This window comes from Lissotriton vulgaris, chromosome 1_1, assembly GCF_964263255.1.
Source record: "Lissotriton vulgaris chromosome 1_1, aLisVul1.2, whole genome shotgun sequence".
Classification (NCBI taxonomy): domain Eukaryota; kingdom Metazoa; phylum Chordata; class Amphibia; order Caudata; family Salamandridae; genus Lissotriton; species Lissotriton vulgaris.
The window spans coordinates 950,874,159-951,018,337 of record NC_141685.1 but is presented as its reverse complement, the minus strand read 5'-3'; the positions used below and the strand labels follow the sequence as shown (position 1 = coordinate 951,018,337).

Sequence of the window (144,179 nt, the reverse complement as noted above, 5' to 3'; positions counted from 1 at the left end):
CAGCAGTGGCCATACGGCAGAGTGAGGGAATAGTTTTGTCACATAAATTGCTGGTGTTAGTTCCCCATGCGGTAGATGCTCTGTTAAACAAAAAAAAGACCCAGTATCTCACGAGTGCACGTTTAACAGGATATGAGCTCACACTGTTGGCGCCACACATCACACTAAAGAGATGTGCTACCCTGAACCCTGCTACTTTATTGCCGTATCCAGTTGCTGAGGGCCAGGAGGAAGAACACCATGATTGTGTTTTCCTGACTGAAGAACAAACAAAGGGTCGTGTCGACTTACAGGATACGCCACTTCTAGATGTGGATGAAAACTGTGGGTTGATGGATCGTGTTTAAGGCTGCCAGATGGTACAACTTCTGCAGCATATGCGATCACGACACTTAAGACAGTGGTAGAAGCAGCACGAATACCACAGAAATCGGCCCAAGCAGCGGAACTGATAGCCTTAACAAGAGCATGTGAATTGAGTGCTGGCTTGTGTGTGAACATCTACACTGATAGCCGGTACGCCTTTGGAGTAGCGCATGATTTTGGCCTACTCTGGAGAGAGCGAGGGTTTTTGACTTCACATGGAGTGCACATCATGCACGGAGAACTAGTGCGTGATCTCTTGAATGCGTTACTTTGCCCAAAGAAAGTGGCGATAATCAAATGCAGTGCACATAAGAAAGTGACGGACAAAGTGGGACAAGGAAACGCTTTTGCAGATAGCATAGCGAGGGAAACTGCTATGTTACGAAATGCCTCCCCAATGTATGTAGTGAAATCACAGGCTGAGCGATGGCACAATGCTAGATTGGAGATACTAGATATTCAGAAATCAGCGTCTGAAGCAGAACTCGCAACCTGGGCAGCGGAGGGAGTGCTGGATGATGAGGGTTGTTGGAGAAGCAAAGATATGGAAAGATGGAAATTGCCTGCAGCTTACTTGCAAGCAATGGTTCAAATGACACATGGATTGGCACATGTTGGAGCTCTCGCAATTACTCGATTGCTAACGCGAGTTTGGGAGCATCCTGAGATTGCCAATACGGCCAAAAGAGTAGTGCAGACCTGTTTGATATGTTTACAGCACAATCCTGCTAAGGGGACCCATACTCCGAAAGGAGGGTTTGTTCCACCTACTGCACCATTCGAGGTATTACAAATGGATTACATCCAGCTTGAGCGTTGCAATAACCTTAAGTATGTCTTAGTGGTGGTATGTGCTTTCAGTAAATGGATTGAGGTCTTCCCCACGAAGGATAATACAGCGTTGACAACAGCTAAGGTTTTGCTCAAGGAGTACTTCCCACGCTACGGCGTTTGCAAATTTCTGTGGAATGATAATGGTCCTCATTTTGTCGGGAAAATTGTGGAATATGTAATGAAGGGATTGGGAATTCAGCAGAAATGTCATGCTGTATTCCATCCGCAGTCAGCAGGTCTTGTGGAAAGGTATAATGCTACTCTGAAATTGAAGCTAGCAAAGATCGTGGCATCCATGTCTTTGAAGTGGCCGGATGCTCTGCCTCTGGCATTGTTATCTATCAGATCAGTGCCCCATTCCCGAACTGGCCTCAGACCCTATGAAGTGGTGTTTGGAAGGCCTATGAATATATGGGGAGTTCCTAAGCCTCGATTGTTACATGATGTGCCTTGTATAATGATGAACGATTATTTGGCACGATTAACAAATGATTTACTTTCCATTCATCAACAGGTTCGAGAAGCGCTCCCTGACAACTCTATTGGAGAGGCTCACAATCTTTGTCCTGGCGACCATGTGATCGTCCGATCCTTTGAGAGAACAAGTAGCTTGGAGCCGAGGTGGCGTGGCCCCGAGCAGGTGCTACTTGCAACTCGAACGGCTGTGCGAGTTACCAACAGGAAGCGTTGGGTGCATTCCACTCACTGCCGTCGTGTCTCTCCGGATCTGGTGAGCCCAACTTTGCTGTCTGATTATCGAGACATCTTGGATGAGGAGAAGAGCCCAGCTGTTACGTCTACTGAATCGGAGGGAGCCTTCCCGGACCACACCATCTCTGGAAGAGAAAGATACAACCTATGACCAAGAAAAGCAGTTGTTTTGTGCGAGACTGGTTGAGTTACCGCTCCAGGTTTGTGAAACGGAAGCCGGGAATATCAAGGGGGGGGATCTGTTCTGCCAAGTGTAGCGACACCCGTCTTGAATCTCGGAGAAGAAACCAACGGTTACCTCGGAGCTCAGCACTCATATTTTTATTTTTTTTGTTGCTTTTTGAGACATTTTGAACTTTTGAACTATGGCATCTTCTACAATTTGAAATAAGATAATTCTTGGTGCAGTACTCTTTGTTATGACAATTGTGGTGATAGCTGTGATAGCTTGGGTAGTAGAACTCCTGGTGCCGGCAAGAGAACATTTATTGCCAACTACCCCAATTCCGTCTGAACATTTTCATTTTACTCTGCCTTACCATGAAGAACGACACAGACAGACTTATTTGAATAACAGCTTCATCCAGATTCTGCATCATACACATAACATGACAAACACTTCGAACTGCTGGGTATGTGGGATGTTGCCTGGACATCAAAAGAAAGGAGGCATTCCACTTATCCCACTCCCGTTTTCTCATAATGGTTCTTGCAATGCTTGTAATACTCTTTTGTTTACTTTGCGATGGCCAACGAAAGGTGGACTACTTTTCCGACTTAATAAGGTCTGCTTTAACCCCTTCGCTGCTAGGCCTTTTCCCCTCCTGTGCTAAGCCCTTTTTTGGCGATTTGGGGTAGTGCGCGCTTAGGCCCTTGTAACTTTTTGACCACATAAGGTATCCACGCCAAATTTGCGTCCTTTTCTTCCAACATCATGTGGATTCTAAAGGTGCCCAGGGTTTGTGGATTACCTTGGAGGGGTCCCAGAAATTAACCAAAATATAGTGATTTTTTTGTTTTTTTCAGAAAAATGGGAAAAATGGGCTGCAAATGAAAGCCTCTGGGTTTTTCCCTGAAAATGTTATCAAAAAAGGGTTTGTGGGGCTGAAATCTCCATTTTCTCAGCTTTTAGGAAATGACAGTCTTTTGTCAGAGAACCGACATTTTTCACACAGTTTTGGCATTTTTCTGGGACATAGCCTATTTTTGCTATTTTTAGAGCTTTCCACCTCCTTCCAGTTAATGGTAGAAATGAGTTTGAAAGCAATAATGGATCCTAGAAAGCTGTACATTTTCAAAAAGTAGACAAAATTCTGAATTCAGAAAGGGGTCATTTGTCTAAATCCATGAAGGTTTCTTTATAGAAACTAACAGTTAAATATTGGAATAATTGAAAATTTGTTGAAAAAAACAGCCTTTTGTCTCAACGTTTTCACCTATAACTTTTTCTAGTTTTGACAGCTCTTAGAAAGCAATATACCGTTACATCCGTTAGACCTTCCTGGTTGTGGGGATATATAGGACTTGTAGTTTCACCAAGAACCCGACGAACCCAGATCCAAAAACTGAGCAGCAACTTGCAATGGTATTTTTTCATTTACTGGGTATAGAGCACTTTGTCTTGGAAAATGTATACATGGAAAAATCTGTATGAAAGACACCTATGTATTTCTGAATTGGGTACAAAATATAGAGTTCAGAAACAGTATATTATTGCTAATTTTCAAAATTGGGAATACTCATACTAGCATGAGAATTATTGGTCATTTTTCAAAATTATTTTTTTGTTACACAATGTCTTTCATTGAAAGGGAGAAATGCGCAAAAGCTCAATTGGTAATAACAGTTGATTTACAAATCTGAATTACCCCAAGTCTCCCGATAAAAACGGTACCTCACTTGTGTGGGTCGCCCTTGTGCCTGCGACAGGAAACGGCGCAAAATGCAAAGTGGTGACACCTAAATTTTGCAGTTACAAATTGACCCTTTTTTAGCAAAGTGCCTACCTGTAGTTTTTGCACCCTAGCTCTGCCGGCACCTAGGGAAACCTAGCAAACCTATACATTTTTGAAAAGTAGACACCCAGGGGAATTCAGGATGGGGTGACTTGACTGCCTACCACCAGGTCTTGTTACCCAGAATCCCTTGCAAACCTACGAATTTGACAAAAAAAACACATTTTCCTCACATTTCTGTGGAGGAAAGTTCTGGAATCTGCTTGGATCAACAAATTTCCACCCACCCAGTGTTCCCCCAGGTCTCCCAAAAACAATGGTACCTCACTTGCGTGGGTAGGCATAGTGGCTGCGACACGAAACAGCGCAAAACGCAACGTGGTCGCACCTCAATTTCCCAGTGAAATCTTGCGCTCTTTGGACAAAGAGACTACCTTTTGTTTTTGAGCCCTAGCTCTGCCAGCACCTAGGGAAACCTAGCAAACCTATACATTTTTGAAAAGTAGACACCCAGGGGAATTCAGGATGGGGTCACTCAACTACCTACCCCCAGGTTCTCTTACCCAGAATCCCTTGCAAAGCTAAGAAATTGGGAAACAAAACGCATTTTCCTCACATTTCTGTGGTGGAAAGTTCCGGAATCTGCGTGGATCAACAAATTTCCACCCACCCAGCGTTCCCCCAGGTCTCCCGAGAAAAATGGTACCTCACTTGCCTGGGTAGGCATAGTGGCTGCGACAGGAAACAGTGCAAAAAGCAACGTGGTCACAACTCAATTTTTCAGTGAAATTGTGCACGTTTTGGGTAAAGAGACTACCTTTTGTTTTTGAACCCTAGCTCTGCCGGCACCTAGGGAAACCTAGCAAACCTATACATTTTTGAAAAGTAGACACCCAGGGGAATTCAGGATGGGGTCACTCGACTGCCTACCCCCAGGTTCTCTTACCCAGAATCCCTTGCAAAGCTAAGAAATTGGAAAAAAAACGCATTTTCCTCACATTTCTGTGGTGGAAAGTTCCGGAATCTGCGTGGATCAACAAATTTCCACCCACCCAGCGTTCCCCCAGGTCTCCCGAGAAAAATGGTACCTCACTTGCCTGGGTAGGCATAGTGGCTGCGACAGGAAACAGTGCAAAAAGCAACGTGGTCACAACTCAATTTTTCAGTGAAATTGTGCACGTTTTGGGTAAAGAGACTACCTTTTGTTTTTGAACCCTAGCTCTGCCGGCACCTAGGGAAACCTAGCAAACCTATACATTTTTGAAAAGTAGACACCCAGGGGAATTCAGGATGGGGTCACTCGACTGCCTACCCCCAGGTTCTCTTACCCAGAATCCCTTGCAAAGCTAAGAAATTGGAAAAAAAACGCATTTTCCTCACATTTCTGTGGTGGAAAGTTCCGGAATCTGCGTGGATCAACAAATTTCCACCCACCCAGCGTTCCCCCAGGTCTCCCGAGAAAAATGGTACCTCACTTGCCTGGGTAGGCATAGTGGCTGCGACAGGAAACAGTGCAAAACGCAACGTGGTCACAACTCAATTTTTCAGTGAAATTGTGCACGTTTTGGGCAAAGAGACTACCTTTTGTTTTTGAACCCTAGCTCTGCCGGCACCTAGGGAAACCTAGCAAACCTATACATTTTTGAAAAGTAGACACCCAGGGGAATTCAGGATGGGGTCACTCGACTGCCTACCCCCAGGTTCTCTTACCCAGAATCCCTTGCAAAGCTAAGAAATTGGAAAAAAAACGCATTTTCCTCACATTTCTGTGGTGGAAAGTTCCGGAATCTGCGTGGATCAACAAATTTCCACCCACCCAGCGTTCCCCCAGGTCTCCCGAGAAAAATGGTACCTCACTTGCCTGGGTAGGCATAGTGGCTGCGACAGGAAACAGTGCAAAAAGCAACGTGGTCACAACTCAATTTTTCAGTGAAATTGTGCACGTTTTGGGTAAAGAGACTACCTTTTGTTTTTGAACCCTAGCTCTGCCGGCACCTAGGGAAACCTAGCAAACCTATACATTTTTGAAAAGTAGACACCCAGGGGAATTCAGGATGGGGTCACTCGACTGCCTACCCCCAGGTTCTCTTACCCAGAATCCCTTGCAAAGCTAAGAAATTGGAAAAAAAAACGCATTTTCCTCACATTTCTGTGGTGGAAAGTTCTGGAATCTGCGTGGATCAACAAATTTCCACCCACCCAGCGTTCCCCCAGGTCTCCCGAGAAAAATGGTACCTCACTTGCCTGGGTAGGCATAGTGGCTGCGACAGGAAACAGTGCAAAACGCAACGTGGTCACAACTCAATTTTTCAGTGAAATTGTGCACGTTTTGGGCAAAGAGACTACCTTTTGTTTTTGAACCCTAGCTCTGCCGGCACCTAGGGAAACCTAGCAAACCTATACATTTTTGAAAAGTAGACACCCAGGGGAATTCAGGATGGAGTCACTCGACTGCCTACCCCCAGGTTCTCTTACCCAGAATCCCTTGCAAAGCTAAGAAATTGGAAAAAAAAACACATTTTCCTCACATTTTTGTGGTGGAAAGTTCCGGAATCTGCGTGGATCAACAAATTTCCACCCACCCAGCGTTCCCCCAGGTCTCCCGAGAAAAATGGTACCTCACTTGCCTGGGTAGGCATAGTGGCTGCGACAGGAAACAGTGCAAAACGCAACGTGGTCACAACTCAATTTTTCAGTGAAATTGTGCACGTTTTGGGCAAAGAGACTACCTTTTGTTTTTGAACCCTAGCTCTGCCGGCACCTAGGGAAACCTAGCAAACCTATACATTTTTGAAAAGTAGACACCCAGGGGAATTCAGGATGGGGTCACTCGACTGCCTACCCCCAGGTTCTCTTACCCAGAATCCCTTGCAAAGCTAAGAAATTGGAAAAAAAAACGCATTTTCCTCACATTTCTGTGGTGGAAAGTTCCGGAATCTGCGTGGATCAACAAATTTCCACCCACCCAGCGTTCCCCCAGGTCTCCCGAGAAAAATGGTACCTCACTTGCCTGGGTAGGCATAGTGGCTGCGACAGGAAACAGTGCAAAACGCAACGTGGTCACAACTCAATTTTTCAGTGAAATTGTGCACGTTTTGGGCAAAGAGACTACCTTTTGTTTTTGAACCCTAGCTCTGCCGGCACCTAGGGAAACCTAGCAAACCTATACATTTTTGAAAAGTAGACACCCAGGGGAATTCAGGATGGGGTCACTCGACTGCCTACCCCCAGGTTCTCTTACCCAGAATCCCTTGCAAAGCTAAGAAATTGGAAAAAAAAACGCATTTTCCTCACATTTTTGTGGTGGAAAGTTCCGGAATCTGCGTGGATCAACAAATTCCCACCCACCCAGCGTTCCCCCAGGTCTCCCGAGAAAAATGGTACCTCACTTGCCTGGGTAGGCATAGTGGCTGCGACAGGAAACAGTGCAAAACGCAACGTGGTCACAACTCAATTTTTCAGTGAAATTGTGCACGTTTTGGGCAAAGAGACTACCTTTTGTTTTTGAACCCTAGCTCTGCCGGCACCTAGGGAAACCTAGCAAACCTATACATTTTTGAAAAGTAGACACCCAGGGGAATTCAGGATGGGGTCACTCGACTGCCTACCCCCAGGTTCTCTTACCCAGAATCCCTTGCAAAGCTAAGAAATTGGAAAAAAAAAAGCATTTTCCTCACATTTCTGTGGTGGAAAGTTCCGGAATCTGCGTGGATCAACAAATTTCCACCCACCCAGCGTTCCCCCAGGTCTCCCGAGAAAAATGGTACCTCACTTGCCTGGGTAGGCATAGTGGCTGCTGCAGGAAACAGTGCAAAACGCAACGTGGTCACAACTCAATTTTTCAGTGAAATTGTGCACGTTTTGGGCAAAGAGACTACCTTTTGTTTTTGAACCCTAGCTCTGCCGGCACCTAGGGAAACCTAGCAAACCTATACATTTTTGAAAAGTAGACACCCAGGGGAATTCAGGATGGGGTCACTCGACTGCCTACCCCCAGGTTCTCTTACCCAGAATCCCTTGCAAAGCTAAGAAATTGGAAAAGAAAAAGCATTTTCCTCACATTTCTGTGGTGGAAAGTTCCGGAATCTGCGTGGATCAACAAATTTCCACCCACCCAGCGTTCCCCCAGGTCTCCCGAGAAAAATGGTACCTCACTTGCCTGGGTAGGCATAGTGGCTGCTGCAGGAAACAGTGCAAAACGCAACGTGGTCACAACTCAATTTTTCAGTGAAATTGTGCACGTTTTGGGCAAAGAGACTACCTTTTGTTTTTGAACCCTAGCTCTGCCGGCACCTAGGGAAACCTAGCAAACCTATACATTTTTGAAAAGTAGACACCCAGGGGAATTCAGGATGGGGTCACTCGACTGCCTACCCCCAGGTTCTCTTACCCAGAATCCCTTGCAAAGCTAAGAAATTGGAAAAAAAAACGCATTTTCCTCATATTTCTGTGGTGGAAAGTTCCGGAATCTGCGTGGATCAACAAATTCCACCCACCCAGCGTTCCCCCAGGTCTCCCGAGAAAAATGGTACATCACTTGCCTGGGTAGGCATAGTGGCTGCTGCAGGAAACAGTGCAAAACGCAACGTGGTCACAACTCAATTTTTCAGTGAAATTGTGCACGTTTTGGGCAAAGAGACTACCTTTTGTTTTTGAACCCTAGCTCTGCCGGCACCTAGGGAAACCTAGCAAACCTATACATTTTTGAAAAGTAGACACCCAGGGGAATTCAGGATGGGGTCACTCGACTGCCTACCCCCAGGTTCTCTTACCCAGAATCCCTTGCAAAGCTAAGAAATTGGAAAAAAAAACGCATTTTCCTCACATTTCTGTGGTGGAAAGTTCCGGAATCTGCGTGGATCAACAAATTTCCACCCACCCAGCGTTCCCCCAGGTCTCCCGAGAAAAATGGTACCTCACTTGCCTGGGTAGGCATAGTGGCTGCGACAGGAAACAGTGCAAAACGCAACGTGGTCACAACTCAATTTTTCAGTGAAATTGTGCACGTTTTGGGCAAAGAGACTACCTTTTGTTTTTGAACCCTAGCTCTGCCGGCACCTAGGGAAACCTAGCAAACCTATACATTTTTGAAAAGTAGACACCCAGGGGAATTCAGGATGGGGTCACTCGACTGCCTACCCCCAGGTTCTCTTACCCAGAATCCCTTGCAAAGCTAAGAAATTGGAAAAAAAAAGCATTTTCCTCACATTTTTGTGGTGGAAAGTTCCGGAATCTGCGTGGATCAACAAATTTCCACCCACCCAGCGTTCCCCCAGGTCTCCCGAGAAAAATGGTACCTCACTTGCCTGGGTAGGCATAGTGGCTGCGACAGGAAACAGTGCAAAACGCAACGTGGTCACAACTCAATTTTTCAGTGAAATTGTGCACGTTTTGGGCAAAGAGACTACCTTTTGTTTTTGAACCCTAGCTCTGCCGGCACCTAGGGAAACCTAGCAAACCTATACATTTTTGAAAAGTAGACACCCAGGGGAATTCAGGATGGGGTCACTCGACTGCCTACCCCCAGGTTCTCTTACCCAGAATCCCTTGCAAAGCTAAGAAATTGGAAAAAAAACGCATTTTCCTCACATTTCTGTGGTGGAAAGTTCCGGAATCTGCGTGGATCAACAAATTTCCACCCACCCAGCGTTCCCCCAGGTCTCCCGAGAAAAATGGTACCTCACTTGCCTGGGTAGGCATAGTGGCTGCGAAAGGAAATGGTTCAAATTGTACGGTGGTGAATTTACAATACCAAATTGCAAAACAACCTTGATTTTGGGGGGGGGGGCACCTGAGTTTTTGGCCCGGGGCTCGGTGGTATTCTTTGGAAAGTACAAAACCCAAACAGTTCTGAAAAGTAGACCCCCGGGGGAGTCCAGGGAGGTATGGCATGCGTGGGTCCCCGAACGTTTTCCTACCCAGAACACCTTGCAAACCTTAAAATTAGGGAAAATAATCACTTTTTCAAATTTTTTTGCGTGGAGTCACCGTGCCGGCAAAAATGTCCTACCACCCAGCGCTCCCCTTGTTCTCCCGAGTAAAAGGATACCTCACTTGTGTGGGTGCCCCAAAGCAGAACAGGCCAAAAACGAATGTTGAAAAAAGTAGTATTTCAGTGTAACAAATTAAGCCCCCCTGCCTTAGTCACAGGCCTTTGGCCCACCCACACAAGTGAGGTATCATTTTACTCGGGAGAACAAGGGGAACGCAGGGTGGTAGGACATTTGTGCCGACACGGCGATCCCACGCAAAAATGTATGGAAAACTGTTTTTTTAACCTAAATTTGTGGTTTGCAGGGATTTCTGGGTAGGAAAACATTGGGGGACCCACGCATGCCATACCTCCCTGGACTCCCCCGGGTGTCTAGTTTTCAGAACTGTTTGGGTTTGGTAGTTTCCAAAGATGCCCGCCGAGCCCCGGTCCAAAAACTCAGTCCCCCCCCAAAAAAAAGAAGGTAATCTTGCTATTGGTTATTGTAATGTCTCCACCGTACGATTTGGACCGTTTCCTGTTGCAGCCACTATGCCTACCCACGCAAGTGAGGTACCATTTTTATCGGGAGACCTGGGGGAACGCTGGGTGGGAGGAAATTTGTGTGAGCCCAGTGACGCCACGCTTTCCCACGCATAAAAAGTGTGAAAAAACTGACTTTTTCTGCAAAAATTGAGGTTTGCAAGGGATTCTGGGTAAAGGAACGTTGGAGGATCCACGCAAGCCATACCTCCTTGGAAGCCCCCGGGTGTCTACTTTTCAGAAATGTGTGGGCTTGGTAGGTTTTCCTACATGGCCGTCTCGCACGGGGCCAAAAACCCAGGTACCCCCTCTTTCAAAAGCTGGTGGTATTGAATGTCAATCCCACCAGCTTTTGAAAGAGGGGTTACCTGGGTTTTTGGCCCCGTGCGAGACGGCCATGTAGGAAAACCTACCAAACCCATACATTTCTGAAAAGTAGACACCCGGGGGCTTCCAAGGAGGTATGGCTTGCGTGGATCCTCCAACGTTCCTTTACCCAGAATCCCTTGCAAACCTCAATTTTTGCAAAAAAGTCAGTTTTTTCACACTTTTTATGCGTGGGAAAGCGTGGCGTCACTGGGCTCACACAAATTTCCTCCCACCCAGCGTTCCCCCAGGTCTCCCGATAAAAATGGTACCTCACTTGCGTGGGTAGGCATAGTGGCTGCGAAAGGAAATGGTTCAAATTGTACGGTGGTGAATTTACAATACCAAATTGCAAAACAACCTTGATTTTGGGGGGGGGGGGCACCTGAGTTTTTGGCCCGGGGCTCGGTGGTATTCTTAGGAAAGTACAAAACCCAAACAGTTCTGAAAAGTAGACCCCCGGGGGAGTCCAGGGAGGTATGGCATGCGTGGGTCCCCGAACGTTTTCCTACCCAGAACACCTTGCAAACCTTAAAATTAGGTAAAATAATCACTTTTTCAAACTTTTTTGCGTGGAATCACCATGCCGGCAAAAATGTCCTACCACCCAGCGCTCCCCTTGTTCTCCTGAGTAAAAGGATACCTCACTTGTGTGGGTGCCCCAAAGCAGAACAGGCCAAAAACGAATGTTGAAAAAAGTAGTATTTCAGTGTAACAAATTAAGCCCCCCTGCCTTAGTCACAGGCCTTTGGCCCACCCACACAAGTGAGGTATCATTTTACTCGGGAGAACAAGGGGAACGCAGGGTGGTAGGACATTTGTGCCGACACGGCGATCCCACGCAAAAATGTATGGAAAACTGTTTTTTTTAACCTAAATTTGTGGTTTGCAGGGATTTCTGGGTAGGAAAACATTGGGGGACCCACGCATGCCATACCTCCCTGGACTCCCCCGGGTGTCTAGTTTTCAGAACTGTTTGGGTTTGGTAGTTTCCAAAGATGCCCGCCGAGCCCCGGTCCAAAAACTCAGTCCCCCCCCCAAAAAAAAGAAGGTAATCTTGCTATTGGTTATTGTAATGTCTCCACCGTACGATTTGGACCGTTTCCTGTTGCAGCCACTATGCCTACCCACGCAAGTGAGGTACCATTTTTATCGGGAGACCTGGGGGAACGCTTGGTGGGAGGAAATTTGTGTGAGCCCAGTGACGCCACGCTTTCCCACACAAAAAAAGTGTGTAAAAACTGATTTTTCCATCAAAAATTGAGGTTTGCAAGGGATTCCGGGTAAAGGAACGTTGGAGAATCCACGCAAGCCATACCTCCTTGGAAGCCCCCGGGTGTCTACTTTTCAGAAATGTGTGGGTTTGGTAGGTTTCCCGACATGGCAGTCTCGCACGGGGCCAAAAACCCAGGTAACCCCTCTTTCAAAAGCTGGTGGTATTGAATGTCAATCCCACCAGCTTTTGAAAGAGGGGTTACCTGGGTTTTTGGCCCCGTGCGAGTAGGCCATGTAGGAAAACCTACCAAACCCACACATTTCTGAAAAGTAGACACCCGGGGGCTTCCAAGGAGGTATGGCTTGCGTGGATCCTCCAACGTTCCTTTACCCAGAATCCCTTGCAAACCTCAATTTTTGCAGAAAAAGTCATTTTTTTCACACTTTTTATGCGTGGGAAAGCGTGGCGTCACTGGGCTCACACAAATTTCCTCCCACCCAGCGTTCCCCCAGGTCTCCCGATAAAAATGGTACCTCACTTGCGTGGGTAGGCATAGTGGCTGCAACAGGAAACGGTCCAAATCGTACGGTGGAGACATTACAATAACCAATAGCAAGATTACCTTCTTTTTTTTGGGGGGGGGACTGAGGTTTTGGACCGGGGCTCGGCGGGCATCTTTGGAAACTACCAAACCCAAACAGTTCTGAAAACTAGACACCCGGGGGAGTCCAGGGAGGTATGGCATGCGTGGGTCCCCCAATGTTTTCCTACCCAGAAATCCCTGCAAACCACAAATTTAGGTTAAAAAAACAGTTTTCCATACATTTTTGCGTGGGATCGCCGTGTCGGCACAAATGTCCTACCACCCTGCGTTCCCCTTGTTCTCCCGAGTAAAATGATACCTCACTTGTGTGGGTGGGTGTTGGACAGGCCACATGACGGGCCGCTCTCCCCCGGCTCGACCAAGCCCGAGCCAGTCATACAAGCACCACGCACCACCATTGCACGTCCTACGTCCCCTCAGGGACACCTGCCCTCAAGCATGATAACCTCGTGGGTCCGATCCACGGCCGACCCACGCGCCCAGCCCGGGCCGCCATCTTGGACACTTCGCCACGAGGCCGCCTGGCCCCCGATCGACCTCAACCCTGGGCCTAGCCCGGCCTCAGACATTCCGGCACCACCCTCCACCCAGGAGGCGAGCGAGCTACTTGGCCAGTCAATGGGAGAAAGAGGTGTCGATGGTTCTCCCCCGGCCAGTGCCGCTCGCCCATCGCCTCCCCGGGCGCTGGCTCCACCCCCCTGCTGGGTGTCTGGACTCCCTCATCCCGGACCTCCCGACCTCCAAGTGCGAGGGTCCGGACATCAAAGCACGCCAGCCCTATAACTGGGGCAGCTCCAGAACAGGAAGGCAGTTGTATCTTGGAGTCGAGAGACGAAAGAAGAACTCATCCTGGACGGACTACTGGCGCTGCCGTAGCTCTGTCCTGTGCACCATCATCCTGCCTGTTGGCGCTGCCACAGCCGTCGTAACCTTCATCCTTCACCGTCGTCCGGATCTGCTGGCGAGGCCGCGGACCGTTGTAACTGTCATCTGCATCGGGACCTGCTTGGCTTCTCCACGGCCCGTCGACCATCCTTCATCCATATCGGGACCTGCTTGGCTTCTCCACGGCCCGCCGACCAACCTTCATCCATCTCGGGACCTGCTTGGCTCCTCCACGGCCCGATCAGCAACCACGCCGAGCTCGAGGATTGAGAGCTATTGAACTCATTGGTAACTAAGACTGTCCCGCTACCCTTTTCCTCAACCAGAGATCAGAACCGAGGGGACCCCTGAGTCCAGACCTCCTTGTATTATATCAACGTAACCTAAGAAGTGCATATAAAGTCTCGTTAACCTTCAATCTTGTGTGGTGTCCGTCTGTGGGGGGGAAGTTACTTATCTGTACAGTCGTTGGAGACGGCTCTCCCTGGAGACCTCTCCCCGTAATCTCGGCCGACCCTCCCGGTCCGTCTAACATTGGTGGCCAGCGGCGCGATCCGAATCACCGCATAACGTACAGAGAGTAGCTCACCCCACAACGAACAACAATGTCGACTAAAGAGAGCGGATCAACTGAGAAGTTCCAAATGGAAAAGCTAGAGGAATACAGCCATCGTGAACTAAAGCAGTTCTGCATCGAACTAGGTATCGCTACCACCGGACTAAGTACCAAGGACGATTTTAAGCATGCCCTAGAATCTTGGGCAGAGACCGGGGATGTCGAAGCCCCGGAGCAAAGCACCGCGAAAAAGACCAACACGGCCCCTGAAGAGCAAAGAACGGGTCTCTCGCAAGACGAGATCCAAGAAAGAGAAAAAGCCCGACTACACGAACTTGAAATGGCCCGACTCAAGATGGACATAGAACTCAAATTGGCCGAGCAAAAAATAAACTTAGAGCACCTTCGCCTCCGAGAAGAAAGAGAGGAGAAACAGAGGCAAAGGGAGCTCGAGGAAAAAAGACTAACGTACGAGCACGAGCGGAACCTAGCCGAGATCAACCTGCGCAAACAGAATAAAGAATTAGGGGTGCCCGACAGACCGTCCACCCCCGGGACCACGGACAAAAAAGTGCACATCCCCAAGGATGTGGTCCGAGAATATTTTCGAGAAGACGACATCCAGCAATGGTTTAAGGCATATGAAATCGCGATGACTGCGCACCGGATCGATAGAGCCGACTGGGGAGCCGGCCTATGGGGAAAATTCCTCAATGAGGGCCGCGATACTCTGTTACAGCTCCCAGACCACCAGATGACCTCCTACGACCATATGAAAGCGGCCCTCCTCACTCGCTATGGCCTCACGCCCGAGATGTACCGTCAGAGGTTCCGAGACTGCACACGCATTCCAGGTACAACTTGGGTGGACTATGTAACGTACTTCAGCCGAGCCTTCGAAGGCTGGATCAGAGGGAACAACGTCACGACCTACGAGCAGTTGTTCAATCTGATGGTATGGGAGCATCTGTCCAACAACTGCTTCATTGAACTACGCCAACACCTCCTCGACAGCAAGTTAACCGATCCCCGGCAGCTCGCAGCCGAAGCTGACCGGTGGGAGATCACCCGAGTGGGCCGGAATGGGTCCTACGAGCAGAACAGGAACAACAATGGTCACCACCGATCCAGAGGAGGAGGAGGGGGCCAAGGACGAGGAAGAGACAACACTCCGGCCGCCCCCACTACCAGCACCACCCCCCCGGCCAACCGGGGCAGCACCCCGGCGCGACCGGGATACAGAGCCAATGTTACATGTCACCGATGCCAACGAGTAGGCCACTATGCAAATGACCCAAGCTGCCCGCAGTATCCGAGCCCAAGACCCCGCCAGGTGGCCGCCGCGGCACTAGGGGAAGAACAGATCTCCGAGGAACCAGAAACAGACGAGCAAGAGTATCAAGGGTGGGAGCCAGCCGCCATGACTCTCGCGTGCTTAGGGGGAAGAGACATGGTCCCGCGGGTCCCCCTACCCGCTAACACCCAGAAGTACAGCCAATGGGTGAGCATCAATGGACAACGGGCCGAAGCCCTTCGAGACACCGGGGCCAGTGTGACAGCCGTCCGCTGTCATCTGGTGACCCCAGAACAATATCTACCGAACATTCTCTGCCCTGTACGATCAGCCGACAACTCGGAGAGTCTGTGTCGGATGGCCTGCGTCCCCTTTGAGTGGGGAGGGGTCTCCGGCATGTTGAAAGTAACGGTCCGAGACGACGCCCCCGTGGACTGCCTCCTCGGAAATGACCTGGAAAGCTCCCCGTGGGCAGCCGTGGAGCGAAAAGAACACTTGGGGATGTTGGGCGTCCCAGACTGGGCGTGCGTCACCACCCGGTCTATGGCCGCCCGTGCCAACCATCACCCGGAAGAACCAGAATGGCCGGCGCCTCCGCCTCCGGTCGCCCCCGCCGAGACCCCCGACCAGGGCATCCCCCTCGAACCTGCTCAACCTTCCGACCTTGCTAATCTCGACCAGTGGGCTCAAGAAGGGGGGCCCACACAAGAACAATTTCGTCAGGAGCAGAAGACCTGTCCCTCCCTTGAGGGACTCCGACAACAAGCGCTCGCCCAAAGCGCAGGGGATACCTCCGGAACTCATTGGGTCTACTGGGACAATGACCTACTGTACAGCGAGCAACGAATCGCCGAGCTGGGGGCCAACCGAGTACTAGTGGTGCCACTCCGCTTTAGAGTCTTCCTGCTAAATCTGGCCCACGATGTCCCCCTGGCAGGGCACCTGGGACAAGATAAAACCTACAGCCGCCTAGTGACCCACTTCTTCTGGCCAAAAATGAGAAACGATGTGCACCAGCATTGCCGATCTTGCCCCACGTGCCAAGCCAGTGGGAAGAGCGGCCGCAAATTAAAGGCCCCCCTGCAACCCTTTCCCGTAGTCACGACCCCATTTGAGAGGGTCGGAATAGACATTGTGGGACCCCTAGACCCACGTACAAGACAAGGCCATCGCTTCATCCTAGTACTAGTGGACCACGCCACCCGCTACCCTGAGGCTATTCCTCTCCGGACCGTCACAGCCCCAGTGGTCGGCAGGGCCCTGATGGGGATCTTCTCCCGTGTGGGGTTCCCCCGAGAAGTCGTCAGTGACAGAGGCACGAACTTTATTTCCAAATACATGAAGTCCCTCTGGCAACAGTGTGGGGTCACCTACCGCTTCACGACCCCCTATCACCCCCAAGGAAACGGACTTGTTGAGCGGTTCAATCGCACTCTAAAAGGGATGATCGGGGGATTGGAAGAACCCCTCCGTCGCCAGTGGGACGTGCTGCTGCCGTGCCTCCTCTTCGCCTACCGGGAGGTCCCACAGAAGTCCCTAGGCTTCAGCCCATTCGAGCTGCTCTATGGGCACCCAGTACGGGGGCCACTCAGCCTGATCAAAGAAGGCTGGGAGTTGCCTCCGGCCAAGAGTCCTCCAGATGTCTTCCGGTACCTCCTCACCCTCCGCAACCAGTCCCAGCGGTTCAGAGACCTAGCGAAAGCCAACCTAGAGGCCAGTCAAGAGGACATGAAGAGATGGTATGACCAGAACGCCTCATCTATTGAATTCGAGCCGGGGCAACAGGTCTGGGTAATGTCCCCCACAGAACCGTGCGCTCTCCAAGACAAATGGACGGGACCCTTCAAAGTAATCGAGCGCAAGGGACCCGCCACCTATCTGATCGATATGGAGTCCGCCCGGAATCCGCTCCGAGTCCTCCACACCAACAGACTGAAACCCCACTTTGCACGAACAGAACTCAGCCTCTTGATGGCCACAGACAACGGGGTTGAGGACGACTCCGAGCCTCTCCCTGACCTCTTGCGGACCCAGGAGCAAGACGGCTCCGTGGATGGGGTCCGACTCTCGGAGACCCTCTCCCAGGAACAACGCCAAGAGTGCCAAGCCCTCCTATCACGGTTTGCCAGCCTGTTCTCCCTCACCCCAGGTGTCACCTCCTGGTGTGTGCACGATGTGGACACCGGAGACAGCCCTCCTATCCGCCACCGGGCCTACCGCGTACCTGATCGGGTACGGGCCTGCATCCAGGCGGAAGTAGCTAAGATGCTCACGCTCGGGGTCATCGAGCCCTCCGACAGTCCATGGGCCAGCCCGGTCGTACTGGTCCCCAAAGCAGCCGCCCCCGGAACCACACCCGAACTCCGGTTCTGTGTCGACTACCGGGGCCTGAATGAAGTCACCAGAACGGACGCACACCCCATCCCCCGGGCAGATGAACTGGTCGACCGAATGGGCGCTGCCCGCTACCTCAGCATCTTCGATCTAACGGCAGGATATTGGCAGATCGGCCTCACACCCCGAGCACAAGAACGTTCTGCCTTCTCCACCCCCGATGGCCACTATCACTTCACGGTCATGCCCTTCGGCATGAAAAATGCCCCAGCGACGTTCCAACGGCTCGTCAATCAGGTCCTGGCGGGGCTCGAAGAGTTCAGCGCCGCCTACCTGGACGACATCGCTGTGTACAGCCACCACTGGACCGAGCACCTCCACCACCTCCAAGCAGTGTTGCAAGCCCTTCAGCGAGCTGGCCTCACGATCAAGGCCAGCAAATGTCAAATTGGACAAGGGTCAGTGACCTACCTCGGACACCAAGTGGGAAGCGGTCTAGTGGCCCCTCTTCAACTGAAAATTGCCGCCATCCAGAACTGGCAACCCCCTAACACTCAAACTGAGGTGCGAGCCTTCCTGGGCCTCACGGGCTACTACCGAAGGTTCGTGAAAGACTATGGTACCATCGTGGGGCCTCTCACCGAACTCACGTCGAAAAATCAGCCCAAGAAGGTGAACTGGACCCCAGAGTGTCAAGCGGCCTTCGAACAGCTAAAGGCCGCCATGTGTTCCGCTCCTGTACTCCAGGCCCCAGACTACAGCCGGGAGTTCGTCGTCCAGACGGATGCCTCCGACCAGGGCATTGGGGCGGTCCTGTCCCAGGTGAACACCGAAGGCCTTGATCAACCGGTGGCCTTCATCAGCCGGAGACTCCTACCACGGGAGCAACGCTGGAGCACCATAGAGAGGGAAGCCTTCGCTGTGGTATGGGCCCTCAAGAAGCTCCGACCCTACCTTTTTGGCACCCACTTCCGGGTGCAGACTGACCACCGACCCCTGCAGTGGTTGATGCATATGCGGGGGGAAAACCCAAAACTGCTACGCTGGTCCATCTCCTTGCAAGGTATGGACTTTACCGTTGAACACCGGCCTGGGTCTGACCACGCCAACGCGGATGGCCTGTCCCGGTTTTTCCGCCTCGACGAAGAGAGTCCCCAAGAGGATGGGTAACTCTCCCCGCCTTCAGCTGGGGGGGACGCATGTTGGACAGGCCACATGACGGGCCGCTCTCCCCCGGCTCGACCAAGCCCGAGCCAGTCATACAAGCACCACGCACCACCATTGCACGTCCTACGTCCCCTCAGGGACACCTGCCCTCAAGCATGATAACCTCGTGGGTCCGATCCACGGCCGACCCACGCGCCCAGCCCGGGCCGCCATCTTGGACACTTCGCCACGAGGCCGCCTGGCCCCCGATCGACCTCAACCCTGGGCCTAGCCCGGCCTCAGACATTCCGGCACCACCCTCCACCCAGGAGGCGAGCGAGCTACTTGGCCAGTCAATGGGAGAAAGAGGTGTCGATGGTTCTCCCCCGGCCAGTGCCGCTCGCCCATCGCCTCCCCGGGCGCTGGCTCCACCCCCCTGCTGGGTGTCTGGACTCCCTCATCCCGGACCTCCCGACCTCCAAGTGCGAGGGTCCGGACATCAAAGCACGCCAGCCCTATAACTGGGGCAGCTCCAGAACAGGAAGGCAGTTGTATCTTGGAGTCGAGAGACGAAAGAAGAACTCATCCTGGACGGACTACTGGCGCTGCCGTAGCTCTGTCCTGTGCACCATCATCCTGCCTGTTGGCGCTGCCACAGCCGTCGTAACCTTCATCCTTCACCGTCGTCCGGATCTGCTGGCGAGGCCGCGGACCGTTGTAACTGTCATCTGCATCGGGACCTGCTTGGCTTCTCCACGGCCCGTCGACCATCCTTCATCCATATCGGGACCTGCTTGGCTTCTCCACGGCCCGCCGACCAACCTTCATCCATCTCGGGACCTGCTTGGCTCCTCCACGGCCCGATCAGCAACCACGCCGAGCTCGAGGATTGAGAGCTATTGAACTCATTGGTAACTAAGACTGTCCCGCTACCCTTTTCCTCAACCAGAGATCAGAACCGAGGGGACCCCTGAGTCCAGACCTCCTTGTATTATATCAACGTAACCTAAGAAGTGCATATAAAGTCTCGTTAACCTTCAATCTTGTGTGGTGTCCGTCTGTGGGGGGGAAGTTACTTATCTGTACAGTCGTTGGAGACGGCTCTCCCTGGAGACCTCTCCCCGTAATCTCGGCCGACCCTCCCGGTCCGTCTAACAGTGGGCCAAAGGCCTGTGACTAAGGCAGGGGGGCTTAATTTGTTACACTGAAATACTACTTTTTTCAACATTCGTTTTTGGCCTGTTCTGCTTTGGGGCACCCACACAAGTGAGGTATCCTTTTACTCAGGAGAACAAGGGGAGCGCTGGGTGGTAGGACATTTTTGCCGGCATGGTGATTCCACGCAAAAAAGTTTGAAAAAGTGATTATTTTACCTAATTTTAAGGTTTGCAAGGTGTTCTGGGTAGGAAAACGTTCGGGGACCCACGCATGCCATACCTCCCTGGACTCCCCCGGGGGTCTACTTTTCAGAACTGTTTGGGTTTTGTACTTTCCTAAGAATACCACCGAGCCCCGGGCCAAAAACTCAGGTGCCCCCCCCCAAAATCAAGGTTGTTTTGCAATTTGGTATTGTAAATTCACCACCGTACAATTTGAACCATTTCCTTTCGCAGCCACTATGCCTACCCACGCAAGTGAGGTACCATTTTTATCGGGAGACCTGGGGGAACGCTGGGTGGGAGGAAATTTGTGTGAGCCCAGTGACGCCACGCTTTCCCACGCATAAAAAGTGTGAAAAAACTGACTTTTTTTGCAAAAATTGAGGTTTGCAAGGGATTCTGGGTAAAGGAACGTTGGAGGATCCACGCAAGCCATACCTCCTTGGAAGCCCCCGGGTGTCTACTTTTCAGAAATGTATGGGTTTGGTAGGTTTTCCTACATGGCCGTCTCGCACGGGGCCAAAAACCCAGGTAACCCCTCTTTCAAAAGCTGGTGGGATTGACATTCAATACCACCAGCTTTTGAAAGAGGGGGTACCTGGGTTTTTGGCCCCGTGCGAGACGGCCATGTCGGGAAACCTACCAAGCCCACACATTTCTGAAAAGTAGACACCCGGGGGCTTCCAAGGAGGTATGGCTTGCGTGGATCCTCCAACGTTCCTTTACCCAGAATCCCTTGCAAACCTCAATTTTTGCAGAAAAAGTCAGTTTTTTCACACTTTTTATGCGTGGGAAAGCGTGGCGTCACTGGGCTCACACAAATTTCCTCCCACCCAGTGTTCCCCCAGGTCTCCCGATAAAAATGGTACCTCACTTGCGTGGGTAGGCATAGTGGCTGCAACAGGAAACGGTCCAAATCGTACGGTGGAGACATTACAATAACCAATAGCAAGATTACCTTCTTTTTTTTGGGGGGGGGACTGAGTTTTTGGACCGGGGCTCGGCGGGCATCTTTGGAAACTACCAAACCCAAACAGTTCTGAAAACTAGACACCCGGGGGAGTCCAGGGAGGTATGGCATGCGTGGGTCCCCCAATGTTTTCCTACCCAGAAATCCCTGCAAACCACAAATTTAGGTTAAAAAAACAGTTTTCCATACATTTTTGCGTGGGATCGCCGTGTCGGCACAAATGTCCTACCACCCTGCGTTCCCCTTGTTCTCCCGAGTAAAATGATACCTCACTTGTGTGGGTGGGCCAAAGGCCTGTGACTAAGGCAGGGGGGCTTAATTTGTTACACTGAAATACTACTTTTTTCAACATTCGTTTTTGGCCTGTTCTGCTTTGGGGCACCCACACAAGTGAGGTATCCTTTTACTCGGGAGAACAAGGGGAGCGCTGGGTGGTAGGACATTTTTGCCGGCACGGTGATTCCACGCAAAAAAGTTTGAAAAAGTGATTATTTTACCTAATTTTAAGGTTTGCAAGGTGTTCTGGGCAGGAAAACGTTCGGGGACCCACGCATGCCATACCTCCCTGGACTCCCCCGGGGGTCTACTTTTCAGAACTGTTTGGGTTTTGTACTTTCCAAAGAATACCACCGAGCCCCGGGCCAAAAACTCAGGTGCCCCCCCCCCAAAATCAAGGTTGTTTTGCAATTTGGTATTGTAAATTCACCACCGTACAATTTGAACCATTTCCTTTCGCAGCCACTATGCCTACCCAGGCAAGTGAGGTACCATTTTTCTCGGGAGACCTGGGGGAACGCTGGGTGGGAGGAAATTTGTGTGAGCCCAGTGACGCCACGCTTTCCCACGCATAAAAAGTGTGAAAAAACTGACTTTTTCTGCAAAAATTGAGGTTTGCAAGGGATTCTGGGTAAAGGAACGTTGGAGGATCCACGCAAGCCATACCTCCTTGGAAGCCCCCGGGTGTCTACTTTTCAGAAATGTATGGGTTTGGTAGGTTTCCCTAGATGGCCGTCTAGCACGGGGCCAAAAACCCAGGTAACCCCTCTTGCAAAAGCAGGCGGTATTGACATTCAATACAACCAGCTTTTGCAAGAGGGGTTACCTGGGTTTTTGGCCCCGTGCTAGACTGCCATCTAGGGAAACCTACCAAACCCATACATTTCTGAAAAGTAGACACCCGGGGGCTTCCAAGGAGGTATGGCTTGCGTGGATCCTCCAACGTTCATTTACCCAGAATCCCTTGCAAACCTCAATTTTAGCTAAAAAAAAAACGTTTTTTTCACACTTTTTTGCATGGGAAAGCGTGGCATCACTGGGCTCACACAAATTTCCTCCCACCCAGCGTTCCCCCAGGTCTCCCGATAAAAATGGTACCTCACTTGCGTGGGTAGGCATAGTGGCAGCAACAGGAAGCGGTCCAAATCATACAGTGGAAAAATAAGTTTTCAATTTGAGAGCGTGTGATTCAAGGAAATTGTGACAGACAATTTCAAGTTTGCAGGAGATTCTGGATAAAAATCCACAATAGAATTCACCAGAAAGATATGACCATATACTTCCATGGTTTAACAATAATAACTAAATTTAGTAAGTTATTTATAGCTATAATGTTCACCGTAACAGAGTTACTCAAAAGTCAAACATTCAAGGCACGGCTAAGTATTCCTGAAAGACACACACATACAGGTTGGATTTGGCACGAGGGCGAGTGATGATTCAGTACATAAAATTTTATTAACAAGATATTTCAAAAAATGAAATGCACTGTCAATAAAAAAATGCATAAAAACCGAACCAGTGACTCGCAACTCGTGAGCTGTAAAGCCACGACAAGGCACCAACCATTTTACAGGCCATTCACGCGCCTTTCATACCTGATACAAACCAGACCATTGACACCATCCAGAAAGAACAGCAACACACTACAACAATCACAATAAGAGACAAGGTACACCCTACTTCAGAAAGAGATAAAAGACAAACATTACTGCACAGCCATCTAATCCGCAAGCACACACACATTCTGGTTGGATTTGGCACGAGGGTGAGTGATGATTCAGTACATACAATTGTATTCGCAAGTAATTTCAAAAAAATGAAATACACTGCGTATAATTGAAAGTATGATAAACTGAACCACTGACTCACAGCTCGTGAGCTGTAAAGCCACGTCAAGGCACCAACCTCTTTACAGGCCATTCATACACCTTTCGTACGTGTGACACATACAAAACATTCACACCGCCAGCCGCGGACCCATCACATTTCAACACTCACACCAGCAGACAGCGCCATTCAAGGGCCCATCACTTTCACACGCCCACATTTCTGACACTGCAACTACACAAAATGATGGACTGCGTGGAGTGTCACTCAACTAGCAGTGTGTGTAGTGACCAACAGAAAGTAACTACTCACACACTGCCAGCCAAGCGCCAGTCCACCCACACCACCATCCAAGCACCAGACCATGCACACCGCCAGCCAAACCCCACTCAGCACACAACGACAGCCAAGCACAACTCCGTGCACAGACAGCCAAGAACCACTCCACACATACCACCAGCCAAGTACCACTCCACACACACCACCAGCCAAGCACCACTCCACACACACCGCCAGCCAAGCACCACTCCATGCAAACAGCTAAGCACCACTCCACGCACACCATCCAGCCAAGTACCACTCCACACACACCACCAGCCATACACCAAACCACACACTCCACCAGCTAAACCCAACTCCATGCACAGACAGCCAAGCACCACTCCACGCACACCACCAGCCAAGCACCACTCCACACACACCACCAGCCAAACACCACTCCATGCACAGACAGCCAAGTACCACTCCACACACACCACCAGCCAAGCGCCACTCCACACACACCGCCAGCCAAGCACCACTCCATGCAAACAGCTAAGCACCACTCCACGCACACCACCAGCCAAGCACCACTCCACACACCACCAGCCAAACACCACTCCATGCACAGACAGCCAAGTACCACTCCACGAACACCACCAACCAAGAGCCACTCCACACACACCGCCAGCCAAGCACCACTCCATGCAAACAGCTAAGCACCACTCCACGCACACCACCAGCCAAGCACCACTCCACACACACCACCAGCCAAACACCACTCCATGCACAGACAGCCAAGTACCACTCCACGAACACCACCAACCAAGAGCCACTCCACACACACCGCCAGCCAAGCACCACTCCTTGCACCAACAGCCAAGTACCACTCCATGCACACCACCAGCAAAGCGCAACTCCACACACACCGCCAGCCAAGCACCAGCCGGCACACACCACAAACACATTGAGAATTCTTTTTTTGAAAAAAACACTAAACAAATGGAAATACCTACAAAACAGCTAACACAAATTCTTAAACTAAACACTTTGCACTAATGCCAATCCTTGAAACAAACTAAAAATTTCTTACAGAATGCAGACCAGGCAATTCAATTTAGAGCTCATTCAAACTCCCAAAACTTCTTTTGCGTGTGGTACAATTTAAAACAACCTGACAGACACAATGCAGGCTTAGAAGGACAGTCAGGACAGTATAAACGAGACTCCTTCCGCACGCCTCTTCGCCAACAGACTCTGCATCTTCTAGTCGGAAAGTCTCTTGCGGGAGTGGAAGGAATAGATTCAAGAAAGTGGCGATCTTTCAATCTAGCCACTTCCTCCACCACTCCAAATCTAGGAACACTTGCCTCCTCCAAAAGTACAAGCCTGCCTATTATAGACTCCTGAAACTTAACAAAAGGCATCTTATTCTGAGGACAAGACTTCTGATACACAACAAAAGCATTAAAAATTGCCAAGTGGAACAGATGGATAGCCAACTTCTTGTACCAAACGTAAGCCTTTCGAAGAACAGCATAAGGTTCCAACCTCTGATCTACTCTGTCAACACCTCCCATGAACTTATTGTAATCTAAAATGCACACAGGTTTGCGCACTTCAGCACCCTGACCCCAAACAGGCACAGGTTCTGTTCTTTCATTGTGGATAGTAGTCAGCATGTACACATCTCTCTTGTCTGAAAACTTCACAGCTAGAAGCTCCCCACATCGCAAAGCCGTAGACTGTCCCCGCACAAGCCTTTTGCAAACAAGTTCCTTTGGGAAACCTTTCCGGTTACTGCGCATTGTGCCACAAGCAACAGTGCCCACTTTGGCCAACTCCTTGAACAACCGCACACCAGTGTAGAAGTTATCTACATACAAATGGTGGCCTTTGTAAAATAATCCTCTACCTAGTTCCCACACAATTTTCTCAGTCACTCCAAAAGTAGAAGGACAACCAGGAGGGTTAATGCTGGACTCCTTACCAGTGTACACCCTGAAATTGTAGACATATCCAGTCTCACTGTCACACAGCATATACAGTTTGATTCCATAGCGTGCCCTCTTAGTAGGAATGTATTGCCTAAAAACCAAGCGGCCCTTGAACAACAGCAAAGACTCATCCACTGCAATTTCTTTACCAGGGACAAAGATCTCAGAAAAACGATCAACAAAGTGATCCAGGACAGGTCGAATTTTAAACAAACGGTCACAATCAGGGTGATCGCGTGACAACGCTAAACTATTATCAACAAAATGCAACATCCGAAGAAGAAGCGTATACCGATCACGACTTATGATTGCTGGAAATATAGCTGTTGCCATCAAGGGACTAGTGGACCAATATGAAGTAATTGATGGCTTCCTTAGCAAGCCCATCAAAAAAGTTAATCCCAAAAACTTTTTCAACTCTTCAACATTTGTGGGAGTCCACCGGATTGCTCTAGAATGGGGCTTAAGGCTGGCACTGTTGGCCCTCAAATATTGTTCGGCATACAAATTGGTTTGATCAACAATCCCTTGCAAAAACACATTGTCAAAAAACAACTCAAAAAAATTTATTGGCAGAAAATTCTCAGTATTCACTCTACACCCAGGAACACCAGTGAACTCTGGCAATGCCGGCTGCACCATGCCAGGGGGAACCCAGAGGCCATCCATATCAACGGGGGGAGCAGTCGCCCCAGCCTGCAGCACCAAAACATCTTGCTGCTGTTCACCAACAGGAGGCCTAACAGCCACAGATACTTCTGGCTGCACAACATCAACAGAAGACATAGCATCCCCAGAGGGCTCTTCCTGCACTACAACAACGGGAAGCCCAGCAGCCTGAGATGCTTCTTGCTGCACTACACCACCGGGAAACCAAGCAGACCCAGATGCCTCTTGCCCCTCTACACCAATGGGAAGCCTAACTGCCACAGATACTTCAGGCTGCACAACACCAACAGAAGACATAGCATCCCCAGAGGGCGCATCATGCACTACACCAACGGGAAGCCCAGCAGCCTGAGATGCTACTTGCTGCACTACACCACCGGGAAGCCTAACAGCCACAGATGCCTTTTGCTGCACTACACCAGCAGGAAGACGAAAAGCACCAGATGCCTCTTTGCGCACCACAGCAATGTGAAGCCTTTTGGGCGCAGGCTCCAGCCCACTTACCTCTTGCCGACGTAAAAAGAAAGGAAACCTTGCGGCCCTAGGCAGCAGCACAGATGCCTCTTGGCCCACTACCGGCATCACAATGTCCTCCTCTAACATAGGCCCTTCATCAGCACTAGAAGAAGATTCATCTTCCGATGATGATACCATGCGAAGAGAAAACTCACTGCCTGAATCTTCTGCCCCCACCTGGGAGTCCAAATCGGAGTCAGACTCTGAACCATGGTCAGAGGAAGACTCAAAAAGCAAACCAAGAACCTGCTGAGCAGTAATCCTGCGACTAGCCATTATCCTTCAAAAGCAAGAAGACTGCACACACAAGTGAACAACAACCTACACTTTGCAAAGTAAGAAGTAAACAAGGTAAGGCTTTCACAAACAGATAAATACAATCCAAAACTATTTCACTCTAACCAAATATAGCTACACTCACCAGCACCTACTCTGTTGAGACACAGCAAAAAGAAATGATATCCCACTAGAAAGAAAAAAAGAAATGACAGATTAGAAAACAAAGTACACATCAAGCACTAATACTGAAAACAAAAAAAACCAGAGCCACACAAACTGGTAGAAGTACAACCTTTTTCAATAAGACAAACATCAAGGGAAAGTAGTACAAAATACATTCACTTACCAAGCACAAGCAACTACACAAGCTGCTAACAGACACGCAACCTACAACAATCCAAACAGCAAAAGCCTGAAACAAGACAAAAATAGAGAAGAAAAAAAAAATAACTACCACATTTCACAAACAATATAACAATTCAAAAAACAACACACAAACTTGCCCCCCAAATTTAAATTCAGCAAGATGGGCCACCAAATAGGGCTTAGACCAATTGGGATTAGATGAGGTTTAACATCAAGACACTGGTTAATTTTTTGAATTTTATTTACTGCCAGACCCCTTTGGTGCCAGTCAGTCTTTTGCTCCTAACAGTACCCCCATCACACAGGGGCAGTAAGGACATTCATATACCTTTTGTACGTGTGACACATACAAAACATTTACACCGCCAGCGCCATTCAAGGGCCCATCACTTTCACACGCCCACATATCTGACACAGCAACTACAGAAAAAGATGGACTGCGTAGAGTGTCACTCAACTAGCAATGTGTGTAGTGACCAACAGAAAGTAACTACTCACACACCACCAGCCAAGCGCCACTCCACGCATACCGCCAGCCAAGCACCACTCAGTGCACAGACAGCAAAGTAGCACTCCACGCACACCACCAGCCAAGCGCCACTCCACCCACACCGCCAGCCAAGCAGCACTCCGTGCACAGACAGCAAATGACCACTGCACACACACCAGCCAAGCACCACTCCACACACACCGCCAGCCAAGCACACTGCGTGCATAGATAGCCAAGTACCCCTCCACGCACACTGCCAGCCAAACACCACTCAGCGCACACCGACAGCCAAGTACCACTCCACACACACCGCCAGCCAAGCACCACTCCACGCACACCGCAAGCCAAGCGCCACTCACCGCCAGCCAAACACCGCTCCACGCACACCATCCAGCCAAGTACCACTCCACACACACCGCCAGCCAAACACCACTCCACACACACCACCAGCCAAACACCACTCCGTGCACAGACAACCAAGTACCACTCCACACACACCACCAGCCAAGCGCCACTCCACACACACCGCCAGCCAAGCAGCACTCCGTGCACAGACAGCAAAGTAGCACTCCTCGCACACCACCAGCCTTGCGCCACTCCACACACACCGTCAGCCAAGCACCACTCCGTGCACAGACAGCAAAGTATCACTCCACGCACACCACCAGCCAAGCGCCACTCCACACACACCGCCAGCCAAGCAGCACTCCATGCACAGACAGCAAATGACCACTCCACACACACACCACCAGCCAAGAGCCACTCCACACACACCGCCAGCCAAGCACCACTCCGTGCATAGATAGCCAAGTACCACTCCACGCACACCGCCAGGCAAACACCACTCAGCGCACACCGACAGCCAAGTACCACTCCACACACACCGCCAGCCAAGCACCACTCCACGCACACCGCAAGCCAAGCGCCACTCACCACCAGCCAAACACCGCTCCACGCACACATCCAGCCAAGTACCACTCCACACACACCGCCAGCCAAACACCACTCCACACACACCACCAGCCAAACACCACTCCGTGCACAGACAGCCAAGTACCACTGCACGCACACCGCCAGCCAAGCACCACTCCACGCACACCGCAAGCCAAGCGCCACACACCACCAGCCAAACACCACTCCGTGCACAGACAGCCAAGTACCACTCCACACACACTGCCAGCCAAGCACCACTCTGTGCATAGATAGCCAAGTACCCCTCCACGTACACCGCCAGCCAAAAACCACTCAGCGCACACCGACAGCCAAGTACCACTCCACACACAAAGCCAGCCAAGCACCACTCCACGCACACGGCAAGCCAAGCGCCACTCACCACCAGCCAAACACCGCTCCACGCACACATCCAGCCAAGTACCACTCCACACACACCACCAGCCAAACATCACTCCGTGCACATACAGCCAAGTACCACTGCACGCACATCCAGCCAAGCGCCACTCCACACGCACCGCCAGCCAAACCCCACTCCACGCACACTGCAAGCCAAGCGCCACTCCGCACACACCGCCAGCCAAGCACTACTCCTTGCCCAAGGGGTCGCTACCTAAAAACAAAATTTTAATTCCCTGGTGCTAGTGGGCATTTTCTGCCCCCCCCCCCTGGGTGCAAAACTGCCCCCAGGGTGGACAGAAAAACAAAAAAACCATCATGGCCACCTGGAAGCGACCCTTACCCAAGGGGTCGCTTCCCAAAACAAACACATTGCCCCAACAAAAAACCCTAGTGCTAGTGGGAAATTTCTGCCCCCCCTGGGGGCAAAACGGCCGAAAAACAGGCCGATTTGCCCCCGGGGGGGGGGGCAGAAAAACAAAAAGTTAAATATGAGGCCACCTGGAAGTGACCCTTGCCCAAGGGGTCGCTTCCTAAAAGCTAAAAACAAAATCCCTGGTGCTAGTGGGCATTTTCTGTCCCCCCTGGGGGCAAAACGGCAAACAAAACGGGCCGATTTGCCCCCAGGGGGGGACAGAAAAACGTAAACAAAAAGAATCGCCGCCATCTTGGCTAAACACAACAACCCTGGTGCTAGTGGGAAATTTCTGCCCCCCCTGGGGGCAAAACGGCCGAAAAAACGGGCCGATTTGCCCCCAGGGGGGGCAGAAAATCGAAAATTATATTGTTGCCCACCTGGAAGCGACCCTTGCCCAAGGGGTCGCTTCCGAAAAGCTAAATAAACAATCCCTGGTGCTAGTGGGGGCATTTCCGCCGCACAATCGCGACGCTGTGCGCGATCGTGAGGCAGAAATGCCCTGCAAAGAGACATCAGGGGAAAGGAAAATCTCTTTCCTCTCCCCTGATGCCTCTTCGCTGCCCCAAACCCCCGCCGGAGTTCGAAAAACCTACCTTGCTGCACGGCGCTCAGGAAGCAAATGGCTTCCCGAGCGCAGGGAATCCCTGATGATGTCAGCGCGCGCTGTGCGCGCTGACGTCATCAGGGATTCCCACGGGGGGGGGCGGGGGGTGCAGCGGAAGCTCTTCCGCTGCCGCCCCCAGCAGCACAACCAAGATCGCAGACCCTCGGGGGGAGCGCCAGCGCTTCTCCCGAGGGTGGGGCTGATGACGAGCTGGCCTTGTCATCCGCGCACGACAGGTAAGCGCCATGACGAGCCCAGCTCGTCATTAGCCTCGAAGGGGTTAATGATCGAGATGGTTATCCACAAGCTGAAGGAACTAAGTTTGAATGGGAAGAGTACCGCCATGATAATGTATCCTCGCCACGAGTTTATAGTAACCAAAGAAATGTAAATATGTCTAATCTGCACGTGATTACTGTTATTGATACGAAAGCCGACTTATGCGTTCGTAATAAAGGTACAATCCCAGTAGGAAGAAGTGAATGTAACACTACTCTTACCTTTGACACTCCAAATGGTATTACATTTGTGGCCTCACGAAACACGTACTTTATTTGTGGAAATAAAGGTTATCACTGTCTCCCTATAGGATGGTTAGGAACATGTTATATATCCTTTGTATTACCCCCTGTGTTCATTGCCCCACCTATGTATCATAATGACTTTGTGTTGTACCATGACTTTATATTGAATAGAGTGAAGAGAACATTAGCCCTCGAAGACATTGATCAGACCGATACTTCTTTGCAACAGTATGTTGATTTTAATTTAGGCCTCTTTTCATTTGTTGGGGCTGCCTTAAATAGTCGAAAAAGTAAGACGACTGACACGTGTTGTAGAAGCTGTTGCTAATGAGACAGTTTTTGCCTTAGGAAATTTAACAGAGGAACTTCAAATTACCAGAATTGTGACGCTCCAGAATCGCATGGTTCTAGATGTAGTATTAGCTGACCATGGAGGTGCATGTCGCATTATCGGAAGTAGTTGTTGTGTATACGTGCCAGATAATTCACCTTCTGTATATGATGCAATATCTAAATTACATAAGATCGCTGCTGAGATACATCCTGATAATGGTACTTGGACACTTTCAGGGTGGTTTTGGACGTTACTTAGTACTTGGGGTTGGAAGTTGCTGACAATCTTATGTGTAATAATTGGGATATTATTCTTCCTATGTCTTTGTATCCAATGTGGCCTTATGTTATGTTCCATGTGCCTTTCTGCTTGTATCCCGTCCAAACGAGCTATTGTAAAAAATGAACAAATGATTCATAGAGAAGTAGCAAAAATTATGTCCATTGATATTGAGGTGAATACCCTGATTATGTCCACTATGAGGTAGCTTCAGCTAAACGCTAAAAGGGTCGTCTGTCGTAATTTGACGGTGATCGGGTTAGCGTTAAGCTTTGCTACACGAATTTCCCCTTAAATTGACTATGGTGGTCGGAAGCCATTTTGAACGCACTGGCGGACATTTTATATGAATGCGTCGCCTCATGGCCAGCATACCCTTTGTCCTTTCTCTGTACCACTGACCACTCGAATTTGCCCAGCAACAGGCTATTTTTAGTACTGGTCAAGCCCGCACATGCGCAGTTAAACCCTCTGTACTAGTGGACAGTCATCACTTAGGAATGTCCCTCCAAACTGACCAGTGATGTTGTAACTCCTCCCATGAGTTGGCTGTGTTCCAAAAATGACCATATATGTACCTAAACTCTGTAAATATGTTCCGCCTACACTTTTTATTACTGTAAAACTGTATAAAAGAAGGCTCGCACCGATGTTCGGTGTGATACTTCTTGCATTGCCGAAGGGTGCTGTAGGAATGTACCACCACCCCATGGGGTCTTAATAAACTTGTCTTTTGCTTTTTCCAGTTTCCGTGCCAACATCTTTTTATGGTGTAGCGGGTTTTACGGAATATGTAGGCCTGGAGAACCCAATACCACACGGTCTCCCCCTGTAGACCACTGTGTATTTGTGCTACTTAAGTGTTTTTTTTACTGAAGTATTGTGTGTATTGTGCATTTATCTCAGGGGAAGAGATGTTGCAATGTGTTATTGAGTGTTTATAATAAATACCTATTTTTATATTTACACTGTGTGGGTTTTTTTTCACTTAACCTACACTATAGGATTAGTACTGGTGAAACAAGCTGCTTTACACTCCTTCTGTACTAAGCCTATAGGCTGCTCTCCACATCTACCATTTAGAGAGCTTTCTAAGGTTGTCTAAGACTACTAAAATCATATGAGGGTTGTCTGGATTAATGCAGGGTGCTCCGCTTACGTAAGTGTGCACCATATATTAAGCCAGCCTCCTACAGTCACAAAATGATGTGCCTTCAGAACATCAATGTATTCCCAAAGTGGTACCCCACTCCTGGAACCAAATGTAGTATTGTGGCATGGTAGACAGAAAGGCAGGAGATTAAGTATTGTACATGGAAGCCGTCTTTAATCCAAATACAGGGACCCATGACCAATGAGGCAACTGATCACACCAGAACTCTGCCAGTCATGGAATACAGATTACCATGCAATACAGTATTCTAAGAATCATGTTGGAAAACAATCAGGCAAGACTTAAAGAGACATAGCCATCAAACCTTTTCCCGGAAGTGAGATCCTCCTTACTAACACTTTGAACTAAGATCCTAAATGCATCACTTTGGCAAAGTGCTATTCCAGATTGCCTAAAATCAGGTCAAGCTACCCCGATCCTAAAGAAACCGTCTGCTGATACCACGGACCTTCATAACTTTCACCCAATCTCTAACATCCTCACCTTGGCAAAGCTCCTGGAGAAAAGTGTGCTTGCCCTACTCTGTAACCACATCAACCATTTCCAAATCTTGGACCAATGCCAATCTGGCTTCCGCCCGGGCCATAGTACGGAGTCTGCACTAACGCACATCGTCGATTATGCGTTAAGAATGTTGGACCACAATGAGTCGTGCCTTTCGATCCTTTTTGACCTTTCATCAGCATTCGATACGGTCAAACATGATAACCTAATCGACCTCCTGGAACGCAGGATGGGGTTGTCGGGGCCTGTACATATCTGGTTCTCTTCGTTCCTTTAGAACAGATCCCAAAGCTTCAAGGTGAACCAATCCCTGTCCCACCTGTCACCGGTCACTCTGGGGGTTCCCCAAGGTTCAGCACTTTCTCCCACGCTCTTTAACGTGTTCATGGAGCCTCTGACAGAAATTCTAAAATCATCCAGCATTCACTATCCCATGTATGCGGACGATACCCAACTATACCTGAAGATCGCCTCCCCCGAAAACATTCAATCCCTCAACTCAGTCATGCTGGAAGCACAAAGCTGGCTGACACGTAACCACCTGAGGCTCAATGCTCTGAAAACTGAATTCCACATAATCTCACCCCATAAACAATCTCCGGTCATCGAACAATGGTTGAATCAACTCACTGCTCTTAACTGTAGACCTCACCTCGTTGACTCAGCATCCTCTCTGGGTATTATATTAGACAAAAGTCTGAGCATGCAGAAGCACATCAATTCCCTCACCAAAGGAGCAAAGTTCATGCTCAGCATCCTTAGAAAGCTCAAACCATATCTCCCTGCTCATGATCTAAAGGTTGCAGTGCAAGCATTAGTAATCTCAAAGCTGGACTATGGTAGCGCAACGTTCTGGGGCTTGCCCAGAGTGAAGACGGCTCCTCTGAGGGTTGACCTAAACTCTGCTGCTAAGCTCATAACGGGGCCCAAACAATGTAACCATATTTCTCTGGACTTGCTGGCACTGAATTGGCTTCCATATGAAGCCCGGATACAGTTAAAAATTGCTTGCATGGCACACAAAGCCATCCACTTCAAGACCTTGATGTACCTCGCTCAGAAACTGGAGCTCTCATGTGGTTTGAGAACCTCCAGAAGCGCCAGCACCCTTCTGCTCAAACCACAAAAATTCAAGAAAAAAAAGACTTACAATCGAGCCTTCTCAGGGATGGCTCAGAGGATCTGGAACTCTCTTCCCCCCGAATTCAGAGTGAACCATTCCACAATCCTCTTGAAAAAAGAAGTTAAAGGCTCCTGATGAAGACATTTTTGCCTCAGTCTTGCTTCTCCATTTGTTTCCAGGGCCATACCCGCTGATGTGTTGCCCAGCTGCCTGGCTCACGTGAATGTCTGACATTTTAAAACTGTGAATTTTTTCGTTTGTGTTTTTCTGTTTAGTTTGTTTGTACCCTTCTTGATGCATAACCTGTAAAGCGCTCTGATACACTAAGTGGTCATGTTTGCGCTATATAAAACTTTCAAAATAAAAAATAAATAAAAACATAATAAAGGGAGAGCAAATAAAGAATAAAGAAAAACAAGCAATTTGCATTTGTGGGAGTTAGAGCTATTGGCGTTGTAAATAAAAATGCCTTTTACCCATGTGTTTTGGTTTGGAGTGCAGTGGATGTGTGTTGTGGAGTGGAATTATGTGTGTTAGATTGGAATTGTTAGCTCTTGAATTGTGTGGTGTGGAGTGGATTTGTGGAGTGGAATTAAGTGGATTTCTATTTTGTGTTGTGGAGTGGTATATAGTGGAGTTTAATTAGGTGGTGTGTTATTGAATTTTGTGGATTTTCTGTGGTGTAGATTGGATATATGTGGTGTGTTGTGTAATCGTGTTGTTGAGTTGAATGGGGAGAAGATGTGGTCTCACGGCTCGACTGCCGTCTTTGGAGCTGGGAAACCAATGTTCAAGCCTCGTGGTCGACTCCACATCCTGTGATTCTGGGAAAATCACTTAATCGCCCGTGCCTACTAAAAAAATTAATGTGTCCTTGTGTAACGTAACTGGTGCTCAAGTTAAGCGCTCCAATACCTTCAGGTCGAGTTCGTGCTATATAAATCTGAGGAAAAAAGAAATGTGGTTTGTTGTTGAATGATGTGATGTGGAATGGAAATGTGGAGAGTTGAATTGTGTGGCGTTTATTGAAATTATGTTGATTGGAACAGCAGTGAAATATATAAACACGAAGGCAGCATGCATTGCAATATTACAGCATGCCCTGCTTATAAAAGAGAATAGTAATTAAGGTAAAATTTCATATGGAACAAACAGCCTTCCCTGATGTTGCTCACGTGCTGTTGTCCTTAGATGATGCAATTTAGATCACTGTACATGGAATTCACAATCTCAAAGCCAATGTAGTAGCTACTACCAGTATAAAAATAAAGGGGTTTATGCAAATGCCCTGTGCTAATTGATACTTTTCCCTAAGTAGGCCATTTAAATGACAGACAGACAGAGACGCTTCAGTAACAGCACAGTGAACACACACGACGGGTGACAAAAGAAACATTGCTGCTCGTCACAGATACGTAATATTAGACTGTAGGAGGGGAGGTTTGTGGGTTAAATGAAGAAAGGCACAGAACATCAGACCTGATATTGCACAAAAACAGATGATTTTGTGTCCCCTAGCTGGTAAATCAATCAATCATATCATTTGTAAAGCGCACTACTCACCCATGAGGGTCTCAAGGTGCTGGGGTGGGGAATGCTGCTACTGCTCGAAAAACCAGGTCTTGAAATGAATCATGTGAGCCACACTTTATTACTCTCATATATGTAAACAATTTAAAAAGTTGCAGTCAGTTTCGTTCCTATGAAGATAACCCGCAGAAGCTGTTCCCTGCTGCAGCCGGAGCATGTTATGGTGTGCACTCCGAGCACTCATGGCAGTTGACGACAGACACATTCCTGCATACGCTAGACAACTAACAGAAGCAGATGGCATATAGCTAAACAGGACCTCTGGTGATAAAGCACAGGTAGGAGAGGACTGAACGTGGCATGAACGCTAGCTCTCTAAAGCACACAAGTAGCATACAGCAATACTGCAGGTTCTAGAGTGCTTTTGATCTAGTGTTCTCAAGTACGCAAATTGCAGCACTGCAGTTTCCAGAACGCTCACATGTTTGCACATTCTCAGTGAAACATACAGCAATATGGCAGGTTCTAGAATCCTTCAGATCAGGTTAAGTGTGAACCTAGTGTAATTGCTTGGCAAGGACTCGTGTGACGGGAACATAGTGCTTGCAGGTGCACGTTTTCATTTTATAACCCTATGCCATCTCTCATTTTAACCCATGGGCAGTGAACGAAGTAAACAACTCCCAAAATATGAATACGCACGAAACAAGGTGCCCAGGCATAGCAGAGCAAAGGAATTATGTGGCAGCGTTGACTACATTATGGAGCAAGAAAGGGAAAATTATGTAGGATAACGAGGCAGGTTTTGTGATAGTATTTAATTATTGTGTCATCTGTATGCGTTAACACTGTTTTGGCAAAGGTTTCAAATGTTTAGCACCATTTAAACTCCCAAATACAACAATAAGCAACTGAAAGTTTAAAATGTTACCTTTGCACAGAACCCTCCCAATAACAGAAGTGAAAATAGAGGGACAGGCAGAGAAGGAGGGGGTGCACGAGCGGAAGCAGGCTGAGAATGTGGGCAGCAAGGGATACACACTGACCTTACCTCCATATACTTCAGCACACAGTGAATGCGGCTTCCACGGAGCAGAGGAGATTAGAGAGACGTAGCAAAGAATGTAGGCACAAAATCAGAGAAGTGTGGACCCTAAATGCGAAAAATAGAAAGTCAGTAGCACCTACCCGGGCGGAGAGAGGGTTTGAAAGGGCCCTTAATGGAGAGACAGTAAAACAAGGGGGACGGGCAAAGAAAGGGAGAGGTGGAGCTGAACGGAAGCAGGCTGAGAATGGGGGAGGTAAGCTGACGGTGGGCAAGGGGAAGGAATTATTAGGGTCTGATTCTGGTCACGTCTGTTTAAATAGGAAGCCCTGAACAACATTTACCCTGCACCTGTCAGGCTGGTGTTATTTTGTTGGCATGCATAAGAGAATCGGCTATGCATGGAATGTGGAGACATAAAGGTTCCTTTAAACAAAAAACAAACATCCCCCTCAGTGGAATGACAACCACAGTACACACACAAGCCACAAGTGTTCTACTGTGCAAGACACAAGGGAGTCTCGGATTCTCAGCAGTAGCATAAACCATAAAAGAAAATCCACGAACCAGGAAAAGGGTGCAGTACCACAGGATGTTACTATGTGTCCCTATGGATCTCTATTGCAGCAGTGGCTGCAGAGGAGCAATGCCCCACTGGCTCAGAGCCAGCAGCTGGAAAATAAAACAATATTTTATTATTGGTTTTTTTTTCAGCTGCTGGCGGAGCCAACGTGTGTAGGGCGCAGCTGGGGTCACAGAAAGGAGTGGCTGTTGCACTTCTAAGTGTGCATGGCGGTTTGGCCTGCTGTTTCAGGCCAACCAAACAGACATGCGCAGTTAGGCTTCTCTAACCCAGCTGTATTCGACAGCTGGGTGGAGAAACGGCACAGACTCCCTGTGCCTGAGCGGAGCATTAAACGAGCCCGCTCAGGCCAATCCCAGCGCTGCTTTCATTGTATGAGAGCAGCATCTAGATTGATTGGGGGTAAGTCCCAGGGTCTATCAGGAGCAGCATGAGAATGGAGGAGCACTGAAGCACGGAGCTGCCAGCAGGATCAGGTATGTTTATTTTTTTTATTTCAAACCCCCCCGCCGCCCTGCATATTGGCAGCAGCCGTGAGTGCTCTATTAGCAACTTAAGGTACTGCACCCTGAAATCCTGAAGAATCCAGTTGAAAGTACACCGATAAGTAAAAAAAAAAACATAAGCAATAATGGAAAATCCACGAAGTAGGGAAAGGGTGCAGTACCACAGGTTTTTAGGTCGAGGGACTGTAGGCTTGGCCGAAGGCCAAGACCGGAAGTCAGGAGAATTAATGCTACTTAGAGTGGCTCCTTTATCCCACCTCTCTTTTCGTCTCATCTCCCATTGGCTGGCTTCCTAAAAGGAGGCCAGCCATTGAAGGAGAGAGCCGTCCCTCCAAAGAAGCTCCGTCTTTTTCGGATTCGGGGGCGTGATTTTTTGCATTCTTTAGCCCTGTGACGTCGTCTGTCACTCAGGGCGCAAAAACACGCCCCCGAATCCGAAAATGGCCGTGCGTTTCTCCGAGGCATTGTCTCCTTGCCTCGGAGAGACGTGGTCGTGTTTTCGTAGCTGCTCGCCTCCCTTCCCTGCTGCTTTTAGGAGCTGCTCGACTCCGCTCGCCTCCCCCCTCCCTCTGCCCTCCTCCGTTGTGCTCTCGCCTCCCCCCCCCCTCCCTCTGCTGCAGCTCTCCTCCGTCGTGCTCTGCCGCTCCCCGGCCCCCACCCCTCCGTCCCGCATTCAGCCTCGCGCCATTTTGTCTCGCTGTCCTCTTGCCCGCAGCTCTCCTCCGTCCCGCTTACCCCCCCCCCACCCCCCCTCCCTCCGCCCGGGTTCCCTCCCTCCACCCGCAGCTCTCCTCTGTCCGTGTTCCCTCCCTCCGCCCGCAGACCGAGTCATACCTCTGTCCGGGTTCCCTCCCTGGCATCGTGACACACAGCGTAGCGTGGCCCGGCACAAAGGGACCCTCGGCGCGTCCGTCCCTGGCCCCTTTCAGAGCCGAGCCCTGGAGTCGGAGCCAGGCCGTGCCTGGCTTGTGTCCGCCATTGGCTCTCCTAACCCGGGCTGCTGCAGGCACAGATTTGTCAGAGCCATTCAGTTGAGACAGACGATCCTAAGCTGTTTCTTTAGGGCTGGGGGAATTAATAGGCCCCGCTTTGCAGGATCGCACACGGAGCCCGGGCAGCAGCGGCCCTCCCCGCTGAGGAAAGTACCACCTCCCGAGCCAGCGGCCCTCCCCGAACACATGTTCAACGTCCCGGAGTTATTTACAGTAAGCTTTTTTTCTTTGTTAAAGTGATGGAGCATGGCCTACAGACAGCCGGGCATCCGTCCCTCATGGGGAGGCTGCTTTTTATCAGCAGAAGGGAGCGGAGGCAGTGGTGGTGTTCGGGCAGAATGGCTCCCTGTTAGGTACCAGAGCAGGTTAGGACAGTGCTGTCCAAGGGCATTGTGCCCCCTTCAGCCACCGCCGGCGGCTCCGCGGCCTTCATTTATGTGGTAATCAGTGCGCATTTCACGAGTCGTGTGTCCTCCTGGGCACCCTGTTGGATCACACCCAGGCCGACCTCTGCACTCCTTGTGTGAGAGACAGCACCACTTGGGGCGAGGGTACACGCGGAGTGGAAATGGGGGGCTGCTGCCGGGCCACAAAGTGTGCATGGGTGAAGGCGAACCTCTCAGGGTCGGGGACCCTCCTAAGGCGCATGGGTTAAAAGTACAGCTGTCAGGCCCTCGTGTTTACAAAGCTCGCCCATTGTCTTTGCGACTATATTATGTGGAAAGGAACACCCCCGCTGTGTGCTGCAAAACAACGTCATTAAACGTTTGGCAATGGCACCCAGAGGCTCCATTTTCAAATGTAGGCCCAAGAAGGATTGAGGATGCGAGTCCCAAAGGGAGCACACTGCCTCTTGCGCTCTCACTGACTACAGTGCATGGGTCTCACACCTCTCAGCTCAGCAAAATTCTAATGCTGGCAAAATGTCACCCCTTCTCTCACGCTCCGCTGTAGCCAGCAACTGACACCGCACCCACCCCTCCTAGTTTCACAATACATTTCAAAGTTATGTATTCCTTTTTTTTTAGCTTCAAACTTTAACGCCATGTGTACAATTGAGCATAATAGAGCAGCCAAAAATAACGGGCTGAAGCAACAGCAGACCAAACGCACACTTGTACATACATTACTTTTCGTCACGTCTGCAAAGCTTTGGTTACCAAATAAAACAAATATAGAACTCCTACCATCTGTGAGTTATGTGCAAACATGGAGGAGCGTAAGTGCGTGTGGTGGCGTGTTTAACTTTAGTAACTATGCCTGTATCCACGTGAGTGCGCATTTGAGTAAAACTGGACTGTGTGCTTATGAAACTTTGTGCATGCGTGTATGTGCCTTTGTTTATACCACATGAATACGCTTTGTGCTGAGGCTGTCTGTTCCTTTCTGTTTGTGTATGTGTGCTGTTTGTTTCTGCTTGGAACGGATGTATGTCATGTGGTAAGTGCACGTCGGCGTGTTTGTGCGATTGTGCACTGAGCGCGACCCTGTGTGGGTTAAGAAGATCTGCCATGCCTGCAAAATTCACTGGAGTCAAAAACGGGTAAAGGAAAGTGTCACATTTCCCATGTATCTTGTAGGCAGGACTCCTCAAGATTCCTTTCCTCAGCTTATGATTGAATAAAAATGATAGGGGGAGAGCGAACCTGTGAGAGCATGCCTTTTTTAGACCGTGTCTGTGAGTTATGTGCAAACATGGAGGAGCGTAAGTGTGCGTGTGGTGGCGTGTTTAACTTTAGTAACTATGCCTGTATCCACGTGAGTGCGCATTTGAGTAAAACTGGACTGTGTGCTTATGAAACTTTGTGCATGCGTGTATGTGCCTTTGTTTATACAACATGAACACGCTTTGTGCTGAGGCTGTCTGTTCCTTTCTGTTTGTGTATGTGTGCTGTTTGTTTCTGCTTGGAACGAATGTATGTCATGTGCTTCAAGGGAGTTATACAGGTAAGAGCTGCTTTATGGATAATTTTTTTGTTTCTAATGTAATGTTACTTTTTCGTTTACTGTTTATCAAACAATTCAGATATTTCTTTTTTTGTTGTTTCGGTTGCAGGTGTGCCCCTTGTGAAGGAGGTATTTCCGACGTCAGGAGCTCCGTTTGCAGTAGAGGTCGTCCCTCTTTCTCCGTGGTGCAAGGAGCATTACGTAAGCCTTTTTTTTTATCTTTCCCATTCTCTCTTTTTCTGTTTGTTTTATGACCTCTTTTCCCGGTGTGCCTGTGTCCTGTGACCTCCCTTTCCAGTAGTGGCCGTAGCGCTCTCTCCGTGATGCACAAACAGTCAAATAAGCTATATTGTCTTTCTTGCTTACATTTTTCTGTTTCTGTGTTTTGTTTCTATCACCTGTGTTCCCGGTGTGCCCGTGTCTTGTGAGCTGTGTTTGCAGTTGTCGCTGTCTGGCTTTCTCCGTGTTATCGTCATCCCGCCGTGTATGGCCCCCTTCTTCCGGTGTGTCCGTGTCCTGTGCGCTCTGATTGCTTTTATAATCTTATTTTTTTCAGTTACAGGTCTACCTTGGCCCACAACTTGCGTACTCATTGCTTCAGCTCTGTGTAAGGGCATGTATAAGGTAAGTTATCTTTAAAGTCTTTTTAACATCAGGGACGTGTTCCGACTTCAAATTACCATAGGGCTACACAGCTACGTGCAGAGCGACATATTGGTAAGAGAAATCCACAACATTTTTTACAAATTTGGTGTACTCTTTATTTTAGAGCTACTTTTTCCAATTGTATTCCTACTGTTATGCTTGCAAGACTGCGGTTAATGTAATTACGTTTTCTTTGGTTTTTCAAGTCAGATGTACCTCATGTTGATGTACTTACTAGCATCATTTATATGTAAGTAACGAAGCCGTGAAAAACAAAAATTAAGGTAGACTGCATATTTATATAACACGCTTGCATGATACTGCAATTTTATTCGATAATAATTTGCACTGCACTTGCATATTGTTTTTACTGCACGCACAAGTATGTACGACCCTTGTAGTCAATGCCCAAACAAAACAAGTGTTCGTAGAAAGGCATGTAGTATTAGGCGGGAAAGGCCCATGTACCTTTGCTGTAGAGGACTGGAGATATGGGTGGAGGGTGGGTGTATGTTGTAGCACAGTAGAGCGCCCATCGCCAGCGCGTCTCCAGGGCACAGTGGGGGACAGGCCTTCACGTCCACTTCACACGGAATTCACACCTCTTCAATCACAATGCAATACACTTCTTTCCAGACAGCCCTTTTGATTGCTCGAAGGAAGCACCGCACCCAGACATTAACATACCGCCTCCCCTAGTGTTCTCAGAGGGATGTCTCTGTTCCCTGACATTTTCCAGATACGCTAAGTTCTCTGGGTGCAAGGGCATTCTTATATCAGGAATGAGGTCCTTGTACAACGATTTGAATTATGCCCTATGCTTGCTCAGTGGGTTGATGCACCTGCTTTAGAGTTTTAGGTGCAACTTGCAGTTCACAAGTTAAAATCCCGCCAGGAAAGACTTAGTTTTTCATACTTCTTAAAAGCATTAAACGAGTCCCATTGAATTGTTTAAAAAAGAATATACATAAATAGCATTGCAAACAAGCTGCGTTTAGACTATTAGAATGTACATCTCACACGGATGCTCCTTGTGCATGCTCCCCGTGGTTTCTGTGCGCCCATGGAGGCTGTGTTCCACTGAGAGTCTGTGCTCTTCCCAGACTGCCCTGCTGACAATACTATTGTGGCCTTAGGCTGCTAATTTGTAGCTCACAGAGTTCAGTATGTTCCCCTAGAGTGGTGTGAGCTACACTCCGGATACCACACGGACACTTTGGAAATAGGCTGTGACTGATTTTGTAGCGCCCAGAGGGTGTGGTGTGTGTGTGCTAGAGAGAAAAATAAGGAACGAAGAAGGTCGAGTCTATGTGCACAGGAGGAGGTCTGGTGGTTACCAAATAGGCCCAGATGTTAGGTTATTACAGAGTGTGTAACTCTCAGAATGTCTATGTGCGGGAAGAAATGGGGCCGGACAGGTCTCTTATTCCCCCATGCATTGCATTAGGTGTGTTTTTATGAAATGTTACCATTAAATACAGTATACTTCAACATTTTTTAAATTCTTTGCACTTTTGACGAAAGTGCTTTTGGTTTTTTTTGGTTTCATTTTGTACTTTTGACGAAAGTGTTTTTCTTTTCCTTTCCGGTATTTCCGACGTTTGGGTGGGGCACGCATTTCCGGTAGCCATTTTGTGTTGTTCGCTTCAAGGGAGTTATACAGGTAAGAGCTGCTTTATGGATAATTTTTTTGTTTGTAATGTAATGTTACTTTTTCGTTTACGGTTTCTGTTAAACAATTCACTTCACTGCTGCACTCTCCTCAGCCTCTCACTGCACCGTCACTTCACTGCTGCACTCACTCCTCATCCCCACTGCACCGCCCCTTCACTGCTGCACTCTCCTCAGCCTCTCACTGCATTATCCCTTCACTGCTGCACTCTCTGCTCAGCCCCCCACTGCACTGTCCTTTTACTGCTGCACTCTGCTCAGCCTCACCCTGCACCGTCCCTTCACTGCTGCACTCTGCTCAGCTTCTCCCTGCACTGTCCCTTCACTGATGCACTCTCTCCTCAGCCTCTCCCTGCACTGTCCCTTCACTGATGCACTCTCCTCAGCCTCTCATTGCACCGTCCCTTCACTGATGCACTCTCTGCTTAGCCCCCCATTGCATCGTCCCTTCACTGATGCACTCTCCTCAGCCTCTCCCTGCACCATCCCTTCACTCTCTCCTCAGCTCCACTATACCGTCCCTTCACTGTTGCACTCTGCACCTCCCTTCACTGCTGCACTCTCTGCTCAGCCTCTCCCTGCACCGTCCATTCACTGATACACTCTCTGCTCAGCCTCCCATTGCATCATCCCTTCACTGCTGCACTCTCCTCAGCCTCTCCCTGCACCATCCCTTCACTGATGCACTCTCTCCTCAGCCTCTCCCTGCACCAGCCCTTCACTGATGTACTCTCTCCTCAGCCTCTCCCTGCACTGTCCCTGCACTACCTACGCTATTCACCGTTTGCAGCTAGTGCAGAATCAGGCAGCCCGCCTGATCCACGGTCTGCCCAAATTCCATCGGGTTACCCCCTTAATGCAGGCATTGCACTGGCTGCCGGTAAAAGAGCGAGCCTTGTTTAAACTTGGCTGTACCACCTTCCAGGCCAAAATGGGCACCGCCCCGGAGTTTATTTGCTCCGCCATCAAACCTTATATACCTGGCAGAGAGCTTCGATCTACCAACTTGGCCCTGCTAACTACCCCCCGTTTCCGAAAGAAAAAGGCCGGAGGAACTAAATTTGCAGTTCTCGCTCCTGCTTTCTGGAACTCCCTCCCGACGGAACTCCGGATGACATCCTCCTACACTGAGTTCCGGAAGGGCCTCAAAACTCTACTCTTTTCCCAAGCTTACAAGGTCTGATCCCCCCTGCTCCTGTCACTCCTTGCAGTCCAAAAGCGCCAAGAAACCGCTTGGTAGTAGAGCACTATATAAACATTTTTAAATTCAAATTAAATTCAAATTCACTGTCCCTTCACTGATGCACTCTCTGCTCAGCCCTCCATTGCATCGTCCCTTCACTGCTGCACTCTCCTCAGCCTCTCCCTGCATCATCCCTTTACTGACGCACTCTCTGCTCAGCCCCCCATTGCATTGTCCCTTCATTGCTGCACTCTCTGCTCAGCCCCCCCCCCCCCATCCAGGCTGCAGCCCTCACTCCTCCACTGCACCATCACTTACTGCTGCACACTCTCCTCAGCCTCTTACGGTACCGTCCCTTCACTGATGCACTCTCCTCAGCCACTCACTGCTGCACTCTCCTCAGCCTCTCACTGCATTATCCCTTCACTGCTACACTTTCTCCTCAGTCCCACTGCACCGTCCCTTCACTGCTGCATTCTCTGCTCAGCCCCCCATTGCATCGTCCCTTCACTGCTGCACTCTCCTCAGCCTCTCCCTGCACCATCCCTTCACTGACGCACTCTCTGCTCAGCCCCCCATTGCATCGTCCCTTAATTGCTGCACTCTCTGCTCAGCCCCGCCCCCCATCCAGGCTGCAGCCCTCACTCCTCCACTGCACCATCTCTCACTGCTGCACTCTCTCCTCAGCCTCTTACGGTACCGTCCCTTCACTGATGCACTCTCCTCAGCCTCTCACTGCACCATCCCTTCACTCTCTCCTCAGCTCCACTATACTGTCCCTTCGAACTCTCTCTCTCACTACTTCACTCTCTCTCATTCACTACCTCACTCTCTCTCATTCACTAACTCACTCTCTCTTTCACTAACTCACTCTCTCACTACCTCACTCTCTCTCTCACTACCTCACTATCTCTCTCACTACCTCACTATCTCTCTCACTACCTCACTATCTCTCTCACTACCTCACTATCTCTCACTAACTCACTATCTCTCTCACTAACTCACTATCTCTCTCACTACCTCACTATCTCTCACACTACTACACTATCTCTCATTCACTCTCTCTCTACCCCAATCTCTACCTCACTACTCAACTCTCTCTTTCTCACAGCATCACAATATCACTACCACAGTAAGTATCTCTCTAACACACAACTTCACGACTTCACTCTCTCTATCTCACTACCTCACTCTCTCTACATCACTACCTCACTCTATTACTATCTCACATCTCTGCTCAGCCCCCCATTGCACCGTCCCTTCACTGCTGCACTCTCTGCTCAGCCTCTCCCTGCACCGTCCATTCATTGATGCACTCTCTGCTCAGCTTCCCATTGCATCATCCCTTCACTGCTGCACTCTCTTCAGCCTCTCCCTGCACCGTCCCTTCACTCATGCACTCTCTGCTCAGCCCCCCATTGCATCGTCCCTTCACTGGTGCACTCTCCTCAGCCTCTCCCTGCACCGTCCCTTCACTGGTGCACTCTCCTCAGCCTTTCCCTGCACCGTCCCTTCACTGGTGCACTCTCCTCAGCCTTTCCCTGCACCGTCCCTTCACTGGTGCACTCTCCTCAGCCTCTCCCTGCACCATCCCTTCACTGATGCACTCTCTCCTCAGCCTCTCCCTGCACCGGCCCTTCACTGATGCACTCTCTCCTTAGCCTCTCCTTGCACCGTCCCTTCACTGCTACACTCTCCTCAGCCTCTAACTGCACCGTCACCTCACTGCTGCACTCACTCCTCATCCCCACTGCACCGTCCCTTCCCTGCTGCACTCTCCTCAGCCTCTCACTGCATTATCCCTTCACTGCTACACTCTCTCCTCAGTCCCACTGCACCGTCCCTTCACTGCTGCACTCTCTGCTCAGCCCCCCTCTGCACCGTCCTTTTATTGCTGCACTCTGCTCAGCCCCCCACTGCACCGTCCTTTTACTGCTGCACTCTCCTCAGTCTCTCCCTGCACCGTCCCTTCACTGCTGCACTCTGCTCAGCCTCTCCCTGCACTGTCCCTTCACTGATGCACTCTCTCCTCAGCCTCTCCCTGCACTGTCCCTTCACTGATGCTCTCTCCTCAGCCTCTCCCTGCACTGTCCCTTCACTGATGCACTCTCCTCAGCCTCTCCTTGTACCGTCCCTTCACTGATGCACTCTCTGCTCAGCCCCCCATTGCATCGTCCCTTCACTGCTGCACTCTCCTCAGCCTCTCCCTGCACCATCCCTTTACTGACGCACTCTCTGCTCAGCCCCCCATTGCATCGTCCCTTCATTGCTGCACTCTCTGCTCAGCCCCCCCATCCAGGCTGCAGCCCTCACTCCTCCACTGCACCATCACTCACTGCTGCACTCTCTCCTCAGCCTCTTACGGTACCGTCCCTTCACTGATGCCCTCTCCTCAGCCACTCACTGCACCATCCCTTCACTCTCTCCTCAGCTCCACTATACCGTCCCTTCCCTGCTGCACTCTCCTCAGCCTCTCACTGCATTATCCCTTCACTGCTACACTCTCTCCTCAGTCCCACTGCACCGTCCCTTCACTGCTGCACTCTCTGCTCAGCCCCCCTCTGCACCGTCCTTTTATTGCTGCACTCTGCTCAGCCCCCCACTGCACCGTCCTTTTACTGCTGCACTCTCCTCAGTCTCTCCCTGCACCATCCCTTCACTGCTGCACTCTGCTCAGCCTCTCCCTGCACTGTCCCTTCACTGATGCACTCTCTCCTCAGCCTCTCCCTGCACTGTCCCTTCACTGATGCTCTCTCCTCAGCCTCTCCCTGCACTGTCCCTTCACTGATGCACTCTCCTCAGCCTCTCCTTGTACCGTCCCTTCACTGATGCACTCTCTGCTCAGCCCCCCATTGCATCGTCCCTTCACTGCTGCACTCTCCTCAGCCTCTCCCTGCACCATCCCTTTACTGACGCACTCTCTGCTCAGCCCCCCATTGCATCGTCCCTTCATTGCTGCACTCTCTGCTCAGCCCCCCCATCCAGGCTGCAGCCCTCACTCCTCCACTGCACCATCACTCACTGCTGCACTCTCTCCTCAGCCTCTTACGGTACCGTCCCTTCACTGATGCCCTCTCCTCAGCCTCTCACTGCACCATCCCTTCACTCTCTCCTCAGCTCCACTATACCGTCCCTTCGAACTCTCTCTCTTACTACCTCACTCTCTCTCACTACCTCACTCTCTCTTTCACTAACTCACTATCTCTCTCACTACCTCACACACTACTACACTATCTCTCATTCACTCTCTCTCTACCTCAATCTCTACCTCACTACTCAACTCTCTTTTTCTCACAGCATCACAATATCACTACCACAGTAACTATCTCTCTAACACACTACTTCACAACTTCACTCTCTCTATCTCACTACCTCACTCTCTCTACATCACTACCTCACTCTATCTATTACCATCTCACTATCTCACTCTCACTGCCTCACTATATCACGACACGCTCTCTCAAATTCACTACAACACTCTTTCACTACCACAACTTCACTCTCTCTCTATATACTACCTCACTCTATTTCTATCTCACTATCTCTCACTATATCACGACACACTCTCTCTAAAGTTCACTACATCACTCTCTCACTACCCCACAACTTCACTCTCTCTCTAACTCAACACTTCACTCTCTCTCACTACCGCACTCTTTCTCTCTCAAATACACTAACTCACTTTCACTCTCTCATACACTACCTCACTCTCTCTCTAGCTCACTACTTCACAACATCGCTCTGTTTCTATCTCAATACAGCACAACAACTCTCACCCTCACTACCTCATTCTTTCACTACCTCACTCTCTCTATCTCTCACTACCTCACTCTATATCTACTTCACTCTCCCACAAAACAAAAATAACTACATCACTACTCAAATTATATCTATAAAACTATCTCACTCTCTCACTAACTCTCCATAACATCACTCTATTTCGATATCACTCTCACTACGTAACTATAACACAAGTCACTCACTCAAAAAATATCTCTCGCTGACTCACTCTCTATCTCACTAGCTCACAAGTTCACTCTCTCTCTCCAACTCACTACGTCACTCTCTATCTCACTAACTCTCTCTCTCTTTCTATCTCACTAAGTCACTTTCACTCTCTCTTACACTACCTCAATCCTTCTCTATCTCACTACGTCACAACATCGCTCATTGTTTCTATCTCCCTACCACCAAAAATCACTCTCCATCACCAACTCACTCTTTCACTACCTCACTCTCTCTGTCTCACTACCTCACTCTATCTACCTCACTCTCTCACTACCTCACTCTCTCTATCTCACTACCTCACAAACTCACTCACTGTTTCTATCTCACTACCTCAGAACATCCCTCTACCTCACTCTTTAACTACCTCACTTTCTCTGTCTCTCACTACCTCACTCTCTATCTACCTATCTCTCACTACATAACTCTCTACCTCACTACTCCACTCTATCTCACTACCTCACTATCTCACTACCTCACTATCTCACAACTTCTCTCTCTCAAAACATCACTACCTCACTCTCTCACTACCTCACTCTCTAGCTCACGTCACTCTCTTTCTCTAACTCACTACCTCAATCACTCTATCTCACTACCTCACTCTTTCTATCTCACTAACTCACTTTCACTCTCTTTCACTACCTCTTTCTCTATCTCACTACATCACAACATCACTCTATGCTTATATCTCACTACCTCACAACATCCCTCTCCCTCACTACCTCACTCTCTATCTACCTCACTCTCTCTCACTACCTCACTCTCTCTCTATTTCAATACCTCACTCGCTCTCTCTATCTCACTGCCTCACTCTCTCTCTGCTAATGCAATAGGTATCACATATGCAAAAAACAAAGCTAATGCCAATACAAATGACAATGCCATTTATTTAGGGATACAAAAAAGATAAAAAAATAATGAGCAATTCCAATAGCTCTACCTATAATATTGCCGAGACCATTGCATTGTAAATGCTTGTTACTAGATGTCCCTATAGAGTTTTAATGGGACCACTATTAGCCATATACGGAACTGCACCCTGCTATCCTGAAGAATCTGATAGGAAGCACACCGATGGCTAAAAAAGTCATGCAGTATAAAACAAAATACAGATACTATTTGGTGAGCATTGTGTCAGGAAAAGAGAAACGATTACCGAAATGGTTCTCTGCATGAGTCAATAATAGTTCAGGAAGACACTGCCAAGCAAATTCTTAGAATACCTCTCTCCTGATTCTAACGGGCAAGTTACTGGACCTTACTAACAGAATGCTTGAGGAGGAGAGAAATGCACTCTGTAGCAGAACAGGCATCAGACAGAGCATTTGTTGCGGTACAGTGAGGAGCCTGCTGAGTGTCGCTGCGTGCTCTCTGCAGCCAGTAGCGGCTCCTGGAGGGAGTGCTGCGGGGTAGTGGGGCGGGTGGGGGAGGGGAGGGTTGGGGGGTAGTAAACTCCGGCATACGGCCCATCAGAGTTAGGTAAAGAAAGAAATAAATAAAACAAATTAAATTGCGCACGCTGCAACACCAAATGCTTTTGCAGCGCGCGCAATTTAATTTGTTTTATTTATTTATTTCTTTACCTAACTCCGATCGGCCATATGCTGAGGTTTACTACCCTCCCCACCCTGCCCCGCTCCGCAGCACTCCCTCCAGGAGCTGCTACTGTCTGCAGCCCAGGCAGTGAGAGCTCCAGAGGCAAATAAAATACAGAAATAACTGAATAACATATCCACTACTCAAATTACTTCATATTTCTTTTTACTATACTAATTTTCAACAGTAATCCTTTATGGGTTCCGGAGTGGCGTGCTACTCTCCAGAAAACCGATTCAACACCCATCAGGGGTAACAAGTGCTATATGAATGCAAATCTTTCTTCCCCTTTTATCCCTCCGCTATCCTTCTCACTCCAAGTAACTGACCAATATCCACCACTGAAATTACTTTATATTTCAGCACATTAATTCACCACTAATCCTTTGTAGGCTTCCTGAATAGCGTGCGTCACCAAGCGCTATATAAATACAAACCTTTGTCCTCCTCTATCCTTCTGCTATCATTTCAAATCCAAATAACTGACTAACCTATCCACCACTTAAAATGTACTTGCATGTTTCACTATACTAATTAAACACTAATTCTATGTCAGGACGGAGGCTAAGATTATGCTTTCTCTATTTCTTTACTGAAAATCACAGCAGCCAATCAGCACACAGTAAAGAAACGAAAAACTACGTTACCCATAAACCCTGGGTAACCATAGAGTACATGAACAGTATAAATATAGACATAGAGGTCACAACTTCCTCTTTCTTTGCTGCTGCTGCAGCCAGTTAAGTGCACTTTTCTTATTTGCTGGGTTTAACTCTTATTGTGCTTTGTTTAGCGCTTCTAACCGCTTTCAGCTTGTTATCTTGCGCTTCCTACCGCGCTTCTGCCGCTTTAGTCGTGAGCTTGTGCTTTGCCGGCTTTCCGCCGGTCCGTTTGCCTTTCTGTGCGTTTTTCTTGTGTGGGAGCGTGGGATCACCTCCCGGTTGCTGGCGCGCGCTCACGACGCCGCATGCAGTGGAGTGGGAGGCAAGAAGGCGGAGGGACCGCGCGTTTCGTCACGCGCCTCTCCTCTGTTCAGGCTGCTGTCTCGGCGCATGCGCGACAGCGTTTTGTTTATTTTGGCTTCGTTTCACGGAGCGCTCGAGAAGAACAGCTGGTTTCCTTCAGCCTTGCCCACAGCCTGTCAGAACTTGCCTTCGTCGATGCCTCATTTAGCTAGATAAGTTGGGTAGTTAATAAATGAATAGGCTCTGCCTAGAGTGGTGATATCTCTGTGCAAGCCCTCCCTCCACTATAAAATATTTATTTTGCATCAGGTTTTGCCCTGTTGAGATTCTTGGCTTGCTTTTGGGGTTCCACTCCCCCTGAATTGGCCTTGGCTGTGAAAAACATTGGTTCTTCTTCCTGTGGGCAATAATTGGCAGACTATTGTCGCCATGGGGGATTTTTATGAAGAAGAAGGTTATTATTATGATGAGAACGAGGCTTCTTGTTCAGTTGATGAATATATGGGTCAAGCTCTCTTTCAGGCAATTGCCCCTTTGAAAAGACATTTGTCAGACTACGCCGCCCAGCAGGGTTGGTTGCCGCCTCCTTCTAAACGTTCCAAGAAATCTCCCAAGAACCCTCACCATTCGGACTTTGTAAAATTAGCCAAAAATGTGTCTTCCTCACGTCCTTCTAAGAAACCGGCTGCATCTGGCCTTTCTTCCCCAACAAATGATTCTGACAATGGTTCCTCTTCATCCTCTTCATCCTCAGAGCCTACAAGGCCCCCACCTTCCAAGAAGTCTTGAAAAGAACACTTTGTGGCTGCCTCCTCAACACCCCAAGTGCTTACGTTTGATCCAACCGATATTATTCACCCCAATTCTTCCTCCTGGTCGCCAGCTCCTGAGGTGGCGGATTATATCCAGAATAATATACGCCGTCCTTTTGAGAAGGATGTGAGTGTCCACGCCCGGACCTCGCTGATAAGCTGGCTGACATTCCAGAAGTGGACCCGACCATGGTCACATATATGAGGAAATATTCCAAGGACCCAAAGAAAGGTATAGACCGATCACGGAGGTCCTGTCAGGACAAGTTGTTGGATCTGCTGGGTCCCCTTACGAAAATTCTTGATTTAAGCTTTTGAGCCAAGGAGTCAGGTGCTTAGCTTGATCCAGACGGATTGATACAATGGTCGCAGCGCGCGATTTGCATCCTGGGGAATGCAAACTGCGCGTTGTCATCTGAGCGTCACCGTTCGATTTTAATGAAATTAGATCCTAAACTCACTGACTTGGCATCCTCAGAGTCAGGGCCTCAAGCCCAGGGTTTGTTGTTCGGTTCCCGTTTCTGAAAGAGCTTACTAAGTTTGTGGCCACTTTCAGTGGTTTGGATATGGTCCAAACCAATTTGCATCGGGCGTTTCGCCCGGTTTTCGGCAGGGCCGGACAGAGGGGACGCTCGTTCGGCCGTGGTTCCGATCAAACCTCTCAGAGAGGTTTCAAGTCCCAGAGAGGTGGCCAGGATTATTCCTCCGGAAAGTCCAATTTCTATCCCTCCAGGAAAGGCAGAGGTCAATTTAAGAAAGGAGGTTACAACGGTAATCAAGGAGGACGTCAGGATTCCTCAGCCTCAGGTGAGCTTGATTCTGGCTTCAGATGTGGTTTTTTGGGGCAGACTGCAGTATTTTCTCCCAAATTGGCGGCTAATCTCGAGCGATGCCTGGGTGTTGGAGACGGTGCAGGGTTTCAAAATAGAATTTTACACGCACCCTCACCAACATCAATGGCCACAGCTTCTTGTTTTTTCCCAACAAGATCGGAACTTCATCTCTGCAGAGATCGTCTCTCTTCTGGCCAAAAGGGGCGATCGTCCCCACATCACCTCACCCGCAGGGTTTCGTCAGCAATGTTTTTCTCGTGGAGAAAAAGGGAGGAGGATCACGCTTGGTCCTCAATTTAAAAGAGTTCAACGGCGGGGTAGTGTACCGTCATTTCAAAATGGAAGGCATCCATCTTCTAAGGGACCTCCTTCGGGAGGGCGATTGGATGGTTCGCATGGATTTGAAAGATGCTTATCTATCGGTCCCGATTTTTGCACCTCATCGTCGTTACCTGCAGTTTCAGTGACTTGGGACCCGGTACGAGTACAAGGTCCTTCCTTTCGGCCTGTCATCCGCTCCGTGGTGCTTCACGAAGCTCCTTCGTCCAGTGATGGAGTCCTTGCGGGCGCGCGGGGTCCGCTTAATTGTTTACCTGGACGACATTCTCATTTTGGCGCAGTGTCCACTTCTTCTTCAGTCTCACTTGCGGTGGTCTATAGATCTGTTACAATCTCTAGGTTTTCTAGTGAATCCACAGAAATCCGACTTTGTTCCATCTCAATTGATGGATTTCCTGGGCTTTCGAATAGATTCGGTCTCTTGCCAGCTTCTCTTACCAGGTCAGAAGATCAGGTCCATCAAGAGGGACTTGAGATTGTTCTTGGCTCGTCAGTCTGTCTCCTTGAGATCTGTGCCTCGAATCGTAGGTCTTCTGTCCTCCTTGATTCAGGCGATCTTTCCGGGTCCGTTGCATTATCGCGCTTTGCAACGTCTCAAGATCAAACATCTACAGAAGGGTCTTTGGTATTCGGACCATGTTCCTCTTTTGGAGGATGCCAGAGCAGAGATGTTGTGGTGGTTGGACCACATGGACTCTTGGAACGGCCGAGCGTTGTTCGGGAAGACCCCAGATGTTGTGATCGAATCCGATGCCAGCCTTTGGGGTTGGGGAGCCCGGTGCGGTCCTGTTGCGACGGGTGGTCGCTGGTCCCTTCACATCAATTGCCTAGAGCTTCTGGGGGGCTCTTTCGCAATTCGGTGTCTGTCTCCTCACCAGACAAATTGTTGCATTCTTCTCAGGATGGACAATATCTCGGCGGTGCATTATGTCAACAAACTGGGGGGTACCAAGTCCAAACTTCTGGCGGAGATTGCGAAAGACTTCTGGCATCTTTGTCTGCAACGTCAGATCACAGTTATTGCAGAATACTTGCCGGGCCGCAACAATCGGATTGCGGACTGGAACTCTCGTCACCTGAGAGATTACAGCGATTGGAGGCTTCACCCTCGCATCTTTCGCCTGTTGTCCAAAATATGGGGACGTTGTCATCTCGACCTATTTGCCTCTCGCCTCAACACTCAAGTTCCCCGATTCTACAGTTGGCGTCCGGATCCGGAGGCCTTGGCCACGGATGCGTTTCTCCAATCTTGGCCTCCTCTCCTCTGCTATGCTTTTCCACCTTTCCGCGGGTTCTGGCCCGTGCGAGACAGTTCCAATCGGAGCTCATTCTCATATCTCCTCTTTGGCAGGCTCAAGCGTGGTTTCCAGTTCTTCTGGAGATGAGCTGCTCGTCGCCACTCCTTCTTCCTTCCAAGTGGAACCTGTTGCTGGACCCTCTTCACGAGCCGCATCCAGGTCATCTCCAACTGGTGGCGTGGAGGATCTCGGGAGACGCTGGCAAATCCCAGGTCTATCTGGAGACGCTTCCCGATTTATCAGTGAAGCTTGGGCCCCCAACACACGCAAGCGTTATGCATCAAGTTGGAAATGCTGGTGTGATTGGTGCGCACAACGGTCGATGGATCCCGTTACAGCAGATCTTGCTTTGATCATCAATTTTCTGGCCTCTATGGCTTCTTCTGGATTGGCTTACAGAACGGTTAACAATTTTCGTTCTGCAATTTCTGCGGGTCATGTTTCTATTGATGGCAAACCCGCTGGGAAACACTCCTTGGTATCTAAATTGTTAAGAGGCATCCGGATGGTAAAACCTCCTTTCCCTAAATATGTTGCCTTGTGGGATGTCTCTATTGTTTTACGTTTCTTGGAGTCTTGGCCTTCTAATTCCTTGTTGACCTGTAAGCAACTTTCAGCTAAGTTTACTATGTTGTTCTGTTTACTCTCATGCAAGCGGGTGTCTGATGTTCATGCTTTGGACCTGGCTGGTCGTACTTTTTCTCCGGAAGGTGTTACTTTTACTATATCAAGACGAACTAAATGTAATACGCCTTCAGTTATGTATCCTTCTTTTCCTCACAATCCCCAGCTGTGTGTGGTCCAATGTATCAAAGTTTACGAGGTAAGCACTGCACCTTTCCGTTCTGATTTACATGGACAATTACTGATTGCTTTGCAGAAACCTTTTAGACCTGTTACTCCTGCTACGTTGGCACGTTGGTTAAGATGGCTTATGCTAGAAGCAGGCATTGATGTTTCCATCTTTGGTGCCCATTCGGCACGGGGAGCTATGGCTTCCAAAGCTTTTTCCATGGGTGTCAGTCTTCATGACATCATGAAGGCTGCTGATTGGTCTTCTGACTCTGTGTTTAAAAAGTTCTATTTTAAACCTATTGTAAGTTTTGCTTCAGTTGTGGTGGATGAACTTTGAACAAGCATAAATCGGAGCCTCCATCCTGACATAGAATTAAAAATTTGCTAACATTCGTGCTAAGAATTTTCAATTCTATTAAGGACAGGAGGCGAGGATTATCCCACCCTTATCTTCATTCTATATTACTGTATTGATCTTATCTTCATTCTATATTACTGTATTGATGTTATGCATTTCTAATGTGCCATTATGTTGATGGTCTTATGACTTTTTTCCCGTCCTGTTATGAATTCTGTGTTTAATCCTTTTTGGAAAGGATTTTACGGCTTTGTTTTACTTCTTCCAGGCTCCGACCTTAAATGAAGTGTGCTTCGAATTTCTCCTGTTGGTTGGCCTTTTGTTGTTCCTGTGGATTTGGGAGGTTCCTTCGTCTCTTCCACCTGATGATGACCTCTCCGCGGGACGTCCTTAATGGATTCTTAGAGTTGCTGTATTTAACTGTTTACTTGAAGGTTATGGACAAAGAAAGAGGAAGTTGTGACCTCTATAACTATATTTATACGGTTCATGTACTCTATGGTTACCCAGGGTTTATGGGTAACGTAGTTTTTCGTTTCTTTACTGTGTGCTGATTGGCTGCTGTGATTTTCAGTAAAGAAATAGAGAAAGCATAATCCTCGCCTCCTGTCCTTAATAGAATTGAAAATTCTTGGCACAAATGTTAGCAAATTTTTAATCCTCTAGGGGTCCCGGAGTAGCGTGCTACTCGCTGAAAAAGCGCTTTGACGCCTCGTCAGGGGTAGTAAGCTCTATATAAATGCAATTACAATGCAATACAATATTCACCAATCGCAAGCAGCCATTTACAAAGGGCATTAACAGGAGCCAATGGAAAACATGGGAGGTGCTACAAGCCCATGTTCTAGATACAGCATGTCTCGAAGGAAAATGCATGCCTAGAAGGAACCTAAAAATAAGGATGAAGAAATGTAAACCCAACACCACATTCTTGTAGTTCACTTATTATATGGCTAATAAGTATTATAAATGAGCCCCCCGTGAATTTCAAACATCACAGTAACAGTATTGTCCAAGTCAAATTCAGACATCAGAGCTCTTTCTTGCCCTGAGCCTTGCATGCCTGTTATTCCTAATCTGTGAGACTGGTCGATAGTCTGATGCGGAACACATCTGGCATTCCTTAATTGACTACGGATGCCAGAGTTTCCTCCAGTTCTTTCCGGGCAGAACACTTAACTATGGCTGAGTTGGAGAGTACCAAGGAGGGGCCAGCAGCTGTATTTACTTTCAATTTGAGCAGCGGAAAGCCAGACTTTCAGACATAGCCTGTACGTTTCAAAGAACTTTTGATTGTGTAGAAACTGGGCAAGTATTAACGTTGTTAAGAGGGAAAAGTGAGTGAATCCTATTAACAAATGATCATTTCTGTTGTTGGTTTTCAAAATGTTTAAAGTCGACCCACGGGCCAAAGATTTTAATGATGATAAACTGCCTGTCTGTGGAAGTTATCTGTCCATGCTACGAACGGCTGTCACCAATTAGAATACCATGGAAGTGAATAACATACCAACTATCACCCTACTCCGTCCTACCCTGCCTTCCCTGCTCCTTTCTTCTCCTCCTACACCTCAGCCTCCCCTTTCCTCCCAAAGCCAGGCGGTAGTAGCCTAGTCTTGCCTGTCCCGCCCACAAACTGCTGTCACCACACTGCCCATGATCACACATCTTAAAGCGGACGTTTTATTAACCACAACACGCTCCGGAACTGGCTGTTCTGTACCAGCCAACCAACTGTTGGGGGTAGGCTTGCAAGGACGAGTGATTTCCACAGCCAATCAGCACTTCGTAATTCTGTTTAGCGCAATAAGATTGGCCGAAGATCACTAATGCTCCAATCCTAGGTCACTACCTCTCACTCGCATATGGCCGCTAGAATATGTTCAGCCGTGGGATTGGTTGTTACGCGACCCGGAAATGGTCATGATATAGAGGACAAATGACATTCGCTAGAAGATCAAAGGATATAAGCTGACTTCACGGACTGTATGTGTAAGTAGTAAATGATGCCGTTTACTTTAGTATAATATTCAAGTATTGGTAGAAAATAAGAATCGGAGAACTAAGTAATCCGAAATGAAAAAACAAACTTTTTTCGTTGATTGTATTTAGGAAGACTGCACGGGTAGGTGTGGGAGCAGAATAAGACTACACGTGGCTCTATGTCAACATTAGCAGGGTTGCACCTTTCCTAGAGAAACATGATCATACCGGGAATTTGTTCATGTTTTTCAAGTTCTGCAAAGCCTGGGCATAATACTTAAATAGGAATTAAAGTCAACCGTATTCTATTATAACCTGGCTTTTTTGTTTTTGTTTACCTTAACTATCAGCCAAGGGTCATTATAACAGCTCTTGAAAACATTTCATAGTGTCTTATTCTCCTGTTTACTGTTTAAATTATGTGCTGATTATGAACAAAAATAGCAGCTTTAGTTGAATTTGCGAGTTTTTATTTAGCGGTCAGTTTTAAGAATGGGAACACACATTAAGGTGGAAGATGGTTTATTAAGTTCACATGAATAACCCCTGAAGTATTACTCTCTTGGCAGCAACAGTCCCAGCTCTGTCTAACATTCCAGAATATGTAAGGCTCAGACATCACTAGGTTGCCGTGAGCAAGTATGTTACCAAGATGCAACCCATTTCCATTTCCAATAATGCAGCAATAAAAACAAAACAATGAATACAAAAGAATAAATAATAGCAATGTAAAAAAAATCAAATAACAATGGAAGTACTAGAATTTTGGCGTTAAGAATAAAACGTACAATCAATCACAAATATAATCATCAAGCCATACAGGTCTCCTCCTGACACAGGCCTCCACATCCAGTTTTCTATTACTGATTAACCTACCAGATCTTGCAACATGTTTGTTACTCCCACTGGCAGACTTACCATCAACCACCTCATCTGAATTATCACACAAACCTTTTTTGGCCCAAACCTCCTTTTCCAGAGCTTTACATAAGGTGACTCTGCGCACGTTCCATCTGACAACCACAAATTGTTGACAACTACCTGTTAGACGGACCGGGAGGGTCGGCCGAGGTTACGGGGAGAGGTCTCCAGGGAGAGCCGTCTCCAACGACTGTACAGATAAGTAACTTCCCCCCCACAGACGGACACCACACAAGGTTGAAGGTTAACGAGACTTTATATGCAATTCTTAGGTTACGATGATGGATACAAGGAGGTCTGGACTCAGGGGTCCCCTCGGTTCTAGTCTCTGGTTTAGGAAAGGGGTAGCGGGACAGTCTTAGTTACCAATGAGTACAAAATAGCTCTCAATCCTCGAGCTCGGCGTTCTAGATGATCGGGCCGTGGAGGAGCCAAGCAGGTCCCGAGATGGATGAAGGAAGGACGACGGTCCGCGGCGGAGCCTGCAGGTCCCGGTGGAAGATGACGGTTACAACGGTCCGCGGCCACGCCAGCAGATCCCGACGACGATGAAGGATGAAGGTTACGACGACTGTGGCAGCGCCAACAGGCAGGACGATGGTGCACAGGACAGAGCTATGGCAGCGCCAGTAGTCCGTCCAGGATGAGTTCCTCTTTACGTCTCTCGACTCCAAGATACAACTGCCTTCCTGCTCTGGAGCTGCCCCAGTTATAGGGCTGGTGTGCTTTGATGTCCGGACCCTCGCACTTGGAGGTCGGGAGGTCCGGGATGGGGGAGTCCAGACACCCAGCAGGGGGGTGGAGCCAGCGCCCGGGGAGGCGATGGGCGAGCGGCACTTGGTGGGGGAGAGCCATCAGCACCTCTTTCTCCCATTGACTTGCCAAGTAGTCCGCTCACCTCCTGGGTGGATGGTGGTGCCGGGATGTCTGAGGCCGGGCCAGGCCCAGGGTTGAGGTCGATCGGGGGCCAGGCGGCCTCGTGGTGGAGTGTCCAAGATGGCGCCCCAGGATGGGCGCGTGGGCCGGCAGTGGATCGGACCCACGAGGTCGACATGCTCGAGGGCAGGGGTCCCTGAGGGGACGGAGGACGTGCAATGGTGGTGTGTGGTACTTGCGTGACCGGGCTCGGGCCTGGTTGGGCCGGGGGAGAGCGGCCCTTCATGTGGCCTGTCCAACATGCGTCCCCCCCAGCTGAAGGCGGGGAGAGTTACCCATCCTCTTGGGGACTCTCCTCGTCGAGGCGGAAGAACCGGGACAGGCCATCCGCGTTGGCGTGATCTGGCCCAGGCCGGTGTTCAACTGTGAAGTCCATACCTTGTAGGGAGATGGACCAGCGTAGTAACTTTGGGTTTTCCCCCCGCATCTGCATCAGCCACTGCAGGGGTCGGTGGTCGGTCTGCACCCGAAAGTGGGTGCCGAAAAGGTAGGGCCGGAGTTTCTTGAGGGCCCATACCACAGCGAAGGCCTCCCTCTCTATGGTGCTCCAGCGTTGCTCCCGTGGTAGGAGTCTCCGGCTGATGAAGGCCACCGGTTGATCAAGGCCTTCGGTGTTCACTTGAGACAGGACTGCCCCAATGCCCTGGTCGGAGGCGTCCGTCTGGACGACGAACTCCCGGCTGTAGTCTGGGGCCTGGAGCACAGGGGCGGAACACATGGCGGCCTTTAATTGTTCAAATGCAGTTTGACACTCTGGGGTCCAGGTGACTTTCTTGGGTTGGTTCTTTGACGTGAGTTCTGTGAGGGGCCCCACTATGGTACCATAGTCTTTTACGAACCTTCGGTAGTAGCCCGTGAGGCCCAGGAAGGCTCGTACCTCGGTTTGGGTGATGGGGGGCTGCCAGGCCTGGATGGCGGCAATTTTCAGCTGTAGCGGGGCCACTAGGCCGCTTCCCACCTGGTGTCCGAGGTAGGTTACAGACCCTTGCCCAATTTGACACTTGCTGGCCTTGATCGTGAGGCCAGCTCGCTGAAGGGCTTGCAGCACTGCTCGGAGGTGGTGGAGGTGCTCGGTCCAATGGTGGCTGTATACAGCGATGTCGTCTAGGTAGGCGGCGCTGAATCCTTCGAGCCCCGCTAGGACCTGATTGACGAGCCGTTGGAATGTTGCTGGGGCATTCTTCATGCCGAAGGGCATGACCGTGAAATGGTAATGGCCATCGGGGGTGGAGAAGGCAGAACGTTCTTGCGCCCGGGGTGTGAGGCCGATCTGCCAATAGCCTGCTGTCAGGTCGAAGATGCTGAGGTAGCGGGCAGCTCCCATTCGGTCGACTAGTTCATCTGCCCGGGGGATGGGGTGCGCGTCTGTTCTGGTGACCGCATTCAAGCCCCGGTAGTCGACGCAGAACCGGAGTTCTGGTGTGGTGCCGGGGGCAGCTGCTTTGGGGACCAGTACGACAGGGCTGGCCCAGGGACTGTCTGAGGGCTCGATGACCCCGATCGTGAGCATCTTGGCTATTTCTTCCTGGATGCAGGCCCGTACCCGGTCTGGCACGCGGTAGGCTCGGTGGCGGATAGGGGGGCTGTCCCCGGTATCCACATCGTGCACACACCAGGAAGTGACACCCGGGGTGAGGGAGAACAGGCTGGCGAACTGTGATAGGAGGGCTTGACACTCCTGGCGTTGTTCTCTGGTGAGGGCCTCTGAGAGCCGGACCCCATCCACGGAGCCGTCTTGCTCTTGAGTCCGTAGGAGGTCAGGGAGAGGCTCGGAGTCTTCTTCAACCCCAGTGTCTGTGGCCATCAGGAGGCTGAGCTCTGTTCGCACAAAGTGGGGCTTTAGTCTGTTAGCGTGGAGGACCCGGAGAGGGTTCCGGGAGGATTCCATGTCGATGAGATAAGTGGCAGGACCCTTGCGCTCTATTACTTTGAAGGGCCCCGTCCATTTGTCTTGCAGGGCGCATGGCTCAGTGGGGGACATCACCCATACCTGTTGGCCAGGTTCGAATTCAATGGATGAGGCGTTCTGGTCATACCATTTTTTCATGTCCTCTTGACTGGCCTCTAGGTTGGCCTTCGCTAGTTCTCTGAACCGCCGGGTCTGGTTGCGGAGGGTGAGGAGGTACCGGAAGACATCTGGAGGGTTCTTTAGCGGAGGCATCTCCCAGCCTTCTTTGACGAGACTGAGCGGCCCTCGCACTGGGTGTCCATATAGCAGTTCAAATGGGCTGAAGCCCAGGGATTTCTGGGGGACTTCTCGATACGCGAAGAGGAGGCACGGCAGCAGCACATCCCACTGGCGGCGGAGGGGCTCTTCCAACCCCCCGATCATTCCCTTTAGCGTGCGGTTGAACCGCTCAACGAGTCCGTTCCCTTGAGGGTGATAGGGGGTCGTGAATCTGTAGGTGACCCCGCACTGTTGCCAGAGGGACTTCATATATTTGGAAATAAAGTTCGTGCCTCTGTCGCTGACGACTTCTCGGGGGAAGCCCACACGGGAGAAGATCCCCATCAGGGCCCGGCCGACCACCGGGGCTGTCACAGTTCGCAGAGGAACAGCCTCAGGGTAGCGGGTGGCGTGGTCCACTAGCACCAGGATGAATCGATGGCCTTGTTTTGTGCGTGGGTCCAAGGGCCCCACAATGTCTATTCCGACTCTCTCAAACGGGGTAGTGACCACGGGAAAAGGTTGCAGGGGAGCCTTTAGTTTGCGGCCGCTCTTCCCACTGGCTTGGCACGTGGGGCAAGATCGGCAATGCTGGTGCACATCGTTTCTCATTTTGGGCCAGAAGAAGTGGGTCACTAGGCGACTGTAGGTTTTATCTTGTCCCAGATGTCCTGCCAGGGGGACATCGTGGGCCAGGTTTAACAGGAAGTCTCTGAAACGGAGGGGTACCACTAGTACTCGGTTGCTTCCCAGCTCGGCGATTCTCTGCTCGCTGTACAGCAGATCATTGTCCCAGTAGACCCAATGAGTTCCGGGGGTATCCCCTGCGCTTTGGGCGAGCGCTTGCTGGCGGAGTCCCTCGAGGGAGGGACAGGTCTTCTGTTCTTTGCGAAATTGTTCTTGCGTGGGCCCCCCTTCTTGAGGCCACTGGTCGAGGTTAGCGAGGTCGGTAGATTGAGCTGGTTCGGCGGGAATGTTACGGTCGGTGTTTTCGGCCGGGGCGACCGGAGGCGGTGGCGCCGGCCATTCGGGTTCTTCTGGCTGGTGGTTGGCACGGGTGGCCATGGAACGGGTGGTGACGCACGCCCAGTCTGGGACGCCCAACATCCCCAGGTGTTCCTTTCGCTCCACGGCGGCCCACGGAGAGCTTTCCAGGTCATTGCCCAGGAGGCAGTCTACGGGGGCATCGTCTCGGACCGTCACTTTCAACATGCCGGAGACCCCCCCCCATTCGAAGGGGACGCAGGCCATCCGACACAGACTCTCTGAGTTATCGGCTGATCGTACAGGGCAGAGAATGTTCGGTAGATACTGTTCTGGGGCCACCAGGTGACAGCGGACGGCTGTTACACTGGCCCCGGTGTCACGAAGGGCTTCGGCCTGGTGTCCATTGATGCTCACCCATTGGCTGTACTTCTGGGTGTTAGCGGGTAGGGGGACCCGCGGGACCATGTCTTTCCCCCCTAAGCAGGCTAGAGTCATGGCGGCTGGCTCCCACTCTTGATGCTCTTGTTCGTACTCTTCCTGTTCCTCGGAGATCTGTTCTTCCCCTAGGGCTGCAGCGGCCACTTGGCGGGGTCTTGGGCTCTGGTACTGCGGGCAGTTTGGGTCGTTCGCATAGTGGCCGACTCGTTGACATCGGTGACACGTGACATTGGCTCTGTACCCCGGTCGCGCTGGGGTGCTGCCCCGGTTGGCCGGGGGGGTGGTGTTGGTAGCGGGGGCGACCGGGGCGTTGTCTCTTCCTCGCCCTTGGCCCCCTCCTCCTCCTCTGGGTCGGTGCTGACCATTGTTGTTCCGGTTCTGTTCGTAGGACCCATTCCGGCCCACTCTGGTGATCTCCCACCGGTCAGCTTCGGCTGCGAGCTGCCGGGGATCCGTTAACTTGCTGTCGAGGAGGTGTTGGCGGAGTTCAATGAAGCAATTGTTCGACAGATGCTCCCATACCATCAGGTTAAATAGTTGCTCGTAGGTCGTGACGTTGCTTCCTCGGATCCAGCCCTCGAAGGCTCGGCTAAAGTATGTTACATAGTCCACCCAAGTTGTACCCGGGATGCGGGTGCAGTCTCGGAACCTCTGACGGTACATCTCGGGTGTGAGACCATAGCGGGTGAGGAGGGCCGCTTTCATATGGTCGTAGGAGGTCATCTGGTGGTCCGGGAGCTGTAGTAGGGTGTCGCGGCCCTCATTGAGGAATCTTCCCCAGAGACCGGCTCCCCAGTCGCTTCTATCGATCCGGTGTGCAGTCATAGCGATTTCATAGGCTTTAAACCATTGCTGGATGTCGTCCTCTCTGAAGTATTCTCGGACAACATCCTTGGGGATGTGTACCTTTTTGTCTGTGGCCCCTGGGGTGGGGGGTCGCTCGGGCACCCCTGCTTCTTTATTCTGCTTGCGTAGGTTGATCTCGGCTAGGTTCCGTTCGTGTTCGTACGCTAGTTTTTTTTCCTCGAGCTCCCTTTGTCTCTGTTTCTCCTCTCTTTCTTCTCGGAGACGCAGGTGCTCTAAGTTGATTTTTTGTTCGGCCAACTTAAGTTCAACGTCCATTTTGAGTCGGGCCATTTCTAGTTCGTGTAGTCGGGTCCTTTCTCTTTCCTGGATCTCGTCTTGCGAGAGACCCGTTCTTTGCTCTTCCGGGGCCGTGGTCGTTTTTTCTACGGTGCTTTGATCAGGGGTTCCGGCAGCCCCGGTTTCTGCCCAAGATTCTAGGGCATGCTTAAAATCGTCCTTGGTACTCAGTCCGGTGGTAGCGATACCCAGTTCGATGCAGAATTGTTTAAGTTCACGATGGTTGTACTCCCCCAATTTCTCCATTTGGAATTTCTCGGTTGATCCGCTCTCTTTCGTGGTCATTGTGACTCCGTCGTGGGGTGAGCTACTCTCTGTACGTTTATGCGGTGATTCGGATCGCGCCGCTGGCCACCAATGTTAGACGGACCGGGAGGGTCGGCCGAGGTTACGGGGAGAGGTCTCCAGGGAGAGCCGTCTCCAACGACTGTACAGATAAGTAACTTCCCCCCCACAGACGGACACCACACAAGGTTGAAGGTTAACGAGACTTTATATGCAATTCTTAGGTTACGATGATGGATACAAGGAGGTCTGGACTCAGGGGTCCCCTCGGTTCTAGTCTCTGGTTTAGGAAAGGGGTAGCGGGACAGTCTTAGTTACCAATGAGTACAAAATAGCTCTCAATCCTCGAGCTCGGCGTTCTAGATGATCGGGCCGTGGAGGAGCCAAGCAGGTCCCGAGATGGATGAAGGAAGGACGACGGTCCGCGGCGGAGCCTGCAGGTCCCGGTGGAAGATGACGGTTACAACGGTCCGCGGCCACGCCAGCAGATCCCGACGACGATGAAGGATGAAGGTTACGACGACTGTGGCAGCGCCAACAGGCAGGACGATGGTGCACAGGACAGAGCTATGGCAGCGCCAGTAGTCCGTCCAGGATGAGTTCCTCTTTACGTCTCTCGACTCCAAGATACAACTGCCTTCCTGCTCTGGAGCTGCCCCAGTTATAGGGCTGGTGTGCTTTGATGTCCGGACCCTCGCACTTGGAGGTCGGGAGGTCCGGGATGGGGGAGTCCAGACACCCAGCAGGGGGGTGGAGCCAGCGCCCGGGGAGGCGATGGGCGAGGGGCACTTGGTGGGGGAGAGCCATCAGCACCTCTTTCTCCCATTGACTTGCCAAGTAGTCCGCTCACCTCCTGGGTGGATGGTGGTGCCGGGATGTCTGAGGCCGGGCCAGGCCCAGGGTTGAGGTCGATCGGGGGCCAGGCGGCCTCGTGGTGGAGTGTCCAAGATGGCGCCCCAGGATGGGCGCGTGGGCCGGCAGTGGATCGGACCCACGAGGTCGACATGCTCGAGGGCAGGGGTCCCTGAGGGGACGGAGGACGTGCAATGGTGGTGTGTGGTACTTGCGTGACCGGGCTCGGGCCTGGTTGGGCCGGGGGAGAGCGGCCCTTCATGTGGCCTGTCCAACACTACCTTAGTTGCACATAGGCACAGATCATTTCAACATTTTCGAAGTGCCCAAACTATATGTTCTAACCCAATCACCCACACCAAATATTATTTTGCTCTTTATCTTATCATTGTGTCTGTCCACATACTTAGCTTGACTTTTTTTATGTCTCACGACCTATCAATGCGCGCAAGCGCATTGAGCGGAGCGAGAATTCATGTCTCGAAAATCCTCGTGAAACCAAGGGCTTCTTGCGCTGCGGTTTTCATTGAGTTCACGTGAATCACGTGACCAAACAAGCACGCGTATTCACGCCGCACAGCACATCAAAGGACTTCTCCTCCCCTAATTATTCATGGCCGGCCGCAGGCCGGCCGTACTTTCAGTTTCCCGGCCGCTCTGAATTTATCAGGTACGTGTTGGTTTTTTTTTTCACTTTGTCTCCGTGCGTGCGTTCCCCCACCACTCGTGTTGTTCTCTCCCTTGTTATTTGACACCCTCTCTAGTTGCATAGCCCATCGTTGGTTACCACACCCCCGTTCCCCTCTCCCCTTTCATTTTAAATGTCTAACCTTCAATCCGGTACTTTACCCCTTCGATGTAACTGACCCCCTCCCCACCCCCCTTCTGTAACCCCCTTCCTGCCCGCTTCGAATCAGGCGCCGCTCTTAAACCTCAACTCCCCCCACCCCCTACCATGAAATCGATTGCGTTTATGCCGGCAGACTCCTCCCCTCTGCTTAACTCGGTTTTAAATACAAATCCAGCTTGTTAAGTATGGCAGCAATGGGGCAGAGCGCCAAGCACAAAAACCGAGAGCCTCTTGCCATATTTTCTCCTTTGTGCGGACAGTGGTTTACAAACTGTGACATTGCTCTGCTTCCCCGAGTAGCAGTTTGTTTATGACATGCAGCTCTCCTTGCTCTAATCAAGGAATGCGCTGTACTTCGCACTACACATTCAGACTGATTTACATTTATTCAAGGCGACTGCGCGCCTTTCTTTCGTTTTGCCCGGTGCAGCATTCCTACAAGCGGAAAAGTAAAATGTCTGCCTTCTGTCCCACATTTCCAACTTGATGTACTTTAATTAGCACTGTCCGAGTTAATATGCATTCCAGGATTAAAGGCTTGACCAAGCACGGCAACCCATGCTTTATATCTTTAAGCATGGGGGCCGCACGCATTTGTTTTGTTCTGCATGACGTGATACTCCTGGCACTTGCCTTTGCTCCGTTTCCCCAAGTAGCAGCTACAGTTTGTGTATGACATGTAGCACTCATTGCTCTAATCAATGAATATGCTGTACTTCACACTACGCATTCAGACCCATTCATCGTCGCCATGGTTAATCTTTAATCAAGGCGACCGCCCGACTTTGTTTCGTATTGCACAGCCTGCATTCCTACGCTTTAAAATCCGGATGACCCGCTCTCTGCCCGGGCATCTAGAACAAATTAGTTTCAACCCCCTGCCACCCCTCCCCCCAATGAATTGGACACCTAGGATAGCTTTAAGAACCCCACCACCCCCTCTCCTTAGCACAACGGAGTTCCAAAAACATCTATGAATGCAAGACTTTCCATTACCAACTCAGCCTCCAACCCCCAGTAGCATCTCTGTTCTCAGTAATCCCTGCTTCCGATCTTATTCCTGCTCTTGTTTTTATTGTAATACTGCTCTCTGCCATCAGTGAGGCTCGTCGTCGTAACTTGCCAGTGTATGCAAAAGAAAGAGAAACCTATAAACCATAAATACTGTTCTTTTTATGGAGAATGCCCCAAATGTTTCATTTGTCAAGTGCGGCCATGCTGTTCTGTTTGGTTGTTATATGATTGCCTTATAAAATTGTTTTGCAACCCATAGCAGAAGAGCACGGTACATCATGTGAACCGTAAAGCAGATACCATAGATTAAGTCACATCCTGGTGCAGTAAACACCACCATATTGCAGTTTAAAATAGTACAACAGAGTTTAGCACAGTCTGCACCAGCCAGGTGCAGCTGCGTACATCACATCATAGCACAGGACAATATAAGCCAGCACAGCACATTGCAATGCTGCATAGTACAGAACTGTTTAGCCCAGCATGGGACAACAAGGTACAGCACCAATACCACATAGTTTAATATCCATATAATTACATTGCACACCATGCCACATAATTTCCACACAAATACACTACACACCACACGATTGCGCAACTACCAAATCCAATTCAACCCACGTAGTTCCACTCCAAACCAAAACACATAGATGAATGACAGTCATTTACAATCCCAATAGCTCTAACTCCCGCAAAGGCAGTGCAAATGCAGTGCAAATGCTTGATAATAACATGAGACAACTGTTCATGTCTTGGGTTGTTGGCAAGAAGTGGTGGTGGCTTCACACAGATTTTTGTGGCTTAATGATACTGAACAGACATTTATCCTTCCTCAGGAAGGGTAACAGATCTACTCATGTATAGTTCAGCTTAGAAATCTAGATCCTTGTCTGATATGCTGTGTGTTGAGAGAGTGTGTATTTAACATCCACATGGTATCAAAACTCTGATTGCTAGGACCAGTGGGATTCATTTTGAATAGCCTCTAGTTTAATCAGACACAAAATGGAGAATGGGATACAACTTTCACAGACAGTGGAAGTGTATTGCCTGCATTCCTGGTGCTGAAAATAGAAGATCAAGATACTGAAGTGTTCAAGGTTTGAGACAGGACTATCTTTAGATAGACATTCTGTGAGGAATTCTTAGCAGGGGAACCCTGATCAGACGTCCTGAACACCGCCATTTCATTAACGGTAGGAAGAGGGTGTGAGTCAGAGGTTTCTGTTGTGAAATGTGAGGAAGTTTCACGGCAGGGTCTGCTCCTTTATCTTTGCCCGATTGCTACTTCAGGAAGGCTGATGACAGACAGGTCTTTTCAGTTTAATGCATGACATAACAACACATGCCTTTTGCACGCATATGTAAGGTAAGTAAAACATATATACATATATGTAGTTGTAGGTTAATATTTTCTTTTTTGACGGGGTTCCCCCAATTATCTTTTTTTTCATTTACTCCCAACCTCCTCTTACCACTACCTGCCCCTAAAACATGAAGTTCCCCATACCTCCATTTTTCCACTACCTAATCCTGAACCTTAAAATTACCCTCGCCTCTCTTTACCACTGCCCACTCCTAAACCGTTCAATTACCCTTACCTTCCTTTACCACTGCCCACCCCATAGCCCTAAAATGACCCTTACCTCCCTTTACTTTTACCAATCCCTAAACCTTAACAAGCACTGGCGTTGCCAATAGGTCTCGCAGTAGGAAAGTTGGAGCTATTATAATTGCAAATAACAATGCCTTTTATTTTTGTTTTCATTTTAAAAACATAAAGGGCTTTGTCATTTACAAAACCAATAGCTCCAACTTTTCTACTGCGAGACCTATTGGCAACGCCAGTGCTTGTTTTTTTTTACTCTTTGTACCAGACAATCCTTGTCTATAGAATGAGTATGACCCTTGAACATCCATGTGGGAGACACTTTGGTACCAGGCTGTCCACCCTTCAAAAGCATGAACAGAGTTTCTAAAGTGACAGAATGTAGAGTGGTGCGGTAGCGCCAAAGCATTTCCATAACAGCATCCTTGCAGTTGCACCCATTACTATCATTCAGTTGCACGCACTCCTTCAGGATGCGGTCGGACCATTCTCCCTAGGATTACAAACCACAGTGGTATGATGTATAACTCCCATCTTAGACAGATAATTTCTTAACTCTTCAGCTACAAATTGAGGACCATTGTCCGTAATTAATGTACTGGGACATCCTTCTCTGTGGAAAATGGTGTCACAAAATTCAATTATATTAGAGGCCGTAACTTCACTTGAAAATGCCACCTCAAGGCCATTAGGAATAATAATCGATCCTGACTTTTGCAAATTTATTAGCAATGCCTTTAGCAGAAAAGGGACCACAAATATCCATGGCTACCATTTACCAAGGTCTGCTAGGAAATTCAGTGGATGTAATGGTGGATTCTTTAACACGATGGGACTTATCACTGCACATGCAATCATTGCATCGCCGTACACATTCTTCAACCTGCTTGTCCATACCTGGCTCCCAGAGAGTCATTCTCACTCTCCTTTTCATACTAGACATCCCACTGTGTCCTTCATGTAACAATTTTAACAATCTAGAACACAAACCCTTAGGTACAACTAATTTCTCACCCCTCCTCAACAGACAACTCATCCCAAACAGTCCAAAACTCACCAAATTTCTTTTTCAACATCATATTAGGTAAGGAGGGACAAGATAATTCCTTCAACAAGTCCGATGTAGTGTCATCCTCCCTCATGGCAGATTTCCATTCATCTACAGAAATGGCTCCCATGCATGCTTCAGAAATATCTGCAACCACACATTCCTCCTTGACCTCATCTTCATCCATGCATTGCAATGTCAATCGAGACAAGCAATCAGCATTGATATTGCAGATGCCCGGGACATAGTTCAATGTAAAGTCAAATCCTTGTAGTCTAAATAACCACTTGGCAATTCTAGGGGTGGCTTTCCCTGCCCCCTTGGTGGTGAATACATCTATTAAAGGTCTATGGTCTGACCTAACTTCAAAGTGAGTGCCCCACACATAAGTCTTGAAGTGGTCAGTCTTCTACCAGCATGCTAAAGCTTCCTTCTCTATCACAGAGTATGTGGGTTCAGCTCCCTTGAGAGTTCGAGAGGCAAACGCAAAAACTCGCTCGTGCCCCAAATGCCTTTGCATTAGAATAGCACCTAACCGGTATGCACTTGCATCAACTGCTACAATCGTCTGATCATTTGGGCCGAAAGGTTTAAGTGCAATGGCCTTCACAATTTGTTTCCTAATATCTTCAAAGGCACTTTGACATTCTTCACTTCATACAAATTTGTTACCTTTTTTCATTAAAATTCTTAAAATGTGCACCTTGTCCGTGTGTTGGACAAATTTAGCATAAAATTCTGCCAGAACCAGGAATGATCGTAACTGTTCTTTGTCTTTTGGAGGGGGTGCATCGGCAATGGCATCTAATAATTTTCTTTTGGGTTTTATACCAGTCTTGGATAAAGTGTGACGTAAGTAATCTATCTGCTCTGCACTGAACTTACACTTGTGCATACCCACTGTTAAACCAACGTGCTGTAATGTGCTCAATGTTTCATTAAAGAGACCTGCAAAGACATCTTAGAAAAACTCAAAGGAAGCTACAATCGGCAAATCGTGGTCCAAGCCAATGGGCCAGTTTTAGGGCTCAAAGAAAAGAAAATAAAAACATGATCTGGGAATATAAAAGATCAACAAATGACAGCTTTTGGTTAAAACTAATCTACAGCTCAAAACTACAGAATTCTAATATATTCTGGCAAACAATAAACCAACTAACAAGACCTTGTAACATCCTGAGTTCTAATGTGCAGGAATCGGAGTGGGCAGCATTTCTGGCATCTAAATTTTCGGACACTCCGGAAAAAACACAAAGTAGTGACCCATGCACTAAAAGTCAAAATAAACTGTGTCATGTAGAAGAAAAAGAGGGTAAAACGTTGTTTAGAGACCATAGTCATTTAATAAGCACGGCCCCTAAGAATAATCCATATACGGCGGAAGAAATAATTAAAAGAATCAAAAAAGGAAAAACAAGTGGGGCGCCAGGCCCGAATGGCATTCCACAAGCGGCGTATAATTATGCTCCGGAATTCTGGGGACCTTGCCTGGTGGAACTGTTCTCAGACATACAGAACATGAACCAAGTACCAGAGAGTTGGAAAGGATCAATATTTACGCCGATTTATAAAGGTGGGGACAGATCCGTAGCAAACAACTATCGTTTGATAGCGTTGCAGGACATCGAGGCAAAATACTTTTGCTTCTCTACTCTTGGATGATTTGGTCGCATGGTCTAGTGAGAAAGAACTGATTTCCCCTAAATCAAACGGGGTTCAGGAAAGGGATCGGAACAACAGTAAATATCCTATCCATAACTATGATCGCGGAGAAGTGCATGAGTAGAAAACAGGATCTGAACATGTGTTTTCTAGATCTTCAGGCGGCCTTCGACAGTGTGGATCGTAATCTGCTGTGGGCGAAATTGAGATCATGGGCAAATACCGAGTGTATCCTAAAGGGTTTACTGCTATTTTATTCTGATACTTGGTCGCAAGTAAAAATTGGTGATGGATCACGACTGTCGAGAAAAGTTCCCACAACCATCGGCCTCAAACAGGGGTGTGTTCTTGCGCCACACTTATTTAACCTTTTTATCTCAGATCTCTCTGCGAAATTGAACCACTGCAATGCCCACCCACCAAAACTTGGCGATTTACAGCTCACGCATTTGGCTTATGCAGACGACATTGTCCTCCTGAGCCTAACAAAGGTGGGGCTAACCAGATTAGTAACTGAACTGTCGGACTTCTTGATGGCAAACAAGTTGTCATTGAACATTTCAAAAACTAAAACCATGTTGATCACTAACTGCCGTGGATTGCATCATGATATAAGGTTAAAAGGTAAACCTCTAGAGAGAGTCTCGGTTTACAAATATTTGGGATTTTATATAGATGACAAACTTAACCTAAAAGAACAGAAGAACTATGTGACACAAAGAGCGGGTGCTCTGATATTTGGACTAAGTACCTTGGCAAAAAAATTGGAAGGGCCATCACTCAAACCCCTTCTAACCGTAATGGCAAATAAAATCCTCCCAACCCTGACCTATGCAAGTGTGGCAATGCACGGAAAGGACGCCGACCTACTAAACATCCTGATAACTAAAATATACAAAAAAGTATTACGTCTCCCACGCACGACATCACCAGCGCAATTGCGACTTGAATTCGGACTAAAAAACGAAATACCGGGGAGACAATACTCTTATATTAAGGTCTGGTATCGGATCAAGCAAAAAGCAAGTAATAACAATCTGAATACCTACCTATGGCAAGAGTTTAAATCCCAAAAGAATTCCAAAGCAAATCAATTTCTCATGCAAGCTTTGGAGACAACCTGCTCAAAAACCCTATGGGATAATAATCTGTCATTTGTTGTTCTAAAACAGACCCTAAATAAAGTGGCCAAACTTCATTCGTTAATCTTGGACAAAGAAATGTTCTCCCACCGTTCGCTCTCATGGGCTGTGATAAATGGCTATAAGACATTGACAGCTGCACAATACCTGGAAACAACCTACTCTATTTTTATTAAGAAAAAGCTGATGGCGTTGAGACTTGGTGACTTTCCCACACGAGCAAATGCACCTGCCTGGAAATTGCTTGATGACGTTTCTTGTCGACTGTGTGGTAGTCCTAAAGAGGACCTAATACACATAATTTGTCACTGTAAGATGCTATCCAAGGAACGGTCACACCTAAAGGAAAGTTATCGGTCCATGAAACTACGAACATGTAGATCAGCCATTATTGGAAGCCTGGATACTACTGCTCCAAGAATACACTGCAAGCTGGTGAAGTTCTTGCAGGCATTTGAGAAACGTATAAAAACAATATGAACAATTAATGCTTTGAATTTTTTAACATTGTAACATTTTTAGCGACAAATTTATAAATTTTATATCTGTGTGTGACATTCATCAAATTGTTATGGTTTTAATTAACTAAACAATAAAGTTTAAATTTCACAAAAAAAATTTCATTAAAACATTTGTCATGTTCCTCACGGTTTGAACCTCGCACTAGTACATCATCCTGAAATACTAAGACTTTGGATATATCCTTCAAAATTTTACACATTACTCTCTGAAACACTGCAGAAGCAGACGCCAAACCAAAAGGGATTCGTACAAAACGAAAAGCACCCTCTGGTGTTATAGAAGAAGTGAGGTGCCTGACCTAAGAAGTGAGGTGCCTGGCCTAAGGGTGTGTCCGATCCATCAAAAGTCCAGCATTGTTTGTCGGAAGTATTTCGGTGGCTTGCACAAGTCCAACTTAAGTGCAACGAAGACAAGTCCGAGGTCCTGTTCTTTGGCTCTTTCCCTGACAACTTCAAGGACCAGATTTGGCCCCCGGACCTGCCCTGCCCTAGTGCGATGGGAGGCCCAGCTAAGAACTTGGGGGTCTGGTTCGGTCAGGACCTGAAGTTCTCGGACCATATTAAAAAATTGACCGGCATCTGCTTTGGTACCTTGCGAGCCTTGAGAAGATTTTTTCCTCTTCTTCCCAGGGCAGCCAAGGAGACTGTTCTTCGAGCCCTGATTTTGTCTCGGCTCGATTATGCTAATGCCTTATTTAGTGGCTTACCTGCGTACATGGTTCATAGTCTTCAGGTGATACAAAACGCTGCAGTACGTCTGCTTTTCTCTCTTCCCAGGAGGTCGAGCGTGCGGAGCCACTTACGAAGTCTGCATTGGCTCCCAGTGCCACACCGAATCTTGTTTAAAATTCTTGTGTTGGCATTCAGAGCAGCTCATGGCCAGGGACCGACGTGTTTGCAGAAACGGTTCTCATTTTATACTCCCAACCGTGCCCTACGATCGGCCAACCAATGCCAATTGGCCATTCCCAAATACAAATACACCCGATTGGGTGGTCAATCTATTTCATTTAAGGCAGCTTCTGCTTGGAATGCCCTACCCCTGTTCCTTAGAGCCTCTCCGACCATTACTGTTTTTAAGAAAGAACTTAAGACTTATCTGTTTAATGTTCCACTCTAACAGATCTGTTCTTGATCTACCACTCTTGCTGTTAAATCACTCACCGCGCCAGGATACCCCGTGGTAATAGAGCGCGCTATAAAAGTTTTAATAATAATAATAATAATAATAATGTAGGTTGCTATCGAATCGGATGGTAGGCGCTAGATAAATCGGTCAAGGAAAAATATTCTGCATCAATTGCAAATAAGACCAAATTCGTTGATCTGTAGAAGAGGATATTGGTCAACTAAAATGGTACGGTTGAGATCTCTTAAATCAATGCACATGCGCAAATTTCCGTCCGGTTTGCGTGCCAAAACTATAGGACTAAGCCATTAAGACGGGTCAATTGTTTCAATAATTTGTGCATCACACAGTCTTTGTAATTCTTTCTTCAATTGTAATTCAGCGCAAAAGGGACATTCCTGGCTTTATGCACACAAGGTACACTGTTAGTTTTTAATACAATACGATGTTCAAATTGGTTTAAACAACCAAGCTCTTCCTTGAACAGTTTTGGAAACTTGGCTCTTCATCTATTCTTCTCAGTGTCTTTAGTCACTAACACCTGTTGGGGGTGAATAGGGGCTAGCACTATGCCTAGCATGTTCTATTCACCCCATCCCAGGAAAGATCTCCGTTTTTCCACCACATAGACTTTGCAAGTCGTTTTTTTGTCTTTATATGTTAATTTACACTTTAAAAAAACAAACAATGTCAACTTAACGCCACAATACCAAACTGGTTGAACATTAGGTGTGTCCAATTTGTGTTTGCCACTCTTTTCTCAAATATCCTTATTGATTATAGTGTATGGTGATCAGGAATCCGCCCACACTGAAACTTTGATGTCATTAAAACCTAGTGTACACTTAGGTGGAATGTAACCTTCCTGAATTTCATTAATAGTGTCAACATGGATCACTAATATCTCAACTTCATCTGATGATTCATTGCTGTATTCATTGCTGTATTCATTGCTGTATTCAGTGATAACATGAACTGATGGTTTCCAACTGTTAGGATTACCAGCTTTGCACATGCGTGCAAGATGGCCCACCTTCTTACATTTGTAACACCTTTCTTTGAGTGCAAAACACTTGTCATAATCAGCTGTATGTTTTGTACTGCCGCACTTAAAACAAAAATGTGTGCGCTTGGAGTAATTTTTGACATTAGTATCACCTTTTGACAATAGTATCACCTTTTTTAATATTTACTGCACAAACATTGGTATTTTCTGCCTTAGTACCCTTATCAGAACTTTGTTCAGATTTCAATTCTTCAAGATATCTGGAGGTATTTTCTATGCACCTGGCTAGTTCAATGGTTTTATGTAATGAAGGATCTTTTAACTCTAGCAGCCTTTCTTGGATTTTAACACTATTTGGTCTGTTGATAAATTGGTCCCTGATTATTTCTTCATTTAGTTCCTTAAATCTGCATGTAGATGCGAGCGTTCTAAGTACTGAAATATATTGTTCAACGGATTCACCAGTGTTTTGTGTCCTGGAGAAAAATTTGTGTCTCTCAACTACTATACTGTCCTTTTTACCAAAGATTTCCTCCAGGTGCCCCCAATCCCTAAATTATGTTTTAGTAAAGCAACCTTACGGAAAGCCACAGATTCCTTCCCACCTATAGCTTCTAAATAAGTCTCAAAAGACTCCAACCAATCCTCCCAAGGTATAATGGGTTCATCTGGATTTTGCAGGAATGTAGGTGGAGCTGTAATGGTAGATCCATTTTTAGGTCTCGGCTAAAAGACGCGCGTAAGCGCGTCTCCGCCGAGATCTTATGTCAGCGAGTAGCAGTCCCAGGAGACACTCCTGGCCGCGCGCAGGCGATTCTAAACTGGCACGCGCATTAGCACGAGCGCTGCGCGAGGCTCCCACACAACACACGCATACATAGAAACAGAAGCGCTCACGCACGCACATACATACAGGACCCCCCACTCATACACAAACACACACACACACACACACACACACATACACACACACACACACACACACACACACACACACGCGCGCGCGCGCACCGGCCCCCCCTCTCCCCTTTAACTTACTGCTCCGCACCGGCAGGGAGAGTTGACGCTGCGGCTCCTATCCCGGGACTCCCTCTTGGTCAAGGGAGCCCCGCAACACGCGTGCAACGTCCTGTTGTCGGCCCCGGGGGCTCTCCACGCTCGCAGGAGCCCCGGGCCGCTCCACGCATTTCCTCCGCCTGCCTCCTCTTCCGGTCCGGACGCGGCTCCGCCCCCGTCACAGGCGACCTTGCCTGACTTCCGGTGCGGCCGCGGCGGAATTCCGGGGGCAGTAAGTTATTGTATATTTGGCTGCTAAATGAAAGCGTGTCCATCTGCCACTGACATTTAAATTTACTAAAAATATGTGAATATGCCCTAAATCCAAATGTAAATTTAATTTAGCTAAAAACGGTTATTATTTTAAGTGAAATTAATGTTTTCATGTAAATCAAAACCCATGCTGAACAGTTTGTTTCGGCATTACTGTTTGCATGTCATATTTTTATCTTTTTGAAGGAAATGTACTACTTTTGAGTAGAGAAGTAGTCTAAAGCGTGATTTAACACATGCTGCTCGAAATGTGAACTTGGCGTGGTACAGACAGCTTCAGTGTGTTTCCTTGTTTTCTCTGTTTTGACATTATGCACTAGTTCTAGCTGTGGAAGGAAGCTGTAGTGAGTGCAGAGTAGTGAGTGCAGAGTAGTGAGTGCAGAGTAGTGAGTGCAGAGTAGTGAGTGCAGAGTAGTGAGTGCAGAGTAGTGAGTGCAGAGTAGTGAGTGCAGAGTAGTGAGTGCAGAGTAGTGAGTGCAGAGTAGTGAGTGCAGAGTAGTGAGTGCAGAGTAGTGAGTGCAGAGTAGTGAGTGCAGAGTAGTGAGTGCAGAGTAGTGAGTGCAGAGTAGTGAGTGCAGAGTAGTGAGTGCAGAGTGCAGAGTAGTGAGTGCAGAGTAGTGAGTGCAGAGTAGTGAGTGCAGAGTAGTGAGTGCAGAGTAGTGAGTGCAGAGTAGTGAGTGCAGAGTAGTGAGTGCAGAGTAGTGAGTGCAGAGTAGTGAGTGCAGAGTGCAGAGTAGTGAGTGCAGAGTGCAGAGTAGTGAGTGCAGAGTAGTGAGTGCAGAGTAGTGAGTGCAGAGTAGTGAGTGCAGAGTAGTGAGTGCAGAGTAGTGAGTGCAGAGTAGTGAGTGCAGAGTAGTGAGTGCAGAGTAGTGAGTGCAGAGTAGTGAGTGCAGAGTAGTGAGTGCAGAGTAGTGAGTGCAGAGTAGTGAGTGCAGAGTGCAGAGTAGTGCGTGCAGAGTGCAGAGTGCAGAGTAGTGCGTGCAGAGTAGTGCGTGCAGAGTAGTGCGTGCAGAGTAGTGCGTGCAGAGTAGTGCGTGCAGAGTAGTGCGTGCAGAGTAGTGCGTGCAGAGTAGTGCGTGCAGAGTAGTGCGTGCAGAGTAGTGAGTGCAGAGTGCAGAGTAGTGCGTGCAGAGTGCAGAGTGCAGAGTGCAGAGTAGTGCGTGCAGAGTGCAGAGTGCAGAGTGCAGAGTAGTGCGTGCAGAGTGCAGAGTAGTGCGTGCAGAGTGCAGAGTAGTGCGTGCAGAGTAGTGCGTGCAGAGTAGTGCGTGCAGAGTAGTGCGTGCAGAGTAGTGCGTGCAGAGTAGTGCGTGCAGAGTAGTGAGTGCAGAGTAGTGAGTGCAGAGTGCAGAGTAGTGCGTGCAGAGTGCAGAGTAGTGCGTGCAGAGTGCAGAGTGCAGAGTAGTGCGTGCAGAGTGCAGAGTAGTGCGTGCAGAGTGCAGAGTAGTGCGTGCAGAGTGCAGAGTAGTGCGTGCAGAGTGCAGAGTAGTGCGTGCAGAGTAGTGCGTGCAGAGTGCAGAGTGCAGAGTAGTGCGTGCAGAGTGCAGAGTAGTGCGTGCAGAGTGCAGAGTAGTGCGTGCAGAGTGCAGAGTAGTGCGTGCAGAGTGCAGAGTAGTGCGTGCAGAGTGCAGAGTAGTGCGTGCAGAGTGCAGAGTAGTGCGTGCAGAGTGCAGAGTAGTGAGTGCAGAGTGCAGAGTAGTGCGTGCAGAGTGCAGAGTGCAGAGTAGTGCGTGCAGAGTGCAGAGTGCAGAGTAGTGCGTGCAGAGTGCAGAGTAGTGCGTGCAGAGTGCAGAGTAGTGCGTGCAGAGTGCAGAGTAGTGCGTGCAGAGTGCAGAGTAGTGCGTGCAGAGTGCAGAGTAGTGCGTGCAGAGTGCAGAGTAGTGCGTGCAGAGTGCAGAGTGCAGAGTAGTGCGTGCAGAGTGCAGAGTAGTGCGTGCAGAGTGCAGAGTGCAGAGTAGTGCGTGCAGAGTGCAGAGTAGTGCGTGCAGAGTGCAGAGTGCAGAGTAGTGCGTGCAGAGTGCAGAGTAGTGCGTGCAGAGTAGTGAGTGCAGAGTGCAGAGTAGTGAGTGCAGAGTGCAGAGTAGTGAGTGCAGAGTAGTGAGTGCAGAGTGCAGAGTAGTGAGTGCAGAGTGCAGAGTAGTGAGTGCAGAGTAGTGAGTGCAGAGTAGTGAGTGCAGAGTAGTGAGTGCAGAGTAGTGAGTGCAGAGTAGTGAGTGTGCAGAGTAGTGAGTGTGCAGAGTAGTGAGTGCAGAGTAGTGAGTGTGCAGAGTAGTGAGTGCAGAGTAGTGAGTGTGCAGAGCAGTGAGTGCAGGTGCAGAGTGGTGTGTATTGGCAATGTAAGTGACAATGCCATTTATTTATGATTTAAAGAAAAAAAAAGAAATGTCATGAGCAATGCCAATTGCTCTACCTTTAATGATGCCGAGACCATTGCATTGCAAATGCTTGTTAAAAGTTAGGAGACACGTTACACAGCACAATACAATTGCTCTAAAATAGTATTACAAATAGGTGCCTTAATACACCTTGTAATTGTGAAACAGAGTCAACAAGTAAGTAACAAACTAAAATAAATAAAGTTGTCACCGTCATCATATGAATATATGGACAACCTCGCTGAAATTGTAGATCACTGCATATTTAACTACCCAAACAATGGCCTTGTTGAATGTGCAGTTATCACACTGCACTAGTTCCCTGCTCGTTCTTGCACGTAAGAACTCACTGTGGCCTCTAAAGAAATTCACCACTATGCGCTCGTAAAAACTCAGTGCTGTAGTGGTTTCTTGCTCGGAAGAACTCACCGCTGCCACAGAGGACATTTGTTTTAATTAAAAAAAAATCTTTTTATTAACGTAAACAAAAGAAAAAAAGCATCAGGTGACATACATCTCTTTCACAGTGATCAATTATACATTTCCATGTATCGGAATGCATTTAGGATGACAGTAAGGGTCACTGGGACTCCAACGCTACTATTTCTTCGCCAACAATCGGTGGAGTACGTATATCCCGTCTGTAGCCGTTCCAAGCTCCCCAGATCTTCCCCCATTTCCGGGGCCGACCCCTCACAATGTATACCGATCGTTCCCTGAACATGCACCAGTCAAGATCTTCCATCCATTTCCCAATCTGTGCACCTGACTGGCCCCCCACATCTGAGCTATGTTACGCTTGGCTATCATACACGCCAAGGTCACCCACTGCTTCCCGTGTGAATTCAGATCACTTGACTCCCAGACATTCAATATACAATGTCGGGTCTCTACCGCCAATTCCATACCCATTACCTCTCGGATTTTCTCATATATCTTAACCCAGTATTCCTGTATTGCTGCACACTCCCACAAAACATGCATGAACGTTCCAGTCTCTACACATCACCTCCTACAGTCCCCACTTTCCGCCAAACCCATATGTACCAACCGTGGACCTGTAATGTATGTCTGTGTAGGATCTTCAATTGCACCAGTCTGAGTCGCATTTGGATGGCTACTACTTTCGGGGAGGAAACTGCCTTGCTCCAGTCTTGATCGTCTAAAACTATGCCTTCTGCGCCCCACTTCTCCCTAACACTCACCAGGGGGTCACTCATGTGTTTGATCAGTTTTTTTATATATCAATGAAATGGTTTTGGTCGGAAGAATACCTTCCAGTACTCGGTCCTCTAGTGGGGAGGCCTCCGGGAGTTCAGTGCCTCTTGGAACAGTTGCGAGCAGGGCGTGTCTGACCTGGAGGTATCTGAAACGCTCGCACTCCTGCATCTGATGTCCTTCCTGTAAGGCGGCAAACATAAGTATCCTATACCTCCCCCACATGTCCTTTATTTGCGAGATCCCGATGAGGTCCCATCTATCAAAGCTTTTCGTCTTCCACAAACTACCAAGCCTCTCCAAGCTCCACAGTGGGGTCGCCATAGTAAATCTCCCTTCCCACTGAAGACATCGATTAGCGAGATGCCATACGTGAATCGTATGAGCCGCTGGCCCAAGGAGGGGAAACCGACTGTTCCTAGCATACAGTTCCCTAGTGAAATCACACCCCGGCATCTGACCGCGGTCCATCGCATATCCAGGGGGGACCCATAAATAGCGTGATTTATTGCCGCCAATTGAGAAGCCTAATAATACTTGCGGAGGTCCGGTAAACCAATCCCTCCGTTGTACCAGGGAAGAGTAAGCTTGGAGAAAGCGATACGGGGCCTGCCCTCCCAGAGAAGCTGTCTCTGGAGGGACTCTATATCCTTGAAATATGAGGGGGGCACTGGATCCATCGTGTTTTGGAGCGTATACAGGAAGCGGGGGAGCGCCATCATTTTAAATAACACCGCACAACCCAACAAGGAGAGCGGCAATGATTTCCACCTCGCCACGTCTCTTCGGAACTTGGCCAGTGGGGGCTCCAGGTTCTTTTCGTATCTCAGTTTCGGATCTTTGGTCACAAATATGCCCAGATACCGAAAACCCACATTCTCGATCTGTAGGGGGCAGGAACTCGGGACGACCGGAGGGTCACCGCTGATGACAAAAAGCACCGATTTCGCCCAGTTAATGGCGAAACCAGAATATCTTCGCAGACTGTGTAACATATGGCACAGGCGCATCAAGAACTCCTTTTCTCCCACAAAGGTAGAAAGCTTCCAACTAATTAATGGAGAGTGATGCGCACCAGAGGCCAAATCATTGCAAACTGAAGGCCTGGGTGATTATAACAATCTTATCTGTCTTCTATAGACAGAAGAATGTGTCACGTGGGCCACCATGCATCACCACCGCCAGTGATGTTCCCTCTCCAATCCCACAGACTATCTGAAACAGGTGTCCAACAATGGTCCTGAGAGGCTGGATCCATAACACCTTTTGAGGATAATGGTGATTTATGTTGAAACAGTTAGATTTATTGTATATGAATAGATCTTATGTAAATATTCTCAATCGCTGGCCCTCGTGGGCTTACGTTGGACACTCCTCTTCTAATGCTAACCACCACCCCACTAAGTATAAACTAGATTAGCCAAGCCTACAGGCCTTGTCTAAGCACGAGCTGTTGGCTTTGTCACTGTTTTGCTTATCCATGTCTGCAGCATTGCTGAAAGTAAAAAAAAAAAGCATTGGCATAGCCAATAGGTCTCGTCTTTGGGACCTTATAAGTGCTTAGCCATGCAACAGTTGATGTTGTTGCACCAACGGTATTGTGCTGCATAACTAAATACTTATAAGGCCCCAAAAGCGAGACCTATTGGCTATGCCAATGCTTGTTAACTTCTAGTCCCCTGCAAACAGAAGTCAGCAGGCTCAAGAGTGTAAACCCATGTATAATGCAGATAATGGGAAGAGAACTTTACTTAAACCAGGGTTCAGGAAAAGGGAACTCACTTTTAGCTTCATGCCAGCATTATTGGCAAACCACAGGAGCTGAATAGGCATTTTCAAGGTTGGTCTGCAATTTATTTTTGAAGATCAGTGTGACTGGCAAAAACATGCGTAGCAGGACAAACAAAATTGCTATGTTTTTATTTTCTATAGTTAACTATCTTTAATTTTGTCAAATCTTCTTCTTTTCTTATTTTACAGACTCGTGTTTTGGTTTTGCTCATGTTTGCTATTCTCAAAAGATGACGATTATCTTGTTCTAAATATTCCAAATCAACATTGTTTCTTATATGTAATTTCCAAAATGATGCTGTAACACATAATTGTGCACTACTCCCCAATCGACCCCACAACAATCCACTCCGCCGTACACCAATCCACTCCGCCCTACTACAATCCAATCCACCCCACTACAATTCAGTCTGCCCCAATCCACCCCACCCCAAAACAGTCCACTCCACACCAATTCAAACCACCCCAACTCAATCCCATCTACCCCACTCCAATTCATCCCACCCCATCCCAATTCTCACCAATCCGCCTCACTCCAGTTCACCCCAATCCATCCCAATCCACCACTCCAATTTAGTCCACCCAGAGAAATGGGTCTAAGATTTTCCAAGATTAAAGGATCTAAAGAGTGAATTAGACACTGAGTAACTTCCCAGTTCAACACGCTGTGTTCTGTTGGCACGAAATAAGTAAAACAAGTGAACGGCACACCATGGATGCAGCTGTCTTCCAGTCTTAAACTTTAAGACCTGATGGGCCACATTGATGAAATTTACAAATAGGTCTTTTATTGAAAGCTATCCATAAATCATCTAGTGCAGCTACGAAATCCGCCTCACTATTGCACCCAGAATGAGTTCCTCCCTAAATCAGGTGTTGAATAGAATTATTTCCAACATCATTTTGTAGTTGTATATAAGCTTTTTTCCTAAACAAGCATTGGAAATGCAATAGGTCTCGCAGCATTAGAGTTAGTGCTTTTAGAATTGTTTATGGGTTTTTTTTGTAAATCTTTAGCATTTTTGTTTCCTGTAGCCAATGCTAAAGAATTACAAATAAAAAAGCCATAAACAAATCTAAAAGCTCTAACTCAAATGCTCCGAGACCTATTGCACTGTGTGAGGGTGAGGGGTTGAGGGTGAGTGAGGGTGAGGGTGAGTGAGAGTGAGGGTGAGTGAGGGTGAAGGTGGGTGAGGGTGAGTGAGGGTGAGTGAGTGAGGGTGAGTGAGGGGTTGAGGGAGAGTGAGGGTGAGTGAGAGTGAGGGTGAGTGAGAGTGAGGGTGAGTGAGAGTGAGGGTGAGTGAGGGTGGGTGAGGGTGAGTGAGGGTGAGTGTGAGTTAGAGTGAGGGGTTGAGGGTGGGTGAGGGTGAGGGGTTGAGGGTGAGTGAGGGTGAGTGAGGGTGAGGGGTTGAGGGTGAGGGTGAGTGAGGGTGAGTGAGGGTGGGTGAGGGTGAGTGAGGGTGAGGGGTTGAGGGTGAGTGAGGGTGAGGGCGAGTGAGGTGTTGAGGGTGAGTGAGGGTGAGGGGTTGAGGGTGAGGGTAGGTGAGGGGTTGAGGGTGAGTGAGGGTGAGTGAGGGTGATGCTGAGGGGTTGAGGGTGAGTGAGGGTGAGGGGTTGAGGGTGAGTGAGGGTGAGGGATTGAGGGTGAGGGATTGAGGGTGAGGGGTTGAGGGTGAGTGAGGGTGAGGGATTGAGGATGAGTGAGGGTGAGGGGTTGAGGGTGAGTGAGGGTGAGGGGTTGAGGGTGAGTGAGGGTGAGGGTGAGGGGTTGAGGGTGAGGGTAGGTGAGGGGTTGAGGGTGAGTGAGGGTGAGTGAGGGTGATGCTGAGGGGTTGAGGGTGAGTGAGGGTGAGGGTGAGTGAGGGTGAGGGATTGAGGGTGAGTGAGGGTGAGGGGTTGAGGGTGAGTGAGGGTGAGGGATTGAGGATGAGTGAGGGTGAGGGGTTGAGGGTGAGTGAGGGTGAGGGGTTGAGGGTGAGTGAGGGTGAGGGGTTGAGGGTGAGTGAGTGAGGGTGAGTGAGGGTGAGGGGTTGAGGGTGAGTGAGGGTGAGTGAGGGTGAGGGGTTGAGGGTGAGTGAGTGAGGGTGAGTGAGGGTGAGGGGTTGAGGGTGAGTGAGGGTGAGGGGTTGAGGGTGAGTGAGTGAGGGTGAGTGAGGGTGAGTGAGTGAGGGTGAGGGGTTGAGGGGGAATGAGGGTGAGGGTGAGTGAGGGCGAGGATCAGTGATGGTGAGGGTGAGTGAGGGTGAGTGAGGGTGAGGGTGAGTGAGGGTGAGGGGTTGAGGGTGAGGGTGAGTGAGGGTGAGGGTGAGTGAGGGTGAGGGTGAGTGAGGGTGCAAGGCGTTTTGGAGACAAATACGGGGTGGGTTGATCTCATTTAACAGGGAAATGGGGGTGGGGGCTACGGTTTACGAGTTTAAAAACAAAGCGCATGTTCACAAGTTTTTTTCTGAGACTGTAACTGCTAACACCGCAATCCTCATGGCAACGGCAGACGCTCCCTTCAGCCCGCCAACCCAACTGCAAAGAAGTCTAGCACAACGATCCTCCCCTTCAGCGGTCTCCAATCGCAGGCGGCAGGTGAAGCGTCAATCATAAAACCTCTGGATGCTCATTGCACAAATACATTGTGCGTGTCACGTGGTTATACCCACCTCATAAACAAACCATTGGAATACCGAGAGAAACCGTTTCCGTGACAACCTGTTTTATCAACCAAGCTTTACAAAAAAACTGTTCCAAACCGGCATGTCCTATTACATCTCTGATTGGTTAAAATCTGGTTCGGCAGAGGTCGTAGTGCGAACTCGGCGTTTTGTTGGTTGCATAGACTGTCGTTCGCCTCATGCAACATTAACAGTAGGTTTGGTTGCGCGAATTGCGTGTACATCAACAGATTCGAATCGTGGCGGAAAGAGCGGCGGGGAAAGAAGATACAGGGAGCCATGGACGGACGCAGAGCTGGGGGAATGTCAGGTATAGATCGGTGGGAACGCCTGGGTGTGCTGACCAGCATTGGTAAATGGTTCATGAGATGTTATACATGTAGCTATTGAAAATCAAAGTATGGGGTTCTCTGCAGAGTCCTATGTGTGGTACATCTGGGACTGTTAGTGCAAAAGGTGTCCATCTAATTGATGTATAGTGTAGCGGGAATGAAAGAGGCTTTGGGGACGTAAAATAATGAGTTGGCGGCATTAGTGCGAGGAATGATATGGTGTAGTCAGAAGAAAGGAAGCTAGTAAGTAACGTTGTGGAATGGTGACTGAGTGAGACAAGACAGATAGTGGTTTAGCAACAGTGTTGTGGGCCATTATGCAACGAAGGAAAGTGGACCCTCTACGCCGATGATGACTTTGAAAACTTGTCATAATTGGGAAAACGAGATACATTTTTTCTAGAAGCAATCCTCTGCCAGTAACTCACATGATTTGTTTATCCAAAATATGAGGTAAAAAAAGTCGCTACTCGGAGGTTAAGAAAAAAGAAGCCGGAGGGAAGAGAGGGGAGGGGGGAGGAGAAATGCGACACGGCGGGAAGGGGAGGGGGCGGAGCGGGTCAAATAAACAAAAAACAAGCTGGAGGGAAGAGAAGGGAGGGGGGAGGAGAAATGCGACACGGCGGGAAGGGGAGGGGGCGGAGCGGGTAAACAAAGACGGACGTGCACGCGCTTTAAGGTCAATGCGCATGCGCATAAGCTCAATGCGCATGCGCATTGACCTTAAAAGTCACGGGCACTGCAAGGAATCGCCACGATTCCTTGCAGTGTGGATAAAGAGTGGATAAGTCGCAATACTCTCGCCTTGCTCGATGCGCATGCGCATCGACAGGCGAGACCTAATAATTTAGAGAGGTTTGGCTGCTGGGAGATGGGCCAATGTTTAATCAATATGTTCAGTCTAGATTTTTTCTAAAATTGATGCCAGGGACACATTGATCATTTTTTTGACTCTGATGCGCTTCATAAGGAACATGCTTATAGGCAAGCCTGCTGGTAAAAAATTCTCTGAGGGCCTGCTGACAGCAATTAACAGCTAATGAGGAAAAAATGGTGCACCTGAGTTGTAGGGAGGGGAGGCACAAAATGGAAACTGAGTTAGCTGTAGTTCAAGCTCCCTGCAGATAATGTCAGTAGTTTTATCATAAAAAAAGTCTGCAAAGTCATTGCAACTGTCATCTGACATCGCCTCTGCTTTGTAAATTGGAGGTTTGTTTGACCTTATTACAGAAAAAATAGCCGTGGATATGTTGGTAGAGTATTTATATCTGCAATGAACTGTTGCCATTGTATTTAGCGAAGTGAGAGCAATTACCACCACTTCCCGCGTTTTCATCTGTTTAAGCTCAAATTTTTACCGTTCTGTTTTACCAAGTTTCAAAGCATAACTGGATTTTATTGAGATTACTTTCTCAGCAATAGCGTACAAGAGATTGGTACATACAGAAAAATATATTGGAGGGTTGACAGTCTCTGGACCCTTGTACATTGGCTAAAAGTCGATAGGCTGCCAACAGAAACTGCCTTCCATTTTCGCTAATTGTAAACTTTATTGGAATTGCATCTTTGGATCATCTTTCATTTACCCAACAATGTCCAGGGAATAACAAAGCAGTCACTCTAGGGAATATCCAGTTTACCTTTTTGGTGGGTGGGTGGGTTTTACAGCCTATTGATAGGAAAACTCAGGATGTATGACGTTACAACGCATGCTTTTACCACGCATGCTTTTACAACGCGGTTTTTACATCGCATACCATTACAACGCATAGCGCTTTGGGGTGCTGGATAGTGAATAGTTTAATTTACTATTCCAACTCCAGTTCCCGTGGACACTAGGGAAGGTGTTGGATAGTAAATTAAACTTATTCCCTATCCTAGAGCGCCCCCAGCGCAATGCGGTGTAATGGTTTGAGTTGTAAAAGTTGCGTCATAAAGGCACTGCGTGGTAAAAGTTGCGTTGTAAAGGATGTTTCCCGAAAACTTAGTATAGTAGATAGAGAGTGGTTGAGAAGGTTCGTCCTAATGGACATTTAGATCACGTGGCAAAACCATGTCAGATGTGCCGGCGGCAGCTTGTAAAGAATGTTCCGCAAGTAGGTTATTACCTGCTGAATTCACAGTGGGAGCGGAGTCTGGGGGGATAAATCAGAAGAAAGTTATATAAGCACTCATGGAACCGATTAAAACACCTGGATTGCCACTTGAGATTCATTTTGTTTGGCTAAAGTTATAACCTTAAAAAAAAAAAGCAGGGGCGTGGCCAAGATGGCGGCGGAGTAGGACGTGCTGAGAGTCCCCTCCGGCGCCAGGCCCTGCATAGCTTCAATTAGCAACGGCCCCGGGGTTCCCCTTGGGCTGCGGGCTGCTCCGGAGTGACCCGAGAGACGGTGGCCGCCAGTAGGGAACCTCCTGGGGCGTCGGAGCTGGATTGTGCAGCCGACGGAGGCCCTAGCAGCTGGTCGGGCCGATACGCGAGCCCGCGGCAGCACCGGGCCGATACGCGAGCCCGCGGCAGCACCGGGCCTGTGAAGACGGAGGAGAGCGGAGGACAGAGGAGCAGGACAGCGGAGCAGCCCGGGTTGCCGTGCCTGATATAACAGAGGCCGCTGGACCTCCGGTGGAGCTCTGAGCTGCTCGGTCATTGAATGCCCGGGAGGGGGAGGAGCCTGACGGCCGGGCGACCCAGCCGCCGCAACGAGGCCGGCCAGCTAATCGAGGCCGGGGATTGCGGCCTAGAGCGGAGACGGAGGAGAGGCCCCCGACCTCACATGACTGCTTGGGCCCCTGGCGTGTGGCTGATCCCTGAGGCGGAGGATCGCACGAGCGGAGGGAGTGCCTTCTGGGGCGGCGGTGAGAGCAGCGGCCCCCGGTGGGGACAGGGAAGAGACCGGCTGGGCCCCTGGGTCGTGTTCCCGGGCACGGAGGCGAGGGACAGCGCTGGTGGCGATCCATGTGGCAGACTCTGCTGGGCCGGGGCGGACCACGTGGCGAGGAGGCAGACTTGGGTGAGGCATCACTGGCAGTGGAACGGAGGCTTTCTGTAAGGGTTTGACCCTTCCCCCTCCCCCCCCCCCCCGAAGCGGGGGCAGCACACTGGCATTGGACACTGTGAGCACGAGGTGATACAGCGTGGACAGCCGGGGGCTGGGAAGCTGATAGCGAGGAGCCTGCACGCATGGTGGACCGCAGGACCTGGTCAATCACGGAATCTGCGCATCTCACACCGACACTGTCCCTGCCTATGGGCGGCTAGACTGGAGTTGCAGTGGCAAGCTAAGCCAAGAGCGCAATACATGCGTGGAAACTGTCGCACCAGCACGGACCTCTGTACCCAAGCTTGAACTGAACGCGGTCGGCCTGCACAAGGGGGTAGTACTGCCTAATCACGACGCTGTCTCTGGCATGGTACGCTGGTGGGCCTGCTTCTGATCACTGGGCCTGGCGGCCGACCTACCTGTGCTGCTTGCCCTGGATCAGCTGAGGGGGAGGGTCTGCGCTACCCCTGCACGCCATTATCGGACTTCCCTGAAGAGTTGGGAATACCTTGCCTCCGTCACGAATGCGGCTCCAGGATGACCACCACACTTCGCAAGGGAAGGCCGGGGAAAGACGGAGCCCCTAAATCTTCGCAGCAACCGGCCTCTCCGGGAGCCAGTGGCTCATCAAAGCAATCGGATGACGAGGCGCCGGTCACTAAGGCCTTTATGACAGAGCTCTTCGCCTCCATTAAAGAGGATATCTCAGAATTGCGTGCGCAGTTAGCATCTGACTTGAGGGAAGTACGGAGGGACGTGGATGGCATCGGAGAGCGAGTGGCGACGCTGGAGGATCAGGACCTGAGTGTGGCGAACGATGTGCATCTGCTGCAACAAGACATCATTCGCCTCACCGAACAGAACCTGGATTTGCAAACCCACACCGAGGACTTGGAAAATCGTTCCCGAAGGAACAACATTCGCATTCGGGCGGTGCCATGGGACGGTGAGGCGGGGGACCTGCGTGGCTACGTGCAGGCCCTGTTCTTGCAGGTCTTGGACGAGGAGGATGTGCAGGAAATAAGAATGGACAGAGTGCACAGAGTAGGGCTACCCCGGCGGGGGGGGCCTCCACCGGACATCCTCGTGTGTGTTCACGACTTTCAAGTGAAAGAGCGCATACTGCGGAAGGCAAGAGCCATCCCGTCTTTGCAGTTTAGGGACCACCGCCCGCAGCTCTACCAGGATCTGGCTGCCTCAACTCTCCGGAAGAGACGGGAATTTCGCCCCGTGACCTCCTTTCTACGGGACCGTGGAATCTCCTACTCCTGGGGTCATCCCTTTCGTTTCATCTTTCGGTGGCAGAACAGGCTGGCGCAGATTCGTTCCCTTCAGGTAGCAAAGGATCTCCTAGGCTTGGATGACGTCGCACCCTCCCAGGAACCTACCGCATCACCGTCGAGGAGGCGCCATCGCTCGTCCTCATGGCATAGAGTGGGCTCGTCTCCCGGGCGCCAGCGGCCGGATCGGGCTGCCAGCCTGCCGGAAAGGGGAGATGCGGTGGCGTCGGTGGCCTCGGCAACGTTAGCTGCTTCCCAGCAAAGCTCTGGAGCGGCCTGATCTTTTGTTCACTAGGGTCTGGCGCAGGAGGGGCTATGGCCGTATGGTACCGGGGCTTTGGTTGTACTTTTGGAGAAGACGCCTCGGACCGTGGCCGTGGGGGTCACCATGTCGGTCCCCCTGCCCTGCTTCCAGTCCAGAAAGGACCTGTCGAACTATGGCCTACTGGAACTTTTTGGAGACTGGTTCAGGTTCAGTGACTTGAGTTTTTTCTTCTTCTTCTTCTTGTTCCTTTTGTTGGGGGGTGGGGGGCGGGGGGCGAGAGGGGAGGGGGTTGGGGAGGGTCCATGGTGGTGACAAGGGTGTTAGGTGGTGTGTATGGCTGGGTTGCACGTTGGAAATGCGGAGGATTGGGGCGGAGGGGACGTATTCAAGGTTCAAGATGATCTGTTGTCCGGCTGGTGGAGTAGGGTGGGGGGTGGCGGGTAGTTCATCGGCAGCACATATGGCGGGTGAGTTTAGGCTTCTGGGTGGGGGAACTCATGAGATGGCTTTAGCAGGGGTCGGGGTGATATTATGTGATGCCTGTTAGTATAGGGACCTGGAATGTTAAAGGACTTAACTCGCCGCAGAAACAACAGAAAGTCTGGAAATATGTGACTGATCATCCGCTGGATGTGGTGGGTCTCCAGGAAACTCACCTAGCGCACAAAGACGAGCTGCCCCTTAGACATAAGGCTTACCCTCTTATTTACAGGTCTTCTGCTACTACGAAACACAGAGGGGTGGCCCTCCTCTTCCGCGCCGCGCTGCACTTCCAACCTGTAGAGGTGCGCAATGACGAGGATGGACGATGGTTGATGGTGAAAGGGGTTGTTCGGGGACGAATGTGTACCTTTGTGGTGGTTTATCTCCCTAATGTTGGCCAAAATAGGTTCCTACAGGACTTGCTGCAGAAGGTGGGGGATTTCGCTGATGGGCACTTGTTCCTCATGGGGGACTTTAATTTGGTGTGGGATAAGGTTGTGGATAGCTCTAGGACTCACAGGGCTGATACAGGTGTGTTTTCGGATGCGACACAACAGCTGATGGGAGAAATGGGACTGATTGATGGATGGCGATTTTATCGCCCTACTTCCCGAGATTACACATTCTATTCCCATGTACACCACTCCTACTCCCGATTAGATTATGTCTTCCTCAGTCAGGCCCTTAGGGGAGATGTCCTAGATTCCACCATTCTCCCGCTGTCAGTCTCCGACCACAGTTTGCTGGTCCTCACCCTTCGCTGGACATCGTCCGGTAACGGACAGCGGAAATGGTACTTCCCAGCCTCGGTGGTCAGGGATGACGCATCGAATAGGGCTCTGCGGGAGGCCATTAGGGACTTTTTTGATCTCAACCCCACAGCGGACACGTCGGTAGTTAATACTTGGGACGCCTTTAAGGCATCCGTCAGGGGTACGTGCATAAGCCTTAATGCCAATCTTAATAGGCTGCGGCGGAAAGACCGGGAGGACTTGGAGGCCGAGTTGGCCAAACTCGAACAGGCGCACAAGCTCAATCCGTCGAGGGCGACTCTATGTCCACTTACGACGGTTCGAGGGAAACTGAGAGCCCATTACAATAACAGGGCTGAACTAACGATGTTGAGGCTGGGGCGGCAATCTTACTCCTCTGGGAATAAGGTGGGTAGACACCTAGCGCGTCAACTGCGTGACAGGAGGGAACGTGAATATATCTGTGGGATTAAGGATGACGCTGGCGTGTTACAGCATAGGGAGGAAGTGAAGGCGGGCATCTTTGGCCGCTTTTATGCGGACCTTTACGCAGGGGACGGTCTCGATACAGAGGCACAAAGGGAGTACCTGCGGCGCCTACCACTCCCCCAGATATCGAAAGAGTGGAATGAACTGTTGGAGGCCCTGGTCACCAGGGAAGAGGTACTTGAGGTCATCAAAAATCTGAAACTACACAAAGCACCTGGGCCGGATGGCTATACAGCCGTCTTCTACAAGACATACGCCACCGAACTCTGCGACTTCTTAGTATCCCTCTTTAATGATATGGCCACCTCTGGTTCCTCGGCCGGAACTTTGGCGGAGGCGGTAATTACGGTCTTGCCAAAGCCGGGGAAGGATCCTACCCAGTGCGCTTCCTTCCGCCCAATAGCGTTACTTAACATAGACGCTAAGCTATATTCAGCGATCCTGGCGCGCAGGTTACAGGATCTGATGTCGGCAATTATTCACCCTGACCAGTCCGGATTCATCAAGGGGCGCCAGACTCAAGATGACACACGGAGGGTGGTGCACCTCATTGAAAAGGCGGACAGATTCCGCATCCCGGCGGTCCTAGTTGGGTTGGATGTCGAAAAGGCCTTCGATCGAGTGGATTGGGGCTTCATGTTTAACACAATGACAGCATATGGCTTTTCGGATAAATTTATTACTATGATGAGGGCCAATTTTTGCAACCCCAGTCACGGGTGACAGTGAATGGACACTTATCGGCGTTCTTTCCACACTCCAGGGGTACCAGGCAGGGTTGCCCTCTTTCACCTCTCCTGTTCGCTCTGAGCATTGAACCCTTAGCGTTGGCGGTACGGGAGAACGAGGGGATTCGGGGCATTCCTTTCACGGGAGAACAACATAAAATCACGCTATTCGCGGATGATGTGTTGTTTTCGGTGGCGGATCCGGAACACTCATTACCCTGCATCAGGGAGGCCCTACTGCAGTTTGAAACAGTGGCCGGTTTCAAGGTCAACTATAGTAAGTCATATATCTTGAACCTCACCCTATTGCAGGCAGAGGTGGAACGTGTACGTCCCTTGACTCCCTTAGCATGGGCCACTAGCTCGATAGTTTACTTCGGGGTCCATCTGACATCGACGGTGGGCGGATTGTTCTCAGCTAACTTCCCCCCTCTATTAGCGAAAACACGAGCTGAATTGGACAGGTGGAAACCTAAATTCCTGTCCTGGTTGGGTAGAATCCATTCTGTAAAGATGGTTCTCCTTCCCAAATATCTATACTTATTCCAGGCACTGGCCATTCCACTGGATAGCGATTTCTTTCGACGCCTCAGGACTCAGATATTGCGATTTATATGGCAGGGAGGGCGGCCGCGCCTCCCCTTTACGGTCTTGCGTCGACCAAAATCTTAGGGGTGGGTAGGACTCCCGGACCTGCAGCTCTATTATAAAGCGGCACAACTGAGGGTGTTAGTGGAGTGGTCGCAGCAAACATCGGAGAAGCACTAGCTCAACATGGACCGGAGCGTATCTGGTAGATCAGTATGGGACCTGGCGTGGAAGCCCAAAAAGTACCGCCCTCTTAACGCTTACATTAGCACCCCTACAGGGACGACGCTGAAGGTCTGGGACACACTTGCTTCAGATGAGAGGTGGACCACATTTCCCTCACCCTTCACACCTATACATTTCAACCCAGCCTTCTCACCGGCGCTCCAAGAGGGACCCTTTGATGCCTGGAGGGAGGGGGGCTGTAGAGCATTGACCCATTTGTTCCATGGGCAGGATCCTCTATCCTTTACTAACTGTATGCGAGACTATGGGATCCCCCAGACTGAACGATATCACCACGTGCAGTTGCTCCACTGGGCTACGTCGCCTGGAATACGGGAGGCGGCTACAAGGCAGCCATCGTTATTTGAGGCCTTTCTGCTGCGGACATCTACCATGAAGGGAACTATCTCGTTCCTGTATCAGCTCTTGCTTCGATCTGTTGAGGCCCCTCGGCCTCGTTACATGGAACAGTGGGAGGAAATGGTGGGGAGAGATATCTCTGATAACGAATGGACTGCACTGTGGCGGGACCTGACTGCGTTTAATCACTCACTGCACCTGAGGGAAGCGCACCTTAAGACACTTCTGCTATGGTATCTTTGCCCGACTAGGCTCCATCGCATATATCCGACCACGTCCGACAAATGCTGGAGGGGTTGTGGGCTTCTTGGAGACTTCCGCCATATATGGTGGGACTGCCCGGTGATTCGGCCTTATTGGGAGGAAATTCTCTCGCATATCAAGGATATTCTTCACTATCCTATCGAACTCCATCGCCTCTGTCCTGCTGGGCCTACGGGAACCTGGTCTGGAATACCAGACTCGGGCGGACAAGAAGATCTTGTGGCTCTGCCTAGGAGCTGCCAAGCTCACGTTGGCTGCCGCTTGGAAACAGAAGGGGGCACCAGCAATTTCTCTGTGGCACGCGAGGCTTTTGAGTATGGAAAGAATGGCGGACATCTTCCTGGGTAACTTCAAGAACTTTCAATTTCAGTGGGGCCCGCTGGTTGCCTTTCTCTCTAAAGGGTTGCCATCAGCTGTGTGTCCTGCATCCTTAAGATCACTACACCTCTTTCAAGTCTAGAATGAATGATGGAATGGCAGTTGGGGCGTATGGAGTCACCACCATGGGGAGGGAGGGGGAGGGTTGGGAGGGGGGGTTTGTTTATGTTCCTTTGTTCTTGGGCCCTCTGGGGTGCATATTGTAGGGCTCAATGCCCTCTGCTTTCGCTGAACAGGATTTTCTGCTTGTATGTCGATAGGTGGATTGAACTTTCACGTCCTCATTGCAGAACTAAGTGGGATGCTGATGTAAGAACTTTGCGCTTGATTACGTCCTTCTGTTACTACATGATATCATCGCTAACGATCGATAAATGTACCCCCTGTGCGGGTAATGTATGGCACCTCGGGGGCCCTCGCCTTGTGTATTACACTGTTTAAACCAAAATAAAAATGTTACCAAAAAAAAGCAGACTTCCGTCACATTTATGATTGGGTTTAGAGAAGGCGCTTAAATTGTTACTGGACACAAGGTCTTTTAGGACCTATCGAGTATTCATCAACTGTCTCAGTCACCTAATATGCATATTGCATAATGTGCATAATTTGCAGAACTGTCACATAATGTGCATATTATGTCTGATTATAACATTATGAATATTGTGGCAGTGGTGACCGGTTACCTGAAAAAGGACACTATGCGTAACTGAAATTCATGAGAGCCAAACCGAGGGGACTGAGATATTATTCTCTGGGAAAAAGTCTGGTTTTCAATAATAATATTAAAAAAGAAGGGAGATCCCTTACTCATCCGATACGGGACAAGGGGAATTACAAATCAGAATAGAAAAGTCCCAAACCGTCATAAACCATAGGCTTATTTCTTCAAAGCCTATACACATAAATATAAGTACACCACTACATAGGCTTAGGCCTCAATATCACTAATCCTTCTCTCCATGCATTCAAAAATTGACGTATGTTTAACAAAAAATGGATAATCTCAAAGCACCATTTATAAGACTGTCACAAAGTATTGCATGATAGTTTCATACAAATATAAAATAAATATAAAAATAAAACCAGTATCACAGTACTGTATATTCGACTAACTGCTTCTTTTTTAGCTGAATATACAGTACTGTGATACTGGTTTTATATATTGTTTTTGTGATTTTATACTGTTTACACATAAAATGTCTATTGAAAACGTTGTACTTAATAAATTTGTTTGAAACTATCGTGCAATACTTTGTGACAGTCTTATAAATGGTGCTTTGAGATTATCCATTTTTTGTTAAACATACATCAATTTTTGAATGCATGGAGAGAATGATTAGTGATATTGAGGCCTAACCCTATTTAGTGGTGTACTTATATTTATGTGTATAGGCTTTGGAGAAATAAGCCTATGCTTTATGACGGTTTGGGACTTTTCTATTCTGATTGGTTTTCAATAATACCACCTGGAGGTTGGGGGAGGAGAAGTATGGAGGAAAGCAGATGTGTGTGGATCTTTGATGAGCCGAGCAGGGACCGAGTAACTTTAAAGTGGGAAAAAAACATAGCAGAATGAGAAGGTGAGCTGTTAGTGAAGGTGGTGTGTGGGGCAGTTGACTTAATGGTATGAATGTCCGAGACCTTGTGTGATGTCTGTTGGTGAAGAGGTGAGGCCGGCTTATGTAAAAGTTGATGTTGTGGTCTCTGGGAGGACCTGTCTTGCACCTAGTCCCTTTCAATTGCTCAAGTAGGAAGTTCCAACTTTCTGCGAGGGGGTGTTTGTGGAGACTCTTTCTGATTTCATTGATAAAGGAAAAAATACATGTTCTCATTCTTGTTCATCACAGTACTGTGCTTATTTTGGAAACATTACTTTATTAAAGTATATTCATAATAAAGCAATAAACCAATTCATTTGTTACAATCCGTTTATATTCCGGGATATCAACTTCTGTAAAGGGATTTTTATTAACATGGCACATACATTAGCATTGCACTGTCTATGGTCCCTTCCTCAGCATCAGTATTCTTAGATTCTCTTTTTTTCCCCCCTCATTGCCTAATTACGTGGGTAATATGTTAGATTCTTTATTTGCCAGGTCCTATCTAAGAGGATCCCAGCTATCCCTTGACCTGCATTTTGTTGGTAATTGTGGTTTAGGAAATTTTGTGAGGAAAACCAGTCTTGTATCTCCGATAGGTCTGCATGCACCAAATATACCATTACCGTTCTTCTACCAACACTTTCCGCTTTTTTTCTTGGTACCAAGATGGAATCTGTGGATTGCGTGGCTATTAGTTATTTGGTGTCGAACCGGTAGGTGGACAACATGGTGAAATTGTTTGGTGCACAAGCACAAATTGGTGCCAACTATTCATATCAGTGGTGATCTCCGTGCACATTTTGGGCTTAAGGTAAATGCGGACTATGAAAAAAAAAATTCTACACAAAACCAAGCAGGCAGACGGGAGGGTATATTCAAGGCTTGCATAGATGTTTCAGGGAATCAGATAGCACCTGCACACTATTAGAATGTAAAGATGAGGTGAGGGCTCAGCTCATCTAGGATTTCTGGTCCACCAAGTTAGACTGGCTCACATAGGAGAGCTGGGAATGTTTCAGAAATCCATGTTCAAGATGTGGCGTGTCAGAACTCTTGCACGCCAAGGCAATCAGTGTGGAAGGTTTTTTGCTGAAACCTGTCAAACAAGAACCACTTGACATGGTGGAGAGATTGTAAGAGCAAAGAAACACAATGGCTTGAGTCTGAATATGCTTACACTAATATGGAGTGTTTACTGATGTAGTGTGCTGTCTCACATCAGGCATGCCTGGTGAAATGATGAAAAAACTAACCATGCAACAGGATGACTTTCGAAGCTAAAATCTGCAGAGAAGGCATGTGGTGCACTAGGCAGAAGTGATACCTGTGTATAGACTATCTTCAAGCTGCCATCCCACTGTGACGCAAGTGGCGGGGATTCTGTGGGTATTTTTGTGGTCTCTATGTTAGAGAAGGAGTTGACATAAATACTAGTCTCTTACCAAGTGCAAGGTGAACATTTGAGGACTAGAACTGTGTGAACTCAGACACTGAGTCAGCATCAATGGAGCAACCGAGCTACTTAAAATTCTAATCTCTGCAGTCTACTGTAACGTGGTCCTGTGCATATGGAAGAAATAGATGGAAAGGTTTGTAATAGACATGTACACATTGCTGTGTTGCAGTATGTTACATTTTATACAGATTGTGTCCACGTGTGTATACCACTACAAAAGGGGACCCTCTGGGATGTACATAGATACACAGGCAGACAAATCAGGGGAGCAAATAGAATTACCAAAAAAAGACGGAACAACATGCTGGTAAACATTTTAGTTGGCGGAGTATATCTCCCTACTTCAAAGATGCTTACCAAGTCATCAAGAAGTCTTAATGTATATATCAATTACAAATCAATCCATCAAACATATTTTTAATAATCATAAATACCTTCATGTAAAGTTTTATCAAAAATGTTATTTATTATAATTCCGTCACATGAGGATACATTCAATACAGGACATTACAACAATCAAATACATATACATACAAATATTGATGTACCAAACGTTTAAGAACCATGTAGCTAAAACCCTTTGACTTGAAATTCATGACACCCATACCACTCTCACCCCATTCATAAAACAAATATTCTCTCACATATCCACATCAACTAGTGAACAAGACAACAATAAAACAGAATCAATAATTATCACAATAAACTGATAACCAAAACAAACATAGCCAAAAGAAAGAGAAACAAAAGTTTGAAAATTCGATTATCTTACATACACATATTAATCAAGTAATTCTTTTTTTCTTATTTATAAGAACATTATTGATTGAAGTTACAAACATTCCGATAATCAAGTCTTGTTCTCTAAAACTGCACCGACGTGCGTTTTGGTGAACACCTGCAATTTTTGTCACACTTTATTCAGCTTGCTAAAACAACCCTCTTTAGTAGGGTTTTTAAGGGGTACATTTGATGCCAAATCTGGCTTCTAAACGTAACGTTAACAAATGAAGGCCAGGGTTCCCTCAAGTTTAACCCCTTCCATGCTGATGACGAACCCCAGCCGTCATGCACTACGGTGCTCGTGTGCTGATGACGGCTGGGGTTCGTCACGGCCCGCCCCTGTTCGTGCTGTTTACAGCACACCAGGGGAATCGCGGCCGCATCGAAGGGGTTAAAGGTGAGTAACGAACTCAACAACACTACTCTACCCACAGCTCCAGTATAAATCCTTAGTAGAACACAAGGCCATCCGTCCGATCCTGCAGCGTGAAGAATGTGATAAAGGCGAATCAAAGCCAAATAACGCTGCTTATGCGGGCAAATGCACCGCTTAGATAGGTTTTAGTAAATCTGGCGCCGCACTAAAATAGTGCACCATCTGACATGTATTCCCGCGGGAGATGGATGAACTCCTCGCATGCTCGATTGTGGCAGCTGCCGCAATCAGTCGTAAAAGGTGTCCACGTGTGAACTCAAGGATGTTTTAGAATAATGAATGGGCAATCTTCATAGACATTAAGGTGGCTCCAAGTAAGGAGGATAGATTGCATATTAACAAAGTACCACCCAGTCCCCTTTCACCACAGTTTGACTCCTTTCTACATTTACTTGAAGAAAACAGTTAAAGAAAGTTAGAATGTTGTGTTCCACTGAAAAGTTCAGAGCCCCAATCTGTGGGGAACTCCACCTGGATTCAAGACATACCATTACCTTCTCTATGGTTCTTGGTGTCATTGTTTGGAGCATATTCTGGTGCAGAAGTTATCAAAATACGATCCAGGATATGAGGTCAGTGAGGGCGTCCATGCCGTAACAGTAGTGCTGGGAAGGTGCCGGGAAAATGAACTTGTGGTTCACTGAGACAAATGCATTCCTAAAGTCCTTACTAGAAGTCTTAAAACACAAATTTACAAATACTTGGTTCAGGGGGGCTCGCGGAAAGTGGATGATATAAAAGTGTTGATAGTCTTGAGGTACTATCTTTAAAGTCCTAAGGTTCCTAAACCTGACCTGCTACTGTGAGTAAATGAATTCTCAAGCTCATCACTCTTACAGTCTCCTTTAAGAACATCTACATGACAATGCTGAGCCGATATGAACTGAGAGGTACCTAAGAGCATTTCAAGCAGTCCGTGATGCTTTCTTCACTGACTCTTTCATGCTATATTTCACCTTCAGACAATGCAGCCTGCTGTGAGTACTAATTCTATTGTGTAGTTCCTATAATGCCCATGCACGACCTGCACGTTTGGATAACATAAACTGTGGGATTGGTGGCAGACGGGTTCCGTACATCCCCACCGAGAAATGTTTGCCTGTTTGCATTTAAGCTAGCTCACAGTGCCACTAGTGTCTCCTCTTATCTGGGAGAGATTAGTTTCTGGCAACCTTAGAACATGACAACCCTGATCTCTCAAAATCGTGTAAAAAATGTACTACTTTTCGCTCAGTCGCTCGTGCTCATTTAGTTTATCTCAGAGATACACTGAATAAACAGTCCGAGCGTTTCAATAAGGCTTTATTGAACAGTTATTCTCATGTAAAAAATATGAGCTCCAACAACCATTAGACAGTAGCAGAGATATATGATTAGCAGTACAGTGAATATAAAAGGATAGTACAGTTCTACCGTCTTGCAATAAGCATGAATAAATACATGAATATAAAATGCATGATAAAAGTGCGCATAATCCTACTTTGCCTATCTAGATGTACCTAAGTGTACCTAACGTGAGTAGGTGTAAAGCCAAGAATTCCTCTAGGATTTAGTCGAACCCCATTACCTGAAGTGTGAGAATGTAGAAGCCCTTCTTGGTCTCGAGTTGGACACCCTGCGAGGGATGTTCAGACCACGATCAACTATAGTGTCAGTATGCAGGAGCCTCAGCGTCTCTGGTCAGTGTGTCGGCCTGGAAGTCTCGGTTTCCTCTATCTAGCACTTGCAAGAGGTGCTATATTTATACAGAAAGTATATAGGGCTCCTTTTTCACTTGTTGCTTGTATTAGCCATTGTTGGATTTGAGGATGATGTATGGGATGAACAGTGTACGTAGATATGGGGAGGAAGGTAGTGTAGCCCCAGCCTGGTTTCTAGGAACTCTTATGAATATTCATTCATATTGTGTGAGTCTATTCATGGAGTTATATGGCTCAATTGTTTTGGAGGAACCCTCCTTCTGCACCCAGGACTAGAACTAGGTAAAAGTTTCAATCCTTAAAAAGGCTTGTTACAGTGTAGTGTAGGGGAGGTAATATAGGTAAGGGGGTATGATGTTACCCAGGTCTATATTAGGGTACCTATATGATATACAACAGTTCTTGTTGACGGTATTGATTCATGGACTTGGGTTTGGACAGTGCACACCAATCGCATATGCCAATCAGTCTCCAACACCAGCAGAGCAAAACTACTTATTAATTGAGAAGGTGATATATTGAGTTATCTTCAGGATTCTGCATGTGAACACATCAGTGTCATTATCCATTACAAGGTGCTCATACTGCTAATCTTGAGGGACTGTGTCTCATCCTGCATCCAGATTCGTAAGATGGATTCTCTAGCTTCAGGGCTATCAGTGCACTGTAGAATATAAGTCAGAAGCTGACTGCTGGCTGGCTGTCATTGAAGCAAAGGCCTGTCACCTAGGATGACGGCGATAAAGCTGAGGAGGCTAACAAGCTTTTGAGATTAGCAGTAAAGGTTGCAATGATCAAAAAAGTCCAGGTCAATCTACAGTGATTCTTGCACAGCTCACTCTGAATGTTTACAGGTAGGGATGGTTGCCTCCCGAAGAGAATAATTCGCGTAAAGACAACCAGCATTGCGTGTTAGTCCATTACAAGGCATTTCATTTTACTGAACTTTCGACAGTTGCTCTCTATACCCCCTAAAGACGTCTAAATCAGAGGTTTTCGTTTATTGATACCAAAGTCACTTGCTCAGAAAGCTTTCCAACTATTTGATATAGGCCACCAAGCATTATAAAATGTAAAAGGAGAATCTGAAGTGGGCTGTTTCCCGAAGTGGTTGCCTTGTTGGAACATTTAATGTACAACTGTTGTGGAACCATTTAAGGAAAAAGACCAGTATCTATTATTTAAAATAACGAAGCAGTGAGAGTTGTGAGGAAGCATCCGTCTTAGTGGATGACTTCTCCAGGTATTCGGAACTAAGCATAGCAGTCTTCACTGTGACAGAGATGCATCTTGCTGAGATGGAAAGGATTTGGCCACAGAAGTTTTCCCTCATGAGATTAAAAATTACCAGTAGCCCTCCTTCCATTGAAGGTAGTTTTATGACTATCCAAGTCCAAAATACTTACGGCCCAGGGGGCGCATGCTGCCTTTCTGGCATTTTTATGCAGCCCACTGATGAACAGCTCCTGGATTCTGTGTACTTTACTTGACACGAACATTCAGAAAGCAAAGCTCTTAAACGGGCAAGCATTCATGTACAGGTTAACTCTAAAAGATAGACATAAAGGTAAAGAAGCAAAGCAGGTGTCCTGCACACCTTATCTTTAGGACACCTTCATTTTAAAAGCCATTTTGCCCTAAACCTGTTAGAGTATGATAAACTGTCTTCAAAATTCAAACAAGTTTATTCCATTAACATACAAAAGCATTTCACTTTAGTACATGAAATGATATCACTCCACTGAGAGGCATTTATTAAATTTGGTAATATTCAGGTATGAACTTAAAAACATTCATGTCTTCCCCGCACCCCCTCAAACCTGACAACAATGCCATTAGTGAACCATGAGACAAGTCATTTATAAGGTGCACCTTCTGTGTGGACAAGTTTTGGATCATCGCTATGGTTTAATAAATCAAACACAACTGACGTTTTTGCACAGCACACAACATGAACTCATGTATTTTACGGTGCTCTCATACGTGGTTATGAAGAAAAAGGAGGTAAAGTCAAAGGCAACAATTGCCAAGGGTCATACAACCAGGTCAGTCAGGAAGCTGAGGTTGATCCCAGGATTTCTGGGTTTCACATTGTGCAGTTCAGCCACTAGATGAGTATCTCTTTCCCTCCCACGTTTTACGCAGAAAGTTAATGCTTTATCTTTAATTCTTGGTGGATGAGGTTAGAGTAAGTGTGAAAGGTAGAATTCACATAAAGGCTCGGTTTGTTGTTCACACTGTAGGAAAGTAGGATATGCGTTTATGGTTACCCCCACTTTTTGCCTGATGCTATGCTGTTTCTGACTAGTCTGACTTGGATCCTGCTAATCAGGTTCCCAGTCTCTGTGCTTTCTCTCTTAAATTGGTATGGTAAGTACTTGGGTACATCCCAGATTGGACACTGGTGTATCCTTATCAATCCCTAGTATATACTACTGAGGTACTTGGGGCATAGGTACACCAGGGGTGCATGCATTATGCCTCCCATGGGAGACCATTTAAACTGTAACTACAGAACTGCCATTGCAGCCTTTGTAAGCTGGTGCTAGCCCCTCTTACGAAAGATATAGTTTTTGCTATATGTAAAGTCACTGCACTTAAACCTTTAAGTCACCCCTAAAGCAGGCCTTTTAATCCTGAGGGCAGGGTGCTCGTTTCTAAGTGTGAGTGTGCCCCTGCATGAGCAGGACACCCCTACAACCTTCGGAGTTCATTCCCCCTGTTGTATGGCATTTTAGGTTCCGAGCGAATTATCCCGATTCATGCCCAAAGTACAATTCACATTGCCCTAATATAGGCATAGAAATCATACCCTTATTTAGACATAGCCCATGCAGTCCAAATACAGGCATGGCTACTTCCACCCGTACCAAAACGTCACAACGATTTCTTTGAAAATCGGCTTAAGCAGTCCAGGACCTCTGATTGCGTGAATATTGATTTGTCCAAGAACTCATGTACTTTACAAAGAACTGCTATTCCCTTGGGGTTCTTTACTAGCGTTATTATGCCCGACTTTACGTCAAACTAGACACCTTCAAGGTATAAATATGCCTTCATGTGCTATAGCAAGACACAGTGGTTCGGAGCAGTTCGACTATCTACTTGCCCGACGCAGCTCGCTACAGCAAGTGCCGAAGGAAGCCGACCCTCCAGCTGACGCTCTGATCGAGACGCTGTCCTTCCTCTCGCTGAGAATCCAGCTCCAGTGTTTCCAAGCTCCCCTTGCGGGGTGTTGGGAAATCGAGTCCCGAAACAAGAGATACCAGACCTCCATCATTCTAAAACTAAGGTATGGAGCTGATTAGAACCTAAGAGAAATTTTGGATAGATTCTTGGCAAAGAAAACCAAACCTATGCTACACAATACTTACTCCCTCCCGCGTATTAGACTTAGGTTAGGTACATTGGGGTAGGTGTATTTTAGAAAAAATTGTTGAGTATTTTAGCCTGTGTATTTATGTATGTATTTTTATATGTCTTAGAAACCATACAATGCTTTTACAGTATTATTTTATAATACTATTCTCGCTGTACGCATTATACTTTGCAGCCTGCATTACGATTGTAGCAGTTCACTTTACTTACATGAGAAAAAAGACTGTTCAATAAAACCTTTTATTGAAAACGCCCGTCTCTCTATTTCTCTGCACCTCTGTTGAAACGAAGCATGCACGATTGACTGAGTGAAATTCTTATCTATTGTTGCCACGACTCTAGAGATACAATTCTTATTCTTGGGAAACAAAGTTGTCAAGTTTATGCGGTTGTCAGAAACTAATCCCTTCTTGTGTAGCTGGCACACTCACTATTAAGTTTAATGTATTCGATAGAGACCTAGTCGACCTCCGCCCTACGTCTAAACTATATGATCTATTATTCCATTTGGGAATATAGGAACTACACTACATGGCGCCCAACGTTTGGTAAGGTACCAATTTAACGCTAGATACTAGAGTAACTCAGTCGTGCTTTTCACAGAGACCCCCTTTTCTTGTAAAATACTCCAATAGATGTCTGGAGTGCGTAAAAGGATAAAATATCTGCCACTTACTGAGTAGGACGAAAATCCTATGTATTAGTTTTTGGTATGTTCACGGTTGAAGTATACAGTGTTCCAAAATATTGTGCACCTTATCTTTGTTTCCTTGAAACTTACTCTGCAAGTTTTCAGCCAACAAAGTGACTGAAAACGAGCCGGGTGGAGCTGCAGCAGCTGCAGTCCAACCAGGCTTAGACGTTACAGGTTTCACAAGAGACCGATGCAGATGCTATAATCATCCCGGATAATTTAAAGAAAACAATCACTATAAAACTTATAACAAATGGCCTATCATCAAGAGGTGGTAGGGTAATTGTATTCTATTCATGGATTATCTTCCCTGAAGCAAATCCAGTAACACATGTGTTTCACTTCTACAAAGAAGAGGAACCTCCAACGGAATACACTCCTTTCGAGGATGTTGAAATTCCACTAACATACCAAGAGCATGCGCTCTGGTTTAAAGGCGCGCTTCAACATCAAAATCCCATGACCAGGCTCGGTCCTCTAGGTAGACCAGGAGCAACATGGCCGGTATTAGCCAGCTATATACCACATCCTGCCATTGAAGAAATGTCAGATGCAGAACTATTAGTTCAACTAAAACAACTAATCAAAATACATAGACAATTGGTTCAATATGTCTTGCGGACTCTAACAGTCCAACCTCCTATAAGGATTCCACAACACCCCACTTGCCAGGGGAACACAAATAAAATTACACCACAGACTATATAATCAGTCATTGGTAAATTACCCGCAAAACGGGACAAATTCCATTCTGGATAGCTCAAAAAATTACTCAAATCGAGGCAGTATTTTTTGATACTACCCCTCATGAGAAACACAGGATTTTAACAATCTGTTTACTGATGGGGATCGCACCACACCTGGAGGACTGTGACACTTGGGATACAGTCTTTGCTGCAATCTACACAAAAACACATGGTGTTCCGTCTATGGCGGTAATACCAGACGTCCTGAAACCGATTCAAAATGAATACGGGGCAGAGCCTGCTTTAAATCTGGGTATGAAACTACTGAAAGATTTCAAACCGGTCTCAACAATAATATTAGCTAATATTAACCCCTCCCATGCTCGTGACGGAACGGTTCCGTCACGAGCCTCGGGTGGGCTGTGCTGGTGACGGAACAGTTCCGTCACGGCCCGCTCGCCGCGCCTGCGCGGCGCGAATTCCGTGCCTGCGCTGACGTTCTAAAGAGCTGGCCGGGCCATGACGGAACCGTTCCGTCACAAGCACATCTCACCCGCGGGCCGTGACGGAGCGGTCCCTTCACCAGCGCGGGACCGCAGCGCGGCCCCGCCTCCCCCTTAGCACTGCGGCGGCTATTCCGCCGCAGCGAAGGGGTTAAAGGTGAGGCAGCATCTGTGGTGATACATCAAATTCTCTAAACTTTTGGCGGAACTGAGCAACCATATGAACTGGCTAGAATAATTGAAAAATCCTATGAAGAACTAGGTAGAGACAGTTTGGGTGGGAAACCAGTTAAACCCCAACTAACAGAAATCCCTGAAAAGGTCTTTAATAAAAATACTCTTACTCTTTCAAAGAAGAAGTGGGAGAACATTAAACAAACTTCTAAAGAGAAGCGTTCTCAATCCCGAGGTAGGTCTCCTCAAAAGGAGCCCTCGGAAAAGAGGTATAACCTCAGGAACAGGGATAATTTGAGAAAACCTGATAGATATCAAGATACTGATACACGTTCCTCTCGTACCTTTCAGACTTCCTCACAGAAATCGGAAAGAAGAGGACGGTCAGAACAAAAAGAAGAACGCGTGTAGTCCAAAGACGATCAACACGTTCCAAACAATAAGAAAACCCAATTCACCAAAAAGACGGTAGCAGGTCTTAAAAATCAGACATGCCGAGGATCTTGAGGACACAACTCAAGAACGGGGAGTGGGCTCAGACAATGCAGGACAGCGCAGCAGAAGTAACCGTAGCTCGCAAGATCTTCAAGGATCATCTGGAGACAGTGGACTTGAATCAGCCCATCCAAGTTGAAACTGCTGATACCAGGGTTAGTGTAGCCCATAAGTTATATGAAGTAACACTCCGGATGGAGGGGGATATAACTAGAAAAATAAGAGCACTCTTTTAGGAGAAGCTCTCTAAGGGTTATGACATTCTTCTAGCTGAGAAAGACTGGCCAACTAACTTTGTCAGGGAGTGCTCACATGAAGAAGACATCATTATGCCAGCTTTCTCCAATCATATTCCAATTCATTTAAAATATACTTATGCCAGAAAACGGGCTGTAGCCCAGGCTCCAGCATTATACTAACAAACATTTGCAATGCAATACGTCTCGCATTTGCAAGAGTTTGAGATTTTGGCATTGTAAATGACAATGCCTTTTATTTATGTGTTTTGAAAACCTGCAAGTATTGTGTAAACACGCACTTTGTACTTATAGGTGTTTCTTGCGACAAGCAAGGCTGGCAGTAACTGTGCCTCTTTGTACTTGTAGTGTATGCTGACCAGAAGCCAGGCTGGCGGTAAAAGAGACGCAGTTACTGCCAGCCCAGCTTCTCGTAAAGAATTTGTGTTTATGCACCACATTACAGATTTTTAAAACACATAAATAAAAGACATTGTCATTTACAATGCCAATAGCTCAAACTCGCAAATGCGAGACCTATTGCATTGCAAATGCTAGTTTGTATAGCTCTCGCATGATAATTGTACCTACTTCAGAGCCCTCGTTTCGCAAACTAACATCAACATGCCACAATTTAGAGCTTTATTTAACCCCTTCCATGCTGGAGACGAACGCCAGCCGTCACGCTCTGCGGCGCTCGTGTGCTGATGACGGCTGGGGTTCGTCACGGCCCCGCCCTGTTTTTTTGTTTACCGCACAGCGGCGGAAACGGCCCAGCATGGAAGGGGTTAAAAAGAACAAAAAAGCATTTTAGTACATTGGTCTTTATATTTACTGATGTATGTAGTACCCAATGTAACCTTATCTCCAACTGCACATCTGCTGTGTATTTTTATGTGTATATTAACCCCTTCACTGCGGCGGCTATTCCGCCGCAGTGCTAAGGGGGCGGGGTCGGCGCGCGGCCGCCGCATGCTTGTGACGGAACCGCTCCGTCACCAGCCTCGGTTGAGCTGTGCTCATGACAGAGCGGTTCCGTCATGGCCCGCCCCGCTCAATGGAACGCTCAGCGCAGGCACGGAATTCGCGCCGCGCAGGCGTTACGAGCGGGCCATGACGGAACCGCTCTGTCATCAGCACAGCGCACCCGCAGCTGATGACGGAGCGGTTCCGTCATCAGCAACCAAGGGGTTAAAATATGTGGGGTGTGTATATTTACTAAGAGATATATATTTTAAAATGCAAACAAAAATAAATGCACTCGGTACATTTTTAATGCAATCCAAGGTTGCTCATTTACTTGCAAACAACGTGCTGTAGAACATTTGTGATACCAAGATGTCAGACAAGTTTTATAATTCATGGAGCCATATATTCCAGTCTGCTGGTTACCCGGGGATGTGATGTCTAACACCAGAACAACATTGCTCGTCACCTGCTGTGCCTCCAACTGTTTGACGTTGTAGCTGCCACATTGTTTTTCCCCACTTTATGGATGCATTTCAGAAATCACCTGAAAATGATGAAAAACCACTCGGGCGACAGGACTGAGGCCAGCGTTCTGGCTCCAACTTCTCTCTAATTCCTAGCATTTTCCAATTACTGCACATGGAGCACTTTTTTGCTCCACAGTATTTATAGCTTATCTCTCTGCTCTCTGTGCTGTGAGTAATGAGCGCACCGGCTGAACTAACAGCTTTTTAGGAATGTAATTTCAGCAAATCAAAATGTTTATTACAAAAAATGCAAAACCTCGCACACGAGGTGAGATGTGCCGCAGAGGAGGCCTGCTGATGCAGAGACTGCGAAAATACATCCCTCCTGTCAGCGAGAAGGGTAAACGGAGAATACATGTGCACTTGGCTTCACCTTGAGGAAGCACTCATGCCGAATTTCTTAACCCGGTCTGTCTGCTGCAGGGACACACTCTTGAGTGGATAGCTACATGCCCCGAGCTGACACCATGTAAACACACAAAAGAGCTTCGCAGAAGCAAAGAGAATCCAAGTAAATGCAGAAAAAATGATGGTCAAACAAACGAATTCCCAAAAAATGAACTCTCTGTTTTCCGGCCTTCACTCCCCATTCCCGTGAGAAAATGAGCATTGTTTACTCACATTAAGAATTAAGAGATAAACAAAGCTATAAATAGTGCCATTCTTAACACCTTAGCTGCGGCGCAAATATCCCTCCCCAGTGCTGCGCTGTCCATTGGAACTAGTGCTGAATGGACGTCCGATGGTCGTGCGCAGCACTGGGGAGGTAGCGCTCTTGACGACCGTTGGCCGTCGGCAGCGCTTAAGAGGTTAAAACAAGCGCTGAAAGAACGACAAAAGTAGCAGCCGCAACAGCAAACTCTGAGCTGGAATGCGATTTATTCAACTAGCGCTAACACAACAAACACATCTGATACAAAGTATGCGCCACGAACAGACTGTGTGAGTGCCAAAGGCGAACAGGAACAAACAAGAACACAAACAGCTGTCGCCACGTGTGTAACAGCCGGGTGCAGTTGGTGTGCACGGACATGGACGCCTAAAAACCATTTAAACCGTTCACGTTGCAAGCGAAGACATGATACACAATCCTAGCTGCCGCTTTCCCACCATTGTATAGTCTTTGTGCTATGGACGACATCGTGTTGCATGCTGGTATTCGTAGTTTCATTCTGAAATCATTCGAAAATCCCGACTCAAAGAGCTGGTGGTGTATGACATCACACACGGCCTGGGGTCACCTGACACCTTTGTAGCGCATGGTTTCCTTTCTTTTGCGCCTACTGCCGTCATGACCGCTGCGACCGGAGATAGCAAGGGCAGTTCCAAGGATAGCAGGGGCAAGCGAGGGTCAGCGGCTGCTACCCCGGACGATCCTTGGCATCTTTGAAGGGACTGCCTGAGGTCGGGTCTCTCTTTCACGCAGCCCACAAGGCTGCTTTTAATGTGATGAGTAATAGTGCCTGCAGCTTCTCATTTTCCCTTAACTAAATCCTAAACAAGCAATAATTCACCATTGCGGCCTGGGGGGAAAAGCAGGAAGTCAGGCATCCTTGCCAGTGACATGGGCGGGGCCTGTGATGCGACCGGAAGAGGCTGGTCGTGCTCGTTAACGCGGGGCTCCCATGAGGAAGGGAGAGCCCTGCGTTAGCGGTGAAAGTCTTCAGAAGTCCGAGAGGCGGGGTGTGTTTCTGCAGGGCTCCCGTATGCTGAGGGAGCCCTGCAGAGTCTCGCATTGGAACCCCGAGCAGGCCGCCAAGAACAGTCTCTGCACAGCATCCCGATGAGTGGGGCTGCATGCTGGCAGATGTGAACGGCGTTAGAGGTGCGTGTACGATGCGCCACACTGGGTGAGTTTGCACGTTTCCTCTGGGCGATGGTGGGGGTCGTGGTCGTGCCAGGGAGCCGGTTTTAGGAGGCGCGTGTATGGTGCACGTTGACGGGGTACGTTTCCTCTGGGTGGGTGGGCGGGGGGGCTTCGTCATGGTCGTGCCAGGGAGCCGGTTTTAGGAGGCGCGTGTACGGTGTGCGTTGACGGGCCGTGGAGCCCACGGCAGAAAGAAGAGGGAAAGTGAAAGTTACTCCACAGAGGCTTGCAAGGGAGACAGGAGATGGGCGCAGCGTGTGAGTGCGCGCGTTCACCGATCCGATCTGCAGCCTGCGCGTGCCCATCTCCTGTCCCCCTTGCAAGCCCTTGAAAGCAGACTCAACGACTATAGGTCTCACATTGCGACAGCGCTTCGCGCTGCGTCACAGATGCGAGACCTAAAAATCATGTAGAATGGGATGAGGATTTCCTCACCATAAAATCCAGTTAAAAACTCAACCAACTGCACAAAGGCAGTACCCAGTTAAGCAAGAAGCTAAAAAAACAAGTCAGGGAGATATTAGATCAACTTGAATACCAAGGGGTGATTGAAACATGCACCTCGTCAATGAACAATCCTTTGTTTCCGGTCTCCAAACCAGACAATACATATCGTCTAGTCTTGGACTACAGACATTTAAACTCTTGTTGCAAAACCTTTGCAGTACAAAATGCACATAGTGCAGCACTAATGAACAACATTGTGCGTAAAAAATATAAAACCACTTTAGATATTTCTAACTGTTTCTCCTGTCAAAACATTGCACCAGAAAGTAGGTACTTGACCGCTTTCTCAATTATGGGCACACAGCCTCACTTCTGCCATCTCCCCCAGGGATTCAAGAATAGTCCGGGGTTATTTTCAGCTAGAGTAACGGAGTCACTACAAACGTATGATGATGAGGCATTATCTTATGTCGATGACATCTATCTATCAGACGATGAGTTGGACCGGCACTTGAACAGAGTGAATACCATTATACTTGGATTCTCCTCTGAAGGGTATAAATTACATTTTAAGAAATCAAGAATTGCCCACCTCAACGTCCTCTTTCTGGGATATGAGTTATCAAGTGGAGGCAAAAGCCTGGCAGCCAACTTTTTAGAAAAGTGCGCTGCTCCAACTTCCAAAAATGCTGAAAAACGTAGTCAATTTTAGGATTCCTAAATTTCGGAAAACATACAATCTAAATTACGCAGAAAGGGTTAAACCTCTCTACGAATTAATCAAACCTGATTTCAAAACAGTTAATTGGACTCTGAAATTCAGTGCAAACAGACATGTTAGCAACAACACATCTACAAACTCGCGTAAACGTACGTAAGCTTGTAATCCGAATCATTCCAGGAACATGCGGATTCACATACTTAAACTTTAATGAAGGAGAAAAAGTACCAATAGCTTATAAGTCAATCTTGTACACACAAGCTGAAATGTAATTCACATCTACAGAAAAAATTCTGACAGGTCTGCAGTAGTAAAAGAGAGCCCTCGCACAGGGAAAACGCATTATGGTCATTGCTCTTGTACCTGCCTTAGAGGCAGTGACAAAAGCAAGCATTCCAAATGCAAAGGCTTTACATCCGAGATGGATACAATGGGTTAATTATCTTGCTGCTATAGACGTTAAATGCGTTTTTGACCCATATTTGAAAACACAAGAATTTCTACAGTACAAACAAGAATGTCCTCTCCCCACTGAGATTCTGCCACTAGAAGAGTACAAATGTATAATTTATACAGACGGATCAGCACAGCCCGTAATTGGGTGTAAACAAGCTTATAGTGCTGCGTGCGCGATCATTAAAGATCGCTGGCGCAATGGTAAATTCCGACATATGGTCACAAAAACACAATCTCTCGGAGATTGTACAGCTCAGTGAGCTGAACTACAAGCATTCAAGATGGCGCTTTAAAATACCAATCGCGAATTCCCCACACTCATAGTGTGCGATTCTTATTACTGCGTTCAATCTTGCAATGAATACTTGCAGAACTGGATTCAAAATGGTTTCAAAGATGCAAAATGTCGCACAATCAAGCATAAGTTGCTTTGGGAACAAGTAGTTCAACTACAAAAAGAACTACAAAAAACTCATGTGATCCATACACTGAGTCATCAACGTGATGGCGTTCACATTGCAGAGAATTCATTGGCTGATGAAGCCGCGAAGGCAGCTGTGCAAATGGCTTCCATAGCTGCAATCACTCGTTCAAAAACTAAATAGACTGCAAAATAATGCTAGCTGTCAATGCCACAAGCAAAAGCATCTGTGCAGCGTTACCTCAAAATTATCCACTCGAATATTCATACATAATAGATACCAACTCTGTCCCTTTTGATCGAATCCCTGAAGTGGGGTATAGGGTAATTCCAAACAGGAGACGTAAAGTAGCTTTGATGCACAAAGCACATTTGGGAGAGGGTCTGATACATCAAGGGATCTCTAAATCTATACTAGAATTAAGAGACGTACTGGTGGCCAGGGACGAATGGTCACATTCACACATTTGCAATTAATTGCCATGACTGCAACAGAGATCGCAGTAGAGAACGCCGCCAGATTCCTGACTACAGTGTAGCCAGCCCAGTACAGACACCGTTGTTAGACAGCATTAGACTATCTACACGCAGACGTCACTATGGACGAATGCGGTCCCACAACTATTAGGACATATTCATTTGGATGTGGCCTCCGTGCTCGGCTGACGCCCGAACTGTTATAAAAGATTTGTGAGTCTTTATCGGCACATACGCAGTCGGCACGCTGCGCTCTGACCAGGGTCCTGCATTTAGCTCAAAGGCTTACAGGGAGGCCAAGGCCAATCTGGGTGTTGCATTGCAGTATTCTAGCCCATTCCATCCTGAGGAAAATTCGGTTGTGGAGAGAAAAAAAGGGACATAAAGCAATCTATAACAGCTAGGGTATTAGGCTCGGGTGACGGCTGGGTCAAACATCTAATAAGTGTCCAACGTAGTCTAAATAATCTGCCAAGAAGTTCTCTGGGTGGAATCACTCCATATGAAATCCTTTTTGGAACTAGAATGATTTTCCAGGACCTTGATCGCCACACTTCAGTGGTAGAACAGAAACCTTTTGATATCATAGAGCGTTTGGCTGTTTTGCAGGATTAAATGAAACAAGGAGAAGTCAAAGCAACACATTGCAGAAGCCAACGACCACTGAAGAAAAACCACCCGTCCCAGTACGGCCTGCCTGGATTCCAAAGATTGGGGCCTTCTTACAGACAACCAGTACCTGTGCTAGCAATCCTCGGATCAAGAACAGTGTTACTACTGCCCCTTGCTGGAAGAAAGGAGAACAGGTTCGTATCTATCGACTTGGTGAAACCACATCATGTGGCCAACCATAAGTAGTAGGCCAAGTGGACTCCAAAGATTTAGCAGACGACCAAATCTGGCTACTATTCAAGAGGTTCAAACTGAGAGACTCATCACCTTTGAAGAATCTGCAGTGCGAAAAGGAGTAAGCAACAAAGCCATGGAACTTGTGCCTCTTGAGACCCAAATAACAGTTCGTGAAACCCAAATAACAGTTCGTCAAGAAACGCCTGTCTACAATGATATAGCATCTGACTATACTAATATGACAAGGGATCAAGTAGCTACAGCGATTTCAAGTAATCCTGATGCAATACCTACAATTGCAGAACTGCCTCTGGCTATTTCATTAACTTTGATACGTTTTCCGAGGATCCCAGTGAACCTGAAACAACGCCAGCAAAAAGAACTTTCAAAGAACAAGCAACAGAACTTTATCATCAACTGGAAAAGACTTTTCTAGTTTCACCATGGATTGAAATCTGGATTGTGTTGGCTGTACTTTTTCTTCTACTTTGGTTGACTCTTGTATTAACTTTGGGAATGCTGATAAATGGAAGATATAGTAAAAAGGACACAGCTAGTAAGAACATAAACTTACTCCTCACGCCACACAAATCATCTCATCGTGAACAAAGAGAGTTGTCGTCAGTGAACATCACAGCCGTTCCTATACCTGGTAGTATAGCTTGGGACAGAACTGATTATGACACCTTTGGTCCTGCAGAGCTGTTGAAGATTCTACACCAATTCAAGGTTTCCTTCGTGACTTTGTTTCATCTAGTACCTTTTCTGCTGATTGGGACTTTGAGACTGTTAATAATATGATGTAAGACTTAGAGATGTCTGCAAAATTTACAAATCATGAATACTTAGAAGGTTCATCAGATTATGAACAAATGTACTGTTACAATCACTATGGTCATCATTTTTTGCACAAATCTGCAAATCCTAGAAATGTTTATACTTTTAATCAATGGGAACATTGTCCAACGCCACCAAAGGGTAGCTCAAAAACATTTTATGAAAAATGTCCATACTTCTCAGGTTTTAATGTCTCAAATCTAGAAACATTTTACTTTAAGAATGTTAATATGACAGGAATGAAAAGTATGTTGACAAATACTAAGCAAATGTATTCTGTGGCCTTTTATGCTCAGCTGTCCACATTAGGTTTTGACTTGTGGAGAGACAAAATTGAGACAAACTGTCTGGGGCACAAAAGACTGGCAGGTGCAGGGATTAGAAGCTTTATTAGAGCCTGCATCATCGCTGAACAAATAATGTTTTTAAATGACACTGTTCAACAGACGTCTTGGCCTAGCTAAGATAAAAGATTTAAACAAACCTTCCATACCAACACCTACACCTGATAGTAAGAACACTACAGAGGGGAGGGAGGGGGGGTTCGACGTAAAAACTATTTTATTTAAAAACGGAACAGATTCGGATTGGAAAAAATGGTTAATCTGGCCCACAGACACAAACAACTGTCAAGATAGACTCCTGAATAAAACACAAGGGTTTACATTCACCAGGCCAGATCCAAGATATGTCCACATCCACATCCAGGGATAGTAACAACATACAGTGTAGGAAAACTGTGCCTTGAGTGGCTACAAAAGTCCACACGAACCGAGGTAAAGCAACACTTATCTTTACTTAAAGATGGCGTTGATTTAAGGGACTTCTTAAAAGGACCTATGAAACCGCTCCATAAACGTTTTATATACGCTGGTATATATGCCATTTATAATGAAGCTTGGAAAGCAACACAAGCAGAGACTGCAGAACGAATACGTGAAATTGATCGTATTAATTTAGAGAAATCTCTCTCTGTAGTTGACAATGGGTTAACGACTCTGTCATCCAGAATTTATTCTTTGGACAGCATAGTATCGTCTGCCATAGATATAATGGAACAGGACTTGCTCATGTTACAGCATTGACAGTCACAATTGCGTTCTATAATGCTTTTAGGCTGGACGTTACAAAATCTTCTTTCTGGCTATGTGCCATGGCGTCTAATCAATGCCACGGCGTCTAATCAATGCCACGTCATTGTTTTCTGGATTTAACCTTATAGATAAACAAATCACTTTGGCACAAAGAGGAGCAGACTATACGGCGCTGAGCATTGAGAAACTGGAAAGATTACCATTAACTGTTTCTGAAAAACCAGCAACAGAATGGCTAATACAGGGAACAATCACTCTGCCTGTCACAATTTTCCATTTTCAGTATTGTTTGAAGCATGTACCAGAAGGTGTATATTAAAGGTTGGGTAAAGAATACATTAAGTCAACATGGGATTTACCATATACACAGTAGTGGGGGGAAAAGATGTGTTTCTTAGTGGTACAAATTGCAATAACGCACTAAGCGGTACACTTTTATGTCAGGGTATTAACTTGCACGGGGCCTGCGATGTTTCCTCGAACAACTTATCCTACCACCTGCATGTCTGATAAGAGTGGTATTGTACATGTATTTAAGACGATTTTTTCGGGACTGTTCGCACCCTTTAAAGCAGTCCTAGGCATTTTTCCAAACTTCGTGCACTCTGTGTTCAGCGGCCTGCCTCTCATTTTGGGACTCGTGGCAGGAATACTATTTTTATTCCTTCTGCTCCGATATGGCAAGTCAAGTCGCCAGCGACACCCAGATTACCTTAGAGAACACTCTCCTGCCAATGAAGTGTCGTGAGCGCATGATACTGTAGTTGTCCGAATTCTTTACCTGCTTAGAAGATTTGATGTTTTCTCCAAACAATGAGACTGACTTTTGAAGTTTGCACACAGTGTTCTGTGGGACTCTGTATTCAACCTTCACTCTCCAAAACAATCTTCTAACTTTGGGACTCTATTTTTCTATGATTTGACTTTTTTCCAAAATTGAACTCTTTTTTTTTTGGCACCAAGTAATCTGCTTAAAGTAGAACTATTCCTAGAGAACTAGAGTTCTTTGAATACTTCCAAGAGACAATATTTGACCTTGTCCACAACCAAACGCATTATAAATTATGTCATGGAATGGTCTCGTCCTTTTTTTTCTTCTGTATTTAAGAGCCATTTCATAAATGTATTTTAGTGATTCATTTGGATAGCATTTCCAATGCCATATTATATGCTTTGAATGGAACATTGCTTTTAAAATGCGTTCAGCACAAATGCTCTTTTCGTGTACAACCAATACCAATGCATTTTCTTTTGTATTTTCGGTGGGGTCTTGACATATAATGCTTTCGATATGTTTTATGTGCTTAGAACTTAGTAATGTCGTACATAATAAAGTGGAGAGGGTGTTGTATGTCGTTTTAGGATCCGAGCGAATTATCCCGATTCATGCCCTTATATAGGTACAATTCAGATTGCCCTAAAATAGGCATAGAAATCATACCCTTATTGAGACATAGCCCTTGCAGCCAAATACAGGCATGGCTACTTCCACCCGTAGCAAAACGTTACAACGATTTCTTGGAAAATCGGCTTAAGCAGTCAGGGACCTCACCTTGCTTGAATATTGATTTGTCCAAGAACTCATGTACTTTACAAAGAACTACTATTCCCTTGGGGTTCTTTACTGGCGTTATTATGCCCGACTTTACATCAAACTAGACACCTTCAAGGTATAAATATGCCTTCACTTGCTATAGCAAGACATGGTGGTGCGGAGCAGTTAGACTATCTACTTGCCCGACGCAGCTCGCTACAGCAAGTGCCGAAGGAAGCCGACCCTCCAGCTGACGCACTGATCGAGAAGCTGTCCTTTCTCTCGCTGAGAATCCAGCTACAGTGTTTCCAAGCTCCCCTTGCGGGGTGTTGGGAAATCAAGTCCAGAGACAAGAGATACCAGACCACCTTCATTCTAAAACTAAGGTATGGAGCGGATTAGAACCTAAGAGAAATCTTGGATAGATTCTTGGCAAAAAAAAACAAACCTATGCTACACAATACTTACTCCCTCCTGCGTACTATACTTAGGTTAGGTACATTGGGGTAGGTGTATTTTTGAAACACCAGTTGAGTATTTTAGCCTGTGTAGATATGTATGTATTTTTACATGGCATAGAAACCATACAATGCTTTTACAGTATTATTTTGTGTAACTATTCTCGCTGTACGCATTATACTTTGCAGCCTGCATTACGATTGTAGCAGTTCACTTTACTTGCATAAGAAAGAAGACTGTTCAATAAAACCTTTTATTGAAAACGCCTGTCTCTCTATTTCTCTGCACCACTGTTGAAACGAAGCATGCACGATTGACTGAGTGAAATTCGGATCTATTGTTTCCATGACTCAAGAGATACAATTCTTATTCTTGGGAAACTAAAGTTGTCATGTTTATGCAATTGCCAGAAACGAATCCCTTCTTGTGTATTCGAGAATGTTTCTAGTGACCTCTGAGCTAGCTGGCACACTCACTATTAAGTTTAATATATTTGATAGAGACCTAGTCGACCTCAGTCCTACGTCTAAACTATAGGATATATTATTCCAATGTGCAGAGCCTATTGGGAATATAGGAACTACACTACATCCCGGGTTGTAAGTGCATCAGCCATTACAATACATAGAGTGGCCATGCGTCACTAGGCGATGACCATCTCTAAACTGGCTGTAAACATGTCCTGTTTGGTATCATCGTACACGGTGTGGGAGTTATGATTCTATGCACTGTAAAGCTCCTCCGGGAGGTCCTCAGTGCTAACGGTACCAGTCTTCTAGACCCGGACAGCACAACATGGCTGCTGCTGATCAGAGACACAATTCTGCCCTCCTGCTGCTGAGCCAAGCTCGGGCAGGGGAAGGCAGAACAATAGGTATCCTGGCCCAGGGAGGTGAGACCACCTCCCAGACAGGGTTTAGTGTATTGGGGCCGGGTGCGAGAGCTTGCCAGCGCCACTCAGCCTGCTGGAAGGGCACATTTGGTGCCCTCCTTGAAAAATCCTGTTCAAACCAGCTTAGGGAGCCGTTGGCTCCCGCTCTGGCGCAAAACTGGACAAAGGACATGGGAGTATTCTCCCCACTGGCTAATCCCCTCCCCCCCACCCTCTCCCCTGGAAGAAAACCTGAATTGTCCCAACCCTTTCCCTAGGGTACTTAAGGGCTTACCTGTAATTGAGTCCATAGATTTGTCGTGGGACAAGATTAATTTCAAGACACCACTTTTCGACCGTCTGGGCACTCTGGACTTCGCTCTGGGCATCAAGGCTGCAACTGGGAAGACTCCTGCTGCTCCTGATCTCGATGCCCTGCTAGTCTGCTGCAACGTCCGTGCCTATGCTCCATACAGGAACCTACCAAGTCATGTGGGCATCCAAGACACCTGAAGGAATCTCCCTTGAATTGAAGGAGTCACTTACCTGCATCTGCAGGCACAGCAACTAAGCTGACCATTCTGCTGATCCTGGGCTCCCACGGACTCTGAAAGGCTCAGCAACACAGGTGGTGGTTATTCACATCCCTCATGGCCTGCCCTAACCTCTCACCAAGTTTGAGGTCAGTATCCCTCGTCGGAGCCACAGGAACCGAAACCCTGTGCACCGCATCTACTTGCAGTTGCAAAGGCTTGTTGGCTTCCACCAAGATGTTCGTGCTCCAAGTAGCCCTCACCTTAAGCATTTCCTGAGACCAAGATCTTCGTCCTCACCGCATCACTTGCATCGTGGGCCTGCATCTTTGGTGAGCTGCTCAAGGTCCTCTTGCGACTCCGGTACCTCCGGCCTGTGTGTCCTCCTGAGGGTCTCCTTTGATTTCTGCGGGCTCCCCTGAATGCTCGGGGCCTGCCCTAACTCCCCTTCTTGTGGTGAGTCACCTGGACCTTGCTGGTACCTTCTTCACTTTCCACGTTGGTAGCAGTTGCAAAGGCTTGTTGGTGTTTCCAACAGACACCGACCCTTCAACTCTTGACATCCAACATGGGACTATTTGTGCACAGCTCCTGGTCTTTCACAACGTTGCCTGGTCCGCACAGCTGTAGTTTCAAGGTCATTATCAGCACTACTGCCAAACTCTACTTCGGTGGGCATGTGTCTTCCGGGCCTCCTGGTCACTTCCAAGTGGCACAGACTCTGTCCCCTCTCCTTGCAGGTACTTCTCATCCTGAATCCACTGTTGGGTTCCACTGGACACTTTCACCTTCTCCAGCAGCGGCATCTTCCTGAAGTCCTCCATTTCGTTTGACAGCAGTTTCCGATGCCACTTCACACCTATGCACCCGGCTTCCCTGGTGTAGGTATCCTGGTTCCTAGAGTATCCACGGGTGGGGTGGGTCTCCAACCTTCTGTCTTCTATAGGGTTTCTTCAGGGTCCACTGGGCAGGGCCCTTATTCTTAGAAATTGCACCCGTAACTTTTCTATTGACTTATATTGAGCCCCCGGTCGTGTTCCCACTCTGCACATGGTCTTCGTGGGGTTCCTGGGTACTTACCTCGGGTGGTTCCTTGGGTTCCCGGCACTTCTACGTCTTATGGGTATAGTCTTGACTCGAGTCGTGGTTGGCATACCACTATTTAGGTATATGGTTTAGTCTCCCCTTGGTGACCACTGTGTATCTGTGCTACTTACCTGTTTCTATTGCAAAGTATGGTGTGCATTATGTATATCTCCAGCTAGGAGAAACCTGTATGTGTTAGTGAGGGTCTTATAATAAATACATATTTTTATAAATATACTGTGCGGTTCTTTTTCACTTAACTTATACCAATAAGATTATGCTCTGGTAAAATAAGCTGCTTTACACTCCTTCTGGACTAAACCTGAAGGCTGCTCTTCACAGCTACCACTTAGAGAGCTTTAAAAGTTTGTACAAGACCACTAAAATCCCCATAAGGGTCATTTGGATTGGTGCAGGGTGCCCACTTACATAAGTGTGCACCATATACCAAGTCAGCTCACACACCATGTATGATAACTTTACACCACCACGATCTTCACCAAGCAGGCATCAATGCAGCCCTTGGGAATGGCACAGATCACATTTTTGGCCTCTGGGGAAATGTTTGCGTGTACAAGTGATCTTGGGACTCTCAGTACCCACTACTGCTGATCATTTGTGGCTGGTCACAGGCCAGTGGAGTGGTGGAACACTCCAAATGGCAGAAAATAGATTTATGGGCTTTGTTTTGGATTGAATACTTAAGCAATATAGGTACACCCTGCATTCTTCAACAGGATGTACAACGGTGACCGTATTATTGTTGTGGGGGTATCATGCCCTATCATCAGACATATGTTACTTTCATTCATGGAGCTTTGTAAGTGGAGAGGAGTTGGAAAGTAATTGGAGTGGAGAGGAAGAGAAAGAAGCACAATGACACTCAGTAAAGAGAACATACCAAACATTATAAATTTGACCTGGTTGTGCGGTACTCATCCGTGATGGAAAGGAAGGTCACCGTGGTGGTGGCTGCATGGGTTTCCACGATAGCCACTCCTCTAAGTATTGCATTTAACGAGGTTCAGAGGAGGTAAACTACCCGTGATGAAATCCTAAACTTCTCACAAGCTACATGATGGTGGTGGTTTCCTATTTAGCTTGTCCATTGGAGCTGCACCCCAACAGCAACTCCTACTTTGAGGGGAAGGGGATGATGAGGGGGTTTAGAGAGAAAATGGGAATTGCAGTGATCCTGAGAGTAGGATAACGATCTGCAACCGCACCCAACAGTGATCCTTAGTATCACTGTCCTGTCGAAGAAGGATTTAACAAGTATATTTATTGTGTTTAGCCTGCTATGGGGATGTACAGTTGGGGCGAAGAGGGGTGTTGTGAATTAATGTATTAGGAGGCTGACTGGTTATATTGTGACTTGGGTGGAGTTACAAGATGAGAGTTGTGTCCTGAAGGGCTTATGGAATGATCAGTGAGAAGTTTCATTGCTGACCTGTTTATCTAGATGTCTTTTGGTTTTCAGGGAGCAGCAATGCCGTCCACGAAACGCCTGGCAGACATTGGGTACAAGGCCTTCTCCGGCTCAATGATGCTACTTACACTCTACGGCGGGTACTTGTGCAGTGTGCGTGCATACCGGTTTTTCCAGCGCAGAGAAATGCTCAAGGAGGCTGCTGAGAGCCAGACCAGTGAGGTCCTGAAGGATTAGATGTGGCCTTGGTACCAACTATCCGCTTAGAAGGACCATCAAACTGATGTGGCCCGGTTCATACCATCATACCTGATGTCACCTCAGCCCTGACAGAGCCACCTTCCCTCGGCCTTCATGTCTCATGCTGACGGGTGGTCTCTAGGTCCTGTGGAAGGCCTTTCTGGGACAATGGTGGCTTTCTTCGTAATCATAGACTGTCTTCTGAGAAAATGTTCTTAAAAATCACATGTTGTGGTCAATAAATGGGCACAGATTAGTCGGTATTTAAAATAAAGGGAGCTTCTTTGCACTGATTTAATTTGATGAACTTGCCTCTTTCATGAAAATAATATCCACATTCATTGAAATACGCTTTACAAATAGTGTGTTAACTAAGCAGGCCCCACGTGAATGTACAGCCCTCAGCATGTTATTAAATGTCTCTTTACAAGCTTCTTCCTGGCCATCGTTGGTATAGATATCGTTTTTTTCACTTTATGAAGCAAGAAACATTACTGAGTGCCTGCATAATATCCAACGTTACCTACCTAAATAAATTGTTGTAGGCAGCATGGAAAAGTTTTAATTTGATGCCTTATTAAAACAAATAGAAAATAATCTGCCTCAGATTTTTAATCGAAGGTCCATGAAAATCTATTGCAGACACTTAAGGCAACTGTATTGAAATAAATGGCAAGTTCTTGTGTATGCAAAGGAGTCTAACATTGGCACTGTTTCCTTGAAGGCCCAATGTTCAGGCTCAATTCTGATTTGCTGGTGCATGCACATGGTTGGCCCAAACCGCTGTTTTCTTGCGTGGTTTGGCCATCTTTCGAGTACTCCTAATGTACAAATGCTTTTCTTTTCATAGTCCTTTAGGGATTTTGGCCTGGACTACTTTCATACGGGTGCCACCTCACTCCATGTCGTCATGAATCATGTTTCCATTCCTAGGTTTTTCTGCTACAAATCATTATGGTACAGATATTGAACCGATTTTAGAGGCGAGAATGAAAGAAAAAACAGGGTGCCAGAACCAGTGCTGATGTTTAGGTCCAGGACGGCAGACATTGTGCTTAATTGAAGAACTGAAATAAGGGAGAAGGGTAGAAGCTGGTGACTACTTTAAAATATAATAATGGAAAAAAACAGATGGCTGACTAGGGCGACACGTGAGTACCAGAGAACTCCTCCAAGTGTTTTGTTGGAGAATCTCCACCAGTGACGCGGTATCTCTGACCCTGATGAGCGTCGCACTTACGACTTGCACATCCCCAATGCATGAACAAGAAAAAAAGTGGGTAGAGATGAGGAGACCTGTCCTGGTTGGATCTGTTCAGAAGGGATATGGCCGGGCACTTCAAGCTGGACTATTCGTCTCTGTAATGGCACACAGAAGATTGTAGAGGAATTGAATGTTCCCAGAGTAATAAGTGGTTAAGCTGAATGCACACATTATCATTCACTGCTTTACTCTTTGTGTTATTCATTTAAGATGCCTGTGAAAGTAGCCAAGCAGAACTGACCTATTTTGGAGACTTAACCTACTTCTGCGCAAGTGTTCTCGGATCTGCTCCTTAGGATTTATACTACCTGGTCTGGTGATGATATGTCACCCCTGTTGGCGTTCTGCTGCTCCCATCTGCAGTAATTGTCCCAATGTCGTTCCTAATTGGAGAAATCTGTGTCGCTGAATGAAGTAGCCACTTAATTGTTAATTGAAAGAAAACACAAATTACCCCAAGAAATCTGTGCCCCAGTACAGATCCTCTGCGAAATACAATGCACCATCAAATCTCGCGTGGAAGCCCAAGATCCCGATTTTATTAACAATGTCATTTTACCTCCTTATGTAAATGTGAATGAGACCAGATTAGACATTTTTGCATACGTTTATTTCGAGCCTGGTCTCTTCCATGCCACTTAAGCCAACTATCACATCAGAAAAATCCTCAGAAGTCACTGGCAATTACTAACCAAGCCTCAAAAATCATAAAAATTGGTACTAGATCTGTAGGTCTAGTGACGTTGATAATCTACTAAACCTAATTGTAATGCTCTTGACCGATAAACTGGTTTAAAATTATGTGATCCTGGGCAAATGTTTTAATTCACCAAGTCACCATTTTCTTCATTATCACATATGAGAGCACCTTCAGATACAGCATGTCTGCTGTACAAAAAACTCTTGTTTGATAGTAGACTAAACATTTGCTTCATATATAATACAAATCTAGCCACATATAGGATATATATGACCCCTGACTTAGTTCATTAACAGCATTATCATCAGGGCAAGGGCAGGAATGTTTCTCAAATCATGTTTAAAAACTATCACTTTTAATAAATACATAACTAAATTATAAAGTGGTAGCACACTGCCATTTACAATCAGCAAACTTGTAATTGAAATGCCCACAAAATGTTTCACTGACATGCGGTTTTATTGCAACTCCATTGTACAAACAATAATGTTTGGAAATTGAGTCTTTGCAAATATTTGTCATTTGCACATCACCACGTAAAGTGTTCTGATTTGTTTTGCTCCTATTTAAATCTTTGTTTGCATCACGCTGCTTAATACAAAAAAAGTGCTTTCGTAATTCCTGATAAATTTTGAAACATTTGTACTATTCATTTACAAGCTGTTTAAGTGTTGTATCTTATAGCCTTTTTTTCCGCACCGACTGTTAGATAGCTCACTTGACAAAAACCTTTACTAGCAGTAAGAGAAAGAAAAGTAAACACCATTTTCCATTATAGGATAAGCAGCAATTAGTAAAAAGACAAAATTACATTTGCTGTCTACCCTTGAACAGACAGCAAATGTGTTAAGATAAAAACAACATTTAAAGGCATCGTGATTGCTCATTCACTTTCTGAATGACCAGAACACTAGTTCCTTTCCAGCTTAAGTTCACTCCTAGAACAGATAGCTAGGTTCTGAAAATAGCTCGACCTGACAAAATATCTGCTCGCCATAGCGAGCAGATTTTTCGAGGCCTGATAATCCATTCATTAGTGAGACATTGGCACCAACTCCACAAATTTGTTTTCTGGGAACCAAAAATCTCAAGCAAATACTGTGGGAGTAGAAATTTGTTAACTAACCGACAAACACTTCCTTCAACAACACTTGAACAAACTTACAGGATTCTGTACGTGTTACAACTGCTCTTTATGTAGGGCTACTGGAATTAAGCAACCACAGAGGACCAATTTATGTGACAGACTTAACAAAGTTATGCGCCAAGAAAAGGAAAATGATGCAGTGTAAGGTGGCACTTATTCTTAGTATTCATTATTTTGTCATTTTTACACGTTAACACTGGGTAAAGTTTGACCTTATTAATAGCAATTTGACCTTATTAATTGCAATTTAACACCCAGATATAGCAATAAGAAACTGAGAAGTAACATGTCAACATTTGTGATGGACCTTCCACAGCATAATAACAAAAGTGTAACAACATTTTTAGTAATTTCTGATAAGTTCGAGCTACAAAAACAATTGTTTTTGTTAAAATATGATAAAATAATGGCAAATTGATAATTAAGCTGAAAATGCTGCAGCCGCACAATCGTATAATTCTAGTTGCCCTGCCCATGTGCAAAGTAGAACTAAACAAAGTAAAGGAAATCACAGAAAAAAAGCAAAGGTTCTTGGGATGTTCTAGTTAGGAAATAGCCTTTAAAAAACTTAGACCTTCACTTAAAAAAGCAAAGGTTAAAGGGATGTTCTAGTTAGGTTCAGATATTATCTACCACAACAAGTACCCCACAAGCTTCTAGGCGAGGTCGAAAAGCTCAACGCAAATGGGAAGAATGAAAGAGACCTTTCAACTATTACCAACTAGATTGTGGGAAAGGAAGCAATTCCTTTTGTTCATATAACCCTCACATACTCTAGTAGTGTCATGCTTCATCATCGAGTTCACCCTGACTCCTAAAGGTCAGGGTGGGCTCAACCATGTTTCAGGGAGCACTTAAGAAGAAATGGTCAGGGGGTATAAACATTAAAAATCCTCCTGCAGATCCCGGTATCCCTTTATTGTTGGAGCTGCTGGGGACATGAAAACACAAAAAAGGATGTGGGTCGCAAGGAGTGTTATGGTCCTATGACCCTAATACCAACATGTTTCAGTCAGAACGAGGGCCCAAAAAGATCCCAGACTTTCTTCAGGGCAAATTCGTACTCCCTGGAAAATATTGCAAACAAGGAAACTCCCTGTCGCTATATATATGTAAGGGCAGATAGCTTCTCCTTAGTCTCACACACCTGAAACAAAGATCATTTATCTCATGCCTTGGTAGGTGTGCTGTACTCCATCCCAATTCGGGAGAGTGTTTGCTTCTCAGTGGACTGTAGCAGTGTGGGGTAGCCATATAGTCACACTAACATCAAGAGTCCTGCCCCGTATGCGTGCCTATTCTGTAGTTATTTTTGTTTCGGGTGTGTTAGACTAAGGAACAGCTATCTGCCCTTGCATATATATAGCGATAGGGAGTTTCCTTGTTTGCAATATTTACCAGGGAAGACGATTTTGCCCTGAAGAAAGTCCAGGACCTCTTGGGGTACTTGTTGTGGTAGATGATTAGCATCCTCTCCACCCTTGGGGCCCCTGAGGCGTTTGCCTTCTCTAGGAGGCTGTAGTTTATGGAGGTTCAGATTTTATACACAAAAAACCATAGAAATTCATCAGTTATAGTTATCTCAAGTAACTATAACTCGTGCCCTGAGGTAACTATAACTCACTCCCTGGGGTAACTATACGTAACGTCCCCGCCACACACAGTTTTCTCATCAATAATTTTACTGCAAATGCTGCAGTGCCTGTTCTCAATGATGTGATAGAAGATGCCATGACTGATGTAATATATGAGGTAATTAGCAGTGCAAGGCGAGGGTGAGCAGTATAGTTACCTTAGGGCCTAATGTCCCTGTAACCTTTTTTCTCTCAGTACATTTCTATGGTTTTCTAAATGTTTTGTTTTTTAGTGAGTTTTAAGGTTTTTTTTAACCTAAAGAAATATTTAATTACCATACGTTAATCCAACGGCCTCTGGCCATATGCAGCGGGGGTTGGCCGCAGTGCCTGGCCTGCGGCCAACCTCCTACATGCAACCTTTGTCCATGCTTAGTGGGGGGTTGGCCACGAGGCCTGGCCTGCGGCCAGACCCAATGGCCAACCCTTCTCCCTGGACCGCTTTTTGCACTGGGGATCCCATCCCCCAGGGCCTTGTGCATTTTAGCAGCAGAGGAGGGCAAGGCCCTCCTGGCCGATTTTGGCCACTGGGACTACATCCCTGGGCCCCAGCAACATATTTCAAGGGGAGGGCCGCAAGCCAGTCTTGGCCCTGGGGACCCCACCCCCTGGTGCCTGGTAACATATTTCATGGGGAGGGGTGCACACACCCCTCTCCCCAGGCTGATTTTGGCCCTGGGGACCACATCCTCTGCTGCCCGGACAAATATAGAAGGGGGATGGGGGCTGTGTGGCCCCTCCTCCCCTGGGGCCAGGCAACAAAAGGTGGATGCTCTGCTGCCCACCCAGGACACCCACCACACTTTCGTTGGGGCTTTCAGGGGAGCCCATTTTTCATGCTCGTGCACGCTGGTAGTGGACTTGACGTTTGCGGATACTTGGCAGGAAATTTGAAAATGCTCCCAGCAAGTGAAAGCAAACACAGGCTTCCCTGCCAGTCCTGGCTGAGAAACTGCCATGTCCCGGGTGTGGGATTCCCGGGACATAGCATGAGCCGGTCCTGGAATGCTCAGAGCCATTAATGGCTCGGGAGGGAGGGGGGCACGCAACCCCTCCCCCCTCCTCTGCATGCACGGCTGGTCCCTGGTGGATGAAGTCCTCAGGGCTGAAATCAGTCCAGGGGTAGAGGGGCTACGTGCCCCCTCCCTTTTTGACTTATTTAAGCTTACATTAATCAGCTCACAAACGTCTGTAAATCGTGAAAATAATTAAAATAAACAGATGTGCAGAAAAGCTACTATGTATTATTACAATATATTTATGTAATCATTTAAAGTAACAATCATTAAAGGGTCAAGAAGGTAGGAGAATGTTCTAGGGAACGTGTAAGAAAAAGTGCTCAAGTGTATATATAGGAGTCAAGAGAACTCAAAGTGTGTAGAAGAGTAAAGGGCATATATTTACAAGACTGTACAGAACTGATATCCAATAAACAGCTGCAACCTGGCCACATGCAAATTATTCATTTGAATTATATTTTCTAAAGTTGTAAGGAGAGTTTCCTTAAGGCTGTAAACCGGGGTAATGGGGAAGGGGAAATTGGTCCAGGTGCGGTAGGGGGTAGCGTTGACGTTTCGATCCGGCTAATCGTTATTCAAGGGACTTAAATACCTCAGCTATGTGGATCTTCCTCAGGACAAGAAGACGGGTGAAGTGACCCAACAGAATAAAAACAAGGAACTTAGAACCGGGACCTAATAGGTTACCCAAGCGTGGTGTCTGCACATCAATTGGCGGGAGTAATGTATTAAACCCACCTCATCAATCTTGCAATGCTCTGTTGGAGTCTAAAACCTGGTTACACCAATGCCTGTAATTCCATAATAATAACAACAGTTGTTGTCAAGGGTCCATAAGCATTGTACACTAAAAGTACACAAGGACTGGCTGCAGCAACTCACCCGTAAAGTGGCAAGGGCCAACGAAGGAAAAATCCTGTTATTCAGTAGATATAAACCAAGACTGTGTTGCCCAGTCCATCCATGGAACGTAATACTCAGGCCCGTATGTGTGACAAGAGTTGGCTGAATGAATCAGGCAAACCAGTGCACAGCGTTATTTATACGACTAGAAAAAAGAAGGAAGGGAATTCTAATTCAAATACTATCTAAGGAGTGCAAGGCGTTCGTAGGTGATGGTCGGTTGTGAAAGAGAATTACCTGGAGATGATCTGATCGACGTTCTTACTCCATCGCGGTAGCAGCCAACTGAGCAGCAATCCGCTGGAGCATTTATACTAAGAAAAAGAGGCGGTGGCTTTGAAAAGGTGCAGTGTCAACCACACGCTAATAAAAAGGGTTGAAAGACTCAAACGGGAGAGCCTACGTTGGTGTGTAATAGAGAAGGTACACCAAAACCCCCAGGGAGGGGATTTTGGTAGAGTTCGGAGCCTACGCGAGTGTAGATGGATACATCTCTTTGATACTGTAGCGAGAGTGTTAAATGAATACAAGGGGTGGGGGGTAGGGGGGGGGGGGACCGCTACTGCTCGAACAGCCAGGTCTTGAGTTGCTTCCTGAAGGAGAGGTGGTCTTGGGTCAGGCGGAGGTGGATGGGGAGGTAGTTCCACGACTTGGCCGCCAGGTAGGAGAAGGATCTTCCTCCCGTTGTGGCTCTTAGGATGCGGGAAACGGCGGCGAGGGGGTGGCTGGTCAATCGTAGCTGGCGGGTGGGAGTGTAGAAGGTCAGGCGGTCGTTGAGGTATCTGGGGCCTTGGTTGTGGAGAACTTTGTGTGCGTGGGTGAGGAGTCGGAACGTGATTCTCTTGTTGATGGGGAGCCAGTGCAGGTCTCTCAGGTGTCCGGAGATGTGGCTGTCGGGGGATGTCCAGGATGAATCGTGCTGAGGCGTTCTGAATGCGCTGGAGTCTTTTCTGAAGTTTGGCTGTGGTTCCGGCGTAGAGGGAGTTACCGTAGTCCAGGCGGCTGGTGACGAACGCCTGGGTGACCGTCTTCCTGGTTTCGGTGGGGATCCACCGGAAGATCTTCCGTAGCATGCGCAGGATGTTGAAGCATGACGAGGAGATGGCGTTGACTTGTCTGGTCATCGAGAGGGAGGTGTCCAGGATGAAGCCCAGGTTGCGTGCGTGGTCTGTTGGTTTGGGTGCGCTGCCCAGGCAGGGGACCACCAGGAGTCGTCCCAGGCGGAGGGTGATGATCCCAGGATGAGGACTTCCGTCTTATCTGAGTTCAGTTTCAGGCGGCTGTTCATCATCCACTCGGCTACGTCTTTCATCCCTTCGTGTAGGTTGGTTCTGGCGGTTGCGGGGTCGTTGGTGAGGGAGAGGATCAGCTGGGTGTCGTCGGCCTAGGAGATGATGTTGAGGTTGTGTTGGCGTGCGAGGGGGCTCATGTAGATGTTAAACAGCGTGGGACTGACCGATGATCCTTGTGGTACGCCGCAGATGACTTCGGTGGCCTCTGATCTGAATGGGGGAGGCGGTCTCTCTGGGTTCTTCCGGCGAGGAAGGAGATGATCCACTCCAGTGCCTTCTCCTGTATTCCGATGTTGCTGAGGCGCTGCACTAGGGTGCGGTGGTAGACCGTGTCGAACGCTGCGGAGAGGTCCAGGAGGATGAGTGCCGCTGTTTCCCTGTTGTCGAGCAGGGCTCGGATGTCGTCGGTGGCTGCGATGAGGGCGGTCTTGGTGCTGTGGTTGGCTCTGACACCGGACTGTGAGTAGTCGAGGGATCCATTCGTCTCGAGGAAGGCGGCCAGCTGTCTGTTGACGGTCTTCTCGATGACATTGGCAGGAAAAGGAAGGAGCGAGATGGGGCGGTAGTTTTTGAGGTCGGTGGGGTCCGCTGATGGTTTCTTCAGTATGTCAAATCCAACTAGACCTTTAAGTATATTTTTTTATTGGCATTTCCTAAGGTACATTACCTACATTGAGAAATTGCATACTACCACAGATTCAATATCGAGCAAAACATCTCTTATGGCCCCCTCATCCCCTCAGGCTGAAACATAATCTCTGTATAATACAAACACACAGTGCAATAGAGATGTTTTCTTGTGACAGAACAAAGAGCTTCTATTATAACCATATCTAGCCCATTACCTTTGCCACTCACTTTCTTATGGGGGGGGGGGGAGCAACTCGTCTGGAGGTGTCAGCAATTCAGACAGCATCGACGGCCAGGCCTGCAAGTCATATGCCAGTTTATCATCCTTTTGCATGTGGCTCTCTTCAGCGCTTGCCCACTCAGCCATATCTTCTACCAATCTGCAACTTTCGTCACAGTCGGCAACAGTCACCCTGTAGCAATTCTACGTTATGCCATTACCTGCCCCAGAATAAGAAATGTTCTTCTTAATTTTTTCTTATTCCTAATTGGGATGTGTCCCAACAGGCATGGACCTACTTTCCTGGGGATCACCCACCCCGAGGCCGTGCTAAACTTCGCGACCACTATATGCCAATATTCTTCTCTAAATTATGTGTAGGAAATCTGCTGGCCGCCCTTTGCATCGGGGGCACCCAGATGAGCATGCTGGGTTTACAGCAAACAGTCTATTGGGGCAACGGTAAACCTGATGTATCACACTGTATTGCAGCAGTTTAAACCGCACGTTGATAGATGCAGATTTTACTCCCTCATGTTTCCCCTCCCAATCTTTCGTCGATAGGGGCGCCTCTAGATTCTCTTACTATTTATGCTGTACTGAAAGCTCAGACAGAGGAGCATCCTCCCTCAATGCCCTGTATATATATGATAGATCAACCTTCTACCTCAAACCATGGCCAACAGGGTTTTCAAGGTGTGGGAGGCCCATGGGGCCTCAGGGTAAGACAGCCAAATCTCGCTTGCAATAGCCGCAATTTTGGGGAATTGTAGAAATTGTCCAGTTTCAAGTTGGAACACTACTATGGCTTCCTCAAGGGTGATAAACCTGGTGTTGGGGTATAGATTTAGTGTAGTGCATCACAACCGCACACCTGCCGTTTGAGCAGGGACATAGAACGTCCTATATGTTTAGGTTTAACTCTTTTTATTTGAAAACTGTACCTGGAAGGCAAATTGAACAGGGTAGATAAAACAACATCAGCAGCGATAGTATACATAAGAAAGGTACAGGTAGTGCACGAGAAGGCTTCTTGAAAGTCCAGTACTCATTAGATCTGTTGCTGCGTTGCTCTGTAAGGAAAAGTGCAACATGCCTACCAGGTGGAAAACTCCCTTACTCCCTCCCCCCAACCTCCCAACACCCCCTCCCCGCTCCCCCAGTCCAGTGCTCATGTCATTCCTCTCCTATGACGCCCCAGCAGGCCTCAATTCGGGGCCCCATCTTTTCCTTTCCATCAGTGGCCCTTGTCCTCTGATTTCGAGAGGAGCAATAGGCGGAGGTATCGCGGGCATGTAAGTTCCCTGAATTCTGTGATCAATAGAGTGTGAAACGGCTGCCATATCTCCTCGAATTGATCTATGTCTCCAGCTAGTGTAATGGACGTCTTCTCCATCCCCAACACCCACCATAGCCGATGTAGCCAACCTGTAGTGGAAAGGATAGTGGCAGTGCGCCAGTGTATCAAAATGTTTTGGATCGCCGAGCCTAGGGCAATGGCCATTTGGCGTCCTCTTCGAGAGCGTAGGGGGGTATGTCAGGGGATTGGGGAGCCCAAGTATGATGTAGGCAGGAAAGCGGGGCAGTTCTGTGTGGAAGTGCGTATCTATGTCGTCAATCACTTGTGTCCAGTATGGTTGTATCAGGGAGCAGTCCCATAGAATGTGTAGTAGAGTGCCCGTGTGCCCGCAACCACTCCAGCAGTCCTGGTCTTTACTATGATCCATTTCGCTAATGCGTTCCGGCGTATAGTACCAATACGTGGTTACCTTAGTTAGTGTCTCAGTCAGCCCTGAATGGTATGCCGAGTGTCGCGCTCTGTAGGAAATTTGGCTCCATTCTTTATGGCTCAGGGTCCTGCCTAGTTCTCTCTCCCACCGCTCCCTTCCCGGATTATAAAGATGGGTTGAATGTGGTTGAAGGAATTTGTAAATGTCAGATATGAGTTTGGCGTCCGAAGTGCGAGTCAGTAGCCATCTCTCGTACGGTCGGAGGAGGCGATCGGCAGTCTCCCTCACCTGTGGCTGTAGGGCCCAGTGGCGAACCTGAAGGTAACGCATGCGTTCTGTTTCCGGGAAGTTATATTCCTGTCAGAAGAGGGGGAAGGGGAGCACTCCCTCCGGACCATATACGTGACAGAGGGAGCGGCATCCCGCTGAACGCCAATGGGTGTAGGCTCCCTTCACCATACCCGGGGTGAAGTCCAGGTTATCGACTAGTGGTGTTAGCGGTGAGGGGAAGGTGGTGAGATCGTGTACTACGTTAGTGGCGTCCCACGCTCTTAACGGGACCTGTGTGACAAATGAGGCGTAAAGATTAGCCGGTCGGGCTGTTTTGGGAAGGAATGAGATTTCCTGAAGTGGACGTCCCGCTATCGCCTGATCCTGGAATAACCAGGGTTTTTCGGACTCCCACCTGCTCCATTCCACCAAGTAACGCAATTGTGCCGCTTGGAAATATTTGTGTAGGTCCGGCACTCCTAACCCCCCCCTCTTCTGGGGCAAGCATAGACAGGGCCCTTCGCATTCTTGGCTTCCGGCCCTGCCATATGAAGAGGGCGAGATCTGCCTGTGTTTGGCGGAGCCATCCCATGGGTGGCTGGAGCGGCAGTGCACGAAAGAGGTACAGAATTTGTGGCAAAACTGTCATCTTGACAGCTGCGATTCTGCCCGGCAACGAGAGAGGAAAGTTTTTCTACCGGTCTAGTTCCCCGCGGACCTTCTTCTGGAGTGCGGCGTAATTAACCGTTGTCATAGCTGGGAGTGTGGAGGCCAGTTGGGTCCCTAGGTAGGGCACCGTCCCCGATGCCCACTGGATAGGAAAGGAGGTCTGCAGGTATTCCCTGGGGGAGGGATTCAGGGAAAGATCGAGGGCCAGTGATTTATCAGCGTTCATTTTAAAGCCAGCCACCGTCTCAAATTTCTCCAGTTTCGCCGGACTCGCGGGGAGGGCCGTTCGCGGGTTGTCCAGTGTGAGCAAGACGTCGTCTCGTAAAGGCTAATGGTATGTGTGTAGCCCCCGAATTTTATCCCCGTCCCTGCTGTGTTTTGGCGGATCTTTTGGGCCAGTGGCTCCATATAAAGGGGAAAGAGCAGGGGCGACAGAGGGCAGCCCTGCCTCGTGCCCCTCTCAATGAGAAAGCTTTGGGAATTGTAGCCGTTGACCCGGACTACTGCTGTGGGAAATGTGTAGCAATTGAAGATGAAGGTGCTGAATTTCTCACAGACGTCCATTTTCTGCAAGACCATCTCCAGATACAGCCAATGGACTCTATTGAATGCTTTTTCGGCATCAACCGCCAATAGCATACGTTCCCCGGGGATTCGGGAGGTCTTCTCTATAAGGTGAGTGACTCGTTTGGTGTCATCGACCGTCTGGCGGTCCGGTATGAATCCCGCCTGGTCTGGGTCTATGAGGCCCGGCAGGTGGGGGCCGAGACTGGCCGCCAAGATGCTTGTGTACAGTTTGAGGTCGATGTTTAATAGCGAGATGGGACGGTATGAGCTGCATTTAGACTTGTCTTTCCCTGGTTTGGGGATGACTGAGAGAGACGCCTGTTGAAGATCTCGTGGAATCGCCCCTGGGTCTGAGAAGGTGTTAAACAGACGGGTGAGGATCGGGGCTAAAATAGTGCAAAGGGACTTGTAGAAGAGACCAGTGAAACCGACCAGTCCCGGGGCCTTCCCTTGTTTGATTTTGGCTATGGCGGATATCACCTCTTCTATACGGATGTCTCTGTCGAGGTATTCCGCCTGCGAGGGCTCCAGGGAAGGGAGCGCCACTGAGTCCAGGTACTCGGCCACCGCCGTGCTGTTGAGGCAGTCCCCGGCATAGAGAGAGGTGTAGAATTCTCGAAACGTGTCAGCAATCTCTACGTCTTCCGTGACCGTCGCTCCATCGGGGCGGGAAAGTTCTTTCACCGTCTGTTGGTGTCGTAAGACGCGGAGTCTGCATGCCAGCAGCCTGCCACACCTGTCCCCTCCCGTATAATAGGCATGTCTCAGCCGTAAGGCTGCATATTCCGCCCGGTCTGTGTCTAGTGCGGACAGGAGGTGTCTGGCCGTTTTAAGCTGTTTCCAAATCCTGGGAGCTCCTGTCCGCTGGTGGATACGTTCTAACTCCCGCACTTGGTGGGTCAGTTCATAACGCTTGAGCTGTCTATCTTTATTCTCTGCTGCGGAGATGGCTATGAATTCTCCTCGTAGCACTGCCTTCATGGCTGCCCACTGTGTCGCCTGCGCTGTGTCGTCATTAGCATTGTGTAGCTGGTATTCATGGATTGTGTCTTGGATGCGTTTTATTACCTCTTTTCTATGTAGTAGTGTGTCTCGGAGGCGCCACACCCTGGGGGGTCCTGAGATAGGTGGCAATGTGAGTGTGGTGGAAACCGGAGCGTGGTCCGACAGTGAAAGCACTCCTATCTCTGTCGAGGTGGCTAGTGTACAGACCGGGCCAGAGGCCAAGAGGTGGTCCAATCTAGCGTAGGTCTTATGTGCGTTGGAATAGTATGAGTATTCCCTGTCGTTTGGGTGAGTGCGGCACCATAGGCCATGGAGATCTCGCTCTTTGAGTCGGTCTGTGCAGGTGGTGGAGAAAGTCCCGGTCTGGGGGGAGAGTTGCACCGATCTATCCAGCACTGTGTCAAACACCATATTGAAGTCCCCCCCCCCCCCCCCCCCCCCCAGTATGATGTGTCTGTCTGGGGTGGCGGTGATGTCTGTCAGGGCGGAGTGGAGGAAGCGTTCTTGGCCCTCGTTGGGGCTGTAAACAGACCCGATGGTGAACAGCAGGCCGCCCAAAGCAAAGCGATATGCTAACAGCCTCCCCTTCTGCTCAGCGCATTTATGTAAAACTTTACCTTTAAAAGCTTGTGCTACCAAAATCACCACTCCACCAGTCTTGTTGGGGCCCGAGGAAAAGAGTTGGGTGGGGAATTTTCGGGATCGCAATCGGTGGCAATTATGCGTCAACAGATGTGTTTCTTGTAGGAGACAGATGTCTGCCTGTGAGTGTTCTAGTAAGGATAAGACGGCACACCTTTTAAAAGGATTGTTGAGACCCCGCACATTCAGTGTGAGAATTTTAAGAGTAGTAGGTGGCATGGTGTCTATGGGAAGTAAACTGGCTAATCAGTATGCCCGACGAGGCATGAGACGTCAGGGTCGGGTTACGACCATTGTATGTGGGACGGAGCACTGAACCCCCCCCTCCCCTCGCCCACCCTTCCCTCTCCTGGAACCCATCTCTTCCCCCCTTCCCAACCATCCCGAAGAACTTCCCCAACCCCAACAGAGGCCCCCTCCATACCCTTGTCTACCCCCCCAACCTCCCCAACACAAACCCCAAAATTAGAACTACTCATAGTCTCGGGCCTACTTGTGCATAATACAGGTCCGTAGAAAGTCAGTGTAGAGGGTAACGTGGCAGCGGCCGAATCGGCGGCTCCCCGACCCGTCACCCCAGGCAGCTATAGTGTGAAAGAAAACCCCTGGATAGTATTGCTTACAGTTTGGTCGCTGTGTTATCCGCTACCTCCTGCACAGCCGCCTCCTGTTCTTGAGCGACTGTGGCTGGGTCCGGTTTCGGGACGAACCTCGGGGATCGCCTCCGTCGTACTGTCTGCCATCCCTCCCCAGATCGCCGCAAGGGGCCATCTTGCGATCTGCTCGGAGATGCGTCTCTAGATCCTGTTTCTTTCGGCATATCAATGTCCAGTAAAGCACAAGTGTCGCGGAGTGACTTGAGCTGGTGCAGCGATCCTTTCCACCTAAAGATCAGGCGAAACGGGTGACCCCAGGAGTAGGGTATTCCATTGTCACTCAAAAAGTTCGTCGCTATCCGGAAGGATTTACATTTCTGCAGGGTGATGGTGGAAAGGTCTTGAAAAAGAGCTATGGGCTTGTCCCGGAAGAGAATAGGTTGTTTCGCTCGGGCCTCTCGTAAAATACGTTCCTTCAGGGGGAAGTCCGGGAGGAAGGCCTGTATGTCCGAGGGTGGGGCCGGGGCCCTTCGTGCCATGCCGACCCTATGCGCCCGGTCAATCCGTATCTCAAATTCCTCAGACTCCCCCAAGATCTCCCGGAATAGGTCCTGCAGATACTCGACCATATTGTTCTTTTCGGACTTCAACGGGACTCCTCGGACCCTTATGTTGTTCTGCCGAGAGCGGTTCTCAAGGTCTTCTGAGTGCGATTGTAAATCCACTTGCTGGTCGTGGAGACGAAAAATCTCCTGTTGCAGCCTTTCTACCTCCATGCTGTGGGATTGGTCTGCCTCTTCCACCGACGCCACTCGCTCACCTAGGCTGTCTAGGTCTCGACGCAGCTCCCGCTGTTCCCCCGCCAACTCCTGTTTCAGGGTTTGAAAGTCATCCCTCAGAGTGTTGAAGAGGGAATCCAGGAAGGCTTTGGTGATGGGGGCGATCTCATCATCCTGTCCTTGGGGGCTTGCCGGTGTCTTCGGGGACACCATGGTCTGGGCCTTCTCCCCTTTTGGCGCGTTCTTGTGTAGAAGGTCTACCATATTCCGGGTTCCCTTGCGACTAGAGTGTGCCATGTCGCCGGTGTGAGGGCCCTTGGAGTCCCGACTTATGAGTTCAAAAGGGGCGCAGTTGGCGCTCTGGTGACGTTGGGTGTAGCTCCTGTTGGGGCTGGTGAGCTATCCGAGACCGTCGTGTGGTAGGTGCTGGGGACGGAGTGCGGCCTTCCGTTGTCGGGGTGCTTGGAGGTCGTCTGGTGGCAAGCCGGGACCAGGCCGACGAGCAGGGCCTGGCGTGATATCCAAGGGGGGGGCCTGTGGAGCACCTGGATTTGGCGTTATGGTGGAGGACGTTTTTGTGTCCGGGCCGATGTCTCCGCTGGGCCGTGGGACATGCGGGCCGGCCGGGGTTCACAGCGCTTTCGCTCGTGTGGATGGGGGTCCCACCTCAAGGCCCGTGACCCCAGCAGACTATCTTTGGTGGTGGATACAGGTTCCGGGGGCAGACCGCCCCGATCAGGGGTCCCTGCGTGGTCCGGGGGTGTGGGCCGGCATTGCTGCCAAGGTGACTGGGGGGGTCAGTTCCGCATTACCTCCGGGCCAATGACTGCGTTCCGAGTCCCGCCACCGTCGTCCTCCCAATGCGGCCCCAGCTCGGTGTTGGTTGGTTCTGGTTCCCCGCCCGGGAGCAGGCGGCTCTGCTAGGCTCCGGGGGTGTGCAGTGTCGCCCTTCCTCAGTCCTCCTCGGTGCGGCCGCGGCCTACTCAGGCCGGGACTCGGTTAGGCTCCCTCGTCGCAGCCCGCCCTGCTTACTTCTGTGTGGGCTCTCTGTTCCACCGGCGGGGGGGGGGGGCTTCCGCTCTCGTCACTGGGGTCCGGCGATCTCTCAGGGGTCCCACTGGTGCCCAGCTCGCGGGAACAGTCCTCCGTCCCTCTCCCGGACTAGACCCAAAGCCGGGGGCTCGAGTGATCCGGTCGGCCGCGCAGCCGCAGGCCGATGCTGCTGCCTCCGTATCAGCCGGAAGGCCGCTTCACGGTTGTCGTGTTTACCCCTGAGGTCTCGGCAGAGTCCGCGCTTGTCTTCTCCGACTGCTCCGGTCTAGGGTGTAAGGCTCCGGGCTCACTCCCGGCGGCCAGCGGCCGCCATTTCCCTCGCTGGTTAGTGCCGGGAGCTCCCGGCTTGTGTAATTAGGCACCGGGGGGCTACAAAGCCCGGATCTTCAGCGGGAGGGCATCAGGAGCAGGCATTACGACTCCGATTACAAAACCAGTGATTTTGGGGTGTATCTCGCTGTTATTGAAGGGCTTTGGGGATCAGGGCCGGAGAGCCACGCCGGGACACGTCCGATCAGGCCGCCATCTTGTCCTATATGTTTAAACGGACGGAGTGCCAAGATGCTGATATCTTCAGCACAATCTTGACAGCCCGCTCCCATGCCCCACACACCTGCCTGACCACATATGGAATAGTTGTCGGGGCTCTCTACTTCATCATCAATTACTCCGGCAATGGAACCCCCTTACAGGTGCCCCTCAACAGTCTGCGTTCCCAGTTCTAGTGGTCGTCCAACCAGTGGACCGTGTATTGTAGTTGTGCAGAAATATAATATTCCAAACAGGATAGCTCGATACCACCCTTATGTCAGGGGCGCTTTGGAGTAGCTATGCTAACACTCTTTCTCCCATTGGCCAACAGTAACTCTACGATCTACCTGTCTAGGTCCAGAAAGAACTTCCTGTAAATGTCGAAAAGGGTCCCTTGGAAGATATAGAAGCAGGGAGGAAGCACTATCATCTTTACCAACGCTACCTTCCCCGTCAAGAAGAAGCTAAGTGAATTCCAAAATTGCACTGTAGGTTTCAGACCTTCAATTGCTCTGCCTATATTTGCTGCTTCAAATTCCTTAGCCCCATGTGTAATCCGTATCCCCAGATATCTTACCATCTCAGTTTCCCATCAGTGGTCTAGCTGTGGCAAGTCCTGCACTGGCATCCCCACCAGGCTCCCCAATGGAAATCATTTTGATTTAGTGCGGTTTACATGCAGGCCAGTGAGTTTGCCAAATTCGGCCAGAACAGCTAGCATGATGGGGACTAAATATGATAGGCTGCGCAGGTATAACAATGCATCATGAGCATATAGGGAGACCACATGTGGGGTCTCGCCCTGCAATGCTGTCCGCAATCAGCAGGCCAAAGGTTCCATTGCCAAGGCGAAGAGCAGGGGCGACGGGACACCCCTGACGAGTCACACGGCTCGGAGCAAAGCTCTGCGACTATGCCTCCTACTCGCACCATCGCAGAGGGCGCACTATATAGGGACATTGTATAGCACCAAATAAGTAATCCTATACTGATTACCCCCAGCCAGAGGTGCTGTTTACATCGTGTGTAGGGTGGGCTGCAAACACCTCCGTGATGCCCATAAGCTCCTGTCTGTCCTGTATTCCCACTGTTGGCAAGAATCGGGTTTCGCCTCAAATAAGCGTGGCAAGCATCCTGCTAATGTTGTCCACTTCCACCTGGAGATGCTTTCTATAACTGGAGTGAGCACATTTATTCAGCCTGTTCCAAGTGTCTAGCAGCTCCTGTTTACACGCCTTCAATGCAGGCAATCTGAGAGGTCGTCCAACTATCATTCATTCTACGTACCAAGCTGTTTTTCAAGGCCATCCAGAGACCTGGTTAGCTGTTGTTTTTTTCCATATGACTTTTATACATTCACCACGCAGCACCACCTTCATTGCTTTCCATTCCATGGTTACCCCAGTTTTCAGCAAAATAATTATCCATGACCTTCAACACTTCTCCCGCGAACACTTGATCCGACAATGTATCCACACTCATCCTCCACAACGACACCCCTGGCACTTTATGCATTATGAAAGAGATTAGCAAAGGCGAGGGGTCTGACGAGGCATGTGCTAAAAATAGGAAGCATTTTCCACACATTGGAGTAAGGCATCTGATAAACAGTAGTCCATGCGGCTGTGAGTCTGGTAGCAGGTACATAGCATGAATAGGTTCTGTTTTGTGAATAACGCATGTTGAATACATCAAGCAGTCTCAGTCCTCCCGTCAATTCCCAAAGAGCGCATGTCATTGAAGGCTTAGTATCTACCTTTGCGGGAGACGATCGATCTCGCCATTTAGCACACAATTTAGGTCGCCAGCTAGAATTATTGCTGGACACTCGTGCTCCATGGCGGAATGCAGCAACACCCCCAAAAATTCAGAATTATCTACATTGGGGGCGTACACATTCACCAGGTATGCATCCCGAGCATCCAATACCCCGGAGACTATCACATAGTGACCCTCCGGGTCTAATTTCACCTTCTTCGCCACAAATCCACAAATCAAAGTCCCTAGCATAACTGGAGTATGATGTTGAGAATAGTTGCCCCTATCACCTGCGACACCGGTGCGGGATACAATACCCTGATGTGTGGGTCTCCCGAACGAAAGCCGCAGAGACCCCATATCCGCAGAGGTAGGAATGCACCCTTTGCCGGTTACTAGGTTGACCCAGTCCTCTGACATACCAGGTCACAAATTTCTGGTCAGAAGTCCTAGATAACGACAGCCTCTTGCACCAACGTCCTACTGCGCATTCCACACTTGCCTCGCATCCCCCCTCAAAATTGCACTGTAACCTATATACATAAAAAACATCATAAAGTATGATCCTCCTTAATCCCTAAAACAAGTACCTGAGCCCAGAACAACAGGCAACTTCCCCCAACCCACAGGCTGTGAGTCCAAACTTGAAATCCTACCCCAACACGGCCCACACTGTTCCCTCTGCATCCAACCCGCGCCCCCCCCGCCCCCAATGGAGGCAGCCGCCTCAACTACAGAAAAGGTGTAGTGCAGAGGACCCAGCATTCAACCAGACTGGCAAGGTCGGGGGCTCTTGGCCTACTCAATAGGACTGTGGCCCTCTGTGATCTCCCACCAACACATTTACCACATTCCTGTTAATAGCATGACATATACTGGGATGAAACTGAGAAAAGCCCACCATCGTTCCCCCATTCATAGTAAGACATGAACTTTATTCCCGGCCATGGGCCCATCAGTACCGACGTGAGTGTCGTAGCCAGAGCAGAAAAGAATTGCACCAATACATGTACTCGATTGTCTGGAGAGTATGAGACATATGCACAGTATCCATTACATCACCCCCGCCCCTGGTCCGAGGCTTTACTTCTGTACTCCAGCATCTCTATGTAATGTGAAGGACTCATGGATATCCGTTAAAGTTCCATCTGGGCAGACTATATTTCACCCAGTACGGCGGAAGTCAGAGCGCGGCAAAGAGCGGAGAGCCTACAGGTCCTAGGCCTCAGTTGTGTAGCGCCACTTGCCACTTTATTGTCTCTGCCGAGGTTGTTCTCCTAGGGACTCCAGCCAGTCATTGACCTCAAAGGAGCTAGCAAAGAAATACGCTTTCCCTGCATGTTGTACCATGAGTTTCGCAGGGAACACGAGGCTGTAATACATATCCCTGTTGCATAGCCGTTTTTTAATGGACAAAAAGTCTCCGTGAAGGTCTTGTACTTTTCGAATATAGTCTGTGAATGTCATTATGTTCTGGCCTTCAAAATAGGGTAGAACAAACATGTTGCAGGATCCGGCCTCTGTCTCTACAAGTAAACAACGTGCGTGGTGGTGCGCCCAGCGTGCCCGTTCAATTGTGAAAAATTTAGGCTGCAGGGTATTTGTGATCCAGTCCTCACGGAATAGCTTGACAGATTGTCCCTCCACTCTCAAGGAAGTCCACAAGCGAAGGTTTAACCTTCTTGAACGCCCTTCTTCCAGCCTCACCTCCATGCGGGTCGATAACGACTGTAGCTCAGACGCTGTCTTTTTCAGGGTGGCTACCTCAGTCTGCAACATTTTTAGGTTTTGACTGGCCATGCGCTTTGCGCATGTGCCAAAAAACCTCTTGAGTTGTTTGTGTGGGTTTGGGTCGGCCCTCATCATTCATTGGCTGGCTCCATAAATTGAGCCTAGCCATTGGACGAGGGGCCTGTCCGTCAATGCCGGACCAGACACGGGGGCGTTCCCGAGATTCTTTGGCTTTTGCCGACGTCACGCGACGCCGGGAACGCCCCCGAATCTGTCCCGGCATTGAAGGCACCCGGAAGAAGTCCAGGTGAGTGCTTCCTTTAATTTTCCGCTGTTCCCACCCCCTCTCCTGCTCGCAGCGTCTCCCGTCCCCGTTCCCGCCCCCCTCCCGCTGGTGACCGTGCTTTCCTCTACAATGCCCGTTCCCGCCCCCTCCCCCTCTCCGTGTCCCCTTTCCCGCTCTACAATGCCCGTTCCCGCCCCCCGTGTCTCCGGGCCCCCTTTCCCGCTCTACAATGCCCGTTCCCGCCCCCCGTGTCTCCGGCCCCCGTTCCCGCTCTACAATGCCCCTCAGCCGTCTGTCTACAGCCAGGGCCGCGCTGGGATTGGCCCAGCCGGCCGAGCCTCTGCCGTGTCATCGGGAGGAGGAGGAGTGGAGAGCAGGTCCCGCCTCGGCCCCGGAACGAAGTCCAGGTGAGTGCTTTGTTTGCTGGGGCTAGGGGAGGCTCCCTCCCACTACCCATGTGTCCGTTCCCGCCCCCGCCCCCCCCCCTTCCGTGTGTCCGTTCCAAGTCTCAGTGGCGTAGCTAGGGGGGGGCGAGGGGGGCGGTCCGCCCCAGGCGGCACTCGTTAGTGGGCGGCAGCTGCCCAGCCCCGGCACTTGTGGGAGACAGATCAGATCAGTTTTGCACTCGAGGAAGGTTCTGTCACCCGTCCCTAACACTGTCACAACCCGTGACAATAACGCCCACATTATGAACGACGGACCAGTGCCCCTGGCAGGATACAGACCCCCCCCCCCCCCAAATACTTTAAGTCGTCGGGTGTTACCGGAACCGCGGCTGCTGGGTCTGGGGATGCAGGTCAGACATGCGGATTTTCACCCGTTATTTCCAGGCCCGCATAGTTATTGTCCATTTACGGGACTCTGGCTCGTAAACTTCTGACGTCCGATGACCCTGTGAACTCCTAATAAGCACTTTAAAAAAGAAAATAGAAAACCACAAGTCTGACTACTTGTTGGACGGACAACATCGGCAACAAACGTGCATTTTTACACATTTTCAGATCTTATCACCAGCAAGGCCAACGCACGCACCTGCTTGTACAGGCTGCCTTCAGTGACGTGGTGCGTTGCTCAACGTACCGTTTGTGGGTCCCGTGATGTCCCAGGGCCGTCAATATTGTAGCGCGCGAAAGCGCTACCTATGACGGCCCTGGGTTTAATGTTTGGCCAGCCCTCGCCCTGAAAAAAAAATCAGCAGTGACGCATCACGCAGCGTGCAACTTTGTGCTCCTGTTGAGGATGATATTTTTGCCCCTAGAAACGTAATGTGGGATGAATTTGAACTTCTTTGATGGAAGTTGGAAATACATATCGACCTCTGCTTTGCCGCTTCTGCTACGTCAGTGCTATTTGCCCAGTTACTCTGTGGGGCTAATGGAATCCTTGCAGAAGGAGAATGGTAAGCAGTCGAAATATTAGACCTTTGCTGATCTGCAGAAAGATGGAGGGACGCAAAGGCAGGGTTAGGCATGGATGGGAAGATGCCACTTTCAAGGCTGAACTCGCTGCGCTTGTCACTCGCTCCAGAAAGACTGCAGTTCAAAAGCATACTACAGAGAAATGCTGGGAGGTAGGAGTCCTGGGAATGGGTTGAAAATAGCCATATATACAACCATTTGTTGCTGGAAAACTGTGAAAAACTCTTTGTTAGGCGTGAGTGCCTAGACAGGATGCTATTGCAATGTAGGCGTGTTATATTATACAGTAACTGGATCAGGGCTTTAAACGTCCGGCCTGTGACATTCCCTGTGTATCTCTGGAGGTACATACACTATGACTTGTTTTCACTCGTCACATTTTACAGCACGCCTGTGTGCATAGGTTTTTTGTATAAATATATACATAGCTGCCAAGGTTTCAGATTGCTACATGTGACATTTTTATAATTTTAGTGTAATTATGAGCGACATTTCCACAACAATGAGTGACGCTTTCTCTTCAGCAAAATCATGCAATGAAGACGATGGAAACACAAATATCAGAAATTGGCTATGCAACCCGTAACATTAGTTACCATTGGGAATATAATTGTTTTCTGTTTTCACTGATTGTTCTTTCAGTTTTATTTCGTTCTACAGAAAAGGTTTATTCGGAGAGCAACGGGGTGTCTGTGTAAGGCAACACAGCAACCTAGAGCTTGAGCCCGTGAAGAAAATAAGAGCAGTTACTTATATTGTCTGGTCCTGGAGTCTGGACCCCTATGGGTGTGTGTGACTGGACAGCAACAGCATCTGTTGTTGGGAAATAACGGCGCTGATGTGGAGGTCCTGCAATCTGTGCGCAGCAACGAGTGCACCGTCATTTAGTGGCCGGTAACGCCCCAGTGAAGCTCAGCAGGCAGAGAGAGGGGAAAGACGGCGATCCGCAGGGGTCAAAACTCCTGCTGGCGCTAAGAGCAGCCTGGGTAGGGCAGGCGGGTGAAGCGCGGACAGACTGATGCAGTCAACTGAACTCCCTCCACGCACTGGAATTTACCGGAGCATCTGTGCCTAGTCGAGCTCCCTCTGCTGCTCCAGGAATAGCAGGTGAGTGCCTGTTGTTACTGCTGAGGTGTGTAATGTTCTGCTGAGTGTCTGTGATCCTGTCTTGAACCCTACGCAGCCTCCTTTACTCCGTACAGTATCAGGAACACAAGGGTGTAATTATGGTAGTATGCTGACGTTTGTGAATAACCGGTTGCTACTGATGTCGGCAGCCTTGAGGTGCTTGGATGATACTAAGGTGGGTGTAGTGTCGGTACATACATAGCAGAATCCAAGCAGGGTCCTGCATGAGGGCTGGCAGTAGTACAGTGCGAAGATGGGTGGGTGTGATGGAACATCAGATGCATTCGCTACAATCTGCGTTTGCATCAATATTTTCTTAAGGTCGGTCCTGGCAGTGTGTGTTTTGAGTACTTGGGGAGAGGGGGCGTAATCTCCTAATGCATGTGACCCCGCCCTGGTTAATTTGTAAAGCAAAGTGTGTGGAGAGAAGATGGCCACGTGTGTCTCTTGGGCTGCTGCGTCCAGTTTGCAGAGGGGGTAGGGGAGATCCCCCTGCCTTCAACTCACGTTTAATGCCTCCTCAACACAACCAAGTGCGTCTAAAGAGGCAACAAGTGTGTGCATGCGGGTTAGATGCCCACTATTATATGCGGCAGTGCCAGTGAACCTTTTTAGCCTGTAGCATTTTCGCATTTAAATATTGACACAGTGCGATGTTAAAAGCGAAACTACAAGTCCCAACATGCAAAGTTCTGTTGACTAACATATCAGGATTGATTAAAGTTATCACACATGGACACTTTTTGACCGTGTTTCCTTCTGTCTTCCTTTGG

General features: G+C 48.3%; 1 protein-coding gene across 2 annotated transcripts; it reads left to right on the top strand.

Moving 5' to 3' along the window:
• Window positions 1–57,082: 57,082 nt before the first annotated feature.
• Window positions 57,083–120,727, top strand: COX14 (cytochrome c oxidase assembly factor COX14). 2 transcript variants are annotated; one of them, XM_086959376.1, is made up of 2 exons: window positions 57,083–57,216; window positions 120,246–120,727. In XM_086959376.1, exon 2 carries the CDS (start codon window positions 120,255–120,257, stop codon window positions 120,429–120,431), a length of 177 nt encoding a protein of 58 aa, XP_086815502.1. In that variant the 5' UTR covers window positions 57,083–57,216; window positions 120,246–120,254; the 3' UTR covers window positions 120,432–120,727. The 2 variants fall into 2 exon arrangements, with proteins under 2 accessions (XP_086815502.1, XP_086815512.1); XM_086959386.1 differs by having other exon boundaries at window positions 57,122–57,210.
• Window positions 120,728–144,179: the final 23,452 nt, after the last annotated feature.

Bases quoted from the DNA above. Each gene is read 5' to 3' on its own strand.
- COX14 (XM_086959376.1), top strand. From the start codon at position 120,255: ATGCCGTCCACGAAACGCCTGGCAGACATTGGGTACAAGGCCTTCTCC.